The sequence below is a fragment of the Tinamus guttatus genome, unplaced genomic scaffold, assembly GCF_059628265.1.
Source record: "Tinamus guttatus ecotype Peru unplaced genomic scaffold, ASM5962826v1 Tinamus_guttatus_pri_ptg000744l, whole genome shotgun sequence".
In the NCBI taxonomy this organism is placed as follows: domain Eukaryota; kingdom Metazoa; phylum Chordata; class Aves; order Tinamiformes; family Tinamidae; genus Tinamus; species Tinamus guttatus.
The window spans coordinates 337,920-471,816 of record NW_028289278.1 but is presented as its reverse complement, the minus strand read 5'-3'; the positions used below and the strand labels follow the sequence as shown (position 1 = coordinate 471,816).

General features: G+C 56.0%; 8 protein-coding genes across 12 annotated transcripts; 4 read left to right on the top strand and 4 right to left on the bottom strand.

The window, feature by feature from the left end:
- The first annotated feature begins 490 nt into the window (after nucleotides 1-490).
- Nucleotides 491-10,141, top strand: LOC148591559 (CUGBP Elav-like family member 3-A). Of its 3 annotated transcripts, none has more exons than XM_088537322.1 (12): nucleotides 491-665; nucleotides 1,939-2,021; nucleotides 3,138-3,186; nucleotides 3,763-3,891; nucleotides 4,783-4,862; nucleotides 4,947-5,090; nucleotides 6,075-6,213; nucleotides 7,047-7,199; nucleotides 7,276-7,341; nucleotides 8,627-8,722; nucleotides 9,491-9,634; nucleotides 10,013-10,141. In XM_088537322.1, the coding sequence occupies exons 1-12, from the start codon at nucleotides 521-523 to the stop codon at nucleotides 10,138-10,140; spliced, it is 1,356 nt and encodes a 451-aa protein (XP_088393448.1). In that variant the 5' UTR covers nucleotides 491-520; the 3' UTR covers nucleotide 10,141. The 3 variants fall into 3 exon arrangements, with proteins under 3 accessions (XP_088393448.1, XP_088393447.1, XP_088393446.1); XM_088537321.1 differs by having other exon boundaries at nucleotides 503-665; nucleotides 9,532-9,634; nucleotides 10,013-10,113; XM_088537320.1 differs by lacking the exon at nucleotides 7,047-7,199 and having other exon boundaries at nucleotides 503-665.
- A 2,604-nt stretch (nucleotides 10,142-12,745) lies between these two features.
- SNX27 (sorting nexin 27) lies at nucleotides 12,746-29,798 on the bottom strand. Of its 2 annotated transcripts, XM_088537306.1 has the most exons (13): nucleotides 29,494-29,798; nucleotides 25,007-25,238; nucleotides 21,907-22,099; nucleotides 21,082-21,146; nucleotides 20,540-20,644; nucleotides 19,799-19,877; nucleotides 18,352-18,515; nucleotides 18,103-18,192; nucleotides 16,265-16,414; nucleotides 16,023-16,151; nucleotides 15,722-15,781; nucleotides 14,301-14,363; nucleotides 12,746-12,891 (listed from the first exon to the last, which is right to left on the bottom strand). In XM_088537306.1, exons 1-13 carry the CDS (start codon nucleotides 29,778-29,780, stop codon nucleotides 12,844-12,846), a joined length of 1,665 nt encoding a protein of 554 aa, XP_088393432.1. In that variant the 5' UTR covers nucleotides 29,781-29,798; the 3' UTR covers nucleotides 12,746-12,843. The 2 variants fall into 2 exon arrangements, with proteins under 2 accessions (XP_088393432.1, XP_088393433.1); XM_088537307.1 differs by lacking the exon at nucleotides 14,301-14,363.
- A 1,431-nt stretch (nucleotides 29,799-31,229) lies between these two features.
- TUFT1 (tuftelin 1) lies at nucleotides 31,230-39,272 on the bottom strand. Its single transcript, XM_088537354.1, has 13 exons — nucleotides 39,172-39,272; nucleotides 37,304-37,378; nucleotides 36,989-37,093; nucleotides 36,822-36,908; nucleotides 35,665-35,745; nucleotides 35,362-35,433; nucleotides 34,708-34,821; nucleotides 33,937-34,065; nucleotides 33,605-33,699; nucleotides 32,978-33,083; nucleotides 32,663-32,746; nucleotides 31,857-31,957; nucleotides 31,230-31,371 (listed from the first exon to the last, which is right to left on the bottom strand). Exons 1-13 carry the CDS (start codon nucleotides 39,229-39,231, stop codon nucleotides 31,317-31,319), a joined length of 1,164 nt encoding a protein of 387 aa, XP_088393480.1. The 5' UTR covers nucleotides 39,232-39,272; the 3' UTR covers nucleotides 31,230-31,316.
- Nucleotides 39,273-39,893: 621 nt separating this feature from the next.
- CGN (cingulin) lies at nucleotides 39,894-48,041 on the bottom strand. Its single transcript, XM_088537333.1, has 20 exons — nucleotides 47,197-48,041; nucleotides 46,924-47,049; nucleotides 46,653-46,726; nucleotides 46,357-46,451; nucleotides 46,052-46,203; nucleotides 45,597-45,738; nucleotides 45,301-45,513; nucleotides 44,913-45,061; nucleotides 44,548-44,689; nucleotides 44,187-44,387; nucleotides 43,733-43,939; nucleotides 43,361-43,618; nucleotides 42,648-42,818; nucleotides 42,373-42,534; nucleotides 42,107-42,196; nucleotides 41,283-41,366; nucleotides 40,525-40,643; nucleotides 40,339-40,447; nucleotides 40,107-40,270; nucleotides 39,894-40,030 (listed from the first exon to the last, which is right to left on the bottom strand). Exons 1-20 carry the CDS (start codon nucleotides 48,039-48,041, stop codon nucleotides 39,895-39,897), a joined length of 3,639 nt encoding a protein of 1,212 aa, XP_088393459.1. The 3' UTR covers nucleotide 39,894.
- Nucleotides 48,042-54,013: 5,972 nt separating this feature from the next.
- On the top strand, nucleotides 54,014-56,382 carry PSMB4 (proteasome 20S subunit beta 4). Its single transcript, XM_088537342.1, has 7 exons — nucleotides 54,014-54,123; nucleotides 54,586-54,792; nucleotides 55,097-55,243; nucleotides 55,330-55,411; nucleotides 55,492-55,608; nucleotides 56,052-56,140; nucleotides 56,254-56,382. The coding sequence occupies exons 1-7, from the start codon at nucleotides 54,014-54,016 to the stop codon at nucleotides 56,264-56,266; spliced, it is 765 nt and encodes a 254-aa protein (XP_088393468.1). The 3' UTR covers nucleotides 56,267-56,382.
- Nucleotides 56,383-59,112: 2,730 nt separating this feature from the next.
- POGZ (pogo transposable element derived with ZNF domain) lies at nucleotides 59,113-86,711 on the bottom strand. Of its 2 annotated transcripts, none has more exons than XM_088537318.1 (18): nucleotides 86,496-86,711; nucleotides 78,316-78,440; nucleotides 71,658-71,833; nucleotides 70,984-71,092; nucleotides 69,773-70,066; nucleotides 68,811-69,014; nucleotides 67,926-68,035; nucleotides 67,394-67,728; nucleotides 66,438-66,592; nucleotides 65,794-65,894; nucleotides 65,258-65,404; nucleotides 64,210-64,344; nucleotides 63,540-63,709; nucleotides 62,771-62,911; nucleotides 62,090-62,149; nucleotides 61,688-61,800; nucleotides 60,850-60,874; nucleotides 59,113-60,736 (listed from the first exon to the last, which is right to left on the bottom strand). In XM_088537318.1, exons 2-18 carry the CDS (start codon nucleotides 78,437-78,439, stop codon nucleotides 59,176-59,178), a joined length of 3,960 nt encoding a protein of 1,319 aa, XP_088393444.1. In that variant the 5' UTR covers nucleotide 78,440; nucleotides 86,496-86,711; the 3' UTR covers nucleotides 59,113-59,175. The 2 variants fall into 2 exon arrangements, with proteins under 2 accessions (XP_088393444.1, XP_088393445.1); XM_088537319.1 differs by having other exon boundaries at nucleotides 69,887-70,066; nucleotides 86,496-86,710.
- A 12,109-nt stretch (nucleotides 86,712-98,820) lies between these two features.
- On the top strand, nucleotides 98,821-105,300 carry LOC104566816 (methanethiol oxidase). Its single transcript, XM_010213621.2, has 10 exons — nucleotides 98,821-98,938; nucleotides 99,894-100,079; nucleotides 100,705-100,825; nucleotides 101,647-101,829; nucleotides 101,926-102,104; nucleotides 102,820-102,898; nucleotides 103,147-103,268; nucleotides 103,443-103,535; nucleotides 104,513-104,631; nucleotides 105,105-105,300. Exons 2-10 carry the CDS (start codon nucleotides 99,912-99,914, stop codon nucleotides 105,265-105,267), a joined length of 1,227 nt encoding a protein of 408 aa, XP_010211923.2. The 5' UTR covers nucleotides 98,821-98,938; nucleotides 99,894-99,911; the 3' UTR covers nucleotides 105,268-105,300.
- A 2,480-nt stretch (nucleotides 105,301-107,780) lies between these two features.
- On the top strand, nucleotides 107,781-117,907 carry LOC104566022 (methanethiol oxidase). The gene is given in 14 exon segments (XM_088537350.1): nucleotides 107,781-107,863; nucleotides 111,056-111,105; nucleotides 111,108-111,240; nucleotides 111,242-111,360; nucleotides 111,722-111,834; nucleotides 112,868-113,053; nucleotides 113,958-114,078; nucleotides 114,429-114,611; nucleotides 114,765-114,943; nucleotides 115,291-115,369; nucleotides 115,948-116,069; nucleotides 116,168-116,260; nucleotides 116,419-116,537; nucleotides 117,745-117,907. Coding segments are annotated over 14 exon segments (1,743 nt in total).
- The last annotated feature ends 15,990 nt before the right edge of the window (nucleotides 117,908-133,897 follow it).

Genomic DNA, 133,897 nt, shown 5'->3' with positions numbered 1-133,897 from the left:
GGGCGGGGCGGGCGGCGGGCGGGACCGGCCGGGCAAGCGGCGCTCGCTGCGAGCCGCGCTCGGCCCTACTCCCCGGTGCCGGCGCCGAGGCGGCAGCGGCGGCGGCGGCGGCGGCGGCGGCGGCGGCGGCGGCGGCGGCGGCTCCTCTCTGGGTGCCCGGGAGCCGCCATGGGGCCGGGCGGCCGCTGAGCGGGGCCGGCCCGGGGCAGCGGGGGCGGCGCGGGAGGCGGGGGGGGGTCCGCGCTGCGGACGAGCCGGCGGCGGCGGCGGGCGAGGGAGGCGGCGGAGCCCCGGCGGGAGCGGCGGGACGCGGCCGGCGGCGGCGCCGCCCCCCGGGCAGAGCTGCCCCCGCCCCGCCGCGCCCCGAGCCGCGCCGAGCCCCGGGGCCGCCTCGTCCTTTGTGTGCGGCGCGGCGGGGCCGCCACCGGCGCCCGGCCCCCCGCCCCCGGCTCCGCGTCCCGGCGGCAGCGGCGGCGCCGGCAGCGCGGCGGGGCCCCCCCCGGCGCCCCCCGGCGCCCCCATGAAGGAGCCCGACGCCATCAAACTCTTCGTGGGGCAGATCCCGCGGCACCTGGACGAGAAGGACCTCAAGCCCATCTTCGAGCAGTTCGGCAAGATCTACGAGCTCACCGTCATCAAGGACAAGTACACCGGCATGCACAAAGGTACAGCCGCGCACAGCCCCGCGCGTCGCCGGCCGGCTCAGCCCCCGGCGCCTGCTGCGGCCCCCGTGCAGCGGCACGGCCCTGGGTACAGCCCGTTCACCGCCATTGCCGTCGGGAGCAGCCCTGGGTACAGCCTGCACAATCGCGTAGCCCTGGGTACAGCCTGCGCACCGCCGCTGGGCACAGCCCCACGTACACAGCTGCGGTACAGCCGCGGGCCCCAGGCACAGCCGCACGGACGGTGCCAGCCCCACCTATGGCCCTGGGCACTCATCAGAGCCCCCAGTACAGCCCCACACACTGGGCACAGCCCTGGGTGTCACGTACAGCCCCACGTACAGCACCAGGCCTGAGGACTGGGCACAGCCCCAGGCCTGGGTTCAGCCCTGGTGGGGTGTTGCGTGCCATGGGGTGTACTAGGGGTGGGCGGTGGTTGTGCAGCCAGGTGTGACAGAGCTGCTGTTGCAGGGGTGAAGGCTGTGGGTAGTGGGTGTTGTGCATGGCAGTGGGGTGTTGCATGCGGGTGTTGTGTAAGGGTGTTGTGAGGGAGATGACCAGTTGTGTGGGTGCCGTGCACAGCGTGGGTGATGGCCATGAGCGGCTGTGCCAGTGCGGGCTGTTGTGTGGGTGTTGTTTTGCGGTTTTGTGTGACGGGTGTGGGCAGCGGCTGTGACAGCTGTGGGTGGTAGGAGATGGAGGTGCTGTGCGGTGGCTGGGCAGGGGTGACGCCACAGCGCGGTGTACAGGCGGCGGCGGGTGTGTGGCTGGAAGGGGTGTGATGGCTATGTGGGGTGTGCAGGCTGCAGGACGTGTGGTGGTTGGTAGGGGTGTGTGCTGGTAGTGGGGTGTGTGGTGGTTGGTAGGGGTGTGCGACGGCTGTGAGCAAGCTGTGCCAAGGCAGCGGGGTATGCGGTGGCGTTGGGGGTGTGCAGTGGGGCTGTGCGATGTAGGGCTGTGCGTTGGTGGTGGGGTGTGGATGGTGATGGCTGTATCATGGCTGGGAAGGGTGTGCAGCAGTGACGACCGGGTGTTTTCGGCAGTGGCAGAGGGTCCAAGGAGGTGACATCCCGCCTCCCCCCGGGTTAGGCCAGGCCTCAGGGTGTCCCTACCCCTCCCACCCCCCCCCGGCTGTACCCGGGGAGCCCTGAGGCCACGGGGACGGGCGCCGGCATCGCACAAAGAGGCACCGGCAGCTCCCGGACGCCTGGGCCCCCTCCCTCCTGGCCCAACCTCGGTTTCCCCGCTGTGCCCCCCCCGCCGTGTCCCCCCCCAGGATGCGCCTTCCTGACCTACTGCGCCCGTGAGTCGGCCCTGAAGGCGCAGAGCGCCCTGCACGAGCAGAAAACCCTCCCGGGGGTGAGTGGGGCCGGGGGGGACACGGGGACGTGGGCATGGGGTGGCGGGGGGGGGCGGCGAGCGCTCAGGACCCGCTCAGGAGGCCCCTGGTGCCAACAAAGGGGGGGATGGAGGGGCCCAGGCGTCCGGGGATGCCGGGGCCACCTGGGGTCGCCGTTGTGGCCCCCCCCACCCCTCGCCGCGGCACAGAGCAGCTCGACGGGCTCAGCGCGGAGTGGGGGAGGATTTGGCTTGGCCGGGATAATCCGGGGATTTGGGGGCTGTAAATCCCGAGGGGGGGGATTGGATTTGTGAGGGGGGTGGAATTAGCGCGGGCGCCGCCCCGACAGCTGCCCGGGGGGGGGGGGGGCATCGCCTGGGCCCCCCCGCGACGGCCGGGGGGATTAGGGGGATTAACCCCCCCCCCGGGGGGGGGGCAGCGCCAGCTGGGGCGGGGGGGGGAGGGGGAACCTTCGCTTTCTGCAGCGGGGGGGGGGGGGGGGGGCGGGGTGAGCCCGGGCCGGGGGGGGGGCAGGGAGGACACGTCGGGATGGGGGGGGGGGGGAGGTTGGGGACCCCCGCGTCGCCTCCTCCGCCTCCCCCTCCCCCCCCGCAGCCCCGTCATTGTTTATCGCGAGCGCTGATGATGTCAGCGCCGTTGCCCGGCAACGCGGTGGGTAAATTGGGGATGAGTAGGTGGTTGCCATGGAGCGTGTTCGGCCGTTGCCGTGGTTACCGGGCATCTGCGCCCTTCTTCTCCCCCTCCCCGCGGCCTCCAGGGGGTTACGGGGGCGGGGGGCAGGGGGTAAGGGCACATTGTGTCCCCCCCCCCGCCCCATACCTTAATTAACACTGTGGTTCATTAGCGGGACCTTTGGGGTTGCCCTCCCCCCAGACCCGCCCCCCCCCGCCGCTGGCAGTTGCCGCGGTGCCCGTTGCTGTGGTAACAGGATGCAGGGTTGCCATGGTGACAGGGCATCTCGGGGTACAGGGATGGCGGGGGGGTGCCTGGGGGGGGTGCCTGGGTCCCCAGTGTGTGTCTGGGGGGGGGGAGGGGCTCCCGGACACCTGGGCCCGGCCTGGCCCTGTCCCACGTCCCACGTGTCCCCCCCGCCCCGCCGCGGTTCCTGCCCCCAGATGAACCGGCCCATCCAGGTGAAGCCGGCGGACAGTGAGAGCCGAGGAGGTACCGCTGCCCCCAGAGCTCCCGCCCGCCCTCGGGACCCCGCGTGCCCGTCCCCGTGTCCCCAAACCGCCCCCAAAGGGCCTCCCTGGCCCCAGTCCCTGTCCCCATCCCACTGGTTCCTCCCCAAGGTGGGTCCAGCCCTCGGGGTGCCCCAGCTCCATCCCGCATGCAGGGCCTGGCCTGGCACAATGTCCCCAGGGTGGCACAGAGTCCCCATCCATGTCCCCAGGGTGGTGAGAAGTCCCCGTCGCCATCCCTATCCCTGGCACCTGGCCCGGCACAATGTCACCATCTGTGTCCCCAGGCTGGCATAGTGTCCCCATCCATGTCCCCAGGGTGGCCTGCTGTCCCCATCCCTATCCCTGGGGCCACGTCCCTATGGTGGCACTGTGTCCTCATCCCTGTTCCTGTCCCCAGAGCTGGGACCCAACCTGGCACAACGTCCCCATCCATGTCCCCGTGGTGACAGTGTCCCCACCTCACCCCCTACCCCGGGATGAGGCCCCTGCCCCATCGCAGTGCCCGGGGTGTCCCCGAGGGCCCCGGGACGCCCCTGCCCCATGTCCCCGTCCCCAGAGGACCGCAAGCTCTTCGTGGGGATGCTGAGCAAGCAGCAGGCGGACGAGGACGTGCGCAAGATGTTCGAGCCCTTCGGCACCATCGACGAGTGCACGGTGCTGCGCGGGCCCGACGGCACCAGCAAAGGTGGCCCCGGGCGGGTGACGGGGACAGCGGGGGGGGCTGTCATGGAGCGGGGGGATGACATTGGGGGGGGGGTCCTGTGGGGCAGGGATGAGGGTAAAGTCTCCATTGGGGGGAGTGGGGGGCATTAAGGGTGTGTGGGGGGGCTCCATAGGGCTGGGAGAAGGAACGGGGCGCCCTGCAGGGAGGTCCCAGGCCCATCCCATGGGATGTCGGGGTGAAAGATGGTGGGGGGGGGGGTCTGTGGTTGGGAAGGGGCCCGTGGGTGGAGGAGGGTGTCCTTGGTTTGGGGGGGAAATCCGTGTTTGGAGGGATCCATGGTTGGAGGGATCCATGGTTGGAGGGGAGAATCCGTGTTTGGGGCAGGGAGGGTGTCTGTGGCTGGGGGTGGTCTGTGGTCAGGGGTGTCCATGGTTGGGGGGTGTCCATGGTCGGGGGGGTGGTCGTGGCTGGGGGTGGCCATGATCAGGGGTGTCTGTGGTTGATGGGGGGGGTTGGGGGTGGCCATGGTTGGGGGTGTCCATGGTCAGGGGTGTCCGTGGCCAGGGGTGTCCGTGGTTGATGGGAGCCGGGGGTGAGGGGGTGGTCTCCATGGTCGGGGATGTCCGTGGTCGGGGGTGTCCATGGCTGGGGCTGTCCGTGGTTGGGGGTGGTCTCCATGGTCAGGGGTGTCCGTGTTTGGGGGTGTCCATGGTCGGGGGTGTCCATGGCTGGGGGTCTCCATGGTCGGGGATGTCCGTGGTCGGGGGTGTCCATGGCTGGGGCTGTCCGTGGTTGGGGGTGGTCTCCATGGTCAGGGGTGTCCGTGGTTGGGGGTGTCCGTGTTTGGGGGTGTCCGTGTTTGGGGGTGTCCGTGGCTGGTGTCCGGGGGAGCTGACCCCGCATCCCCCCCAGGCTGCGCCTTCGTCAAGTTCCAGAGCCACGCGGAGGCCCAGGCCGCCATCGCCGCCCTGCACGGGAGCCGCACGCTGCCCGTGAGCCGGGGCCCAGGCGTCCGGGAGCGGGAGGGGGAGGAGGGTCCATCCCACCCCCCCGGTGACACCCCCCACCCCGGGCAGGGCGCCTCGTCCAGCCTCGTGGTGAAGTTCGCGGACACGGAGAAGGAGCGGGGCCTGCGGCGGATGCAGCAGGTCGCCAGCCAGCTGGGCATGTTCAGCCCCATCGCGCTCCAGTTCGGCGCCTACAGCGCCTACACGCAGGCGGTACGGGGATGGGGGCGCCCATGGAGGGGTGGGGGGCACCCATGGAGGGGTGGGGGGCATCCATGGGCGAGCATCCATGGCGGGGGAGCATCCATGGGGGGGGAGCAGCCATTGGAAGGGAGCACCCATGGTGGGGGCACCCATGGAGGTGGGGGGGGGGCACCCATGGAAGGGGCATCCATGGGGGGGAGCATCCATGGCGGGGGGGGGGCATCCATGAGGGGGGCACCCATGGGGGAGCATCCATGGCGGGGGAGCAGCCATTGGAAGGGAGCACCCATGGTGGGGGCACCCATGGAAGTGGGGGGGGGCAGCCATGGTGGGGGCAGCACCCATGGAGGGGAGCAGCCATGGAGGGGGGGGGCAACATCAATGTGGGGGGGGCACCCATGGAGGGGGGGTGGCACCCATGAGGGTCAGCACCCATGGCGGGGGGGGGGCACCCATGGTGGGGGGCACCCATGGGGTGGGCTTCTTTGGGGGGGGGGGGGGATCCATGGTGGGGGAGACCCCATGGTGGGGGCATCCATGGAAGTGGGGGGGCAGCCATGGGGGGGCAGCACCCATTGGAGGGGGGACAGCACCCATGGGTGGGGGGGGCACCCATGGGTGGGGGGGGGCATCCATGGAAGTGGGGGGGCATCCATGGGGGGAGCAGCACCCGTTGGAGGGGGAACAGCACCCATGGGTGGGGGGCAGCACCCGTGGTGGGGTTTGGCCACAGGGCGCTCACGGGGCGCAGAGCGGGGCTGGAGGCCGGGACGGGCCGGGAATGGCGGGATCCCGGGTGGGTTCCCGGGGGGCCAGGGGCGACGGGTGCCGTGGGCCGGGATGGGGACGGACCCCGGAGCTCGTGGGATGGGCACAGGGTGACAACGGCTCCGTGGGACGGGGCGGCGGGTCCTGGTCGGGGGACACGGTGCCGGGGGGGATGTCAGTGCCCGGGGGGGACCCGGGGCCAGCGCTGTCCCCCTGTCCCCGCAGCTGATGCAGCAGCAGGCGGCCCTGGTGGCCGCCCACTCGGCCTACCTCAGCCCCATGGCCACCATGGCCGTCCAGATGCAGCACATGGGCACGGTCAACCCCAACGGGATCATCGCCACCCCCCTGCCCCCCTCCTCAGGTAGGTGGCAATGGGGAACGGGTGGCACCGAGGGGCGGGGGACACCAGGGACAAGGTGGGGGGTGGCCCTGGGGGACATGGAGGGGGCACTGGAGGAGGAGGCCGCCTAGGACAGGGCTGGGACCAGTGGGGCTGGGAGCCTTCAGAGCAGGGACCATCGAGAGGAGGGACATTGGGGTTGGGGACATGGGTGGCACTGTGGGCAGGAGGCCACCAGGGCTGGGGACACGGGTGGCACTGGGAGGACGGAGGTCAGCAAGGCCTGGGGACACGGTGGTGGCACTGGGGAGGGCTCAGCAGGGCTGGGGACACGAGTGGCACTAGGGAGGGCCTGGCAGGGCTGGGGACATGGTGGTGGCACCGGTACAGGGCCCCAGCAGGGCTGGGGACATGAGTGGCACCAGGGGAGGGCCCGGGAGGGCTGGGGACACAGGTGACACTGGGGGAGGGCCCGACAGGGCTGGGGACATGGGTGACATTGGGACAGGGCCCAGCAGGGCTGGGGACATGGTGGTGGCACCGGGACAGGGTGGTGGCACCGGGACAGGGCCCGGCAGGGCTGGGGACATGGGTGGCACCGGGACAGGGCCCGGCAGGGCTGGGGACACGGTGGTGGCACCGGGACAGGGTGGTGGCACCGGGACAGGGCCTGGCAGGGCTGGGGACATGGGTGGCACCGGGACAGGGCCCAGCAGGGCTGGGGACGCGGTGGTGGCACCGGGACAGGGTGGTGGCACCGGGACAGGGCCCGGCAGGGCTGGGGACGCGGTGGTGGCACCGGGGAGGGCCCGCGAGGGCCGCGCGTGCCCTGGGGCCGCTGTCCGTCCGTGCAGGGACCAGCACGCCGCCCGCCATGGCCGCCACGCCGGTGCCCGCGCTGCCCGCCCCGCTCGGCGTCAATGGCTACAGCCCGGTGCCCGCGCAGCCGCCGGGGCCGCCCGCCGCCGACGCCGCCATCTACGCCAACGGCGTCCACCCGTACCCAGGTGCCCCCCGGCGCCCCCGCGCCGCCCCGCGCCGCCCCCCGCGCCCTGACACCCCCTCTGTGCCCTCTGCCCGCAGCCCAGAGCCCCGCGGCGCCCGTGGACCCGCTGCAGCAGGCGTACGCGGGGATGCAGCACTACACAGGTGGGCACGGGGGGCACCGGGGGGGTTAGTGCATGGTATTTTGGGGGGGTCGTTGTCATTGGGGGATGCTGGTGGCGGGGGGTGTTGCACCGTGCTGGGGAGCCTTGGAGGGGGGGTCATTCATTGCAAGGCATTGGGTGACACTGGGAGCTCAGTGTGACACTGGAGGGGGAGGATTGCATGCAGAGGGGCGTTGCATTATTGCATGGAGCATTGCATTATTGCATTGCATGGGGGGCATTGCATGCGGGCATTTGCATTATTGCATGGGGCATTGCATTACAGGCATTTCATTATTGCGTTGCATGGTGGGGCATTTCATTATTGCATTGCATGAGGGGCATTGCATTGTTGTGTTGTATGGGAGGTATTGTGTTATTGCATTGCATGGGGGCATTGCATTATTGCATGGGGTATGGCATTGCATTATTGTGTTGCATTGGGAGCATTTGCATTATTGCATGGGGCCTTGCATTGTGGGCATTTCATTATTGCATTGCATGGGGGGGCATTGTCTTATCACATTGCATGGGGGCATTGCATTATTGCATGGGGCATTGCATTATTGTGTTGCATGGGGGCATTTGCATTATTGCATGGGGCATGGCATTGCATTATTGTGTTGTATGGGGGGCATTGCATGGGAGGTATTGTGTTATTGCATGGGGGCATTGCATTATCGCATGGGGCATTGCATTGTGTGGGGGGGCATTGCATTATTGCATTACATGACGGGTATTGCATTGTTGCATTGCATTATTGCATTGCATTATTGCATTGCATGGGGGCATTTGGATTATTGCATGGGGCATTGCATTGCATTATTGCGTTGCATGGGGGGCATTGCTTTGTTGTGTTGTATGGGAGGTATTGTGTTATTGCATTGCATGGAGGCATTTGCATTATTGCATGGGGCATGGCATTGCATTATTGTGTTGTATGGGGGGGCATTGCATGGGAGGTATCATGTTATTGCATTGCGTGGGGCATTGCATTGTGTGGGGGGGCATTGCATTATTGCATTGCATTATTGCATTGCATGGGGCGGCATTGCATTATTACATGGGGCAGTTCATTGCATGGGAGGGCGCTGCATTATTGCATTACATGGGGGATATTGCATTATTGCATTGCATTATTGCATTGCATTATTGCACTGCATGGGGGGGTGTTACGTGCCAGGGGGACAGCGGCAGCACCGCGTGCCGGTCGGGGGGGTGCAGGGACCATTCGGGGGGGGTTGCCGGTGTTTTGGGCCGGGCAGTGACGTGTCCCCCCCCCGCAGCCGCCTACCCCGCGGCCTACGGGCTCGTGAGCCCGGCCTTCGCCCAGCCCCCGCCCCTGCTGGCCCAGCCGCCCCCCCAGCAGCAGCAGCGCGAAGGTTTGGGGGGGGGGGACCCTGTGGGGCGCCCCATGGCGGGGGGGGGGGGCTGGGGTGGTCTTGGGGGGGGGCAGCAGCAGGGTCTGGATTTGGTGGCTTCCTATGGCTGGGGTCGGGGGGGGGGAGCTCCATGGTGGAGGGGGGGTCAGGAGCCCCATAGGGGTCTGGATGGGCCCTATGGGGGGGGCTCTGAATTAGGGGGGTGTCTGGGGGGGGGGGGGGTGCTCCAAGGGTTTTGTTTGGGGCGGGGGGGCGTATGGGGGGGGTGTCCATGGAGCCGCCCCATAATGGGAGAGCCTTGGGGTGCCCTATGGGAGGGCTGGTCTGGGTGGTGCCCTATGGGAGGGGGGTCCTGGTTTGGGGGGTGCCCTATGGGGGGGGGGAACCTGGTTTGGGGGGGTGCCCTATGGGAGGGGGTCCTGGTTTGGGGGGGTGCCCTATGGGGGGGGAAACCTGGTTTGGGGAGTGCCCTATGGGCGGGGGGGGGCTGGTCTGGGGGGTGCCCTATGGGGGGGGGAACCTGGTTTGGGGAGTGCCCTATGGGGGGGGGGTCTGGGGGGGTGCCCTATGGAGGGGGCTGGTCGGGGGGGGGTGCCCTATGGGGGGGGTCCTGGTTTGGGGGTTGCCCTATGGGGGGGGGGCTGGTCTGGGGGGGTGCCCTATGGCAGGGGGTCCTGGTTTTGGGGTGTCCCTGGGGGGAGGGGTTTGCTCCTGTTTGGGGGTTCCCCCCCCCCACGTGCCCACGCTGACGCCCCCCTCCCTCCGCAGGCCCCGAGGGCTGTAACATCTTCATCTACCACCTGCCCCAGGAGTTCGCAGACACCGAGATCCTCCAGATGTTCCTGCCCTTCGGCAACGTCATCTCCGCCAAGGTCTTCGTGGACCGGGCCACCAACCAGAGCAAGTGCTTCGGTAGGGGACACCCCGCGCACACAGCGGGGACGTGGGGACACCAGGGCCCAACCCTGGGGCACTCAGAGACCCTGTGCGAGGGGCACGGGGACACCCCGCGCTGGGTGACACGGGGACACCGGGACCTGGGAACTGCCCCCCCCCCACACACACACATTGGGGGACAGTGTCCCCACAGCAGGGGACACCAGGTCCTGGGATGCCACATCCAGGAGCAGGGTGACCCCATGGCCAGGGGACACAGGGCCACCACATTCAGAGATCCCATAACCAGGGACATGAGACCCCTCTCTGCGAGGACATCCCAATTGGGGCCATGCCCATTCTGGGGACACCGGTGTCCCCGGGCGCCCACACGTGTCCCCCACGTCCCCACAGGCTTCGTGAGCTTTGACAACCCGGCGAGCGCCCAGGCCGCCATCCAGGCCATGAACGGCTTCCAGATCGGCATGAAGCGCCTCAAAGTGCAGCTCAAGAGACCGAAAGACGCCAACCGGCCGTACTGAGGTGAGACCCCCCCCCCCGCCACCTCCTAATGTCCCCCTGTCCCTCCCCCTGCCAGGGCTGGAGGTGCCGCAGCAGAAGCTGGAAGGGGGGGGCTCGATCCTGCCGGGGGGGGGGGGGGCACAGACCCCACACGCTCAGGAAGGATGGACCGGGACCCCCTCCCAACCCTATCCAGGATGGACCAGGATGGAACCGGGACCCCCCCACCCCCAGGATGGACCGGGACCCCCTTCCAACCCCCCCCATCCAGGATGGACCAGGACAGACTCGGGACCCCTCCCCATCCAGGATGGACCAGGATGGAACCAGGACCCCTCCCCATCCAGGATGGACCGGGACCCCCTCCCAAACCCCCATCCAGGATGGACCAGGATGGAACCGGGACCCACCCCCATCCAGGATGGACCAGGACGGACTCGGGACCCCTCCCCATCCAGGATGGACCGGGACCTCCTCTCAACCCCCCTATCCAGGATGGACCAGGACGGAACCGGGACCCCTCCCCATCCAGGATGGACCGGGACCCCCTCCCAGCCCCCCCATCCAGGATGGACCAGGACGGAACCGGGACCTGCCCCCACCCAGGATGGACCGGGATCCCCCTGCTGAGGATGGACCGGGACCCCCCGGACACCCCCCCTGCCAGCAGGACTGGGGGGGCCTCGGGCTCCCCACGGCATCGGCGATGGGGAGGGGACCCGCCCCCCCCCAGCACCCTGGTCTGCCCTGGGGGGGGGACACCTGCCCCCACCCCCCGCCCCGGGTCCTGGCCTCCCCGGGGGGGGACCCTCCTCCTTGGAGCTTTTTTTTTTTTTTTCTCAGCAAACAGGACCAAAACCGGCTCCAAGCCCGGGGGGGCCCCGCGGGGGGGCCCCGTCTCACACTGCCACCCGCTTCCCCCCATCCCGGAGCCGCCGGCGCCGCGCGAGGCCGGGCCGGGCCGGGCCGGGCCGACTGGCCAGGAGTTGCACCCCTGGCCCCCGGGCCCCCCCGTTTACACCGCGCTGCTCCCGCTGTAAATACCCCCCCCCCCCGAGGCGCCCGGCCCTTCCTCCCGCCGCCTCCTCCTCCTCCTCCTCCTCCTCCTCCTCCTTCTCCCGCCCCGTCCGGGGGGATTTGGTACCTGCTCTTTGGTTTCGGGGGGGGGATCCGGGGTGGGGGGAGCGGGGCGGGGGGGGCGCGGGCCCCCGGGAGTCGGTGTCCGCCGTTCGGGCGCCGCCGCTTAACTTATTTGCTATTTATTGCGGTTACTTTGGATAATTTAACTTTTTTTGATTTTTTTTTCCTCCTTTATTTTTTTTTCTGTCTAAATAAAATAAGTTAAAAAAAACGAAAAGGCTAAAAGAGACATTAAAGCGTTTGTGAGCGACCCCCAGGTACCCCCACAATAGCACCCATGGGAGGGCCCAGGCGTCCGGGGGCCCCCAGCCCAACCCCCGCAGACAGAGGCCAAGGAGCCGCAATTTAAGTGCAGTTTCATCAATAAATCCATTTATTTAAAAGAATTATGTTACAATTAATTACACTAAGGGGCCGTCCCAGCGCAGCCGCGGGGTCAGCGCTGGGCAGGGGGGCCGGGCGGGAGCAGCTTTTGCGGGTGGTTTTTTTCCTCCCTCCCCCCTTTTCCTTCACATTTCTGACTCGCAAATGGAAAAAAAAAAAAACCAAAAAACGACCAAGACACCGCAATGAAAACACCAAGTTTCCCGCATATAAGTTAACAGGGATGCGCAGGGCCCAGAGGTGGGAGAGCTTCCAGGCTTGGAATAACCCTCCAAAAACAGAAGTGCACGGGGGGGGGTGTCACCCGCGTCCCTGCTCCGAGCGGGTCCCTGCTGAGGACGGGCGCTCTCGCTGCAGGGATGAGGCGCCTCCTTGGCCCATTCCGGCCGCCGGGATGTGCCCCGATCCCGCCGGAGCCGCTGCCGCCGCCGCCGCCTGTCCGGAGGCTGCAGGAGCCCTCGGAGCCCCGCGGCCCTCGGAGACGCCGGGAAGGGACGAGCCAGGGCGGCCGCTCCGGAGGGAGCCGGCAGGGCCTTCCCGCTGCTCCAAGCGCCGGAGCGGCCGGACACGGAGGCCGTGACCCCCTCCCTGACCCCCTCCAACACCCCCAAGGAATCCAGGGAAAAGAGAAGCCGGGAGCTCGGAACCACAGAGCCGTCCCGGAGCCAGAGGGGCAGCACCCTGCACTGGGGCTTTGCCCTTTCCCCCCCTTATTTTTTTTTTCTTTTTACTCTTTTTTTTCTCTAAAGTTAGTTTTTTTAGATAGAAAGACACTGGGGCTGAAGGACAGACGCGTGTGGAAACGCAAGCTTAAAAAAAAGCTACTGCCACCGCTCCAAAACTTTAAAAGAAATATATATACGTATCGGCGTGCACGGTACTGGGATATAGAGCTTCTTGGGGGCTTTTTTTACATACATACATACGTCTGAACAGTGCAAATGGATGATGCTTCCATACCAGGTTGTAAAAAATATAAGTACAGTCCGTCTTAACACGGGACTCCAGGGGAAAGGGGACACAACAGCCCGGGGGGGTCCCTGCTTTTCTGGCTGCTTCCCTACTCGCTTAATTCCCAAAACATGACGTTCACAAATGGCATTATTATTAATAATATTTAGTTTAAGGGCTTTAATACAATAACAATTTTAAGTGTTAATTTGGGGGGAGGGGGGGTGTTACGGTCCTCGGTGCCGGGGCTAAGTGGCCGCGTCCCTCTGGTGTGACCTGACCATCTGGAAGATGTTCTGCAAGAGAAGAAACGGGACGTTAACGGGGGCCGCCGGGAAGGCACCGGGAATTCCGCGAGCCGGAGGAGCCCGGGATTTCCGCAGCACAAGCGGGAGGCAGGAGCAAAGCGGCCAGGCTCAGCCCCAGCCCCCCCTCATCCCTAAAAATCCCAAAATAAGGTCGGAAGCTCCAAACAAGCCCAATGAGCGCGGCCGGATCCCCTGCGTCTTCCCGCTCTTCCCGAGCCGCTGCCGGAGCGAGGGACGGTCAGCGCTTGGCCGAGCACTAAATACATCGGAAAAGGAGCTGCCAAGGTCCATCCATCTTTTTATTTTACACCAGGGAGAGAAAAATTGCTAAAGTGACGGGTCTGAATGGCTCCCGATTTGGAATCGCCCTTCCCTGCCCGCTGCTCCTCCGGGACGGGGCAGCCGAGGGCTGCGGAGCCGCCGGAGCCACCGGAGCCAAAGCGAGGCCTCCCCGAGCCCGAAGCCACACAGAGCTCCACAAACCACGCGGGGACAAAAAGCCATATTCCTGACAGGGAAGTAATGGGATGGTTAGCACAGCGGAAGAAGCAGCTTAAGGAGGAAGGAAAAGCAAGTTCCCTGCCTTCCATTCACTGATCCGTTAGGGAAAGGCCCCGGGAAGAGGCACCAGGGCCCCACAGGGCTGGGCAAGAGGCCACAGAGTGGACGGAGCCCTTTGGGGACAGGCGACGTCCTGCACCGGCCCCTGCGGCTTCCAGACCAGGCAAAAAAGGGGTTTTGACCCCATTTGATGCCCGGCGTTTTGGGGATGACACCGTGAGCAGCAGCTCGCAGCCCGGGAAGCTCCTTTGTGCCTCGCTAAACGCTCCGACCGCGGCTGGGGCCAAGGCCGGAGCAAAGGAGCGGAATTCCGGAACCGCAGCCCCGTAGGGATGGGCAGGCGACATTCCCTGTTGGACCTGGCGCATCCTGAAGCCGCTTGAGACTGTTGGCTTGGAAAGCTGGGCAGTTAATGCGGAATGGATGGACGGAGCAGCGTGAGGGACGCGTTGATGCCGCGCGGTGACGCAGGGGGTTTTGCTCCCCTCTATTACAGCAGCACTGAGAAGGGTTGTCACCCCAAAGGGTCTTTGCTCCATCCCTAGGGAACACCCGGCCGAAGCGCACAGCCGGCTGCAGCTTCCAGGATCGAGTCCTCATCCCTAGAGGAAGCGCGGGGCCGGAGCGCTCGTCCCTTTTGCCATCAAAACATTGTCCTCATGCCATGGAAAGCAGCAGCAGGGAATTGGATCTTGCCGTTCCCTCCGAGAAGGAGAAGCCACTAGGGAAAAGAGGCTGTTCTACACTAAGAGGGTCGGGAACGCCGAGGCCGGAGCCGCTCCGCGCGGCGGCCGGGCTGGCTCGGAGCGCACGGACGCTGGTCTCGGCCCCGTTACCTTGCTGCACATATTGTCTTTACTGCAGTTCTTGTTATCCTTGTCTGCTGCTTCCTCCTCCACCTTTATAAGGGAAAAAAAAAAAGGAGATAAATAAAAAGCAGAGGCCACGGCGGGATCCCCTGCGCTGGCTCCAGGGCCGGAGCAGCTCACGGAGAGCCGGGAGGCAACGGTGTCCGGAGCCGATTCCTGCCCGTCCTTCCAGCAACGCCGCTGGGGATCCAGGGAGCTCCGTTCTGGAGAATTAACCGGAGCAGCTTCTGCTTCACAGTCCGGAATGAGCCTCAGGGAAGGGGCTGCCTTGGGCGTATTCCCTGCATCCCAGCACGGTGCCAAACCAGATCCCGGCCGGGTGGGACAGGAGCGTCCCTGTCCCAGGCCAAGGCACAGCAGAGAGGAAGCCTTTGGGAAAGGAAAAGGGAAAAGGGGCATCGTTTCTTCGTAGGTGCCTCCAAGATGAGGCAGCTCCATGGTCCTGGTTTCAGACTTGCTGCCTTTAGGCTCTGCTGTAGGTACCAACAGCAGGCAAAAACCACGGCAAAAACCACGTCAGCAGCAGGAGGCCTGATGGCAACAGCACTGACCACGGCGAGGACAACAGGAGAGGATCCAACCTCCAGCAGCTGCTTCTCTGCCATCCCTCAAGGGACGGCAACGTCTTGGGACGGCAGAGAGGGGACAAGATGTTCCTGATGGAGCACTGCGATTTCACAGCCGAAAAAGGGGGCTATCACCAAGCCAGAGCACCCTGGGGCTGGCTGAGCTAGCCCTGATGCTGCTTTTCCAACACTTTCCTACCTTTTCCATACAAGCTAAGCAGAGGGGAGCAATCCCTTGGGATGACAGATGTGGGGCAAGGCAATGGGGCAACACAGAGGCTGGCGGATGAAGACGAGCTGAGGAAATGGCTCCCCGATGGAAGGGAGGACCAGACGGAGCAGAGCACACGGAGTCACCGGCTTCCTTTCCTGCCCCTATCCAGGGCAGGAGTCCAGCATTCCCAGTGGGAGCCGGGTCTCAGGAGGGCAGCACGGCCCTCCAGAGCGGAGCACTGGGATCAGGGAACAACCGAAACCCGCCCCGCTCTTCCCAGGAGCTTCCTGCTGGAGGCTCTCGCAGCCGGTTCCGAACAATTCGGCAACCTGCACAACCCCCTCCGCCAGCCGCAGGTTTTGCCGGCTGCTTTCAACAGAGGACACCAGGGAGCCCGAGCCCAGGAGCTCCTTGCTCCGACCGCAGCGGGAAACTCTCTTCCCGGAGAGCCTGGAGCCCCAACAGTCGGCAGGGAGACCCGGGATCGCTGCTCCGCGGCTCTGGCCGTGCTCCCTGCGCCGGTTTTTCCCGCTCAGGCTAAGCGGGAAGCGGCTGGAAGAAGCCTGGTGGAAACGGCGGAGCGGTTCCCTGCGGCGCTGGGTTCTTACCTCCTTCCTCCACTTGAGCTCGCAGAAGACCCGCTCGAAGCACTCGTGCATGTAGTTGAACTGCAAAGAGAGAGCGGCCGCCTCAGAGCGCCATCCCGGGCCACCGGCTCCGCTTCCAGCTGCAGGGAAAGCCGCTGCCTGCCAGAGCCGGGCCAGCTTCCCGCTCCGCTGGCTCCTCCTGGCGGCCACGTCCTCCCCGGCTCGGAACGGGAGCACTGGACACTCGCTCCCAGGTTTTCCAAGGAAAATCAGCAGGTCAGGGCCTCTAGTTAGCGAGGACGCAGACAAGGGGGGCACTTACATACGGGGTGAAGATTTTAACCCATCGGGGTTTCTTCTCTCCTCGCGCGTACTCGAAGCAGAAGGCCATCCCCTCCTCGTCCGTGTCCCACCGCTGCATCTCGTCCCATTCGAACGCTATGACCTGGTTCTGCAGCAGGAGCAAAGCCCGGATCAGGGCCCGGGGCGGCCGCAGCCTCCGCGAGAGGCCGCGCTCGGGCCGCGGTCCCCGGCGTGGGGACGTCCCCGCGCCGCGTCCCTCACCTCCAGCTGGCCCTCCTCGGTGCACGCGTGGAGCTTAAAGTGCTTGATGCTGATGGCGGTGACGACGTGGCCCTTCCGCCGCGAGTCGCACGAGCAGTGCGGGAAGGTGATCTCGTTGTAGCCCTCGCACGTCCGCAGCATGTTCAGGTACTGCCAGGAGAGCCCGCGACACCGTTGGGGCCGCAGGGAAGGACCCCCGCGCCCGCCTGTTGCAACACCCGCACGCTCCGAACCCCCTCACTGCACCCAGGTTCAGGAAGGCCGGATCCCCTTCAGCGAGTCTGGTTTATTTACCGATTTATTTATTTTTTGAGCTGGCCCCAGGGTCTCTCGAGGGTGCCTGCGGCCAGGTAGAGCTTTTAGGAGCCCCCAGGTAGCCTGAGCATTCCCAAGGGTAGCATTCCCAAGGGTCGGGAGCAATCCCGAGCAGCATCCAGGGCCCTGGGGCCTCGGTGGGGAGAGGAAACTGGTCACAGGGTGGAATAAGGACAGGGCCAGCCTGGGCAGCTCGGAACCTTCTGCCGTCACTAGTTGAAAATTAGATTTAAAAAAAGGGGAAAAAAAAGGGTGCTGTGGAATCAGGCTTTCTCACAGCCCTGGGATGCCAACGCTCTATCCAGCAGAAAGGTTTAGGAAGTACATGGACTATTTCTTGCTTTTAAAACACAAGGGAAAAGGCTCCCGAGCAGCGCCGGGAGCCGGAGCGGACAGCGCGGCACAACCGGCTCCGGCCTTCGGAGCTCCCGGCGCTCCGGGGGCTGCCGGCGCCTCCGGCAGCTCCGCTCCGCCCCGGCCGGCCTCCACGTTTGCCCAAAAGGAGCTGATTTGACACCATTTCCACAGCCCTGAGATGCTGCTGGGCTGCAGGGAGGTGCTGCCAAGGCCTTCCCGGTGACTCAAACCCTCCTGCTCATCCAGCTCGGAACCGCAGGGTCACAGGTTATCCGTAGGAGGAAGGCTCTATTTACTCATCCCCGCCATCAGTTAATTATTAAGGGTTTATTAGAGCCCAGCTTCTCGGCTCAGCAGTTCGGGTGGCCCCGCTGGGTGCACCCCGGGGCGCAGAGGGGGTCGCGAGCCCCGTCCTTGGGGAAGGGGCGGCCGGTCCCGCGGGGACGGGCAGGGTCCCCTCCACGTCGCTGCTGCGGCAGCCCCTGCCCCGCGTCCGGCCCAGGGTCAACCCGAATCCCCAGGATGGGCAACGCGGGAAGAGGATCCCCGGAGCAGACTGGAGCCCAGGGCTCCTGCAGAACTTCCAATTTGGAAAGATTTCTGCTGGACAGACAAGGAACTAAGGCACTGAGAGGGGATCCGCTGGATTTATGGCCAGAGCTGATCCCAGCCCTTCCCTCAGCTTGTACAGCACTATCCGAGGGACAACCTGAGGCACAGGGAGACTTTTGCCTCTCAAATCCTGGAAAGAAAGCCTCCCTGTCCCCAAAGGGCAGCAGGGGAAGGATTGCTCCATCCCATTTCCAGCACCTCACCTTTCCACGCTGGCAAGAGCGCACAGATTTTAATCACCGCCTTGTCTGGAGCCAAGTCAAGGTGGGATCTTGCCAAGGAAATGCCCCCATCTCCCCCTGCACAGACTCGCTGGGGGCAAGGAGGCTTTTTGGGGCACCCGTGGCAGAGCCTTGGGCACAGCTTCCCGCCGTGCCCGGCATTCCTGGTGGCTGCACAGCCGCCAATCCCGCCCACGCTAAGCCCACACCCCCCAGCTCTCCGGCTTTCCAAGGAAAGCCGTGTTTGCCGGAGTGGCATGCACTGAATTTCCAGGCACGGCGCTGGAATCTGCCTGCCCGAGGAAGCAAACGGCACAGGGAAGATGAACTCACCATGACCATCTTCCTCTGCTCACACAGCTTCTGTAGCTGGTAGGACTTCTCCTCGGCTTTGATGTAGCCCTTCTTGACGTCATCAACAGCCTAAATAGGGGAAAAAATGGAAATGTGATGATGTGAGGACAACGGGACCTCTTCACCGTGTCATAACAGCCCTCCTTGGCCTTTGGGGTGGGCCTGGGAGCCCAGCGCTTGGCTCAGCTCCAGCAAAGCTTCGGAGCTGCGGAGCATCCCAACACGCACCTGGTGGAAGAAGTAGGCGACCGCCAGGTCGTTGTCGTTGAGGAGAACTTCTTCCTCCGTCGTGAAGAGCCACTTGCGGATGGTGAGGCAGGTCCCCGGCACGGCCGACGTGTAGTTCTGCACGTAGAGCTTGTGGGGGAACTCGTTGGGCGCCAGCTTGCGCACTGCAAGGAGCGCAGGGCACGGTGAGCGCGCCGGGAGCGGCCGAGCCGGCCCACGGAGCGTCGCCCCGTTCTCCAGCCGGGATCATGGAATCACAGAATGCTCAAGGTTGGAAGGGACCTCTAGGGATCATCCAGTGCAGCCCCCTGCACACGCAGGGTCACCTAGAGCACGTGGCACAGGGCTGCGGCCAAGCGGGTTTGAAGATCTCCAGAGAAGGAGACTCCACAACCTCTCTGGGCAGCCTGTTCCAGGGCTCTGGCACCCTCACTGGGAAGGGATTTTTCCTGAAGTTCCTATGGAACTTTTGAAACTTTTGGGGATGAAGACCCCAACTCTGCCTCTGAGGCTCCTCCCTCCCCATCCCTGATCAAATCCCACCGTTTTCTCAGTATCTGCTTCCGCAGCCTGGGATGCTGGCCCCTTGCAACCACCTCCCGCGTAATTGCCGGCAGGAATTCCCTGTGGATGCAGCTGCTCTAGGCAGGGAGCAGCCAAGGGACGAGCCAGGGACACCCTGCTCAGCAGCAAGTCTTCTGTATCGGGTGGAATACGGGCCCTGTCTTCCTGCAGATGGAGCTTACAGTTTCCAGGGGAATTAAACGGAATGTATCCAGATAGGAATAAGTGATTGTTCAGAGCGAGTGTCAGGAAAGTGCAAGCCTGGGCTTTTGGGTAAGCTTGAAGGGTACAGGGAAGACTGAATAGAAATAAAGGAGCTGACTAGTTATGCGAAAGAACTTGGCTCACAGGCCAGCACAGGGGAAAAAGAAATAAAAAAAGAGAGTCCTGCCCACGTTTTGTGGCACGACCGCCCGGTTTCGGGCCCTCTGCAGCTGGGGCAAACAGACACGGAGCTCCCAGCGCCAGCCACAAGTGCCAGGAGAAACCCTCGAAATGCCCCAGTGCAGCCTCGGCTACGTGGGGATGCAGAGAACACGGCAAAACCAGCTGCACTTCCCAACACGCATCCCTTAGGAAAAGGGGACTTGCCTCCGGCCATCACTCCGCGCTCCCCGCCGGAGCGCGGACTGGAGCGCGCCTCAATCCGGCCCCTTCGGCACAAGGACACGGCCGGCCCTGCCCTCCCCGCAGGGAGCTGCGTTTCAGCGATCCCGGCTGCTTTTCCAAACCCTTTGGTCCTTCCGAACGGAAAACCCGGGGGCTCCTCGTTGCTAGACCCCCCTGTGCCCGAGGCTCATTCCGAGACACAGGCGGGAGCCCCCGCGCGCGGCGCCGGCCTCGGTGGTTTCTCAGCACCGCGGGGATTAATTAACAGACTCACCAAAGGAGTGATTGATCACCTCGAACAAGGCGAAGTAGTTTGCGGTAATACTGTCCATTCCGACCTTCGCAGCCACAGCCTGAAGAGCAAAACACAATCGGGAAAACGGAGTCAGCAAAACAGGAGCCAAATTCCAGCAGCCCTTCCGCGAGGCAAAGGCCGACTTCATGCAGGTTTCTCGCAAGCTTCCACTAGCCCCAGGTATTAGTCACCGAGGAAATGCTGAATATGCTTCTAGCAGAATAAAATAAAACAAAATCAGGGTTTTTTCCTTTAGCAAGGCTCAGAATCTCCCACTTTTGCCTTCCTGTGAGCCACTCTTGATGAAGTGCCACCACTACTGACAACGAGGTCCCCTTTGCTCCCTTCCATCCCATTCCCCCCATCCGTGGAGAGCTTTTCCTTCAGTGCTGGCTGGAGTCAGTTGTTCTCAATTTTCCACTTAAAGTGCCGGGCTGGGTGCCCCTAGGAAACCAGCAACCTGCTCCTGCTGTCCCCAAACGCTCGACTTGTCCTGTCATGGAGCCCCGATGACACTTGGGCAACGGATGCAGCCCTAACACACAACCGAGGTGCTTAGAACCACCCGCCAGCTCTGAGATATTATCAGGGAAAAATTAACTCGGAGATGACTCCGTATCCGCAGCCAGGCCAAAGGAAAGGCTGCTCCAGCGAGGCCGGACGCGTCCGGCACGCCAGCACCCACCGGAGCCGCGTGGAAACTCGGGATACCCCGCTCACCTGGTACACCTGGTCTGTGGTGCTGTTCTTTTTGACCCTGACCGTCACCGTCGTTATGTCCGGCAACGCTACTCGGAGCTCCACGTCCGAGACGCCGTTGTAGTTCTAGAGGAGGGAAGGAAAATAAGGCAGGAATCCCCTTCAGATCGGCTCGCCGGCGCTTGGAGTCACCCCCCAGCCCTGGGGACTCCAGCACAGCTGCTTATGGAAACTGGGCATCATTTAGGCCACAGATCCAGCAGACTCAGCACATCCAAGGCAGCTGCTTGGATTTGCTCACGCGCCCTGAGCTGTATGGACTTGCACGAGGCCCTTGGATTGGCTAATTAAAAGGGCCACTTATGCATGGTCACTTCTAATAACAAGAAAAAGCCCAGCTGCTCTGTCAGCCTCGGAAACCTGATTCCAACACCAGAGAAATGCTTAAAAACACATATAGTTGGCAGGGAGCGTCCTTGCCACCTGCTATGGCCTTCCCGAGCGTCTGTGGCCTCCGTCTGCAAGGGAGGAGGCCGAGTTTGGGTGCCCCCCGCTGCACCCACCTCGTCCGACTCCGAGAGGAATTCCTGCATGATGTCGCTCTCCCCGATGACTCGTATGGAACACACTGCGGGACAGAGAGCAGGCGTCAGCGGGACGTGCGGGACGCTCCGAGAGGGGACAAGGAATCCTAAATAGCACTTCTGCCTCCAGGAAGTTCTTCCAGAGGGACTGGAAGTATTCACAAGTCCAGGCCAAGTTCAGTTGGGTCTTAGACCCAAACTGTATCGTGTTGCCTCTAAAACTCAACCACTCTCCCCCATCCTACCTATAAATGAAGATTAAGACCAGGGAGCTGGAAAAGACAGGGCTGAGATACCAGGTGGGAGCCACCATTTATTGCAGAAAGAGGGATTTTAATTTCAGGTGCTGGCTGAGAACAGAGCCTGGTACCAGGCTGAAGAGCCCCCATGAAAGAGGTCTCAAATGCAGCCTTCTCCCCCTCTAAAGCTGCCCTCCTCTTCCTCAGTCTCAGATTGCTGGCAAGAAGCACGACATGATAAATAAAAGCTCACCTTTATTATTACAGGATGCTTCACTCATTAAGAACTAATTAAACGTTCTGCTGCTTTCAGTGCCCTGGCAGCCAGCAGGCCCGCGCCGCTGAGCTCCCTCCACAGCTTTTCAGCACTAAAACCCAACCTGGCTACAAAAAAAACCCTCCTTTCCTCCCTGGATAAGCAAATGTCAGGAAAGTTCAAGCTTTAGGATCACCCCAGCTGGATGTACCCTGGGGAATTGCTTCCCACCGGCGAGGAGGGCGGCACAGCAGCCTCAGCGCCGCCCTTCCCCGAGGATTCCTCACCTTTTTTCCAAGGATTCCTCACCTTTCTCCAAGTATTCCTCGAGGCCTCGCCGCCGGGCGTCCAGCTGCTGCTCCGACAGCGAGAACGGCCACTTCCCGGGCAGCCGCGGGAAGGTGAAGTTGGCGAATTCCCGCTTCAGGTTCTGGTGCAGGATGGCGAACTCGCGGTAGCGCTTGGAGCAGAGCTGCCGGCCGGCCATGTACACGTTGTAGACCTGCGGGGAGCAGAGCGGAGCGTCGGCGGCGTTCGAGCCCGCCCGGAGCCGCTCCGGATCCCCGCGCACGCGGGAGATCCTGGACGGAGCGGGACGCCCGGGGTTGGACCTGGACACGGCCCTTGGCAGCCGCCTCCTGCACGCGGGATCCCACGGGAAGGCGATCACGTAGAAACACCCCACGGAGTCACGCAGATTCCCTGAGGTCGGGAGGGAGCTCTAGGGATCATCCAGGCCAATCCCGGCTCCAGCTGGGACACCCAGAGCACGGGGCACCTGATTGCAACCAGGTGGGTTTGAGGATCTCCAGACAAGGAGCATCCACAGCCTCTCCGGGCAGCCTGTTCCAGGGCCCTGTCACCCTCACAGCAAGGTTGTTCTTCCTCACACAGAGGTGGAACTGCCTGTGTTTCAACTCACACCCGTCCCCCCTCACTCACCAGCATCCCTGCTATCCGCACGCTCTCCCAGCTTTCCTGGGACACCCTTAGGGAATTAGGGCTTGGGCCCAGACGAGCAGCCCGGAGCGGCGCTACGGCTGCAGCACATTCCGCGGCGTTTCAATGCTCTCCAGGGAATTCCCTTCCCATTTGTTAAGCAGCCGCCTCCATTTTTAAAGCCGATCTGCTCTATCCCGCGAGTTAAGCGGGATTTTATCCAGGGACATTAATAGGGCCTCGGAGATGAGGAAAACCCCAGGAGCAGCAGGTTCCCTCCGCGAGCAGCTCCGCGCTTTTCCGGATGCTGCACAGGGAAGCGCTGGCAGCCGCAGCCCTTCCTCCGCCGCGGAGCATCCCGGAGCCGGGAGCTCCCGCCGCCACCCCGAGGGCTCCACGGCTCCCAGGAAGAGCGGAGCCAAAACGCTCCCCAACTCCTGCATCACTTCACGTTTGCGCTCCAAATACCTGAGCAGACACCTCCAGAAGGGACCATTTTCCAATAAAACCTTTGATTTCCTCTTTTTTTTTTTAAAGCGTTGCGCCCTCTTGGGACTCCATGGGGGGCTGATGCCGGGAAGGCCCCCACGCTCCTGCCACTCGGCTTCTTCCAAAGCCCCTTTTGCTCCTGGCCCTTCCAGCCACCCAAGCGGGCAGCATCCCGCCTGGAAGCGCGGCGGCTCCCAGGAGAGCTCCCGGCTCCCCGGCCGTCCCGCATGGAGACAGGGGAGCTCCGGGGCCGCCGCCGCACGGCTTCCCGGGAGAGCGCTTCCAGCGGCAGCTCGGAGCGGGAAAAGCGATGAGCCGGGAGCCGCTCCGTCCCCCGCGGGTGTCCGGGTGGAGCGTGATGGAAACCTCCGGCACGAGGCGGAGCGGGTCGGAGCCGCGGCGCCCCACGCTCGGCATCGCGCTCCGAGTCCCTCGGCTTCGGCGCCCAGAACACACCTTAGCTCCGGCAAAGCGGAGGCAGCGCAGAAAGAGTGGAAAAGGACGATGGGGATGCGGAGCTGGAGCCTTCCCGCGTCTGGATGTGGAAAGTGGCCCCCGCTCAGCCCCTTCCTTAGCCCAAGGTGGAGAAGGACCCCGGCCCCGCGGCTGCTCAGGGCCCTGTCCCTCTGCTCAGCCCTGCTGAGGCCACATCTGCAGGACTGTGTCCAGTTCTGGGCTCCACAGGACAAGAGGGATGTGGAGCTGCTGGAGAGAGGCCAGCGCAGGGCTCCGAGGATGAGGAGGGGCCTGGAACATCTGCCCTGTGAGGAGAGGCTGAGGGAGCTGGGCCTGTTCAGCTGGAGAAGAGAAGGCTGAGAGGGACCTGAGCAGTGTCTAGAAGTACCTCAAGGGAGGCCGTGAGGAGGATGGGGCGGCCTCTTTGCACTGGTGGCCACCGACACAACTAGAGGAAACGGCCCCAAACGGAAGCACCAAAAGTTCCACAGGAACTTCAGGAAAAATCCCTTCCCAGTGAAGGTGCCAGAGCCCTGGAACAGGCTGCCCAGAGAGGTTGTGGAGTCTCCTTCTCTGGAGATCTTCAAACCCGCTTGGCCGCAGCCCTGTGCCACGTGCTCTAGGTGACCCTGCGTGTGCAGGGGGCTGCACTGGATGATCCCTAGAGCTCCCTTCCAACCTTGAGTATTCCATGATCCTATGATTCATTCATGATTGGCAGCCAGCCGCAGCCTCAGGGCCCCGAGTGCTCTGCGGCGCAGGCCACAGCGCAGGTCCCGGAACACGACGGCTGCTCCGGTCAGACACCCGTTCCGGGCTGGATTCCTCTCCTGTCCCACTCGCTGCCACCCAGCAGGGAGGAGGAGGAGGAGGAGGGGAAGGAGGAGGTTGGCCTCAGCGCATCCCAAACAAGCAGCAAACGCGTTGCAGCAGGAAAGGGAGAGCCGAAGCTCTTCCCGCGGCGCCTCCGGAGCGGGAGCTGGGCATTGAGCTGCCCCCGCGCTGCAGCGATCCACCGGGATGGGGCCGTTCCCTACGGCTGCTTTTTCAACAGCCGGGACGCCCCGAGGCCGAGCGCAGGGCCCGGCACCAGCGTCTCCCTCTGGAGCAGATATTGTGCTCCAAGCACCAGCACCACCAAGAAAACTGGATTCCAGCGTTAAACCTCGTCCGATAACGGCAGCGGAGAGGCCGAGCCCTCACGGTAATATCTGATTCGGCAGTTAATATAATCCATAATTAGCTCAAACTTCACCTACCTAAGAGGAAAAACAAAATGAAGCGGTTCTCTGCAATACGAAGTGATGAGATTCCTCGGAGATCACAGGAGCGCAACGAGAATTCCCGCACGGAGCACGGCCGGGTCTCCCCAGCCTGACATAACCCTCCGGGAAGGGAAATGCTGGGAATGCGGCAAAAAAAACTCCCTTCCCACAGGCGGCCTTCCCTAACAAGCCAGAATCAACCTCCTACCGCGTCCGTTGCGGGCGCTCTCCCGCGGCGCCGGCGTCGCGCCGATACTAACCACGAACTTCTCGCCGTTCTGCTCCACGTGCTTGTACGTGGGGATGGAGATGGGCACGGCCTGTTTTTCCGTGTAGTCGTAGAACGACTGCCCCAAAGAGTCATCGCTCGGGTCGAGGTTGTCGGCCTCGTGGGGCGGCACCGACAGCACGGTGAGGATCAGCTCCTTCTCTCCCGCGCGGATCAGGTCCACCACTTGCTTGTGGGTCGCCCCTTCCACGTTCACCCCGTTCCTGTAAAAGGGGAAGCGGAGAATCCGTGAGCGGGACTGCAAAGCGAAGCCGGGCGCCGCGCGGAGAGGCCCCGCACGGGCTCTCCTGCGGGATTGCACAAGCCGAGGAGGAATAAAAAACACCCCGGAAAAGCAGCACCCCGGCCAACCCCCCGCTCGCTTCCCACGCTAACGTCCTGCAAGTTCTGCTTTGGCAGGAGCGCGTTTTGCAACTCGGTTCCGCGCGGGAAGCGGCGGCGGCCGCAGCCCTGTGCCCCGCGCTTCCTTCCCAGCTCCGTTCACCCCTTGTCCCAGCAGGGATTTCTCGGATTATTAGTTATCAAGTTACGTTGAATGACTTCGGGCGCAGCTCCAATTTCTTCACAAGAAAAACCCTTTGGGTGTTTTAACCCAATTTGGCAGGTTTTGGCGTTTATTCACCCCCCGAACGCTGCGTGACCTCCTGCACGTCCCCGAGAGAGCCGGATTCCCTGGAGCAGCCGAAGCTCCCGGGCGAGCAGGGAACACGGGGCAGGGGGACGCGAGGACACCCGACCGGCACACGGAGCTTCCCAGCCCGGACAGGGCCCGATAAGAGCCCAAAAAGGGGTGACAGGCCCCTTGGCCCCCAAAACCAAGCCTGGAACAAACCTGGAGCCTCGTGGTGCTGCCACCCAGCCTCAGCCCTGGGGTGTTTTCCTTCACAGCCAGGAATTTCTCTGCCCTAAAGCTCCGCACGAGCAAACAGAGGGAGCGAATTCCCTCTGCTGTTCCGGGCTGGCCTGGAATCGAGCGCCCGGGTTGCTCTGCAAGCCCCGGCGCTCAAATGAAAAAGCTCTTATCAATTTGCATCGACCGCCTTTGCTCGAGCCGGCTCCTTTGAGGAATCATCCTGGAAAGCCACGATCTCAGCTTACAAACCTGGGTGACGCGGCCCGGGCTCTGAACCAAGTTCAGAAAAGCAAAGGGGGGAAAAATGGCAAAAAACAGCAAAATAGAAGCAAATCCAGTGCTTGTGCTCTGTGCAAAGGGCCAGGCTTCCTCGCGGCTCCGCGGGGCTCCGAGGGCAGCGGAGCCGATTCCGGAGGCCAAACGTCGGCCTCGGTGCCGGGTCCTCGACTGCGCGAGGCCGCACGGGCCCTGCTTCCCGAGCTCCGGCCCCGCTTCCCGAGGATGCTCCTCACGCCTCCGGTGGCACCTTCTCCCCCAAGGGAGGCGCCGGAGCCGGGAATGCCGGGAATCGCGGGACCAGCAGCACCCCGGAGCCGGGAATGCCGGGAATCGCGGGACCAGCAGCACCCCGGAGCCGGGAATGCCGGGAATCGCGGGACCAGCAGCGCCCCGGAGCCGGGAATGCCGGGAATCGCGGGACCAGCAGCGCCCACCCGCGAGCGAAACCCTTCCCGGTCCCAGCCGGGGAGGCAGCTCCGCGGAGCCGGCGCGCTTCCATGTCCCCCCGCCGGCACCCGGAATGACTCACCCGCCGGGAACACGGCTCCTAACCCCCAACTCCCTGCCTGTCCAGGGATGACGAGGAAATTCAGAGGAGGAAAACCAGCACGAAGCTCCCGAGATGGAGGCCCGGCTCTGCCTCGGCACTTCGCTCCGCCGGAAAGCGGCAGCCCAAGGAAGAAGCCGCTCAGGAAGCGGCTTTTAAGTTATAGTTAAGGGCCCGCCTGCACCCGCCCGGCTCCTGCAGCCCATGGGGACTCCTGGAAGTCTCCGCTCCTTGGGACGCCTCCCGGGAGAGGCTCTGGAAACGCAGACGGAGCTAATGAGCTTAGCGGGCACCCCCCATGGCGGATCCAACGCCTCCCTGCTCCGACCTGGCCAAGCGGCTAATCCCAAACCCCAGAATAGCTCCGCACGGAAACACCTCCCGCGGCGCCTACGGATTCAGCCCGACAGCCCCCAGGCCGCTCCGGAGCTGGAGGCCGCGCAGCAGCTGCTGGGAGCAACTTTTAATTGAATTTGGATATTACTGCAAAGCGAGCAAATATTCCCTCGGCAGGTAGGAAGCCGTTTGCCGAGAAGAGGGAAAACGTTTTGGATGCTCGGGCAGGCAAACTTCCAGCGGCCGCCCGCGCCGGCGGCTTTGGTTTTCCAGCTGCAGAGCAATATGCAAAGGCGGGAGGTCCCCGAGGAGCCGAGAGGTCCCCGAGGAGCCGCGACCGCAAACCGCGAGACGCCTCCGCGGAGCCGACGGCTCCGGCGCTCCGCGGCGCGAACAGCTCCGAGAAACGGGATCGCGCGGGGGCCCGGAGGAGCCGAGCGGAGCGACGGCGCGAATGGGAGCGAGCGGCCGGCTTTGGCATTGCCATTCCCGGGAATGAGGAGAGCGGCTCCGGCGCTGCCGCCTCTCCCGCTGGGCTCCTCGTCCGGACGCTCCCCGGCACGAGGGGAGGCCACGCGGCTGCTCCTGCTCCTCCTCGGGAGCCGTCCCGGCGCACGGAAAGGGAAGGAGGGAGGGAAGCGGTTCGCATCCCTCTTCTCGGAAGGGTTGGGGAGCACCCGGCGCATCCCTGGGGCTGCGACTCCTCCGGAGCAGCAGGTGCCCATTTCCCAGGAATCGTCTCCTCCGGAATCACGGCTCGAGCCGGGCAGGTTTCCGCTGCAGGTCAGCGGCATCGAAGGCCGAATCCCTCCTCCATCCGCTCCGTTACTCCGGGCGAACGTCCCTGCAAACGAGCCGGGCGCCGGCGAGCGGCTCCTCCCCGCGCCTGCGACGCTCGGGAACCAAATCCGCGTTCGCCGCCTGTTCCCGGCACCTGCAGCCCCCACAAACACCCGGGGAGCCACTGAGAGCCAAAGGAGGTAGAAAAGGAGCCTCCGAAGCTCGGACGGCAACGCGGGAGTTTCCTTTTTAAAGCCAAGCACAAGGATCCCAAGGAACCTCCGAGCGCCGCTGGAAACAGCCCGAGCAGCGGGTTGGGCTTCGTGGTGCTGCCGGTGCCACTGAGAGCCTGGGATCCGGCTCCGAGTGCGGGAGAAGAGCCGGGAGCGACGGATCCCGCGGACGGCTTCCCGCACGGGAAATATCCCGTTACTCGCGGCCGCTCCACATGGGAGAGCGGGCGAGAGCTGAGGAAACTCCATCGCGGAGCAAGAGTCGCCTCTCCCGGGCTCCGGCGAAAAAGCCGGAGCCGGCGGCTCCGGGAGCCTCAAAAGCGGCGGCTGGGCCGGCTCCCGGGAACGCCGCCCCCGCCATTGTGCGCAGGGTGCTGGAAAGGAAGGGAAGCGGGAGCTATTTTTGGAGGCGGTTTTATTGTTCGCCGCTCCGTCCCGCGCCGGGCAGGAGGAGGCTCGGAGCGAGCCGGGCACACGCGGCCAGTTTGGGGCCACGCGGCTCATTCCGGCGGCCGGGTTGGCACAAGCCACGGGGAGAAACGCGGGCGCCTGCAAAAGCACCTTCTCCCTCGGCATCGCGCCGGGCGGAAGCGACGGAAAGGGGAAGATCCCTGCTCTTTCGCTCCGCACTCGCTCCCTGCTCAAGCCAGGAAGCAACCCCGGCTCCGGCCCTAGCTTCAACACACCTGTGATTTCCAATGCACCGTTTTAAACGTCCCACAGCGACGCGAGGGGGAACGTCATCCCCTCGCTCCATAGACGCTGCTCTCGTGCAGATCCCGACGCTCCAGGCGCGGGATTCTCCCGCCTCTCCCGGCCCCGAGCGCTTTTCCGGCGCAGGAAAGCAGGGCACGGAGGATTTGGGTCACGGAGGAGCGAGGCAAACGGGAACACGGCGCATCCCGCGGCCGAGCTCCCCGGCGCGGGGCTGCTCCGACGCGCTCCCGCTGCCGGACGCCGCCGTCCTCCGCGCCCGGCACGCGCCGGCGGCAGAGGATTCCCGCTGCTCCCCGTTCCCTGTAATTAAGGAGTGATTGAACTTCACCCGCTCGGCGCGGGCTGCAAATACACCCAGACCAGCGGGTACCGCGCGGCTTGGCGCGGACACGGCCCATGAGGCACAAACCGAAGGGGAGCGCTGGAAAAACAGCCCGGGAGGGCTGCGAGGAGCCGCTCCGGGCGTTTAATTAACGCCAGGCAACGAGCAGGGGCTCCAGGGCCGGGATGGGGAAGCAGCGGATCGTCCCCGCGCAGAGCCCGGCCGAGGGGGGCGCCGGCTCCGCAGCCCCGGGGGTGACGGCTGCGCTGGACCCCCCCACGGCGCCCGGAGGCCCCGCTGAGGGCCGCGGCGGGCTCCGCTCGGCGGGGGGCGGCCCCGCGGTCCCCCCCCCCCGGCCCCGTTCCCCGCGGGGCGGCCCCGCCGTACTCACACCTCCAGGATGCGGTCGCCCTTGCGCACGCCGGCGCGGTCGGCGGCGCCGCCGCCCAGCACGGCGCTCACGTGCTGCAGCGGCGCGTACAGCTCGCCGTTGATGCTCCGCAGCTGGCCGCCCTCGCTCACTTGCCCGCGCACGTTGAAGCCGTAGCCGGACTCCGACTTGACGATGCGCACGACGCGGGGGCCGCCCGGGCCCGGCGAGGCGCCGCCGCCGCCGCCCCCGTTGCGCTGCGGAGGCGCCGCCGAGCGCGGCGGCCCCTCGCCCTCCTCGTCCGCCATCTTGGCGAGCAGCGCCCCGCCGGCCCGTCACGCGACCGCCGCGCCGCGCCGGCCACCGTAGGGCACCGGCTCCCCGCCGGGGCCCATGGGAGATGTAGGCCAGCGGCACGACCGGAAGCGTAGGGCGGGCGGCGCGGGGGCTGCTGGGAGTTGTAGTCCCGGCCCGCGCTGTCTCCATGGCGACCGGAGGCGGCGGCCCGCGGCCTACTCCGAGCGGGGCCCGGCGGGCGCGGGGGAGGCCAGGGCGGCCCCGGGACTCCTGGGGAGGGAACCAGGCCTCGTCCCTGCCCAGGCAGCACGTCCAGCCTCCCCCTGGGGGGTTCCCCATGAACCCAGGCAGCACCGTGAAGGCCCCATGGCCACCACCCATCCCAGGGCCTGTTTCACCTCAAGGCCCAAGCAGGGAGCACGGCACCGCTTGGCCAAGGCTTCCCCAAACTCCGGCTCCAGCTGCGAGGACATGGGGAGCCACAGGGTGAGGAGGAAGCAGGGCCAAGGTCACCACAGCAGCACCCTGTCCCCTTGGGAAACAGCCAGGATGGCAGCTCAGGCCGACACAAACAAATCCACAGCACACCCCAGCACGTGGGCATCGATAACACCGTGTATTCACTTGGTACAGGCTGACAGGTTAAGGGAGTGGGGGACTTATATACAGGCTTTGGTATTAAGAGGTGCGAGGTATATCCATTTACAACACGCTGCCTCCGCGGTAGCTACAACACCAACAACATTCCTGGGAGCGCGGGGAAAGCTGGTTGGTATTTTCCAGTTCAAACATGGGACAGGCAGTCCTTAAACGTGCTCCCGTGGAGTTGGACAGCAGCAATCATGCCTGTCACCACATCATTGGAAGACACCAATAATTTATTGAAATAAATACAGGTACAAACTAAACAGCCTCTGGGTTTGAACGCTAAACACGTACCCTGGGCACAATTTCTCTACCCTCAGGAGAAAGGGGCTGGGAAAAGCATGTTGAGACACCGAGTTGGGTGTTTGAGCCTTTGCCAAGGCCGGAGCAGCCAGATACGTGCTGGAGACCAGAGGTGGAAGCTCCCAAGTTGTCACACATCGAGCTTGTTGCAGGAAGGAGTCCGGGTTCAGGAGGATTTCTTTATAAACGTGATTTAAAAAAAAAAGCCAAACCCCAAGTCCACGCGGGCAAGCTGAAACCTGAAGGAGGCCCCGCGGGGACGAGGCCCCGCAGCAGCCGAGGCTGCTCCCGGAGTGGCGCGAGCGAAGGCGGCGCCGGCCGGGCCCGCAGCTCCGCCGCGCTCACCGGGCCCGGCCTCCCGCGCCGCCGACGCGGCCTCCGCGGGACGGCAGCGGCGGGGGAGCCTTCGTCAGCCTCCTTCCTCCGCCGGGACCTCCCCGGCGCCGCGTGTCCTCGCGTGCCACCTGCAGGGGCACTGCCCTCCGCCGACGGGTCCCGGGGACACCGTGAGCGCAGGGGCCAGCGAACGGCAGCCAAGCAGAGAAGTCCAGTCGGTGATAACAAGGGAAGAGTCTTCAGCTCGGACCGGCCCTCGAAACTCATGTTTCCACCACTCGAATGAGAGGCAGCGGCTTCGGGCCCGCCACCCTTTTGCTGCAAGAGAGAAAATACATTTATTTATTAAAAATAAATAAATAAAGGAAAAACGTATTAGCAGCAAGGGTGCCAGAGCCCTGGAACAGGCTGCCCAGAGAGGTTGTGGAGTCTCCTTCTCTGGAGATCTTCAAACCCGCTTGGCCGCAGCCCTGTGCCACGTGCTCTAGGTGACCCTGCGTGTGCAGGGGGCTGCACTGGATGATCCCTAGAGCTCCCTTCCAACCTTCAGCATTCTATGAAATACAAATCTGCCAGCCCTAATGGAAACCCTGCAGGACACGTCCTGCCCCAGCCTCCGTAGGTGACTTTCCCCCTTCACCTACCCCCAAGAAGGAGCTTTGCTCCCCGAAGGAGGATTATGGAAGGGAAACCCCTCTGGGAAGGGGTGACTGGAGTAGCTCCAGCAGGGCCAAAGCAGCAGCCCTGAACCCAGCCCCACGGCCAAGCCGGCAGCCCCAGGGGACACGTGCCGGCCACGTTACCTGCTCACGTGCTCCGACTTGGAGCGCGCCCGGGAGCTGTGGCCGCCCCGGCTGACCTGCTGCTCGATGAGGTGCTCTATGCGATCGTGCATCTCCAGGTTCTGCAAGGAGACGGCGGCCGCGGTGAGCCGGGGCTGGAGGGATTCCCCGGGATAACCTCCGGCAACGGGACAGCTCGTCTGGGAAGGGGGGAGGAAGGCGGCGCTCCAGAGGGAGCGCGCACGGACACGACAGCCGGGGAAGATCTAACTGGCAGCCAAACTGAACACACGGGGATCCAGGGGGAATCCGGTGCGTTCCAGGAGCCCGTTCTGCTCCCTGCCTGGCTCCACGGAGCGCTCCGGGCACCGTCCCCTGCAGCCACCAGCAAAGGAGGTCGCCAAGGAGAGATGAAAGGGCCAGAGCCACCAGTACAGGCTCTGATTTTATCCAAAAAAAGGAGTTTGACATGTATCACAACCCTCGGGGCTGGAAGGCAGCTTGGATTTCTGGCACGCATGCGGCCAACTCCAGCTTTGTAAGCGAGGGGGTTTTGCTGCCAGGGAAGCTGCTTGACGAGATTATTTTGATCTCAGCTCGAGTTTGCAGCTGCTCCAGCAACCCCGGCCCTGTTAGCAACCACCGCAGCCCTCGGGGCCGCCGAGGGCCCGTTCCCCGGCTCCAAACGGCATCGCTGCAGGGAAGCAGCTTCCCTGCTGGCCGTTCTGCCCAGAACCAGGCAGATTTCCAGTGCTGAAGCCGTTTGCAGCAGGGAATTTCAACAAGAGGCTCTGAGCTTCGAGCAGCCTCCCCGCCCAGGGACGCACCTCAGCCTCCAAGTATGACACCCTCTCCTTGAGCTCCTGGATCTCGGCGTCTTTGGCCTGAATCACCGTTTTGGAGTTCTGCAGCTGCAAGAGGAAGGTCACGGCCGCTGCAAACCCTCTGGTTAACGCTCGGGCCGGAGGGCAGCGCAGGCCGCCGTCCGCGACACCGGCCGCACGCGCCGCGTAAAATCCAGCCCCAAAGCCCCAGGTGACACCAAGGATGAAGCCACGGGGGAAGTGGCCTCCATTCAACTCTTCCAGGGGGCCAAATGGGCGCACGGTGGCCCGTCCCTCGCCCGCGGCGGCCGCGCTCACCTGCTCGATCATCTGGCGCACTTTGCGCTGCTGGCTCTTCAACATGTCGTCCAGGTGGTGGATCTTCTCCCGCAGCGTGGCCACCTCCTTCTCCAGCTTGGCCGACCTAGGGAAGAGCAGCGGGAGGCTCCGGGAGCTGCCGGCCGGCTTCCCGGAGCGGGGAGAAGCTCCCGCAGCCGCTCCGAGCGGCTTCCATCCCAAATCCCTGCGGCCCTCGAAGTGCCTCGACTAGACCGGGCAAGGAGCGGCACAAAAACCCTTATTCCAACAGGAGCCCCGGGGACACAGCGCCAGACTGCAGGGACGCAGGAAGATCAGGAAGAGCGAGGCCACAAAACGAGGCCTTCCAGAAACAAACCGGAGCCCCTGGAGCGCAGGGATGCGGTCTCCGCAGCCGCTAGAGGTCTCCGAGGCGGCCGGCTCCGAAGGCTTTCCCGAGCGGAGCGAAGCCGCGGGAGGTATGCGGGGATGAGTCAGCTCGGCGGCGCAGGGCGCTGTTTTGCAGCGCAGGGCGCGCGCGCACGCCCTTCGCGGGAATGTGCGGCCCTGCCCCGGCGCGCTGCCGCCCCGACCCGGCGGCGTGGGCCGGCTCCCGCCGCGGCAGCCTCGCCGGAGGCCGGGCCTCACCGGTCTTGTTCGGCGAGCTTGTCGCCCTCCGCGCCGCGCAGCCGCGCCAGCTCCGCTTCGCCTTCTTTCATCTTGAGCAGCAGGCCCCGGTGCTCCTGCGCGAGGGCGGGAGGCCGCGTTAACGCACGAGCGGAGGGGGGTCCCCCATTCCCACCGGGATTTAGGGGTTTAACATTATTATGGGGAGCCCCTGGCTGAAGGAAAACCAGGAGGGAAGGGGTCAGTGCTCCCGAGGGAGACGCCGGGTGCTCCCGGGATGCCCGCAGGGGGTTTGGCGCGAGCGGCCGGAGCTCGGGCACGCGGCGCGCCGGGCCGGCCCCGCGGGTCCCTACCTTCTCCATCCCCGCCAGCAGCCTCTGGAGCTCGTCCACCTGCACCTCCTTCTCCGCCGCGCGCTGCTCGGCGCGCCGCAGGGCCGAGCTCGCCTGCTGCACCTCCTCCCGGTACTGCGACACCGTGCGCTGCCGACGGAGGGGAGAGCCGGTCAGCGGGAGCCGCCGGGAACCCCACGGCCAACAGCCCCGCGCGCCTGTGAGGAGGGTCCTCAAAGCGGCGAGTGCCCACAGGCCCCTTTGCCCACTGCTCAGGAGTGCGTGAGGAACGAGCACACGCATCCCATTGGAACCAGCGGGGCCACAAGGCAAACCAGGAATACCGGGATGCGGCTGCCCCCCGAGTGGGGATCTCCAGCGGTGCCGCCCGGGCTCCCGGTCCCCACGCGGCAGCGCACGGGTGCCCAGGGTGCACAAAGCTCCCCCCGTTGGTGGCCGCCACCGCCCCAGGCCCCGCGCGGCTGCGTCACCGCGGACGGACGTCACCGCGCGGGAGGAGGACGTTGTCACCCGACAGGCGAGAGGGCAGCGCCGGCCCCGGGGCGGCCCCGGGGCTGCCCGCGACCTGTTCGGGCTGTGGGACAGGGCGCGGGCCGGGACGTCACCTCTCCTGGCAGCCACTCGCAGCCGCGAGAGCGACACAGGAGGGACCAACAACCGCCCAGAGGGACCAACAACCGCCCAGAGGGACCAACAACCGCCCGTGCCGGGCAAGGGCAGCGCCCCGGCCGCATCCCACCGGATCCCCGCGGCCTTCCGGAGCGCTGGCACCTCGAAGGCGGCCTTCTCCCGCTGATGGCGGCTCTCGGCCTCCTGCAGCCTCGTGAACAGCCTCCGGGCCGTCTGCCGGATCTTCTCCGCGTCGTCGCCCAGATAATCGTCCTCCTGCGGAGAGGGCGCGAGCGGTGACGGTGGCCGAGGAGCCCGGCTGCCTTCCCGGGTGGAAACCCTGCGGCATCGGCTCCCCTCCCACACGCGGGCGGCAGCTCCCAGCCCTCCGGAGCGCGCAACATCCCGCGCTTCCTCCGTGCCCCTCCGAGCGATCGCGTTGGGAAACCCGAAACCCGGGATCAGGGCAACGCCTGAGCGCCAGGTCCCAAATCCCAGCCCTTGAGCCACTGCTGCTCGGAGACTGGCAGAAAAAGAAAAGAATTTAAGAAATATTTGGCAAAAGGAGACTTTTTGGAGCCCTCCTTCTTGAAGTTCTCATACTCAGAGATGTAAAAACCCATTCCTGGCATTTTTGCAAGAAAGCTGCCAACCTGATGCCACTAAAGGTCTAAAGCAACAGCTAGTTGTAACAGGCAAGGCCTGGCCACATGCTGAACACGCTCTCAGCTGCCTGCTGGGAGCAAGATCCCAAAAACAGGGAAAAAAACCCCACGTTACTGCTCATAACGCAGCAATGCCCTTTTGGCGACGTACCTGATCCTCCCAGGAATCCGCGCGCAGCCGCTCCGGGTGCAGCCAGCTCCCGTTGCGCTTCTCCAGCGCGACCTGCGCGAGGGAAGGTCACGCGGGCGCCGCGCCGGGAGGGACACGCGGCCCCACGGAGGGGACACGCGGCCCCCACGCGCTCCTGCGCCTTCCTCCTTCCACCTGCTGCTATTTGCCACCACCTCCATCTTTAAGGCACTTATTAATCACTCTCTGGACCCAGTGATGCTTCTGTTCTTAAAAATGAGATGTCGAACGTGGCGCTTGCAGCCCGAGCGATGCTCCCGTTACCTGTGCAGGCTCTTTATCTCCTTGTCTGCTCTCAAGTTTACTACTTAAGTCTTCCCGCAGCTTCTTCAAAGAGCTTCTCGCCTGGCAAAGGCAAGCGAGTTTAGCCCGTCTGCGCGGCCGAGCGGGCCCCGCGCTCCGGGCGCCCTTAGCGGGGCCGAAACCGGCATCCGGGGACGTTCCCGATGTTTCGGGATCCGTTTCTCCTTGGAGGAGCCATCGCAAAATAGAGCCTGAGTGCCGAAAAGCCCCTGGGGCTCCCTCTCTGCCACCCTGCGAGCAGCGGCTGCCTTGGAGCTGCCCGAATTATTGGGGAAAAAGGAGCTGGAGGAGCAAATCGCAGGCCCCATCCTCATTTTCCGTGAGGAACGCCGCGGGGCTGCAGCCGGCACGGGGATAGCAGCGGCTTGTCCTGCTTGGAGACATGTGGAGGGTTCTCCCATGGGCCCAGCACGGCGCCGGGCCGCACCGCGCGGAGGGACGAGGGCTCCGGCCCGCTCTGCTCCCACCAAGGAGCCTTTGGAAGCTCCCGTTTCCATCCCGGGTGCCAAAGGAAAGCGCCAGGGACGGCCGAAGGCGCCGCCGCCGCCGGAGGGAGGCTCCGCACGGAGCCGCGTCGCGGCCAGGAGGCCACAGGCCGCTGTCGACCTGGAGCTTCCGCTGCTCCCCGTGCGGGAATGAGCCCCGCGTTCCAGGCCGGGAATGAGCCCCGCGTTCCAGGCCGGGACGGGGCTCGTTGCTCTCCCCCCGCGGCCAGGCCGCCCCGCGCATCCTCCTCGCTCCCTCGGGAGCGTCCCAGCGGGAGCACGGGAAGGGTTAACCCTCCCGGCAGCCGCAGCGCCCGGTTTTTGCTGGGAGATGAGACATTCCAGAGGAACTGCCTTTTAACAAGAGGCTCCAAGCGGCTGCGCCGCGCCCAGGCGCGCGGGGGACAGCCTTGGGGAAAGGCAGCGCGCAATTCCCTTCAAATTCAGTCCATATAGCAGAGCAATTAGTCAGGCCGAATTAATTTACGGCGCTCGATTAGACGCGGGCCCTGTACGGGCAAGTCGACAGGCTGCGGCGTTTGGCTCCGCCGCCGGCTTTACGGAGGCTCCGGGCGCGCGGCCGGAGCCCGCGGAGGCGGGAACGCCGCGGGAGAGCGGAGCGCGGCTGCCTACCTCCTGGATGTAGCGCACCTCGCTCTTGAGCTGCCTCACGGGCTCGTCGGGGCTCGCGCCGCCCTCGGCCCGCGCCTTGAGGTAAACCTGGGCCGGGGACGCCCGTGAGCGGCGCCGGCCGCGGCCCCCGCGCGCCGGCCCGGCCCGACGCCCCCCGCCGGCCCTACCTTGATGATCTCCTCGTCGCCGTCGTTGGATTTGATGCGCTCCGAGGCCAGCGAGTGCCCGTTGCTCGACCTGTTGGCCACCATGGCGAAGGCCTTTCCTACCGGCTGTGGGACACGAGCACGAGGCGGGTTGGAGACGCGGAGCGCGCGGCGCCGGAGGAACCGGAGCAGCCGGTGCTCCCTCCGAACGGCTTCCCCTTCTCCAGAGTCACCCCCTGAACTTGCATTTCCCGCTCCAGCTTCGCGCGCAAGCAGGGAAACCCCCCAGCTCCCGAGGTCACCCCGGCACGGCGGCCCCGCGGGAAGCGGACGCACCTTCTGCTTGCCCTGCTCCCGCCTGTCGCCCGGGAGGTCATTCGGCAGCGTCAACCTCAGCACCTTCAGGCTGTCCTGAAACGGGAGGCCGGGCTCAGGCTGCAGCGCAGGAGCCGCATCCCCCGCGCGCCGCTTCCCAAAGCTCCAGCGGGATCGCGCAGCCGACGCGGCTCCCGGCGGGGCAGGGAGGCTGCCCCACAAAGAGGCTTCTCCGGTGCAGACCGGGAGTTTGACACCGGGAAACAGCCCGCAGGGCCGGATGCCGCCGCTTGTTGCGCAGCCCGAAGCGCGCGGGATGCGGGTCAGGGCAACAGGAAAACACCCGCGCGCAGACGGCACCGGGGCCGCGCGGCCGCCCGGCTCTTCACGACTCGGCCCCCGGGGCTGCGTCGGGAGGCGCCGGCTCCGCGCGGCCCTGCCGGGACACCGGGCTCCGCGCCGCTTCCGAGGCCGAGAGCGGCGGCGCGAGCGGAGCGCCCGGCGCCGGGAAAGCTTCTCCCGCCGGGATCCGCCCGGCGCGTCCCTGCCGGCTCCTCCCCGCGCGTCCGGGACGGAGCCAGCGCTCCCCGACACGGCTCTGCAGCTGGAGCGGAGCCACGGCGGCCGCAGGGGGAGAAAACCAGCTTTTTCGGGGCTTTGAAGGCAGGTGCAAATCCAGTCAGGTCGACTGTAAATCCCTCCCCGCGCGGAGCTTGTTTTTCCTACAGTCACCTTCACCGCGGGGAGCTGCGTCCGCTCCGGCTGGAGGAGACAAAGAGGAGCCTCCTCCTTCCCAAGGGAAACACCGGCGGGATCGCAAGGGGTGAATCCCCCCGCGAGGGGAAAACACGGCCCGAAAGCCCCATGAGCTGCACCGGCAGCTCCGCAGCTCCTCGCCGGCCGACCAGGCGGTTTTGGGGAGGATTCGCCCTTCCGCCGCGCGGCAGGAACTCCAGCACACCCCGCGCCGCCTGTTTACAGCTTTTCCTACAGGCCTCGGGAATTAACCGCCAGCCGGGTGGTTTGGCAAGGGGTGTTTTCTCGCTACAGCGAAAAGAAACAACAGTCGGAGGGGTTTGGGCACAGCGGTTACGCTCCCACCCGGAACGCGTAGCCAGGAGCCGCCTTCAGTCTCGATCATCCCAAAAGAGCCAGTTCCCTTGAAATGTAAGTTAGGACAGACAGAAGGACGAGGCCCAGCGGACAGGACAGACTTCCAGGCACACCAGAGCCAGTTTTAAGTCACAAAACACCACTCAGGAAACGAAAAACTTTGGAAATCTTTGGAAAAAACTCTAGGCACGAGGTTGGTGGAGGAAGGGATCCCAGTTCTGCTCCATGGAAACCCCGGGCGACGGCGCGAGCCGGGGGGACGATGCCGGCCCCGGGTTTCGCGAGGGCGGCCGAGGCTGCGCCCGGCGCGGGCGTTAGACCAGAACAGGCCTGACCTGCCCCGGAGGGGCTCGGCCGGGTTATTAGCAAATCGCCCCGGTGCTGCGAGAGCCCTGGCGCTGCAGAGACACTTATCGCCCTAATAAGCTCCCCAGCGACGCCTCCTTATAAGGCCCGAGATTCGGGGAGCCCGGGCCCCGCCGCGGGATGAGTCACCCCGGCGGCGCTCGGGGCCCGCGGCCGGCGCGGGGACGCGGAGGGGACGCGGAGGGACGGGGATCCCGCCGGGACGGGGAAGGGCAGCGCGGCGGGACCGCGGCCGCCAGCGAGGAGGGCGGAAGGAGCCCGCAGCCCCCGGGGAGCGGCCACGTGCGGGCGGCTCCCGCGGACCGCGCCGCGACCGGGCGGCAGCGGGAGAAGCCGCCGCCGCCGCCGCCGCCGCGAGCCCGGGGCCCCCCGCCCCGCTCCCGGTTCCGGACCGGTCCCGCTGCGCTCACCGGGCTCTCGCCGTGCGGCCGCACGTCCAGCACCGCGCACCAGCCCTGCAGCCCGTTCATGGCGCCGCCGCCCCCGCCGCCCCGCGCGCGCGCCCTTATGCGCGGCCCCGCCCTCCCTGGCCACGCCCCCTCCGCCACGCCCTGCCACGCCTCCCCGCCCGGCCACGCCCCTCCCCGCCCGGCCACGCCCCCTCCTTTAGCCACGCCCCCAGGGCGCTGCGCTCATGCGATGAGCTCGCCCGGCCTCAGCGGAGCCGCCGCTCTGTCCCCGGCCCCAGCGCCCTCCCCGGTCACCCAGGGCCATCCCGGCCCCCGCGGAGGCCACACGGGGAAAATCCTCCCCGTGCAGCAGGAACCGGTTGCCAATCAAGGCACGGAGCTAATTAGCATTTGGCACCACGCCCATCCTCATTAATTAGCGATAACAAGGATGCATCTCTGGGCCAGATCCAGCAGGGCGGGAGGGAGCTGGGGTGGTGGCCACCCTGGTGGAGCCACCGTGTCCCCTTCTCCCTCCCGGCACTGGCAGCACCCCCTAAAATGCTCCATTTTATTTAAAATAACATCTGGGAGGGGGAGGGTTGGCGCCAGTAGTGAGAGGACAGGGACTCAAGTACAAAAATAAAGGGGGCCGCGCGGAGCGGCAGCCTCGGGGCAGGACGGGCCCCGCTCCCCCGGCGGCAGCGGCGTCCCCGCGGTGTCCCCGGCCGGGCCGCGGGGCCGCTAGCACGAGCTGGTCTGCAGGTTGGCCTCGGTGAGCAGCGAGGCGATGGACGAGGGCCCGTACGCGCTGTCCAGGTCCTCGTCGGAGCTGAGCTGCTCGTCCTGCAGCGCGGAGCCGGCGCGCGCGGCCTTGCGCCTGCGGGGGGGCCCGGGCGCGCGCTCAGCCGGGGCCGCGCGGGGCCCGCGCCAGCCCCCCCGGCCCGGCCACCCACCAGGCCTCCTTCTCCAGGGCCTTGACGCGCTGCTGGAGCTGCTCGTTGAGCTCGTGCTGCTCCTCCAGCTCCCGCTGCGCCTTCTTGCGGGCGCCCTCCAGCCGCTCGATCTCCTCCTCGGCCTCGTCCACCTGCCGCTTGAGCGCCTTCACGCGCAGGCTCAGCTGCGGGAGACGCCGGTGACGCCGGGGCCGCGGCGCCCGGCGCCGGCCCCGGGAGAGCGAGGGCCCACCTGGTCCTTCTGGTCGTTGACGTGTTGCCGCTCGTCGTCGATCTGGATCGTCAGCTCCTTCACCTTGCGCTCCAGCTTGCGGTTCGAGGAGAGCAGGACGCTCTTCTCCCTGCGGCGGGGCCGCGCGCGGAGTTGGCGCGAGCTCCGCGGCGCCCGGGGCGCGCGCGCTTTTCGCCCTCGCGGTACCTCTCCTCCGCTTGCAGCTTGTCCTGGAGCTCCTCGAGCCGGGCCTCGAGCTGCGGGACGTTGCTGGCCGCCCGGGGCAGCCCCTCGCTGCTGGCCAGGCGGCTCTTGAGCTCCTTGTTCTGCGGAAACAGAGGCCGGGGCTGGGAGTCATCGTCCCCGGCGGCCGCCGGCCCCACGCGGTGGCCGCTGGCCAGGGGCCAAAGCGCCTCTTATGTAAGTCCCGGCGGTGAGTCAAGGTGCGGACGGGCCCTTCCCAAGGAGGCGGCGGAAGGAGCCGGGTGATGCGTCAGGAGCGGGGTTATATAACGGCAACGTGCCGGAGGAGCCGGGGCCGCCGGCGGTGCCGCGTCCCTGCTGCACCCCAGGGTGTCCCGGCTGCGGCGGCTTCCGTCGGTAACGAGCCCGAGTGATCCCAAGGCTGCCGCTCCGCGTGCTGCCGGGCGGCCTCGTTAACCCACCGGCCTCGTTAACCGGGCGGCCGTAAGGCCCGCGGGCGCCCCGGGGCCGGGCGGCGCCGCGGCCTTGGCGCGCTGCGGCGTCAGCAGCGCCGGGCCGTGTTTTCTTGGCAGCCGTAATTACGCGCTGGGAACAAGAACAGCTCCGGGAGCTGCGTTCCCATTGATCCCTTTTGTTCGGAGCCAGCTCCGGGTTAGGTAACGAAGGGCTCGGAGCGCAAGCCCGGGCAGGCGGCGCTGCGGGGAGCGGGGGGCCGCACCGGGGCGAGCGCCAAGCGCGCAGGGCAACGCGCGGGGCCTCACCTGCCTCTCCAGGGAGACCTTGTCGCACTCCAGGTCCTGGCGGCTCGAGCGCTCCTGCAGCAGCTCTGCCCGCAGCTGGTCGATCTGCGCACGGGGCAGGGGAGGCCTTGGGCTCTCGGCCTTCCCCGCCGCGACCCTCCGCTAACGGCGCCCGGTGCCGCCGTGGCTGCGCTCGGCCAACGAGCCACAAGTGGAACCGGCCCCCACAAGGGTCTATTTCAAGTTCACCCGGGCGAAAGCAGCGGGTGCCGGGCGCTCTTGTAAAGTTGAAACGAAAGGGAAGGTGGTTTCCTCTCCAGAATTGCCCAATTAGAGGTCGGCAGCGAGCAGACCGCTGCCTTCTCCCCCCGGCGACTCCCGAAACGCCGCGGCGATGCCGCCCGCTCCGGCGCAGCCCGGCGAAACCCAACCCTGCCGCACGGCTCCAACGCCGGCTCCCGCTTTGAAGGTAATAACCAGTTCGGTTAATAGAGAGGTTAGAGCCAGGAGACCGGTGTAATTTAAGCCCAAACATCCTGCATAAATTACAAACCTCACCCTATAATTTCAGGGGATTTTTTTTGGGGGGGGGGGCACCAAGCTCATATAATTTCCGTTCGCACCCAAACCAGCTTTTCAGATGCCACCGTCTCAGTTCCACAGCAAGACTGCGAGCAATGGAGGGCTCAGAGTTGCTCCCTAATGACTCATTAATTGGATTTTAACTCTGTTAACCGGCCGTGCTCCAAACATCAAGTTGCCAAGTGCTGGCGAACGGCTCCCTCGCAGGGCGATGGGGCCGGGCCGGCCGCAAAGCCGCCCCGCGAGGGCTCGGGCTGCCCTACCTGGTCTCTGCTGCGGGCGACCCGCTCCGTGAGCAGCTCCACCGTGGTCCTCTCCTCGTCCAGCTCCACCTCCAGGCGCTTGGACTTTTCCTACGGGTCCGGCTGGGTGAGCGCGAGCCGCTGGGCCTGCTCTGCCCCTTGCTGCTGGCGCGCAGCACTGCAGGCACCGGCCAAGGCGCGTGGCCACCCCGGGGCTCTTCTCCCTCCCCACGGGGCTCTCGGTGGCTCAGCAGCATCTGCTGCGTTGCCCAAAAAACGCTACGAACCTCCAGGGTCTTGATCTGGCGCGAGCGGTCGTCCTGCGAGCGCTTCTTGGCGTCCACCTCGTGCTCGAGGTTGTGCAGCCGCTGCAGCAGCACCTCCTTGTCCAGGGTCGCGCTCTCCCGCTCCGCCTGGCTGTCCTGCAGCGCTTGCTTCAGCCGGGAGACCTGCGGCGCGGAGGGAGGGCGCTGCAGACCCAGGCCTGTCCCCAAGATGTCAGGGGACAGAGACAGGGGGAAGGTGCCAGCCCGGGGTGGCCCTCGGGGGCACCGCGCGGTACCTCGTCCTGCAGCCGGTCCATGCTGAACTGCATCTTCTCCACCTCGGCGCCCCGGTCCTTAGCCTGTTTCTGGGAATCCGTGAGCTCCTTCCGTGACTTCTCCTTGAACTCCTCCAGCTGCGACCTCAGCACGGCCAGCGAGCTCTGCGACTCCTCCGTCATCTGCTCCAGCTGGGGCAGAGCAGGGAGCGCTCAGGAGCCCACGTGCTTTGCCCCGAGCCACGGGAGCCCAAGGCAGGAAGAGATGCCCGCGGGCACAGCCTTCGGGGAACATTTCTTCCCTGGGCTCAGGAGTGTCATGCAAAGGGGTACAAGCCCTGCCAGCACAGCCTGGGTGACCCCCCTTGGGTCCGCTGGGTGACAGCAGGGGCTCTGCAAGAGCCTCAGCCTCTTGGGGAGCAGGATTGGCCCTGCAGGTGCGGGACAAGTCCCCGAGACATCAGGAGATGCTGCCTGCGAAGAGCCCTGGGGCCAGGGCGGGTTCCCAGTGTTGGAGCGCAAAGACAGAGCTCCCAGGATTTGGGGGAAGGATCTGTGCCAGCTGGCTCTGCGGGGAAACCAGATCCCTGCTCCATGCCCAAAGCTGGGGGCAGAGCCCTGTCCCCACCCTGGTTCAGCTGCTGGTGTCTCAGAGGTCTCAACCACGCGGTACCGAGACGGGGTGTGAGAGCACGCGACGCCCCGCGGGATGGAGCTCCCCGGGGCACCCCAACCTCTTTGCTGAGCTTCTCTGTGGTCCGGTCGAGCAGGCGCTTCTGCTCCTCCAGCTCGCTCTTGGCGCGCTTCAGCTGCTCCTTCTGCCTCTGCTCGTCCTGGTAGGACACGCTGAGCTCCTGGTGCTCCTGCGCGAGCCGGGCCAGGCCCCGCTGCGCCTCGTCCAAGCGCGTCTCCAGCGAGCGCTTGGCCATCTGCAGCTCCTGCTCCCGGTCCGTAGCTTCGCTCAGCGACTCCTCCATTTGCCTGCGCTCGCTCTGAAAGGACAAGGCTCTTAAAACACCTCCCTGCTCCTCTTCGAGGCAGAGGCAGCTCCGGATGCCCGGATCAGTGGTGCAAGGGGGTGACGGAGACAACTGCGGACTCGGTACCTCCAGTTTGGTGACCTTCTCCTTGAGGCGGGCCTGGGAGCCCTCCCAGTTCTCGCCCAAGCGCTCGTAGTCCCTCAGCTGCGTCTCCAGGCCGAGGATCTTCCTGCGCAGGTCGTCGTTGTGCTCCTGCAGCTCCCGCAGGGTGGACTCCACCGCCCTCCTCGCCTGCTCCGCCGACTCCCTCTCGCTCTCCAGGGAGGCCTTGGTCTGCAAAACAGCCGCATCGCGCGGTGGTCGCGGGGCCGCTGCTGCAGGGGGGAGTCTCGGGTGGCTTTCGGGGCTTGTGTCCTCCAGCACAGTGGGAATCAGGGGATCTCGGGCTGCAAGTGTCGCGTTGCCCTGCAGCTGCGCAGTCTGCAGCTCCCACAAGGGCATTAAGAGCCCGTCAAGGCGAGGGCAGGCAGTGGTGGGGCTGGCTCCGGAGCTCACGCTTCGGCAGCGAGCTGGCACTCACCTGCGCGGCTTCGTCGCGCTCCTTGCGGAGCTGCTGCAGGTCCCGGCGCTGCTGCTCGAGCGCCGCGTCGCGGCTGGCCGCCTCCTCCCGCGCGGCGCCCTTCAGGCTCGCCAGCTCCTGCTCCCGCTGCTGCAGCAGCTCGTCCTGCGCCTCCTTCTTGGCCGTCAGCTCCCGCTGCAGCTCCCGGGCCTGGCGCAGCTCCTGGCGGGAGACACCCAGGGCAGGGAGCCTTGGCATGGCCCAGGCTCGGGGCAGGGGACCGCGTCCTCCTCCCAGGCTTTACAGGGTGGGATGACAACGCCAAGAGGCTGGTCCAGGGTCTCCAGAGCCAGCTGTCCTCGCTCCGCGTGCTGTCACCTACCTTCCTGAGCGCCTCGAGCTCGCTGGCATCCGCGGCGCTGCTCCGCATCTGGTCCACCTCGTCCCGCATGGCCGAGAAGCGATCGCGAAGCTCCCGCAGCTCTTCCTCGAACTCCTCCCGCTCCAGTTTCACCTGCAGCAGCCTGGAAGGAGCAGGACGAGAGGCAGCGTCGGCCCGGGACGTCTTGGCCACGCTCTCGCTCCCCACATCAGCCTCCCCAGAGCCACAATGCGACGTCTCCCCAGCCATCCCGCTGCACCCCAGGGGCTCAGGGAAGGAAGAGGAGGCTCCGATGCCTCCCAGCTGCCAACTCTTTTCCGCAAGGTTTGCAGGAAAGACAGCGCACGGTCACAAACTGCACTTACTCCTGCTTTGTGGTGCGCAGCTCATCCTTGTTCTTCTGGAACATGTCCCGCCAGTGCCCCGTTTCCTCGGCGCTCTCCTCCAGCTCCCGCTGCAGGTTCCTCACCACCGCGTTGATCTTCTGCTTCTCGGTCTCCAGGTTGGCCTGGCCCTGGCGGCAGGGTGGAAGCGCTGAGCGCTCCTTCGGGCTGGTCCCGGTGTCGGGGGCCCCGGTGCGCTGCGTCCCTCCCTCCGAGGACGTTCAGGTCCTGACGTGGTTCGTGTTTACCCAAACCAGCCCGGGGAAGCTGTGCAAGGACCCGGGGACCCTCCACACCTCCTCCTTTCCTCCTCGGGAGCATTTAAAGGGAAAAGTTTAGGGCAGAGCCTCCCCCCGGCCCGCAGCCGGACCTGCGACACGTCCTCCATGCTGCGCCGCAGCTGGTCCATGTCGCTCTGGTACTGCTGCCGCACGCGGTCAAGCTCCTTGTCGTGACTGGCCACCTCTTCCTTGAGGGCCCCCTTGAGCGCCGTGAGCTCCCGCTCCCGCAGCCGCAGATGCTCCTCCTGCCGCTGCTTGGAGCTCAGCGCCTCCTCCAGCTCCTCGCGCGTCTCCAGCAGCTCCTGGGTGACAGAGGCTCTCCGGGCTCGGCAGGGGCAGCGCAGGGTGTTGGGGGCACCGGGACGGCGCGTGCCCGGCCGCGCACCTTGTACAGGGCGTCGCTGTCCGGAGACGCCGCGGGGCCCTTGCGCAGCCGGTCGAGCTCCTCGTGCAGCAGCAGCAGCTGCTCCTCGCAGGCCCCCAGCCGCGTTTCCGCCTGCTCCTTGGCTATTTTCACGTCTGTCAGCCTGGGGGAAGAGCACGAAGCTGCTCGCGGCCTGGCAGAGCCCCTTCTGAGGGCAGTGAGACCCAAGCCACGCTGCAACGAGCACCCAGTTGTCACCATGCCCTGTCCCTGCGGACCCAGCACTCTGACACCTCCTGTCACCACCCTCCTGTTGCGATTCCCCTTGGCAGCTTCACGCTGCAAAGCTCCAGCTCGCCCCAGCGCAGCTGAATATCTGCGGCACAGGCACGTCTGGCCCTGCAGATGCTGCCCAGGGCTGAGGCTGGGACAGCTCAGCACATCCTGGCCCCGGAGCCCCGAGGGGCAGCTCTTACTCTTGCAAACTGCTCTGCAGCTCCTGAGTTTTCCTCTCCAGGGCTGCGCGGAGCCGCTGGCTCTCGTCCTGCACCTCCTGCAGCTGCGTTTCCAGCGCCCGCACGGAGCCCGTCCGCACCGGATCCCTGGCCAGCTCGAGCTTCTGGCGGAGCTGCCGGACGCAGGGAAAGGAAAACGCTTCCATCCCTGCCCGCGACCGCGGCGATGCCCGGCGCCCGCCCCGCCGCATCCTGCCAGCCCCGGCGCTGCAGCCCCTGCGCACGAGCGGCCCCGGGCGCCACCCCGCGCGCGTGCCCGGCCTCACCCTGGTCTCCTCCTCGAGCCTCTCCTGCAGCTCCTGCAGCCTCCTCGCCAGCTCGCGGTGCTGCGGCTGCGCGCAGGGCGCATCCTTGGCGGGCCCTGGGGATCCCTGCGGGAACAGGGCGCGCTCAGAGCTCCGGGCGCTGCGGCACAGGGGGCAACGCGGCCTCCCGAAGGGGCTCGTCCTGTGGGGTGGCTGCGGTGCCAGGGGACCAGCAGAGAGTCCCCAGGAGGAGCTGGGGCCCGGCCTGCCCTGGAAGCTGCGATGCAGGCAGGGAGCAGCGGGGGAACCGCTGCGACTCACCGCGAGCTCCTGGATCTTCTCAAACACCAGGTTAGTTTTCCTCTTCAGGGAGACGTCGCTGTCTCTGCTCCTGTGCACATGAGAGCAGAGGGGGACACCGAGGTAAGAGGGAAGGCAGAAAGGCCCAAGAGGGCAGGAAGAACCCAGGAGTTTGCTGCTGTCCACCCCAAGACAACCACAGAGCGGCTACGAGGACATCTCTGCTCGCAGGGAGCACCGCAGCCTCCACTTCCAGCAGAGGAAGGGCAGGGGGTCCAGAGAACTCACCCCTCCTTGAGGACGCCGTAGATGAGCTCCTTGGTGTGCTCGGCGCTGCCGGGCTGCGCCACCTCCTGCTGGTCCCGCAGCAGGTCCGGGGTGGACTTGAGCTGCCACCGGCGGGGACAAAAAACCCTTGCAGCGGCAGAGCCGGACCCAGAGCGCCCGGCCCCGCCGGCCCCAGGGCCCCGCGGGCAGCAAAGGGGCTCCCGGGCGAAGGGGCGCGCGGTGCCGCCGGGACGCGGTGCCGGTACCTGCAGGTCCGCGCGCGCGGTGCCGGGCGGCCGCTCGCCCGCGGGCTCCTTGGCGCGGCTCCGCGCGGCTCCGCGCTCCGGCAGCGCCGCTCCACCGGGGCCACCGGCCGCGGGCTGCGCGTCCCCGGCCCAGCGCCCCGCGGCGTCCGGAGCGGCCCGGCGGCCCGCGGCGCCGTCCAGGCTCTGCGAGCGCTTCCGCTCGGCCGCGGGGACGCGGCTCCTCCGGGCCGCCCGGCCCCGCGGCTGCCCCTTCCCGTCGAACTTGCTGATGAGGGAGTCCACGGAGGAGAGCGGCTGCGTGTCCACGTGGGCGCCGCTGTCCCCCGCGCCGTGGGGCGGGCGGCTCCGCTCCGCGCCGGGCCCGGCCGCGGTCCCCGCGCTGCAGCGGGCGCCGGCGGGCGGCGCGGGGGGCTCGGCGGGCGGCGCGGGGGGCTCGGGGCCCAGCAGGCAGCCGTACGAGCGCGCGCGCCGCAGCGCGTCCCCGGCCGCCCGCGCGGGCGCCTCCTCGTCCGAGGCGCTGCTGCCGCCGGGCCGCGCCGCGTACGGGTTCTCCGGCAGCTCCGAGTCGGAGCTGGCCGAGCCCGAGGGAGGCTCCGGGGGCCGCCGGGCGCCGCCGGCTCCGAAGGCGCCGTCGCTCTTGATCTGCACCCCGAAGGATTCGCTGCCCTTCTCGCCGCTGTTGAGCACCACGAAGGGCTGCCCGGCGATGCCCTGCACGCGCACGGCCACGCCGTACGAGCCCGGCCGGCCCGCCTGCGCGCGCGGCTTCGGCGCCTTCTGCGGCTCCTGCAGGTCCTTGATGAAGCGGATCTGGACGCCGTAGTCCACGGGGCTCTGCTTCTCGCCCATGGCTGCGCCCGGGGGCCAGTCCATCCCCGGGGCTCCGCGCGCCGCCCTGCGGGGAAGAGGAGCCCGCGTTGGCCCCGGGAGGCAGCAGCAGCGGGGCTGGAGGCAGCAGCAGCGGGGCTGGAGCCCTTGGCTTGAGCCCCCCTTCATTAGGAAGCACCCGGAGCCCTCAGCTCGAGCCCCCCTTCGTTAGGAGGCGCCCAGAGCCCTTGGCTTGAGTCCCTCTTCGTTAGGAAGCACTGGGAGCCCTCGGCTCCAGCCCCCTGGAACCTCCGGGGAGAGGAGGCGGCTCCTCTCCCTGCTCCAAATAAACGGGATCCGCAGGGAAGGCGATGGGAGACGCTGAGCGGAGCCTGCGGCTGCAGCCCCAGGGCGGCACAAGGGACATGGGGACACAGGGGAGCCCGGGGAGAGACAAGGTAGCATTTAAAGTGGCCCTGGACGTGAAAACAGAATAATAAAAAGAGTATTAAATATTAAAGCAGAACCTCGGCTTCCAGTTCAAACCGTGGCGTCATTCCCAAAACATCACCTGGCTCAAGGCAGCAGGGACGGCCGGAGAGCCGGGCTTGCCTCCGGCCTCCCGCGAGCCCCGGCCCCTGTTTCCTCCCACGGCCGCCCGGGAAGGAAAATCCAGGGAAGGAAAATCCAGGGAAGGAAAATCCAGGGAAGGAAAATCCCCCCGGAGAAGCGACACTGCCGCGGGGCCGGGCTGTGCAGCGGGGCCCGGAGCCCCGCGGATCCCTGGCCCGGAGCCGACGCGTGGGCTGGCGGCAGCTCCGGTGCCGCGCGGAGCGTGACGGGCAGCGCCAGGACGGACGAGCCTTTTCCAGGGCCCCTCCGTGCGGCGCCTCCGCTTCCCGCGGCCACCGTCTGCTCCCGTCCCTCGGCCAAGGCCGGTAGGAGCGATTCCTGCAGAATGGGAGCTGGGAAAGGCCTTGCCTGGGGATCCGCAGCGTGGAGCGATGCAGGGGCCGGAGACGTTTTGCTGGGGCCGTGGCCGACACGACCGACCTTTGAGGACTTGGAGGACATTCGTCCCCAAGACCTAATTGCAGATCAGGCCCCAGCATCGAGATAACGAGATCAGCAACAGATACCGGCGCCTGTAAATCCGCCCTGACAGTGGCAAGAGTCCACAGGGCAAATCCCGTTATTCCCAACCCTTCCTGGGGGCACTGGCAGAGCCCCGCACCGGCTGCCGGCCCGGTGCCCTCCAAGCCACAGGGACGATTGAAGCTTGGGGACGTCACCAAGCGCGGCCGGCGAGGGCTGAGGGGTGACAGGAGGGGACGCGGAGGGGCCGGCGGCGCCGGGAGCCGGAGCGGCCGCGCGGAGCCGCTCGCGGCAGGACGAGCAGGTGAGTCAGCGGGAGCGGCCGCTCGCCGGGAACGCCGCACCTGGAAGGGCTCCAGCTCCCGGCGAGAGGGCCGCGGAGCCGGATTCCTTCCTGCGGGAGAGCGGCGCCAAGCCCGGGGCTGCAAACAGCCCCAGGACGAGGGTTTGCTGCAAACCGCAGAGAAGGCACCTGCGAGCGAGCGGGACGAGGCTAAAACCAGCCCGTTTGTGGTGCCGGCGCGCAGGGCCCTCCCTCGGGACGGCCTTTGCTCCGCGGAGCCCGCGGGTGGCGCGCGGCCAGCCCGGCCGCCCGCGCCGCCACAATGGGCCCTTTGTGGCCGCCGTGACCCGCGGAGCGGCTGTTTTGCTGCAAGCGGCGCCGGGAAAGCTCGTGGGGCCGGAGAGCCCCGCGGAGCCGCGCTCGGCCCGGCCCGGAGCGCCCGCGTCGCCGCGCGAGGGGACACGAACGGCAGCTCCCCCCTCTCGCCTGTTTTCACGGCCGCCACCGGCTCTGCGGCTGTTCCCACCGCGGGACTCCCCGCGCTCGGCTCCGTCGCGGCTTCCTCGGCGCCGTTTGGGCAGCGCCGGGGCTGGGCCCGCTCGGGTCAGAGTCCGCGGGCGACGCCGGCGGCGCTGGAGGACACGGGCTCCTTCCCGCGGTGTCCCAATAAACCCTCGGTGGGTGACGAAGCGACACCCGGAGCCGCCCGAAACCAACACACCCGCGTGCGTCAGCCGGCGCCACCGGCGCGGAGCCGCTCCGCACGACGCCCAGCGGGCCGGAACACCCGGAGCACTCGAGGGGATCCCGCACGGACGCGGCAGCCGCCGGCCTCGAGGATCGACGGCTTTTAGCCGGGCAAAACCCCCTCCTGTAACACGGCCGGCCGCGGGTTACTCACAAAAACAGGAGAAGGGGCAAAGAGAGGGCAGATTTTCTTGTACCTTGAGGCACCCATTCCCACCCTCCAGCTCCCCAAAACCAACGGTGATGGAATTTTGACCATCAGGATAAGGCCAAAGCCCTCGGACACCATCCGTGGGGGCAAAGCCAAGAAACTGCTTGAGAGCTGCCTGGCTGGCCACATCTTCTAAATAATAGTCAAACAGCATTAAAAATAAAGATATTAAAAACAGACAAACAAAACAGCTTCCCCCAGGACTACAAGTAGGGCATGAGCGGCGCCGTGATGCATTTTTATGGAGTGGATCAGGCCAGACCTTCGCAAACTCTGCTTAGGGCTCCCCAATAAATAGCACCCACGGAAAAGCCGCGTTATTGGGATGCCCAAATAAAAAGCACCCGCGGAAAAGCCGCGTTATTGGGATGTCCTCGCACGGATGAGTGTTCCTGGGGACAAGCAGCCCCTTATCAGCAGCGGGACTGCAGCCGGGAACAGAAACCAGCCCGACTGGTCGGGGTGGTAGCGGGAGCCCAGAGCCACCGCAAACAGGTGCCGAAACAAAAGGTTGCGACAGTGGCCGGGAGGGGGTTATCGCTGCCCTGGGCGCGCGGGGACCGCGGGACCCCCCGACGTGTCCCCAAGGCGCCCCAGCCTCTCGGCTATGACAGGGGTGGCTGCTCACCGGTGGCGCGCAGGTCCCCGGCGTCCCGCGGCGATCCGGGCTGTTCACGCCGCGCTCGCCGGCTCCGAGGGCGCTCCGAGCCGCTCCGACGCCGAGCCGCTCCGCGGGGCGTCCGCGCCCCGGAGGGTCCCTGGGGAAAAGGGAGGAAAACGGGAGAGCGGTGAAGGCCGAGGCAACGCGCCGCCCAAACCCTCCGCGGCCCCGCTGGGGCTTTAACCCCCGCGCCGAGCGGGGGAGACACCCGAGCCCCAGATTTCTCTTTCTTATTTAAACGGGCGGCTAAAAATACCCGCCGGGAGCCCGGCGCGAAGTAGGGCAGCTCCGCGGCAGGCTCCGCATTAAAGTTTCAGGAGGTGCCGCGTTACGGCCGCTCCGGGAGCGCTGGAGCCCGCTCTGCCAGGCCTGGGGCTAGGGCTTTGCCCCAGCACCAAGTTTCCAAGGAATGCACGGATCCGAGGGGCATTTCCCCCCCGGATTTTGCTCATTTTTCTGCCGTTTGAAGCCTCGGCTGCAACAAGACAGCGATTGTCGGCGCATTGCTAACGAGGCGCGGGGGAACAGACCCGGGATCCGATCATTCCTGAAAGCAGGAATGATCAAACAGCTCCTATCTGTCCTGGCTGGGACTGAGCCTTTATCAGCAAACTCCCCCGGCCGGAGATTAAGTCCAAGGGCCATAAAGGCGCGGAGCATTCCCAGCGAGCGGAGCGGAGCAGCGGCCCCTATAGAGCGCCAGGCCCTATAGGGGAAGGGCAGCTCAGGGAAGCCCCTATAGGGCCGGGTCTGGAGGGGGATCTGGCAGATCCCAGGTGGAAACAGCTCCCGCTTTGGCAGAGGGTGCCGGGGGGGAGGACCTAAACGCGGCTCCCGGCAGAGGACGATGCAGCTTCCGTAGGGAAGAGCTATAGGAACATGCAAATCCCGCACAGAAGGGCAGCAGATCCCGCAGGGAGAGGAGCCCGCAGGGCAGAGCCAGGACAGGAGACAGGGAGCAGCCTATAGGGCTCCCTATAGGAGGTGCCACGGGGAGGCCCTGCCCCGGGGAGGGAAGCCCCGGTGGAGGCTGCCATGGGGCCGCGCCAAGGACAGGGGCAGAGCCGGGGCAAGGTCCGCGCCGGGCCCGGCACCTATAGGCGCTGCTATAGGGCAGGGCACGCCGGGGAAGGACGGCACGTCTAGCCCCAGCCATGGGGCAGGCTGCATCCCAGGAACAGCCGCCCCTATGGCCCCGGGCCCTCCCGAGGGGAAACGAAGGGCAGAATCCACCCGGGAGGGAATAACCCCTATAGGATAAGCTATAAGATCGCCCCTACAGGGACGGCCGCGGGGCAGAGCTGGCCCGGGAAGCAGAAACCCTGCGGGATCTGCCCTGGGGCAGGATGTGGAGCGGGGGAGAGAGATCCTATAGGGGCCACCCCTATAACAGCCCCCGCCCTATAGGAGCCCCCGGCCCAGGAACCGCTCTATAGGGGCCACCCCTATAGCAGCCCCCGCCCTATAGGAGCCCCCGGCCCAGGAACCGCTCTATAGGGGCCGCTTCTATAGTGACCCCCCCACCTCAGGAGTCGCTCTATAGGGGCCTCCTCTATAGCAGCCCCCTGCCCTATAGCAGCCCTATAGGGGCCGCCCCTATAGCAGCCCCCTGCCCTATAGCAGCCCTATAGGGGCCGCCCCTATAGCGCCCGCACTCACCGCCGCGCCGGCTCCGCTCCCCGCGCTGCCCACCGCAACCTGTTACCTTCCGCGGGCCCCGCCCCCCTGACCGCCCATTGGCCCGCGCCCCCACAGGCCACGCCCCGGGGCGGGCAAGACCCCGCCCCCGTCCCCGCCCCCTTGCCTCGCGGCCCGGCCCCCGGGAGGGCGCCCCGGCGCGGGCGCCATTTTGGAGGCGGGCGCGGGGCCGCGTCGTTGCCGCCGCTCCGCGACACCGGGAAAGGCCCCGGGGCGGCCCGTGGAGCGCGTCGCGCCTCGGGGGCCCTTCACGTGTACCTCAAGCGGCGAAAAAATCCGCGGTGTAACTTGAAGGGAGGTCCTGCCTCAAAGCGCTCCTGTCCCTGCGCCGCTGGCGCGGGGCTGCGGGACGGGGACAGCCGGCAGCGGAGGCCGCTGGGCGCCATCCTCACGGCACACGTGTCCTCACATGTCCAGAAGAGGTTTCTTGGCGCTGTCGATGAGCGGTTTTTGAGGGGATCCTGCCATTTCGAAGGTTTTTTTTTGCGCATTTAGGCAATGCAGATGGTTCCCTGTGCTCCTGCAGTGCTCTGTAAACCGGAGCTGGGTGCCTGCCGGGAGGGTTCGTCCTGCCTCACCGGGCCAAGAGGAGCGGCTCCATGTGGGGATGTGAAATGACCCCATGGAAAAGAGGGGCCAAAGCTGCAAGGGGCAGCACTGCCCTTGCCTACCCCTTCCCGGGCATCCCAAAGCCCTCCTGGAGCTGCGGCCGTTCCCGGCTCCGCAGACGCAGCCCCGTGTCCTCCTCCAAGGACGAGCTCCTCCCCTGACGAGCTGCGTTCGTCGCAGTCGGACCCTTCCCGGGGGAACGGAGCGCGGCCGCGCGCTGGGGCGGACGCGGCTCCGAGGTTGATGCTCTCGGCTGTGGGGCTGTCGCATCCCAGACGCTAATAATTCTCTTTCACAACTGTCACTTTTTCCACCGGTCCAGCAAACTGGGCTCCCCAAGGGTCTGTGGGTTTTGCAACACGCAGATGACAAGAAAATTCCCGCTGGATTCACAGGGAAACCCCCATTTGCTCTGAGGGCTGGACAGGGTTTTTAGCCCCGGTCTCCTGAGCATCAGGGGCAGGAGCACAGATTAGCAGGAGCCTCTGCACGTGAAGGCGCAGCTGGAGCAGGAAGGCAGGAGGAAAAACCGTATTTTATTTATCTATTAAAAACGTCTAACGCGCACGACAAGGCCCCTGGGGCGGCTGGAGCAGCGGGGCCGCCACGCACAAGATGGCGCCCGGCGTGGCTCCGGCCTCACCCAAAATGGCGGCCGGCCGCCTCGGCCTACGGCGGCCGGGAGCGGCCGCGCGGCCCCGCGCATGCGCAGCGCCGGCCGCCCCGTGACTAAGATGGAGGTGCCGGGAATGCGGGCGCCGCCGCCGTTCTGGGCCGGGGGCCCGGCCCCGGGGCAGATCCACATCCCGTGCGCGGCCGCCGGGCAGCCCCTCGGCGGGACGCTGTGAGCGGAGGGGGCGCGGGGAGGGTAGAGCGGGAACGGGGACGCGGGGAGCACAGGCCGGGCCGGGGGGGTTGGGATGGGGGGTGGAGGCCGTGGGGTGGAGGCCCGGGAATGGGGGATACCGGGAGGGTGGGGGAGCTGGGGAGGGGGTGTGGGGTGAGGGAATGGGGGGCTGGGGGTGGGGGAAGGAGGGTTGGGGGGGCATGGGGAGGTTTGGAGGCCGAGGGGGGATGGGGGGGTTGAGGACCAGGGGGGATGGGAGGTTGGGAGGCTCTGAGGGGAATGGGGGGGTTGGAGGCTGGGGGGTCCCCGGGGGGGTCCTGGGGGCTCTGGGACGGGGCTGCAGTCTGGGGGTGCCCTGCGGAGCGGGGTTGGGGTGGGAGCGGGAATGGGGCCACAGGGCCTGGAGGGAGCGCGGCCGGGGCGGCGCCGGAGCGTCGCCCACGTCCCGGCGGCCTCCAGGAGCCCCATGGTGACGGGCGCCTCGGTGCTGGGAGCCAAGTTCGACGGCGGCGTGGTCATCGCGGCCGACACGCTGGGCTCCTACGGCTCCCTCGCGCGCTTCCGCAACGTGTCCCGGCTCCTCCGCGTCAACGACACCACCATGCTGGGCGCCTCTGGGGACTACGCCGACTTCCAGTACCTCAAGCAGGTCATCGACCAGATGGTGTAAGTACCCCCCGCGCTGCCCTGCTTCACGCCGGGCTGCCTCCTTGGGCCTCTTGCTCTCCCCGGGCCTCAAAAAATTAAACCATGTAATAAAACACATCCGCTGAGTAAAAATAAAGTGGGCCCAAACTGCTCTTTGTGCCTGTGGGTCAAATAAGGTAGAATAAAGTGATGTAGTTTGAGGAATGAACTTCGTTCGCAGCTTGTTTTACCACTTGCTGCCTGTAGATCTTCTGTTGAGCCACGTCGGGCAAGCGCAACGTTTCCGAGCTGAAATCCTTCCTTGCCCTTCTCTTAAACGCAGAATCGATGAGGAGCTGTTGGGAGACGGTCACAGTTACAGCCCGAAAGCCATTCACTCCTGGCTGACAAGAGTCATGTACAATCGGAGGTCCAAGATCAACCCGCTCTGGAACACTGTTGTCATTGGAGGCTTCTACAACGGCGAGAGGTGAGGAGGAGCCGTCTGAACCGGGTCCCTCCGCGCGGTGACAGCGCGGCCGCGCGGTGGCCGCAGTGACGGGGCCGTCCCTTCAGTTTCCTAGGGTACGTGGACATGCTCGGGGTGGCCTACGAAGCCCCCACGGTGGCCACGGGCTACGGAGCCTTCCTGGCTCAGGTGAGCGCGCGCGGGCGGCGGCGCCGGAGCTGCCTTGGCGCCGGGTCTCGGGACCGACCTGGGGGTTTTTCTGTTGGCAGCCGCTGATGAGAGAAGCCCTGGAGAAGAAACCCGTCCTGACGAAGGAGGAGGCCCGCGACCTCATCGAGCGGTGCATGAAAATCCTGTATTACCGGGATGCCCGATCGTTCAACAGAGTAAGTGCCCCGGTCCCAGAAAACCCCGCCGTGTCCTCGAGTTGTGGGTGCAGAGCGTGTTGGGGTTAGGGAAGCTGCCCGCAGAGCGAGACCGGCCCCGTCTCCGGAGCCCCTCGGGAGCAGCGGGAATCCTCCCAGGGGGGTTTGCCTTTGCCTGGCCGCTTGATGCTTTTTCCTGCGTCTGATGGTGCTTTTCCCCTGGCCGTGGTGGCATCAGAGACTGCAGTCTGCTCATCTTGAAGTTGTTTCTGTCAACTGCTGGTGTTAACTGTGGCTCGACTTGCCACCAAGAGCAGCACCGAAGGCAAAGCCGCGTTAAAGCCGACGTGCCTGGAGGAGCAGTCCTTGTTACTGACTAATTAAAGCTCTCGCAGGGGGGAGAGGACCCGTCTTACAGTGACGTATGGGATTTACTGCAAGCTCTAAATGCTTCTTCCCCTTAGTATGAACTCGCTATTGCAACCGAGAAAGGAGTGGAAGTGGAAGGACCTCTGACGCTGGAAGCCAACTGGGACATAGCCCATCTCGTCAGGTACCGCTGCCTCCGGAAGCTGCTCCGGGCTCTCGAGCAATCCGCAGTGCCCTCCCCTGTGGACCACAGCCAGGCCGTAGAATGTCCTGACCGTGTGAAATGTCTTCTTGCAGCGGCTTTGAGTGATCTCCAGAGAGCTGCTCCGGGCTGGTCTGTTCCTGTGATCACCCTTTGTGGATGCTGTAAATCACCTCTTCCTCGTGAGGCTCTGATTTGCTACAGAAGTTGAATAAACTTGTTAAGACAAGCGTGTGCGCTCGTGTTGATGATTAGAAAGTAGCTGGTAGCTCCAGGGGTATTTACTGCAGGAGGACTCTCTGCTTGGAGCAGGGAAAAGCCAGAGCACAAGAATTATTGGGAGCCACCAGGGTGATGCCTGCAGAACAACCCCCGCTCCCAAAAAGTTGGGAGCAGCTGCAAGTCCTGGAGAGAGAAACAGCCAAAGCAGCTGCTCCTGTTGTCCCGACGGGGGTTCTGGTAGGAACTGTCCTTCCCTCAGGGTGTGAATGCGCTGCCCTCCCCTGCAGCCCAGATACAGGCGGCTTTATCCAAAGGGGAAGGTAAGTGGAAAGGTGAAGATGGGCTGAGGGTGCCCCATTACTGCCTCTAACTCGTACCCGTTATTTGTGTTTCTCCCTTTTAGCTGTGGTTTCTTAACTGCACTCTCATTAACTAAAGGATTATTAGGAGCAGGACAACTGAAGAGCAGTAGGTGCTGTATTTGCCCGTAGGGCTGCAGAGCTCCTGCTTCCTGCAGTCCCATTCGGTGTTGCCATCGGCTGGGGCCGGGAGCAGCCGCGTGTCAACCCCGGCCGCCCGCGCTCGCCCGAGTTGCTGCTCCGGATCCGTAAAAGCCGCCGGCGTCCCTGAAAGCCACCTGCAGGGAGAAGGGAAAGGGACCCTGAAGGAGGGTCTAGGGAGGGAGCGTTGCTATCGGTACAAACCCAGCGTCCAGCCGGGTCCTCGGGGACAAACTGAGCTCTGACTGAAGGGCCACGGGCTGAAGCTGCAGCGGGGGCGGCTGCAGTTGCCTTGGGGTTTCCAAGGCAACAATTTGATTCCTGAGCCCTGGCTGGGCATCTTCAGGAGCTGCCAAACAACCCCAGGTCCCCTCAGCCCAGACAGCAGAATCCAGGCTGCGATGCTGCCTCTGCCTCTTGGATTACACACCGAAAGAATCATAGGATCATGGAATGCTGAAGGTTGGAAGGGAGCTCTAGGGACCATCCAGTGCAGCCCCCTGCACACGCAGGGTCACCTAGAGCACGTGGCACAGGGCTGCGGCCAAGCGGGTTTGAAGATCTCCAGAGAAGGAGACTCCACAACCTCTCTGGGCAGCCTGTTCCAGGGCTCTGGCACCCTCACTGGGAAGGAATTTTTCCTTAAGCTCCTGTGGAACTTTTGGTGCTTCAGTTTGAGGCCGTTTCCTCTAGCTGTGTCGGTGGCCACCAGTGCAAAGAGGCCGCCCCATCCTCCTCACAGCCTCCCTTGAGGTACTTCTAGACACTGCTCAGGTCCCCTCTCAGCCTTCTCTTCTCCAGCTGAACAGGCCCAGCTCCCTCAGCCTCTCCTCACAGGGCAGATGTTCCAGGCCCCTCCTCATCCTCGGAGCCCTGCGCTGGCCTCTCTCCAGCAGCTCCACATCCCTCTTGTCCTGTGGAGCCCAGAACTGGACACAATCCTGCAGATGTGGCCTCAGCAGGGCTGAGCAGAGGGGCAGGATCCCCTCCCTGACCTGCTGCAGACGCTCTCCTTAACGCAGCCCAGGATCCCATTGGCCTTCCTGGCCACGAGGGCACCTGCTAAAGCCAGCACGAGCCTCCAAGCGCTCTTCAGAATAAACACACATGTTTAGAAATCCATTTCCCTGGTTTTATTAAATGTTCCACTTCTGTACATTTTTAAGATGAACCATTTACAGGTCTGCACATGCTGCCTCCTGCTTTCCTTGGGTACGAGGGAAGGTTTGCAAAACCTCTGCGGAAACAGAAAGGTGCAGGTGCTTCCAATCTCTGTATGTCAAAACGCTTTCTGTCTATACCATAATACATACAGTTAAAAAACCCTCAAACATGCAAATTGTAGAAAAATTTAAGCTGGCAGTGAAAATAAAAAGAAATGTCTTCTTTTTTTTGTGCACATCACAGTTTGTTTCATTAAATCAGCTAATTCTAAGGAACAAGTTTCTGCTGTCACTGGCTGAAGCAGGTTTACGAGGAGGTAACGGGTTCAATGGGCCCAAGGGTTTTGGCTCCCCTCTGGGGCCCGGGAAGAGCAGGAGGGACTTGGACTTTCCGCTTCCAGCGGGAGCTTTGGAGCAAGGCGGGAGCAGACGGGATCCAGCCGGGGACGGGAGCAGCGCGTGGGGCTGCCCCGTCTCGAGCTGCGGATCCAGGCCAAGCCCGGGCCAAACCCAGGCCAAGCCCAGGGGCTCCCACGAGGGCTGGCCCTGAACAGGCCAAAAATCCTCCCCTTGGTGTTTTTTGTCCCCCTGTCCAAACTCACAAGCAAAATAATTACTCATTAAAAAAAAAAAGAAACAGAAAAAAAAAAAAGCAATGGCCAATTATAGAAGGTTCACACATTAAGCAATAATTTGTATCTAAATTTACCACAGAAACCAAATCTCTGGGTCAAGTGTTTTAAAAAAAATAACAATTACCTGTGTTAAGACAACCAAAGAGATTTATATACTGGTTCATTAGCTACATATTTTTTTTTCCTTTCTGTAGAAATGGTCACATTGACAATGTATAATTCAAAACATTTCTGCACAATAAAAACAGAAAACTATGATACAGTGAGGTAAAGAAAACGCAAAAATATTCACCCACAATATATTTTCAGAAAATACCAACACAGTGATTTCTTTTAAAAAAGCACAAAACTTATAAATGAACAGCATAAATGGCTATTTATCTGAGTGATCGCCTACGAATTTCCTAAACCCACAAATCCACAGGGAAGTGTAATGGTCTCATCCAACATTTATTTAAAAAATAACCCTTTCCGGATCCCAAATTGCAGGTCAGTGCTCAGATTTCCATCAGATCCAAGTCGGCGTCTTCGAAGCCGTAGAAGGACTCAGTCTCGCTCTCCCCTTCGAAGAGCTGCTGCAGGACGTCGGGGTCGGCGGGCGGCTCGGCCGGGCTGCGGCCCCGCGGCGCCGCCGGCTCCTCGCTCAGCTTCAGCTGCTCCTCCAGGGAGGCCACCAGCTCCTCCTGCATGTCCGCGTTGCGCGCGGGCGAGTTGGCCGTGCCGTCCGGCCCGGGCAGCACGCTGGCCACCAGGAAGGACTGCTGCACCAGCTCCGGGCACTCACCAATGACCTCCAGCACCTCGGCCAGCCAGCACAGGACCAGCTGCAGGAGGATGTCCGAGTCGCACGTGGAGTCCGCCATCTCCTTGGCTTGCTCTTTCCACTTTTTGTGCAAGAAGTTTTTCACAGTCCGCTTTATACAAACATCCAGGGGTTGGATTTTGGAGCTGCAGCCGGCGGGGACCACGGCTGGCAGCGTGCTGGCCGCGCTCAGCAAAGCCAGAACCTCCTCCGAGAGGTGCGTTCGGTGGCAATCCAGCACTAACATGCCCTTGCTGTTCTGACACTCCGTGTGCTTCTGCCACACGCGGGACGACCACAGCTCCATGATTTCGTCGTCGCTGTAGCCACTTTCCTTGGCTTCCAACACGATGGATTCCGGCACGTTGGCAGGCTGCTGCACGCGGCCCCTGTAGAAGACGAGCGTGGGGAGGACGCTGCCGTCGGCGAGGATGGTGAGCACCACGTCGCACCAGGGCTCGCCCGTGCCCACCGTCTGCAGCGCGTTCTCCTTGCGGTCGTCGCTGCACAGCACCTCCACGTCCAGGAAGAGGGAGATCTCGTCGATGGCCGCGATCATGGAGAGGGGCAGGTCCTGGGTGTGGATCTGCCGCTGCACGAACTCGATGAAGCAGCCGGCGCTCTCCTCGACGCCCTTGGGCAGCGGGTGCGCCACGGCGCGGCGCGCGTGCGTGCTCAGGTGGTGCCGCAGCATGAACCTCACCGCCCACTCGTAGGAGATCTTGAAGCCGCCGTCGAGGGAGCGCCCGATCTTGGTCGCTTTCTGGAACAGAGTCTCCTCGTTCACAGGCAGCTGCTGCTCCCTCTGAGTGAGCACCCACTCCGCCAGCTTCTCCTCCGCCTCCAAACTGAGGTACTTGCCCTCCGACAGGGACGCCAAGTTTTCCTCCTGGAAGGCCTGGAAGCGCCGCAGCCAGCGCCTGATCCGCCGCGGCGGGTTTCGGAAGTGCTCGGCCGCCTGCTCCGTGCTGCAGCACAGGGCGAACAGCACCACGCGCAGCTTCTTCACCGAGAGCTGCTCCCTCCTGCCCGCCGCCTCCGGCTCCCGGCCCGGCCCCTCGTCCTCGGGGGCGGCGATATCCAAGCCCTCCTCCTCCTCCGGGCAGGCCAGCGGCCCGGCGGAGGCAGCCGGAGCCACCTCGGGCTCCGGGTCGTCCTTGGCAGCCAACGTGGACTTGGTCTTGGCCGTAGCAGCTTTGCTGGGGGAGAAGGTGGGACAGGGGTTCCTGGTGCTTTTGTCCTGGGGCTGGGCGTGCCTTAAAGAGAGGGAGAACAGAAGCAGCTTGAATAAACCCAGGAGACAAAACGGGGGAGAAAAAATAAAAAAAGTAAACAGGTGATGGCAGACCAACGTTTACAAATAGTTTACCTGGAATGTGAAATCCAAGTAGGCCCTGTTAAAGAGAAAGGAGAGAGAAAAAAAAAAAAAAGAGAGAGAGAGAAAGAGAAAGAGAGAGATTGGGAGCTTAGCAAACAAACAAAAAGCACAAACAAAGAAAAAAAGTCATCTTAGAGAGATGAGCATCAGTATCTCTATATTGCCTGTTCTGCAAAGTATCCCAATATGCTGCAAAAATAACGGATATTCATCCGCCCGCTCCAACCCCACCGCCTTCCACAGAGGACCCTGCACTTCAGTGAAGCCAAATCTGCAACTAGCACAGAAAACTCAGCAGGGCAGAGCAGCGCTAAGCAGCAATGAGCAGAGCCAAGCAGCAAAACTCCCCATGCTTTGGAATCACAGAGTCCAGATAGGAAAGCTCACGCCTGGCCGTGCCCCAGAGGTTGGCAAAGGGCCATAACTCACAAGAAGGGCTGGGATGTCCCATTTAGGCCATTTTCCAAAGGCCCCTTGGTGTCATGGGGGTACAATGATGTCTCAGCAGAACAGAGGAGCTCCCTGACACCTCTGCGTTGTCTGTCCCTGGGAAGATCTCAGGGGACTGTAGTTACTAGTGACACTGAACTCCAGAGCTAGTGTCATTTAGAGCTAAACTCTCTAATCTCCATAACAATTAAGACACATTCAGGCACTTACAGAACACCCATAGCACTATGTTTTATAACACTCAGTGTTCAGCAACCTCACAGCCAAATGCTTCACTTTAAAGTATTTGATTTTGTGTCTATGAATGGATGTATTATGTCCTGCCCTAATCCTAGATTTCAGATTATTGCATTTTTTTTTCTCCTTTTCAAACTCCTACCTCGGAAAATAATGTTACTAAACTCATGCGACGGATTGAAGACCAGGTGTTTTGCCATTGCGTCACCTTCCGATGTCACAAAGAGGCAGGAGGAGCAGGACAGCTTCACACCGCTGGAAAAGAGAAGAAAGAAGAGAGTTTAGCATAAGTATCATATAGGAAAATATGTATATCCCCCACCAACAACCAGAAAAAATTCACCCTCCAGTGTATACAGGCAGTGCCCCTTCCCTTAAGCAACAAACTCCCACATGAAGGCAATGGAATCTCAGGTAATACATTGCTCTTAATTCAATATATGTTGAAAAATCAAAGAGCATATTCTTAAGAAGCAAATCATGAGATTTGGAAAAAAATGCACATTAGATTCCCAGGTAATTAAGATGACAAGTTTTCCATTACCAGGCAGTATAGTTTTTAAACAAAGCCAAGTATTTAGGACTCTTCCGAGGAACATGATTGCTGCAAGACAAGACAAGACAAAAAAAAAAGGATAAATGTCAGATTTAGTCTGCATATTTAAAAAGATATAAACACATGCAAAATACAGCACATCCACTCAGATAATCCCAATCCCTGTTTTAATATTGTTTGCCAATTTTGCTTTCAAGGAAGTGAAAGACCTGTATCCAAATGGAACAACTTGCTATGGATTCAAAATGCCCAGATTTTGAAGCAGCTCTTTTGCCACCCTGTTCTACACGTGGCCCTGTATAGACCACAGGCTTGTAAAAAGGCCGGCAGAATTGGTTTTAATCCAAGAGGAAAACTCTGCAAGATCCTGGAGGCACTGGAAGAGCCAGTCCTCGGCTGCAGCATGAGGCATGTGCATCCCTAGCTGCTACAGCAGCAGTAACGAGGCTTGCAGCTCTTGCACTGTTTTCCTAAACCCCTTTGGAAGTTGTCACCTGCTGGTAAAAATGCCACGTGTCTAGGGAGAGTCTTACTTGCAGGAAGCCCCTTGCGGACAGCTGGAGTTTCATGATACCCCTTTTTCTGTAGGGCAGGACATAGGGATACTACCCCGTTCAAAAAAGGAGGAATTTCTGCTAGAGTGTCCAAAGAAACATTTTTGCGACGTACTTGATCATGTGGTTGGCGTAGGCTCTGGAGCAGCAAGTGCTGTAACGACACAGCGAGCAGTGGACGTAGGTGGGAAAGTGGTTTGGGAAGTCGGGAATTTCGAAGCTGCACTCCAGGCAGGTCTGCCTCCCCAGGACGCTCCTGGAGACAAGAGGGGACATTGCCATCAGGGGCTGAACAAGAGGGGACATTGCCATCAGGGCATCTTCTCAGCTGCCACCATCATTAGTGCACAGACAAGAATTTAGCACCACCTAAAAGCTCCCAGAAGAGTCTGCAGCTGAACTGGTCCCATCTTCAACCCTATCTACCTAGGACAGCCAGTGTCAGACTTAACATTCCCCACTTTGTAGCCAGGAATACTTAATTTAAGTGTAAGAATGGCCTCTGGACCGTGATTAAAGAAAGATTAAGACAAGGTGCTGAAACACACAGCAGGCAGAAAACCCTTAAGCAGATTCCATTCTTCCTATAAAAATGCTCTGTATACTATATTTCAGAATTTCACCTCGAGGGTTTTCATAACATGACTTAATCCTGTTTTTGTGTCAAGTTAAATTCTCCTGACAAAAGGATTTCTTGGTTAACTGGTGAACTTGTCCAGAGCCAAGGAGCAAATTCCTCAGCACTGTGACATTAAAAATACAAAATAAATAAATAAAAGGAGAGAGGTACAGAGAGACAGAGGAAAGGATGGGAAGGAGGCAGAAAGAGAACAAATTGCATTTTCTAAACAATTAAAATTTTGAACTTAGCAACAAGCTCTGACATTTTCTTGACCGCTCTCTTCTGCACGTTCCTCTGCACGGGTGGGTACAGGAAGATGGGCTGGGGATCTGTCGAAGACGCCAGCGGAGCAGCCTCCTGCCCCGTGCCCTGGGCCATGTCGTTGGATAGTGGCACTGACCGTGGCTGTCCCCTCGACGCCCTGATTGTAACCTGCAACGAGCAGACACGGACAAGAGCTCTCAGCACAAGGGAAAACCCATCCACCCACTCAGCCTCCTCCCCTGAAACAGTCACCAAGAGGCTCAGCCCCCAGTTCATCATCTCCAAGGGCTGTACAAGACATAACCTAAGCCCCAAAGTGTCCTTTTTTTCCCCTAATGACTAGAGAAAGTCAAACTAGCTAGTTCAGATGCCTTCACTTGTAGATATCCTACTTCAGGGAGTTTAAATCTCCCCCATGTACCACTTTCAGCTCCAGGCTCCCTGGCTCATCATTTCCATGAAGAGACCAACGAACTAAACATAAACCACAAGGGCAGTAAACAAAGTGTCACCTTGTCCCAATGATTATGGATTTGAAGAGAGGCAAATGCTGCAATTGGGTTTGCAGCAGTAAAAGCTGCTAGAAGTTTTAGTGGATACACATGGATACAGACGCAGATATTCCCCAAGGAAGCTGAGGAGGATCACTGTTATCTTGGATTTCTCACCTTGGTTCCAGGTTTCAACCCTTCTAGCTGCTTGGGCTTTCGGAACGTTTTGTGGTGCTGCAGCTTGTGTTCGATTTTGTCCTTGGCAAATAGGAACTGCAGCCTGCACTTGTTGCAGTGATAAACACTCTTCTTCTAAAGCAAACGAAACAGAGCTCATTTTAGAAAGACAGAACTCAACAAAACAGGTTGGGAGAGGGTGTTAAAAAACAAAACAAAATTACTCTCCCCTCTTGAAACTAAATGCATTGCAGCTTCATAACCATCAGAAAAATATCTGAAAGCAAGTACAAAGTTACACCACTAGCCCGTGGCCCTTCCAGTGGGGAATGTGCTCCCACCACCACATCCCCCTGGCTTCTTCATTTGCCCTGCAGAGACACCAAGGCCAAGAAGGTCCCTGGACCAAGTCCTGCCCGTTTAAGCCCAAGGAAGGCAAACAAGGAGAGCAGCGTGTGGGGCAGCAACCCAGAAGTTTCTTCTGGAAGTCACTGAAGGACTTTAAGGGCAAAGTGGCACTTGTTAGGAGTGCTCCATGTCTGTGTCCTGAAAGCCTTCAGCAGCACCCACACAAAATATGTTGTCCGTACAGGCAACATACATGGAAACAGACTGCTGAGCTACAAAAATGCATTTATTTGTGTGCACGCAGCATAATTTATTTTCTGGAGATTAAAATTTTAAATCCCAAAGGAACACAGAGCCCACTATTGGTTAATCATCACATGAAGTGAACACAGTCCAGCAAAACATGTTGTTTTTGTGCTAAGTAACAATAATCTGTGCTACTCCCCAGCGGAGGCGGGGGAAGGGGCAATGCTTCCTTTCTTTAGCCCAATCCCTATGAAAAGTCTGGAAGGAGAGCATGGAAATTGCATTTGTTATGGAGTGAATACGGCATTTATGTAAAACCTTCTTTCAGCCAAGCTGCCCCCTTCCCCCAGCACATGTTTAACTGTGTTCATAAAAATCCACCCAGGCTTTGGGGAAAGTGAAGCAGCTTCGGCAGCAAGAAGCGGCCACGCGCGCCCGGGCTGCGTCGCAGTACCTGATGCCTCATGAAATGCTGCTGGAAGGCATTGCCATTCTTAAAGACCTTGAGACAGTAAGGGCAGAGCAGGTGCCGAGTGTCCTCGTGGATCATTCGGAAATGGCTGTCCACTTCGGAGTAGAGGGATGAACGGTACTGACAGACCTATGCAGAGGACAGACCATGAGCAGGAAGGTGCACAGACATCTCCCACAGCTACTACTGCAATGCTGAGGTCTCCACGGCAGCGTCCTGATGCTCAAGATATTATCAATGGCATCTAAGAACTAAGGGCCAAGAACTTGCCAGCTTGTTACAACTGTAACACACCAAACAAGCAGCACGCACTCAAAATGGTCTGCACAAAACCCACAGCACTGACACAGCTCATACAAAAATAAGTGATCGTGCCCCGGGGTGGAGGGAACATGGCAGGGCTAAGTCTATTATTTGGACCACGATGAGCCCCAGGCTTTGCTGGAAAGTGACGGATTTCCTCTCAGGAAATTCCTCTATGAATTTATGAAGTCCAGTTCCTGAAACCATGTCAGTACCTGACAAACATAGGGCATCTCCCCAGGCTTGTGCGTGTCCTTCATGTGCTGTAGGAACATGGGTTCACTCTCAAACGCCCATTCACAAATCTTGCACTTTGCTGCAAGAGAAAGGAAAAGCCAAGTAACAATCTGGGGGGATAAGAGTTAAAAACGTATGCTACAAAAAGAAAGAAGTTAAAACATATGCCAGAAGTTGGAATAAGTTGCTTTGAAAATACAGTCCCTTTATAAAAGCAAAACAAACAAACAAAAAAAACAAAACATTACTGGTTCTCAACCCTTTGAATTGACTACACAAAAGAACATATTCTAAGAGGTTTCTAAAAGGCAGAAAAAGTTCCACCCACCATTTTATTTAAGAAAATAAGTAGCAAAATGTCCTGGTGAGGCAAGCACAAGTGATTTTAAAGCACAGATTTTTTAACGGGCAAGTTGACCAAAGAGTTACTACCGAGTTTGTTCTTTAAAATATTTTGACAATTAAAATTAGCCTGAACAAATATAGTATAGATGGATTTTTGTACTGGCCTACAAAACAAGTGCACTACAGCAGCAAGGCAGGACAGACGTGTCCTTTCTCCAAAGACTTAAAACAAGACAGAACCTCCTTAAACCTAAGCAAACAACAACAACAAACTTACTTGTTGATTCATAGGGACTGTGGACGTTCTCTAAATGACACTGTAGCTGGAAGGGAGTGGAAAACTGCCTGTAGCAATGCTGACAGATGGTGTGGACGTCCACTTCTCCATTCTGCTGGTCTAGCTCCACATGGTGCTTCATGTGGTTCATAAACCTTGCAGAGGTGAATAGAAAGTGTGTGAGCATAAACCCCAAATGTGGGTGTCTGTAAGGCTGACAGCCTCATGAGCACTACACCCGAATCTTTAACCCGTATTAGCATTACTTTTATTCGCACAAAAGACTTAACATAAAGTTATTTTAGCTTTATTGTAGTTCCAAACAGCTTTATAGGCAGTTTCTCCCTTCTCTTCCTACCAAAACCAAACAAAAATCTCCCCCTATCCAGAGACCTCCTGCTTTTCAGAAGGAGCTAGAGAAGAGATCTGGCAGTGCAGGAGTTGCAATAGTTGATTTTGAGCACTTCTGATCCTAACAAGGAATGCTACTCACCATGATAAAGCATTCCAACTTAAAAGGAAGGAAAAAAAAAAATCACTATTCCAGTTACTTCAGTAGAGGAATATAGTGGCTCGCTGGGAAGAATACACTCTGTTTTTGTTTTTACAAAAAAATCTTCTCATCAGCTCCCTCTTTTGAAACCGTTTTGAATAAAGATAAGGAGAGCAGTTCTTCATGGGAAATAAAATTCCTTATCATTTTAAGACTAATGACAAGTCAATGAAACATCTCTGCTGAAGAGTATTCTAACCATGCAACCTTCCAACAAGTTTTTCCCCTGACTCAACTGTGAGAGAACAGACAACTCATCTCACTTTTTTCTGCTTCAGTTCTGGGCTTAACCTACTGCATGGGAGCTGCAGGGCTTGACAGACTGATGCTCATAACTCATTTTAACTTCTGGAGATTAGAGGCATTCAGAACACTGCAGATTGTGGCACATCATTCCTCTTACCGTATGTTGTTCTTCAGCCTCTTGGTGCAGTGCGGACACCTGAAGGAAGTGGGAACCTTGGGGAAGTTCAGGAGCTGATTCACTTTGCCACCATCTCTGCCGTAGTAGAAATCATCCACTAACATGATGAGCTTGCTTTGGGACGAGTCCACCACGCTTTCATTTGGCTCTGGAGCTTTAGCAGGGGGGGATAGTGCAGGAATAGGAGTAGAAGAGGGTGGTGAAGCAACAGCTGTGTTTTTTTCTGGTGAGGGTGGCTTTGCAGATTGAATATTTGGTTCTGAATCTAGAGATTTTCCTTTCTTGAGGAATTCAACCATTTCAGGGCAGCAGTACTGAAAGAAAGAGAAGCCACGCGGAACATCAAACCGAATCTAGGAAGAACTATAGATACCATTAAGGGTAAACAGTGCAAAATTTGCCTCTCGCTTTCCCCTTTAACAGAAGTCCCTGATCTAGGGAGAAGAACAAGTCTTTGCACTCCACAATCACGAGCAATTAGGAACTAACTGCTCTTAAAACAGTTACTTACACACATATGTCCTCTTAAAGCTTCAGTGACTCGAAACTGGGCATTGCACCTCGGGCAGACCTTCCTGCCACCGTCTTGCAAATCAAAGGTGGGAACAGGAGATGAGCTGACTGTAACAGGAAAAACAAAACAAATGGTAATAAAAAGAACCCTTACTCTTCTTCTTGATGCTAAGTGGTCTTTTAGGGATACTTCAGTCTCTAGAGTTGTGCTTTAAGTACTAACCAGTCTGGAAGAAGAGGCATAGAAAATAAAGTATGCAAACTCCTTGTGATCTGTATGATGAGAAACACCCTCATTAGCTAGAATAACAGGAGTGTCTCAAAACTAATTTTAAAATAGGAAAATCAGCTCAACTGCTCTCCCCTTTTTCTTCCATTAATTCCTTGGTTTCCTCTCCTCATTCGCCAGTTTATGCCTCATCTTCATCTCCAGCAGCAAGTAGAAAACCAGAATCTGGATGATACAAAAAGCACCTGAAAACAACTTTAGCACTCCTGAACTTTAGGTGGTTCTTAAGTGGTTCTAACCACTTTAAGGTGGTTCTTTCTTTGAAAGAAGAGAAGCAAAGATCTTATCCTCTTGCCTCCTTGTGTTGAGTGTCTCTGGTGTGTGTAGATAATTTCCACGATAACAGGATGAGCAGCAATAATTTTGAATGCAAAATAATAGAAGATTCACAAACAAAACACAGTCACTAGATAAAACGTATAGTAAGTATGCAGAGACTAACAGCACAGCTCTAAGTGTTCATCCCTAGTATGAAATCTCCATAGTTATAAGCTAGCATTTTTTCACTCCAGAAAATAAGTGTTTGGACACCTATATAATGCCAGATTCTCGGCAGAATCAATCAAGTTATAAAATAGCTGCTCCAGACCATACCTTTTAATGATGAAGATGATGAAGACTCTGAAACACTCAGTCTCTGGGAGCCATGCACAGGGCTGCTGTTGGAAACCACAAGCGGGCCAGGACTCTGGCCTAAGGAAGGAATCGTGTTGAGGGTATTCACCAGCTTAGCAACCTCGTTGCTGTTCTCACCAGTGACGCCAGGTCTCTTGACGGTCACAAAGCTGGCGATGCTCACTGCCAAGAGAGGGAAAAGAGGGAGGAATGACTCAGGGAGGAGCGGGATGCGACGCCCTGTGCGAGACCCGCCCCGGCCAGCGCAGCTCCCGCTCTGCCCTCGACGCCTCCGAGATGACAATTAAGCCACCAATTTGGATATCCAGTGACCTGAGGGCTGGCGAGAGTGGCAAAGAACATCTCCCTACCCTGCTGGTTGCACGCTAAGGTATGAGCCATGTCCCACGACACAGGATATTAACGGCCACAAAAGGTTTAGTTTCTAAATGCAGTCATATATGACTATGAGCACTTAAAGCTTAAAATACCCTGACTGCTTGTTGTGTGAAGTACCTTTTCTAAATTGTTTGTCACTATTCCTGAGCAATCCTTTGACTCATGAATTCAACCAACGTAAGTAAAATGGTTAGTTTCTGCTTGTGTTCATCATCTATTGAGCTTTAGCTTGCAAAAAAAATACAGGGCATCAATAAACAGTACGCTGCACTTGGGGGACTTCTGATCGGTGATCTCGGAGCATTATGCAAAGCAGAATTTAATTAGTTTTCATACCAAACTGGACACTATGGCAGAATTATTTTCATTTTTTCCATATTGGTAAGAGAAATGAAGGGTGAGTCAGTCGCAGAGGCAAAAAATAGAACCTAGGAGTTCTGACTCAACTTCTGCATTCTAGCTGCTAAGCCATATGCTTGACGCTCAGATTCGAGACAGTGACAGCCACTTGGGTCCCCTGACTTTTCCATGGCAAATCTTACCTAATTTGGGGTTAGTAGCTTGACTGGACTGCCCTGGCTGCTGCACAGTTAACTGTCCAAGTGTTGTTGGCTGCGATGCAGTAGGAGTTGTGGAGGTGCTGGGAGTGGACTTACTTTGCTGTTGTGCCTGGGACTGTGGTACAGTGCTCCTGATGGTAAGCGTGGCCGGAATGACTGTAGTGAAAGTGGTGGTGGTGGGTCGGACCGGCATGGTTGTACCTGGTCTCACCTGGGCCATTTGAGAGAACACTTGGGGAACGCCAACTGTTGGTTTAACAAACTGGGTACCTGGGGCTTCAAAAACAAAGTAGATCAAATAATCAAACTTCATTCTGTGCTCAGAAAGTTCTGAGTGCAGCCTATTTTCCATCACTGTTGAGCTTCTAAAACTCCCAGGATCTTCAGTGGAAGCTATAGAAGTTCAACACCTTAATTTCCCTTCCCAAGTGGAATAAAATTGAACAAGGATGCAAAAACAGTGATTGTTAGGTGAAACTTTCAGGTACAAGTAATTTATGAACTTTAAATCCTGACAAACTTCATAGGTCTCACAGTCCTAGTCTCTAATGGAAGCTCATGGCCTTTTATGACAGAAAAAGGGTGAACCTATGGGCAGATATTAAAGCTTGTGATGTGAGGCTTTGAAAATTCAGTTTGGGGAGAGTGAAAGGTGACTTGATCCCTATTCATGGTTGCTTTATTATGAAGAAACTATCCAGTGACATATGGGTTTCTAACCTTGCCAATGGAGCATGACAGGATCTGCTATGAGAAGTTCACATTAAAAAAAATACTCCTCGGGGTGAAGTTTGGTTTACAGGCAGGAAGTGACATGGCTTGGGGAAATTTGGAAGAGAAGGGAGAGTTGTTAGGAGCTTGTCATAGTCTGGGATTTTGGAGGCAAGTTACATGGCTTTTGAAGTGGCTGGATTATATGGAACTCTGAGGCAGATATTCCATCCAGGTGGAGGTCCCCTACTCTGCAAAGCACCTCAAGGCTACAGTCAAAGGGCTCACTCCCCGCTGTAAAATAACTCACAGAATCGGTACCACGGACACAGGAAAGCCCAATTATTACAGAAATGGAAAATCCTCATCTTCAGCACTACCAGATACGCAGCTGAAATACGGACTTCAAACACAGACTTGATTTTTGCTAGTCTAAAAAGACATATAACAGAAATGCAGCTTTCATTAGCTTCTGCCCTTACCTGGGACTAGGGTAATGGGTCTGACTGTTTGACCTTGCTGCACATTCAGAACGATTCCAACTTGATTCACGGTGTTTTGCACAGGCCGCACGTTCCTCACAGGAAATCCCTGCATTCAAACAGGACAGTTACCATCAACACATCAAACACCTCCAGGTCTGAGCTTTCTACACCAAGATAGATCAATTTGCCCAAGGGGTAAATTTTTTCTTGCAGGAATCCCTTCTTGGGCATCTGCCCTGTGAGGAGAGGCTGAGGGAGCTGGGCCTGTTCAGCTGGAGAAGAGAAGGCTGAGAGGGGACCTGAGCAGTGTCTAGAAGTACCTCAAGGGAGGCCGTGAGGAGGATGGGGCGGCCTCTTTGCACTGGTGGCCACCGACACAACTAGAGGAAACGGCCCCAAACGGAAGCACCAAAAGTTCCCCAGGAACTTCAGGAAAAATCCCTTCCCAGTGAGGGTGCCAGAGCCCTGGAACAGGCTGCCCAGAGAGGTTGTGGAGTCTCCTTCTCTGGAGATCTTCAAACCCGCTTGGCCGCAGCCCTGTGCCACGTGCTCTAGGTGACCCTGCGTGTGCAGGGGGCTGCACTGGATGATCCCTAGAGGTCCCTTCCAACCTTCAGCATTCCGTGATCCTATGATTTCCATGGACAACAGGTGCCCGCAGGGCTGCTCACCTGGGTGGTGATGAAGATGGGCTGGCTGCTCACGGGCGCCGTCGTCACGTGGTTGGCGTTCTGCATGACCTGCACGGGCCGCAGCACCGGCTGCGTCACCATCGCGCCCAGGCCGGAGGACGGGTTCTGCGTGAGGATGAGCGGCTGTGCGCCCTGCTGCACAAGCGGATTGCCACCTGCGAGACAGGCAGAAAGACAACAGTCACCTCTGTCAGTTTAAAAACTGCACTTTCCTCTCGCTATAGAAATATTTTTTGACAATATCCAACTCTTCTATATATTGTTTTTATATCCTTATTTAGACAAGGATTTTCAAGGCGCCGAGGAACTAGGTGTTGAGCAACCTCAGAGCTTGGATATTCCTGCTCCCACATGCCCTTTGAACACACCTGAAGCTGCTAAAAACACTTTTTGTCTCTTTTCCTACTCCCATTGACTATAAAGGGAGAACTCAACCGCTGCCTGCTGAAATCAGCAGCTGCCTCACTCCCCGTGGTCACGTTGTCGTGTAGAGCCCTGATGCTGGCGCCGCCACCTCGGATGGCCGGATTTCCACTGGATGCTCCTATTCCAGAGCCTCTCCTTGCAGACGGGGCGGCCCGAGCCCTCTGGGACGCGACGCTCCGTGGCCCCACGCGGCTCCCGCGTCGCGCACCCGCCTGCGCCGCTTGTACGGAGCAAGGGAACAAACCGGACACCAAAGAACTGCCCCTCTCCTCCCATCTCCATCGACTGGCACCCAGAAAATAAATAAATCAGTCTTATTCCTTGTGCTACCTACAAAGCAATTTACCCCAAATTTTATTTTTTCCCCTGCTAGCTCTTCATTTCCCAAATGTCTGCTACAGATAACATGAGTCTGGTCTAAAAAAACGCCAGGAGCTCATGATAGGAAGTGATCAACACATATGAAATGTGTTCCTTCTCCTAAGTACCACAGGAGGGAAAAATGAATTATTTATATATCTCAATATCTTACCTACACAGATATCAATGCATATCAATAGAGATTCTCCAACCAAATGCCATCAACAGCACCCAAATAAAGAAGTATTTCATGCAGTCGTGTTGACAAGTCCCTAAAGGCTCCTCTTCTAGCCATTCCTTAACATTATGGAGAGGTCTGTGCCGAGAAAGGCAGAATCCTGACATGAGAAATCCTACTGCACCGGTCACAAAACACAATCAACACTGGTGTGGTGGCCCAAAACCAGCAAGGCCACAACAGCTACTTGTCCTACAAGGACCCCAGGATGTTTTATCCACATATTCCCTATTTTTTTTTTCGCAGCACACGTATGGTTTTAAGCACGAGATGGATGAAATTTCATGCAACTGTGCAAGTCCAGGAAAGAACTCATGCTGTAAGGCAAAATGTTCCGACCAGAGGCAAACAGCTTCTTTTAACAGAATATTCTTTACACGAACAGTCTGGATGTGCCTGGCAGTCCTCAGGGTACACGATCCAAGTATTTTCATGAAGATTGGATTAGGCAGGAGCTGTAGGGTGATGGAAGAATATGTCAAAATGTCCAGATCCAAACCACACAACTGCTTGGCCCACATCTTGTCTAGCTTTTCAGGGGCGCTGGTGGAAAGACGAGACATCGGTTGCCGCTTTCAGAGCATGAAAAACAAATATCCATCAGCCAACACAGCCTCAAACTGAGGCAGAGGATGGAAACGTTGTGCTGTCATGAAGGCAGATGGTCATCTTGGATCATTTTCTTCTTTAGGGCCAAAAATAAGGAATATGGCCCTGCTATGCCTGAACTGTGAGGACGTCTCCTGCAGCTCTCCAGGGGAGAGGGGACACGTGGCCTTTGTGGGTTTATACAGGGAAAGGATGGAAGGGTGAGGAGAAACAAGGGACAAATCGACTTAACGAGTTAGATGTGATCCCTTCAGCATTCCTGAAAGCAGGAAGATGATTATCAAAGAGAAGAGACAGTGCAGCTGGGAGGAGAGGGGAAAAAAGAGACAGAGAGAACGATCGACCTTTGGACAGTTGTATGAGGTTCGGAATATTTGCATCCCACCCAGCATCTGAGAAAGGCCCAAATGCAGGACATTAGCAGATCATTTTCTCCTCTTCAGCGGCACCAGGGTGTTATTTGGCTGGCAAAGAGCACATGGTCAGGGCCAAGTCTTTCAAGGAATGGAGACCTTGCCAAACGCTGCAGGTCTGTGACTGCGGATGAGTCCTTCGCCGCCCTGGAGCTCCCACGGGATAACACGAAGACTGAAGCTACAAGGACCTCACGGGTAGTACAGAGGCCGCCGCGAAGCCTCAGGTAGGACGTGACAGTCTGGTTTCCATCTCCTTCGGGCTCCTTGGGAGCTTACAAACCAACTGGGTGGGTTTGCACCCTTAAACAAGGGATGACATTGGCTTTAAGTCCATTCTAAGACAGAGACCAGCTGGCAAAGATCTTCTGGTCAAGTCACTCCAACGACTTTCGATTCTTTTCTCTCCCTGCGTGCTTGGCAGGTCCCTGCCACGTTCATCTCCTGCAATGCTATCATTACTAGACAACACAACAGCAGAAGCATATCCAAATACTCCAAGTCCTTACCAGAAACCGCAGGCTCTTTGCAGGGTGGCCAGGATGGGCACAATTGCAAGCCCAAAGATTTTTTCAGCCTTTGGTAGACCTTCGTTAGCGACACCGATAAGCCTCCGGGTGTTGCATGGCCAAGAGCTTCTCTTAGATTGCTTCCAAGAAGATTTGTGAGGTTTCCACAGGTCCTGGAACACTTAACTCACCAGACAAGACAGATGCGCACAGATTCACTATTTCATCTAGGGAGAACGAGGAGACCATGGCACAAATCAGCTGCTGCAAAAGAACAAGTCACCTTCTTCTCTTTCCTCCTCCTGCCTCTCAAGTGTATGACTCTTCCAAGCAGCTCGCTGGAAGCTGCCCAGTTTACTTCTTTGAGGAGAGCAATTTAGACCTAATTGCAGTTGATGAAGCTTCCTGAAGCAGGTCTGAGCACTTAGTCTGGGAAAAAGATGATCCTTGTGGATCCTAGGCCTCTCCCTACACTCTGGAACTCCTCCTTGACTTCTAATATGCTACCAGGAAGGGACAGTGTAGGCATGTGAAGAGGAGTTTCCTTACCCTCTCTCTCAGCTACGCATAGCAAGGTCTCAGCCAGCAAGACTTCTTTAACTTGATGCTCCAGACGCCCATGAAGATGATGTGAACTTCACTGCTGACCCTGCCAAGAGGAGGACGCCAGCGCTAGGTCCAGCGGGGTGGAAAACAGAGGTGCTGAGATAGGAACCTCAAAGCAGAGCACACCTGGCTACTAGAGAGGCCATCGGCGGCACAGCTCCTACCACCGAGGAAATCAACACCAGAATCAGTGCTGAACAGTTAGGACTGATGTCGGCATGTTGTGATTTAAGGTTACGATGCGTTTGGACCTGGAAATCAGTAACTGAGCATCAGCAGATCCCAGGCTTAGAGAGAGCGGGCAGTAAACTGGGTTGAGGGCTCGCTTCTTCGCTGACTGTTGTCTCAGAACAGCCTTTATCACAGCGGGGAGGCACAAAGGAGCAATGTGGGGACACATCCCTAATGCTTTAATGGCAGGGGATTCGGGTATCAGCTGGATACTGGGGCTAGTGACAGACCCTTCTGAGCATCTGAGGAGCCTTTTGTCAACTTCAGGTGGCTTCCAAGCACCCTGAATCCAGCTCAGGAAGCACGGCAGGCACAGCGCTCCGGGACGGATCCGTCACCACGGGGAAACAGGGAGCAAAGCTCCGGGAAGCTGCTGCTCCGGCAGCCAGGTCCGCTCAGCGCACACACGTACAGCGAGGGCCAGAGAGGAAAAGCAAACGGCATCAACGCAGGGGACAGAAGGGACGACAGGACAGGCACACGGCGCAAGCAACCCAGCACGGTGACACGGGCAGGAATTAACACACAAATTCTCATTTCCTAACCTAAACTGACTTAACTACCGACTTAACACACCGTTAGGCATTTGTCACATGCAAGGTTTAAGCAGAGCATTTCCTTGTAGAATTTCTACATTTTCAACACACACACACACACACACACACACACACAAAATAAATAAATAAATAAAAGTGGAAGATAAGCTAGAAGATACTCCCATCTTTAGCTTTGAAATGTGATTTCTGGATTTTGGGATGGCAGCTCATTTAGAGCCGTTCCACTACGCTCTTCATGCAGAGGGGAGCTGGTGTTTTGTGTATTTCAACATTACGGAGCACAACACCCACACGGGAAATTCAGGCACGTGGTTTGTTAACGAACAGGTAATTAGCTTTAAGGCTCAGTATTTACCTACAGGGATGCTGTTGTTTAAGGAAAGGATAAATTTGAGGCCTGCAGGCTGGCACACGGTGCATTATACCCTAGAGGGGAAAACCCAAAATCTTACACTGAGACACGGATAGATTTAACGGGTCTTTTACAGCCTTAACTTGGAAGCCTTTTTAATTAATGTAAAACAAAATGCAAGATGACAGCCACGAGCATAAAAACCGGCTTGCTGCAAGCTGGGCTGCCTGCAGACACTGCTCATGGCACGAGCGTTCCACATAGTCACAACTGAAACCGGGATCTGACCCTCCGCTACGGGGCCAGCAGGGACCGAGAGGTGACAGATGTCCCCGTGGCATTTTGCCACTCAAAATCCTCGCTGGCAAAAAGCCAGGAAGGATTCCCCTGCAAGTCCCAGTTATGTCGTGCAGGATGGCAGGGGCTTAACAAATGCAGCTACTCCAAAAGGAGAAGGGCGTCGGAAGTCACAAATCCTGTGTATTCCCAAAGTAACCTTGTTTGGAGGCTGGGAATGTCCCACTGCCTTCCAAAGGACATCAATACACATCTCGGGAATTTTCAGATTTTTTCAGAAATCTAAGCATTGTTTTCTGGCCAAAGTAAGAAATTCTACAAACCCTATAATAACAGGTGTATTACGTAGCAATGGCTGCAATACACTTGAAGACATTTTTAAGATATTTTCCACAAATGCATCATCATTTCCAATAATGTAAAAATAACCTTTTCGTTATCTGTGTTTCTGATTAAGTTATATTAAAAATGATATGTGGAAACTTTTTAATTAGTTTTGCAAACATACTTGTATAGCTTCTTCATCCTAAAGGAGCCTAAAATATTTCATATTCCAGTGTATTAAATAAGTTATTCAGAGATAGTGCGTGCTATCTCTGAAAAGAAGCAATAGCAAAAAGGGCCAGGCAAACTGGAGCCAGTTATTCACCTTGGAATTTGGCCAAAGCACCAGTTTGACAGTTTTACTCTTCCAAAACCCCATGTCCCCCACTATGACCATGGCCAGGACCTCGATTTTAAATCCTCTCTAAATGCAATACCTCCAGTGATGGTTTTGTTCTGCTCAAAATGAAATCCAGGGTATTATTGGAAACTAACTGCTATTGCCTGTAGCCCCTGCAAGTTTTGCAGGGCTCCCATCCAAATACTGGGACGCTTCTGTTCAGCTTGTGCAAACTCACACGCTCGCAGCACAACAGGGTGATCACAGGGTGTTCCTGCTCCCTGCTGTTATTCACAAACAGTGTCACGAGAGCCTTTGGAGCCTTGCACTATTTGGAGACCCACCGCTGCCGACTGAGCTGGCTGCAGAGAGATTCCTGCCCATGGACACGTGGGCCATGACTGGCAGGGGCAGAAACAGGCTGCAGACTCGCTGAAACTGCTAGAAAAGTGCAAAGTCTTCAGTGAAAAAGATAAACTGAGCACCATTTGCTTGTACAGATACCAGAGCAGCATGCCTATATACCATACAGCTCCTCCTAATCACATGCCAACAGCAAGAGTATCCTTCCCTAAGTAGAAACAGCCAAATTCTACTCCCCTCCATTTATCTTTCTTTTTTTAAGTTCCAAATGTTGAAGACTTCCACAGAGACCCTTCATTTACAACCAGATGTGCAGAACAGCTACTGCTAAGGGTTTAAAACCACTGATCAGCAAGAATGCTGGCGGAGTGCTTCACAATCCTTGAAATTTAGGATTGCCACCATCAACACACGAGAGAGACACTGAAACACTAGTGTTATCCCTGGGCCTACAAGATCTCTTCTCTATTCCAGATATTAAACTGATGCTTTGCTTGGTCTTGAGCAAATAGCCAGGAAAAAGCAACTCAAATCACTAAACGAAAGCCTAATTTATTAAATATGCCAGTCTACTTCACCCACACGTGCAACTAGGATATGAATTCTCTTTCTTCCCCACACACCAACTCAAGTACTGGGGAAGAATCAAAGGGATAGGGCAGTCTGGTATTCCTGATTATAGATCAGGCTTCATTTACTCTTGAATTTTAAATGTTCCTGCTATGTAACACAACACCCCAACTCACCGCATCGATACCAACTGAAACCAACAGTCAAAAACAAACAAACTCCACACTTTTATATCCTTACTTAGTCAGGGCTTCTTAGGCCTTCCTGTTAGCAGGATGCCTAGCGAAATACAGAGATCACAACTTGTTAAATTATTCGTTATCAGGGTTTTTTTGTTGTTGTTTCAAATAAGTTTACTGGAGAGGATATAAGCAATCACTGCAGTTTCCTTTAAATATAACCGCCATAAGTTGAATAATTCTAGACTGAAATACTTAATTACCCGTAGCAGTTTTATCAACTGAATTATAATCCTCGACAACGGAATCTTCAATCACATCGCTGATTTTCTGCCATGGCTCCAGCTCCTCCTCCTCACATTCCATAAAAAGGTCTGTATCTGCCATCCTGCAGAGGGAAAAGAAAAACCTTTTACTGGAGGAAAGAAAAGAGAATAAAAGTGCTTTGCCAGGCAACAAAACTCTCATTAGAATTATTTTTATAATTCCAGCACGTTTGTATTTCCCAATATTCCCGGCGGGGAGGAAAGAGCTGTGTATTTTCAAGTTCCTATTTATTCCTCAGGTTATAGAGGTGACTCCACATTCTAACTTAATCAGTTGTGTTTCCCTTTCAGAGAAGGATCTGTGAGGTTCCCACCTGCCAAATCCTTGTTTTTGCCTTATCATTTCAGCTTTTATTCCTCTCCCAAAAAAGCCAGACCTAATAGCCTGAAATTAGAAGTCACTGCCCCGTAACCATAAATAAAACCAGGGTGAAAGAAGGAAGAATTATGTTTTTGCTCCATCTTTGGTTTGGGATATTCTACTGCCAACACGCATGTGACAAACAGATTAAAAATTCAAGTTTAGATGAGTAGCAAATGTGCACACAAATGTGCGAGCTGAGACCTCCCCTCCAACCAAACCCACACGCATTTCGTCTCCTGCAGGTTTCTAGAGCCCTTTCACAACAGTTTTCCCTAGTGTCAAGTGCCGTGCAAGACACCTCAGGGGACAGGAGAATCAAAGGTCTCCAAAAAAGCTGCTTTCATCACCATTGCTGATATCTAATCAATAAACACACGTTTCCAACCACACTCAAACCGTCAAGCCAAGGAAACCACTTCAAGAACTTTTTGTGCGTTGTTCAATTGCAAAGGGATTTGGCTATTGATGGTGCCTATGCAAAGTTTTAATTCTGCTCAATAAAACACTTAGGAGCCCTTAACTAACACTAGTAGCTCCAAAAGCTCCACTGCTTTTTTACTAGGAAACTAGGAATTACAATAAAACACCACAAAATCTGAATTCCCTCATGTCCCACATGGAAAAATAGCAAAAAACAGACAAACCAACCAAAACAATTCTTTCCAATGACTACAGAAACCCTAGAAAGGACCGAGGGCTGGACAAGCTCTGTATTGTAAGTGAGTAGGAATTACCACACTTAGGAGGGATTTTGCTCTTCTTGCTTACATTCTGGAGGCAGAAGAGACCGTTACTATTGCATTTTGTCATCTCTCCCACCCTATGACAGCCATGAAATCCGATGAGAAATGTTCCAAGGCAAACCGGCCAAAATAACCAGCTTATGACAAAGCAGAAGCAAGAAAATAACCAAATTCATTTTCAGCCAATCTGTGTTTTTAATAGCCACAGACAACAGTGTTGACCAGAAGGCCAAAACACAGAAATGCTTTGAACTGCTGAAACTGAAAAACTTCTGCATGCAACTATATATTGTCTATATGCAACTATATGTGACTGCAAATACGTCTGTGAGCTTCTATAAAGATATAAAATAGTAGGTCTTTTCACGAGGCTGCTTTGCCTCTATTCACACACTGCCAATTTGCAATACACTTTTAATAGAGCTATGCCCATGCCTCACCGTTTTTTGCTTTTACATTTATGGTGCTGATTAAGATTCCTGTTAATTTACAGGGAATGAAGAAATCCATCTCTCTGAACACGGATGCAAAGATGATTTCTTCGCTCAATGCTTCGAGTCCTTTCCAATCATCTTTTAACCCTCAACACACCGTTTTGGGGTGGTTTTAGATGACCTTCCTTCTCCCATGGTCTCCCCAGCCCTCTGCTCTGCTCTTCGTGGAGGGTCCAGGCAAACAAGGGGACGTTGTCTCATTGCCAATGATCAGAATTTGCTTTCCACGCCGCGACGGTGCCTCGAGAGCAACACGAAGAGACACAGACCAAGCGCAGAGGGCAGGAGGGAGCTACTAAAATAGCCAGGTCTGGAAAACGTGATCTTCCAGAAAAGATGGAAACACCTGGAATTGTTTAATCTGCAGAAGGGATTGCTGAAGCATAATAACCACCTTCGGATGGATAAAAGACTGCTGCAAAGTGGAAGGAAAAGATCTGTTCTCCACATCTGAACTGGAAACAAGACTCAAATTGAAGAGCAGAAGATTCCATGTTAGACATCAGAAAAACCTCTAGGAATAAAAAACTGCACCAGACTTTCCAAAAAAGACAGGAAATTTCTACCTCTGGATGCCTCTGCAAACAGACCGAGCTGCAAGAAATGCAACGTGTAATATTGGGAAGGCAGCCTGCATTGAAGGACTCCTCCGAGTCATTCATTACTAATGAATATCAATATCACTCAGGCCAAATGAGCCCCACCAAATATATCCAAACCCCTGCTCGTCAATACTGTAGAAAGCAATAATTGTTTAAACACTTCCATTCAACTTTTCACAAATAGCTGCCTAGAACTGCTCTGCTTAGTAAAGAAAATTCTTTGTCACCCATAAGGAGGAGTAGAAATAAACTTTTTTTAAAATCAATTGGCCAATCTCTTACTCATCAAATAAAATTATATTAGTATACAAAAATTATAACACACATTAATAATTCTAATATACAGTTAACCAAGTGTATTACCTTAGGCTTTAATATTCCATTGAAATGGATTAAACCTGGGCCTTCACAAAGCTAAGCAAGAAGCTGTGAAGGAAACCTCCATCTTCACAACCACGGAGAAGGAGCTCGTCTACGAGTTATTTTCCTGGGGTTTCTTTTTAATTCTTTTGTAAGAAACAATCACATTTTTCATAGCACTCATTCTATACTTCAAAGACATTACTAGCTTATTTATTTACATAAAGCCTGCACTAAATATACATATAATATATATATTATTTTATATATATATTATTAACTTCATCTTAAAGATGGGAAATTGAGTCTGGTGAAATTAAACAACTTGCCTAATAGTCTGCTAGAAGTGGGTGGCTTAGTCAGAAATAAAACTCGAGATATCCAGCCCTTGTTCACTTGGTTAACACAGACTCCAAAACTCACCCATTGAAATAATAAATAAAATTGGGTGACAGATGATATGGCAACAGATTCCGAGAAATGAGGCTCTGCAATATAGGGTCATGCTGGAGAACTGCTTTTTGGGAAAAGAAACAAAAACAAACACATACAAACAACAGAAAAGCCCACCAAGAGTCTTAAATATTATTTTCTCTGCCTGTCAGTGCAATTTCTTTTTTATATAATTACATGACCTTAACAAAACCAACCAAGAACTCGGATGAGGAGCTTGAAGGGATGCCCATCAGAACTGCTCCGTAATGACATGTTCCTGCTTTTCTATAGTCATTCCTCACAGAAACATCCAGAAAAATAAATCTATGTAAAGCTTCTAGGACAAAGCTGCTCTCAGCCAGCGGAACGGTGACGCCAGAACAGTAACTATTTGTCTGGAATCATATTACTTCATGCCCAACAAGTAACAGCGCCTTAATACTATAGTGATGGACAGCCTATAAATAGCTGGGATAAATAACCCGATCTATTAATTAAAACATACCCATATGTCTACAGGGGAAGGTTAAGCTACAGAGGAAATCTTTGCACACATTGTAAAAATATATTATTCAACACCTCATAACTATTCAAGGGATGCAAAGACAAAATGCTAAAGAGACTGTAGCTACAAGCTTCTTTTGACACTAACTCGCATTATGCGCATAGCATTTCATCTGTTCGTATCAAGTGAACTAAGAAAATGTCTTCTCTCTTCTATAATGTAACAGCTTTGTTTTTCAAAGCTTTGATCTGGAATATTTTTGTATGTAAGAAGCCTTTGCTCAATAAAGTGATTAATCCCACTGATAAATACTCTACATTTAGCATTGCAGCACATAGTTGGCAGATGCTTGGTTGAAAAAATGGATGCCAAAAAAATTGCCCCAAATTACAAACCGTGCTAGAGATATCACAGGAAATAAAGGGGGGTGAAAGGGGTTTTCTTCCCCCTCTAGCTGAAAATGGGATAAAACCATTGGGGAGATTGGGAGCCAATCTATTTTTGTGATATACAGCTAATAAAGACTTTTTTTTCTCTCCTTTTTGGCATACAACTAGACAGATCAACTAATGAGAAACGAGGACATTTTTTCTTTCCTTCTATGTATCACTGCAAAAACTCCTACCCAGCTCCCTTATAACTGTAACCGAAGCCTGGTCCAGTATTTATTTACCAAAATTGCAGTATTTATTTACCAGTGAACAACTTCCATGTAGTTAGACAGATACAATCCCTGCAGACTGCCAGTATTGTCTCAAGAGAAAATGAATAAACAGCTAGAAAGGACAACACACTTTGGTTAAAATATCACCGGTCCTTCCAAGCTTCAAAAATACGTCAATAAATAAAATACTTATTTAACCCAAGTTCTTCACCAAAATGAGGTGGTAAGCAAAGTTTCTGTAAGACCAATTTTAACTCATTTGCAGCAAATCAGGTCCCAAATGTTTTCTATTATCCAAAGCACCTGTGGATTGCAGCTTTCGCATGGCAGCTGCAGAGAAGGCAGCTGTGCCTCGCTGACGTGATCCGAGCTGTGTGGTTATATATTTACGGTTTTATTCACAGCTTGATACTATCTGACACAAAGCAAACAAGCTATGACATACATATGCTGTGTGTGCTTATATACACACACACGCTTCTTGTTAAAAGGGGACTTTGGATTAATGAGTTGTTCCCAGTGTTCTTCAAAATTCACATCATGCTATTGCTGTTTAAGCTTAATTTTCTAAGCTTTTAATTAAGAAAATATATATAAATAAATCAGCACTTGTCAGGGCACTGCTGGTGGCCCAATTTCTGCCTACTGGGCGAAATCACCTGCAACACAATCAGTCTAAACCATGTCATAGCAGGTCAGAAATAAGCATGTAAACCACCAGGCAGGTGACTTGAGAAACAAAGATGGATTTTGTTTGAAGACACGAAAAACCAGGAGGGATAGAGAATATCATACCCAAATTTCACAACTTTCTCTCTACTAAGCCATGTTCCTTGCAGAGTAGCCACTTTGCTAGTGGAAAAACGTGAGGAATGTCAGTGTCTTGCTCACATGAAAGGCAGAGTTTCATGTGAGCACTGAAGGGCCCAGGAATCTGCAGCTCCCTAGCTGAGGCATTAGTTATTTTGCCTTCTTACAGATAGATATGGACTCAAGATGAAACAAAACAAATTCTCTCACACTGACCAGTTGCTAATTAAGTTATTCTCATCAACAGATTCCACCCATCCTTCACAAATGCTAATTTAAAGCTTTATTCACAAACACAGCTAGAAGTGCCTCTTCATGGGAATCTGCCGTATAAAAACAAGCAAAAGTGCAGTCAGAATCCAACCAGGTATCAGCACATCACATGGACGTGACAGTATATTTTTTTTTTTAAGACAAAAGTCTTAATTGACTCCATGGGGAACCGACTCACAGTTGACTATTAGTCATGAGGGACTAGATCAATATTGAAGAAATGCAGGTAGGCCTGGAACGCACTTTAGAGATGGGACTTCCGTTTCCAAAAGTCTGTGGCTCATGAATTTCAATTTTAGGGCTTTTAGGGCCAGGGTGACTCCTCACACGAAGCTTCCACTGAAGTCAACGGACCTTTTTCACCAGTGTTTTATACCAATTTTGGACAGAGTTGGTACTAGGAAGCCAGAGAACAGAATGTCTTTAAAAAAGACATACAAACAAGCTTAAGGAGATGTTTCCCTGCATCCTAACAGGGAAAATAATACATAAATCATCTTCTCTTATCCAAAATATCCTTCAGAACTCCATCTTCTCTCTACTGTGTCTTCTTTTCATGAATGTGCAAGCTCAACAGAGCCGCTGTCTTGTTTCTTTTCTTGGTTTTGATAAAATACACTGAAAGGCCAGGGAAGCAACTTAACTTTTTAAGAACCAAGCAGCCTGGTGAGGCTACGCTTTGTGCAAATCAGTCCCATGGTAAAGGCTTCTGCTGTCAAGACAGACTGTAATGCTCTTCAGTGGCTTTAATAACCAGTACAGTCTAACACTGATGCAATCTAACTGGTGAAATATATATTGGATTATGATGGTTGTTTATATGGCTCTTCATCTCCAATGGAAGAGGGCAGGTGAGAAGAGCTGCGCCGGTTGAATGCCAGGGAGGAACAGTTACACCCTTCAGGCCAAGGTAAATTTTCTGTTGTTGACTGATGTGGTTGACTTGACTTCGCGAGCTAGTCAAATTGTTTTAAAAGACATATTAAACTCTCTATGGATACTATCATCTGCAGTCTTACATGTCTTATTAAAGGCTTTGAAGTGTGCAATGCCTGCTAATTAAAATGTATTACTGTTACACACCCAATTATGATGATTACTATCTGCTGTGAAGCTTGAACTGCAGGAACAAGAGAAGAAAAAATCATCCTGCTTTTGATATTTGTCTTTACAGACTGTCTGGCATCTCTTGTGACCCTGGTGCTACCTGCGAGCAGCCCCCATCGCTTCCATGGGGGCAGTTCTGGGTCCTGTGACAGGACCCCAGCAGCTGTGGGTATCATACACACTAACAATGTAACCACATATATCCATAAACACAGGAGGAACTGCAAGTAACACTTGCAGAACCCACAGGCAGAGCTTTAAGTGGCAAGGGAGAAGAAGTTCCTTGGGATGATCTGCTGGACAACCTCATGTATTTTAATAATTCTGCAGTGTTTTTAAATAACGTGTATACAGCAAGCTAAGCCTTACATTCAAAGAAATTTTAACATCTGTAACCACTTCAAGCTAGACCGAGACACTGAGGTCTAGGGAAGGCATGATGCACACTTCATATATCCCTGCAAAGTGTTTCCTAAAAGCAGCAACACATTCCCCCTTCCTCTACCCTCGCTTCCCATCACTCGCTCGTGCCCCATTTGGCGTCTCGGCGACAGCCACAACTGCTGCCAAGTTAATAAAAATAAAGCTGTGCGTGTTGCCATGTGCCGCGCGCTTTCCGCAAGGCTTCGCGGGCAGCAGGATTCCCGCCGCTCCCACATCTCCACGCGTTTCACGTCCTGGCACTGCCCGGGGAAGGATGCTCTAGGGGCAGCAGGCTACTGCTCCCAGGTACCAGGAGGAGCAGGACCACAGTGCAGGCTACACAAGAGGAAGGAGACAGGTTGATGACACCAAATAGCTGATTTTAAATACCCAGAGCCCGAGGAAGCAGCTCGTGGGTGTTTTCCACGCAGCCTGTCAGGGAAACAAGCTTTCTGCAGAGGGAGAGGAGCAGCCCGTGGAGGTGGCTCCGTGGCCCGGCGCTGTCCCACGCTGTCACGGTGGCCCCACGAGGGCCAGTCACGGGCAGCAAGAACCCGAGACACCAGTGTAAGGGCACGAGGGCCTGCAGCCTCACACACACCGAGTAAATATATAAATAAACAAAAAGAGAAGAAAAACGCTTCCCCTCTGCTCACACTTCGAAGCCGATGTGCTTGGGAAGATGCTTGTCCCCTGGGACAAGGGGAAGGAGTAACTCACAGCCTAGAGAAGCCGGGCCCGTGGGCAGGGGGTCCAGCCCCACGCAGCGGCACCTGCCGTGTCCTGAGGAGAGGACCGGGGACACCGGGGGGACAGCGGGTGGCAGCTCCGGAGCGGGAGGGAGGGTCGTTGGGCCAAGCGGGGCTCCCCTCACAGGCAGCGCCCGGAGACCATCCGCGCCGGGAGGAGCGGGGGAGCCGTTCGCGAAGCGGCCCCCGGGCCCTCCGCCTCAGCCTTATTGTGGCCGCCGAGACGAGAAGAGAGAAAAATAATCCCCGTGCCCAACATGGCCGCCCACCCGGCACCGAGCCGGCGGGGGGGAGACGCCGCCATCCCGGCGGGGCCGCCGCGGGGTCGGGCGCTTCCCCCCCGCCATAATAAAGCGGGGGAGCTGCGGATCTCTCCGCCTCCCGCCGCTCCCGGCGCGCAGCGGGCGCCGCCGCCGCGGCGGCTCCTCCCCCTCCCTCCCGCCGCCGGCGTCTCGCTTTGTGTACGGCGCGCGCCTCCCCCACCCCCGCCCGCCCTGCCTCCCCCGGCGGTTCGAACCGGTTCCAACGGTCGCCGGCCGCCCCTCGCGCCCGCCTCCCCCCGGTATAACGGGGCCGGCGCCAACTCACCTTCCTCGCTCGCTCCTGCCGCTGCCGCCGCCGCCTCCTCCGCGGGCCCGGCGGCTCGCGCACGCTCTTAAAGGGCCACGCACGCGCCCCCCCGCGCGGCGCCGCGCTCAGCGCGAAGCGAGCGGCGGGCGGGGGCGGGTGGCATCAGCTCCGCCGCCCGCCCCCCCCCTCCCCTTTCCCCGGTGAGGATGGTGCTGAGGAGGAAGGCTCGGGGCTTTTTTTGTTGCTGTTTGTTTTGGTTTTGGGGCTTTTTTTTTTTTTTTCTCCCGTGTATAAGATATATTTCTTTTTCCGGAGGGGGCGGCTCCCCGCTTCCCCCACCCTTCCTCCCCGCTACGGTCAGAAGGGAGGGAAAAGAAAGAAACCCCGCGGCCTGACACACGCGAGACGGCGCCGCGCGCACACAAAAAGCGGACCTGGCCGGCGGAGGGATACGGTGACGTCACTTCCTGCCGGCCGGCCGGGGCGGCGGGGCGCGCGCGCGCGCGCCGCGGTGACGTCACCGCGCGGCCGGCGCAGCCTCGCTTGGATTCTCGTGAGGCGGCGGGCGGGGGGGAGCGCGGGGGAGTTCGGCCTCCTCTTAACTTGTTCCCAGTATTCGGTCAATATTACCTTATTCCTAAAGCAAATAAATAAATAAATAGGATTTTTGGCGAGAAGTGTATCTCCCAAAGGAGCTTCCTTGCTGTGGTATCTTGGTGTTGCTGCAATGTGATTTATGATTCTGTGTTTCAACCTACACGTGAAGTTCTGAACTTTTTTTTTCTCCCCAAAATAAATGTCTTTAGCTCTTCCTAAAGTGCTTTTCCCAACCTCTCCTGGAAGCATCCATGAAGCAGAAATCAAGTGTGCATTCCTTCAAAATGCTAAATATAGGGAATTCTCCATTAAATGTTTTTTCCTTTATATTTTCCACAAATGGGTCACTATGATGCCTGAGGTAATTACTTAGTTCCATGTTCAGTTTAATTCTCAAATACGTTGTTACTCATGTACATCTGCAAGGTGTAATACAGAGTACTTTTTTCAACTAAAGTTGCTTAGTTTATAGCTATAAATTTCTTCCTTTTCTCCAAAATTTCCTTATGATAACTAAATTGGTAGGACACTTTCTTTTTTTTTTCTTTCCCCAGTCCCTCTTTCTGTACAATCTAAAGGATAGAGTAAGGGTAGGAAGGAGTATATAGGGTTTGCTTGAGCCACCTTAAACTACATAGCTCCCAAATGTGCAAGTTTCCATTTCCGTGTGTTTTGAAAAGGTTGTTAAAAATCATTAAATAAAAAAACGTACATTTCTGTCTCTAGGGTAAAAATCTGCCAGGCTCTTTTAACATGTTGCAGAGAAGCAATATGCACAATTCATTCTGTTTCTTCTTTGAGGATTCTTTAAAGTATACTTTATTTATTTATTTTAAATGAGCTATTAAAATATGAGGTCCTAGGGGAATTGTTTAAGTTTGGAGGTATCATTTGGCGTTGAATTGTTGAAGACCTTCCCTTTTGTAAACAAATGAGCCCATGGACAAAGGATTTCTTTAAAGTTTTTAATAAACTTCTGGATTCTGTTTGGCAAGAAGGCCTATCACAGTTACAAGTCACTATTTGAATGCATATCTGTGTCGTAAGGATAAATACTAAGGTTTTAGGTCAAACCTTAGGAGTTCATTTTCAAAGCTGGAAACATTTGATGCAGGAAATACAGGCACTAAAAAGCACCAGGGTCCAGTTTTTCAGCTCATACAGGTTTCTTTTTCTCCTCAGAGAACCTAAACGGGCAACAAAGATATTAATAAGGAACATAATTCCTTTTCTTTAAAAAAAGCTTTTAAGACTTGGCAATATTTACTGACAGCTAATAATACTAGTCCTAAAAGAATGAGAAACACAAAGTGGGAGCTAATTACTCAGGCAAGTAACCCAGGCCTGCAGAAGTAACCAGCTCAAGGGACAGCTTAATAAAACCAGACTTAAAGGCTTGTGGCCTTCAGGACTCCGCGATTTGGCCCGGGATCAAGCTGTTTTTCCGCAGGGAGCTGTTGTGGCTGTTAAAACGTCTGTCTCTTCAGTCTTGGTTTTGTTTGTCCTGTCGAATCCCAGCTGAGATTTCCCTTTACAGCTGCCCTAAACATCTGGTTGTTGTCGTTTCATTATTGGCAACCTTGAAATCCAAAATCAGGCTGTCAAATAGTACGTATTTTCTTTGCATATAACGGATATTTCTCTGGATATTATGGTATTTGAAAAGAGTAAATAAATGAATTTTCAGGTTTTAATTTCTGTGCTTTCATCCAGGTTACACTCAGGCTTTTCGGTCTGCTTCTGAATTCACATACAATTGGGATCACATATCCATATAAAAAAGCTAAGATAGATATACTGAAAACTTTGTTTAAAATAGATTGGGTGCTCCTAGCTCCTAGGCTAATCCTGAAAACAGGGTTTTTCATTAAAGTGTTCCCTTACCACAGGAAAAAAAAAAAAACCTACTGTGTTACAATTTGTCCCTGATAATGTCATGCCATTCCTCACCAAGGTATTTCTTTTTCAGGTGTTTTGCTGAACAATTCTGCAAGAATTAAGTGGACCTGAATGTTAGATGTTTCCCAGTTTCTCCCTGTGAAGGCAGGTTGCGTTGGCTCTTCCCTTACGGAAGGTAATTTTTCCTCTACAGATTTTCAAAGATCATTTCTAGTGTCTCCAATGACTCTGAAATTGTTGGGGTTGAGTTGCTTAAACTACATGTGTTCTATATGGCCATTAAGTAGTTAGTTTTCACTTTGGGGTTCTCAAATAGAAACATTTGCTGCCAAATTTGCAAAAGAAGTGAGTGGCGTGTGTTGTTATAAACAGACTAAGTATATATATATATTTTTAAATGGGCATTCAAATTTAATAGCAGGTTTTCACCAAGGTAGCAGTGATTTTCCCATCTCTTAATTAAGCAGCTTTCAAATGAGCTAACCAATGGGTGTTGCACGGGTGTATTTAACAGTGTGTATTGAATACTTGTATAGCAAGGGACAGCTGCAGTAAGGAACAGTTTTGCATTCTGTGCTTTGTCAGAATGGGTTTTTTTTTTGGCTAAGCCTGTGGAAATGCGCTACATATTAAGGTAAAAATTACCTTATTAAGAGAATATTAAAGTAATATTAATTACTCATGAAGTTAGGTAAGTACCTTATAAAACTATTGCTTGTTATTTGATAAATTAATATTTTTATTACATGTACAAAAAAGATTTGTATTACTTGTGCAAACATATTTCCTAATCATAATTTACTGCTGGGTCTTATGTGGGGTTTCTGAAGGCCAGTGGTCATGCTGTGAGCAAGCCAGATAAGGGCAGAAGGGCGCCAGGCCTAGCTGAAAGGGTGGAAGGACTGCTGACTAAGAGATAAGGAGATCTTGCGGAGAGTCAGATAAGGAGGCAAAGAGTTGAGACAAACAAGTAGAGGGGGACGGTCGTTAAATGTGAGGACACGTGGGCACTGTTAGTTAGCCTCTGTTAGTTAGCCTATCACACTGTATAGTTAGACGCATGGACGCGGGGTCTTGACCAATCATTGTAAAGAAGCGCTCGCGTGTACGGGGAAATCTTGCATAGAATTTCGTTGACGCAAATAAGAGCTAACCTATCCTGAGCTCAAGCTTTGCAATATGCATGAACCTAATTAAGCTATGTATAAAAGTGCACACTGAGTGTTCAATAAACGAGTCTTGTCGATGACCATATGGTGTCGCAGTCTCCCTTTCTCCTACAAATGGTGACCCCGACGTGATGCAACGAAGGGCAATCCTCTCTCGGACAGAAAAGAAATCGGGAGAAGGACGCACCACGGTGGAGAAAGTAGGAGTTGGGTCCTCTGCAGCCAGGACGGTGCAAATCCGCCGAGCAAACGCTGGAAGGACGGCACCCCCGAAGATCATATAGATGGTTTCGGGCCATACGCGCCACCGGAGCCTGGAGAGCTGCAACAGCGCGCTGACGTCAGGAATGGATAGGCAAGTGGCGTATGAATTATTTACCCGTACCTTACAACAATGTAACGTACAGGGAATTGACTTAAAGACCATGGTGAAGCAGGGATTGTGGAAGTCCTACGGAAATTTGGTGAATAGGCTTGTGCAATCCCTGGAGCAAGCTACTGATGAACAGGCCCTCTGCAAGCTTTTGATCTGGTGCAGAGAGAATGGGTTCAAAGCCAAGCCCCACCTAGTATTCAAATCCGATGTGAAAGCAAAAAGCAAAGTGGCCGCCGGAGTCACGGCAGCCTTTGCAAGCACTTCAGGACCGGGACCGCCACGCCACCGACAACCGCTGGTGTTTGGAGATCCATCGCCAAAACCCCCCGAACTGCACCTGCAGCACCTGCACCATCTGCGCCCCCACTTCCGGACCCCCTGTCGAGCCTGAGGAACAGCCCGGCTGGGTCCAGGACTTGTTGAATCGCCTTGAAAAATTAGAGAAGGGGGCCGGGGAAGAGAAGGCGAATGAGATCAAGGAAACTTACGTTGCTGATGGCTTGACAACAGCCAGGGGGGAGGTGCAGGGGAATTTGATCTGTCTTTTAAAGTGGGGGTTGAAGAATTGTAATGCTTTAAGTGAGGACAGAAACTGTTATTAGGGCTATTATTTCTGTTTGCTATGTTCGTCTGTATTATGTGTTGTGTCCTTTGTATAATGATGCTGACACGAGGTATGGTTGAAAGGAGGAAATTTGTATGGTCTGTAGAGTCATAATGGGATCTTGAGAAAGAAGATGTTTGCCTGCCCGGGAACTGCAAACATCCTCTAAACTAGTTTGAAGGTCAAACACCCGAGAGGAAGATGAGAAAGGCAGGACCCTCAGACTGACAGCTGGGACCACTTACTGGTATGCGCATTTGCGCACCCAGGAGGGAAGGTTATGTGACTGAAGGCGGAGTTTGTCCGCCCCCCAGTCTGCCTGCTGGCACGTACTGGCCCTACGTGGCAGGATGCACCGGGCTTAAACAGAGTGCAGAGAGAGGGGGGGTGAGACTCCTAATACTGAGATCCACGTTGTCTCTGCGGGGACGCCCGCCGAGTTAGGAGCCTGTCAGCAACCCTCTAATCTGCCAACTCGAGAAGATGTTCAGTCTCAGTATCCTGCCGACAAGTATTACCTCAAGAGTAGTTATTCATACATTGCTTATTAAAGATGCTTTCACCTGAATAGAGGCTCGCAGTAGCCACATTGTTTTGGGTGATTATTGCCAAATCCCAAGCCCATTCGCACCTAATTGGCGACAAGGATCGGCTTTGGCAATTGAGACAGTGGAACTCACTAGTGAAGTGCACAGCTACGTGAGGTCGTGCCACTCGACAGAAACTATGTTTTTGCTGTTTGTATGTGTAGTCTTTAGATCTTTATTGTATAATATATATCAGCAGAGAGGACTGACTAAGTCCTATTATTAGCACACGGTCATGGTTGCGAGGAACTAGAGGGAATGTGCTGTATGAACCTTTCTGATCATTCAAATTCCATACATAAGCAATTGGAACAATTGCATGAATTGACTACACATTTACAGCACGATACAGGATTCGGCCTTGACAACTGGATAAAAGGTCTCGGTTTGGGCCCATGGCTAACATCAATTGTGCAACACTTAATTACCATAGGGATTGTGTTTATTGCAATTTTGCTTCTTGTACCATGTATCTTTAAATGCTTGCAAAACATGCTTACGCGAATAGTTAATCAAGAGTGGAATACAAGCTTAGTAGCCCAAAAAGAAAACGGGGGAAGTGTAGAGAGCATTGTTCAAACCTGGTTAATGGAAAAAGGACATAGCCAGGCAGAGCTGATACGGAGGGCTTAAGTAAGACAAAGGACAGAGTTTCCTTGAGATAAAGAAGTTGATGCAGCTGCACAAAACAAAGGCAAACAGGAACCGGTTTGATACCGGAAGAATGAAGAACCAAAAGCTGAAATACTGGCTACAAAACAAAACAAAAACAAAAACAAAAACAAAAAACAAAAAAAAAGAGGGGGAGAATTGGGAATTTTTTAAATTTTTTGATTTATAGATATTGGAACCAGATGGGTGCCAGCGAAATGGGTGAGACCTTGGCTGGAAGCAAACGCGCCTAGATCAGATGTAGCAGGCAAGCAACCAGTACCCTAGCTGTGGAAAGTGTGAGCCTGCAGAAGGAAAACATGGGGGGAAGAAGTGTTACTGTTATTAGCTGTATGTTGTAGCTTTTAGGAGGTAGTATTGCTTTTAACGCTACTGTAGGGGTTAATGCTGCTTTTAGCGCTAATGGATATGTTATGCTTTTTAGGCAGATTGTTAATTATAACCAAATCAAGAGTTGTTGGCTTTGTGGAACAGCAGATCAACTCCATGCACCGGTGTTAGGTATTAAGTGTTGGGATGGTGTTGTTGATCCTATGTTGCATTCTACTAGTTGTGCCTTGCTTATTGAAATGTGTATCAAATATGATTGAGAATGCTGTAAAGAAGGTTTGGCTGGCTACAATCACTGAGCAAAACGGGTTTGATGATTCCACTAATCTTGTGCATTTTGGTGGTCGTTCCCTGCCTGATTAAGTGTCTGAGACAGACAGTAGACAAGGCGATCAAAGACATATTTTGGGTGAACCATCAAGAATTCTGGCTTGCTCAAAAACAAGAAAGGGGAATTGTGGGGTTTCTGAAGGCCAGTGGTCATGCTGTGAGCAAGCCAGATAAGGGCAGAAGGGCGCCAGGCCTAGCTGAAAGGGTGGAAGGACTGCTGACTAAGAGATAAGGAGATCTTGCGGAGAGTCAGATAAGGAGGCAAAGAGTTGAGACAAACAAGTAGAGGGGGACGGTCGTTAAATGTGAGGACACGTGGGCACTGTTAGTTAGCCTCTGTTAGTTAGCCTATCACACTGTATAGTTAGACGCATGGACGCGGGGTCTTGACCAATCATTGTAAAGAAGCGCTCGCGTGTACGGGGAAATCTTGCATAGAATTTCGTTGACGCAAATAAGAGCTAACCTATCCTGAGCTCAAGCTTTGCAATATGCATGAACCTAATTAAGCTATGTATAAAAGTGCACACTGAGTGTTCAATAAACGAGTCTTGTCGATGACCATATGGTGTCGCAGTCTCCCTTTCTCCTACAGTCTTACTCTGCCCTCCTCTCTGTAGTGTTCAAGAGAGGAAAGAAATAACATTGTTGATCTAAGTCCAAATGTTTTTTTATTAAAAACTATTGGCTTTAGATCAACAAATTCTCAATGAAGTGTTTTTTGCCTGAGGTTTGTGAGATGTTGCCTACTTTATGAACATTTGTTTAAATCCACATAGTATTTAATATACATTAAAAGGGCAAAACCTGGGTATTAAGCAGCCTATTTAGCCAAACACACAACGGGGGGTTCTTGTTTGTTGTGTCCTTTGACCATGGTATTTTTTTATTCACGTATTTTGTTTGGAGAGAAGGTCAAATCACGTTGTTTGCATTAAGGATCTATGACCATAATGAAAATATGTGTAATTTAAAGGTCATGACCCTGAAGAGCCCTCGTGCTTCATGTGACCCTGGGTTCACTTGTGCACAGAAAGGGCCTGACTCGTGGTTGCTTCATTCCGAATGCAGCTCTCAGTTTCTTAATTCCATAAACATATTATCGAGTTCAAAAAGTCCTCAGGAATAAGACAGACCAGGCTGGGACAGGGAAGAACAAAAATCCTTTCCAAGACTGCAACTCTTTCATTTCTCATTATATGAATTTTTCAATAGATGCCAAATATATCTTGTAATGGATAATATTTTTATTCCTTTTTACTGTGGTAACATATAAAGACCCTCAATGCAAGCTAAGGGCTCCCAAATCCTATGTACCATGAATACATAGTTTATAGGACATTAGATTCATTAAAGACCTTGCAGTTTATTCTTTCCATTCTTCATATATTGACATAATTTGCATCATTGTTGGTAGGCCCAATGTAGAGTCTAAAGATTGAAAATAAAGAATTTACATCTATACCCATCTTGGAAGAATTAATAGAGAAAACATATGAAATAAAGAGTAGAATTATTATAGATTTTTTTGTTCTGAAGCAGTTAGGAGAGGCAGCCCATGGAAGGAGGAGAGCAAACATGGCTTGGATGGCCCTTGAAATACCTAAATGCAGCTGGGGAGTAGAAGAAGAGTTAGGAAAAAAAGTATTTTTGAGCAGTGTTAGGCTAGATTGGAATTTGTTTGCACAAAGTAGATAGCAAACAGTATGAAGTGGCAAACAAATTTATCTCGTTTGTGTCCAAAAAATCCCTAAATTCACTGAATAAATGGTGAGTTATAAGTTGTTTGTCTGCCCTCTCTGACACTCCCTTGGCTTGAGGGAAGGAATTGCTAAAATAGTTGTAGTGTTTCAGTCTTCCAGCTGTTATTGGCGACTTTTATAAAAGCAAGAGAACTGGAACAGGGGAGTAAAATGGTGATTCTGCTCTTGAGACTTTTTCCTGCATTCTGAACCTCCCTCCCTCCAAAAAAACAAAAGAAAAACACCCTGTTCTATAGCAAATCCATGGAGAACGGTAAATTTATTGAGGACAGTTTGCAGACCCAAAATGGAACGAGGAGTGAATCCAGATTTTCAGATGCTCCAAGGCTCTTCCACACAAAGTAATTCTGTGAGGGTTTTCTTGGGCAAGTTCTCTTTTCTGTGACTGCCTCATGAGTGAAGGGCCCTAAAGCTACAAAAACACAAGCGCCTGCCAAAGCGGATGCATCTGGGAGCTCGGAGCTCGCCCGGCCTCCTGCAGGACGTGAGGGATTGCCCCAAATCCAGAGTTTCCAAGTGGGACTTGAGGCATTCCCCCAAATCCAGAGTTTCCAAGCGGAACTTGAGGTATTCCCCCAAATCCAGAGTTTCCAAGCGGGACTTGAGGTATTGCCCCAAATCCGGTGTTTTGAAGCAGGGCTTGAGGTATTCCCCCAAATCCAGAGTTTCCAGGCAGGATTTGAGGTATTCCCCCAAATCTAGAGTTTCCAGGCAGGACTTGAGGGATTGCCCCAAATCCAGAGTTTTGAAGCAGAACTAGAGGTATTGCCCCAAATCCAGCGTTTCCAGGCAGGACTTGAGGTATTGCCTCAAATCCAGAGTTTCCAAGCAAAACTTCCCCCTTTGCTGCTCGGCACGTGGGTTTTCTCTGCGTAAGGGCAGTTCCATGGGCACAGGGCTCAGCGGATGGGCAGGAAAGCCCCGGGGTGGCAGCTCCACAGGGCACCCGAGCCCAGCTCCAGAGCTGCCTCCGCTGCTTCCCGGGAAGCCAGCGCGGAATTCCTGTCCGTGCCCTCCCACGCGGATCCTCCCCTTGGCCCCTCCGCCTTGCCCGCCCTCCCGCGCTCCTATTCCCGTCCGGGCACCGCTCCCGCTTGGCGCAGTCCGGGCAGCTCCGCTTCCTCGCGAGTCTCGGATCCGGCATGGGTAAGCGATCCTGCGAGCCAATCCAGCCCGGATCCGCCGGGATCCCGCTCGGCTTGCTCTGGTTCCGTGCTTCAAAACATCCCGGGGACGGCACATTGGAATTCAGTGGGTTCGTTACCGCAGCAGACTGGGAATATGGGGCTGAAACTCCGCGTTTCCTCCCCTTGTTATCAGTTTGCTTTCTTTAAACAATTCTAAACCAGCTTGGCTTTAAATAAATAACTCTACTGCTTTCAAAAATAGTTTAACCTTGGCGTTAATTATCTCTTTTGTAGCTCTGCATTTAGAAACTGAGAGAAACACATGGACTCGCTGTTCTAATCAGCTGTGAGGGTGAAAGGCACTTGCAAGACTGGCAGGGAATGGAGGAGCATAATTTAACTTTTTGCTTATGTTTTTATGACAGTATATTTTTTATAAACGTAATTTTTGGGTAGATAGAAAGGAGGTGGAGGGGATAAAACACAAGTTTTTTGCATGTGAATGTATTCATATATGATTTGCAAGGCAGACACTGCTACGTTGTGTTTTCCCAACATAGGATAAAATTACTTGAAAAATACCGTAAAGACCCTAATTGCAAAGCCAAAACAAACAAACGAAAAATGAGACTGACTCAGCAAAAGTGACTGCTCTGATATATCTGCCCAAGATGAATGATTACCTTTCTGAACTTTTGTAAGGACTAATTGCACAAAATGAACTATTTTGCTTTATTTTTTTTTAGCAGTTTCAAGGTATAACCTGTGAAGGGGACAGTTTTGTTTAAGCAGTCATGGTAGTCTCTAAGAAAGAACTAGGGTGGGCATAAGAAAAAGTAAAATACTGAACCTTAAAGCCAAATTAGGGGGCTTCAGTGGCTGCAGGGCTTGGAAAGGGGTGCAGTGCTCTTGGCCATGTAGAAGATGAATTTGTGGTCAGGAACTCTTAAAAATGTGACGGAAACGTTTAAGTCTGCTTATATTACTTGGAAAATTTGTTACATTTGCTTTCTAGCAAGATGTTTTTTGGTTCTGTTCTCCTCTAAGGCGCATGACCCTTGCCTGTGTTATTAGCTTTAATTTCCTATGAAACGTTATGTTATCAGGCAGGATAATTTCACAGTGCTGTTACCTGTTGTAAGGCTGTAAGGCTCTTTATGTAGCCTGCTAGAAACTCAGCCTCATTCTGCCTCATTCTGCAGTTGGAAAAATACGGAGCAAAAGGGAAGCCTGCCCAGATTCCTCATTTCCCATTGCTCTCCACAAATGAGACTTGCTATAGGCAACAGTAATTAAAAGAATAGGGCGATTTTACCAGCTTTTAGGGGGTGGATGCATGAAAAACAGCTGAGTAAGACCCAAGAGGAGTGAGAGTTAAATGACTTGGCACAAGAAGGAGAATTGGACATTGGAGCTGTTGAAGTTGAGTGCTTGGTTAGTGCTAAACTTCCCTGCGAGCACTTGCAGTGGAACAAGGTTCTCTGCTTCTTTTTGCAAGTGTGAGAAGGGCAGGATAGAGTGTCCCACTTCCTCATATTCCAAATATTTGGCCAGATTTATGGAGGATCTGGAACATAATGAATAGTGTTCACATGTTTGGGCATGAATTATTAACATAGCAATGTAAATATTATTGCCACACGTTGCTGCAACATGCTACAAGTCATTTTCATGACAAAGCCCTTATTTTAGGCTCACAAATGAGCTTGGCATTGTGTAACAGGGAAAGATTTGCATCATCTACGGATATCTTAAGGCAATTAGATGCAACGGTTTGGAATAAAAGAGCGTTTGAACAAGATCAGATAAAAGCAGAAAACAATGTATTTGAGGAGGAGGAAATGCTCATCATCTTGCTCTCTATATTTTTTTTTCTTGGAAAGAATTTGGTACAAATAATCTTTTTCTCAAAATAATCTGCACAACACTGAATTTGCAATGCTAATTTAGTTGCATAGTGAGCTCCTACTGATTGAGGTGGTTTTTTAATTCTAGCCAGTAGTTTATTAATATAAACACGAGTGTATACATTCCCTTGACTCTATTAGAGTAGAAATTGCTGCATATGAGGCTGTTTTAGCCTTTTTATGTAGCTATTGATCAGGATCCAAACCAGTAGAAAGACAACGAAAACTCTTTAGCAGTAAACTGAAACAATTATCAAACACTGCCAGGTAGCAGTTCTGGAATTCCAGTTTCTGGAATTCCACTGTCTGGAATTCAGTGAGACTTGTAGGGTTTGGCAGAGTAAAGCTGGATTTGAGATTTCTCAATCTATGAATGTAAGGCCAATGTCCCATTAAGCCAAATGTTTTCAAATAACTTGGTGGTTAAGTCTTTCTCTCTATTTTTTTTTCTTCTCAAATCAGCAAAATGTGGAGCCTGTGGTCCAGGATATGCAAGTCCTTTGCAAGCCATGAAAGGCAAGTACTGTAACATATTTTCTAAAGTTCCCTGCATAACATATATAAAATGCCATATATATAAAAACATATATAACATATACACATATATAAAAAAAGTTGCAGTCTGTTCTTCCTGGATGTGTCGCATTGCTGGGCTAAATCTGGAGCCTCCCCAAAGCCACTGAAACAGTTTGCTCAAGTTTTCAGTAGTGTCAAGAAAGTCGTTGTGAGTCTTAATATATTTTTTAAAATCTCAATTTTGGGAAATTGCAACGAGGGGAATGTTGGCATAGACAGAGCCAAAGCTGGGCCCTGGAAGTAGGGAGTACTCCTTGTCATTTCTCCATAAAATAGAAACACTGGGGTCTGGCTTCCTAGTTAGGAAGACCCCCAGTTTACAGCCAGAGAAGGTAAATCCTGGGACATTCCTATCACAGCTTGTTGTGCAGACCATGTTGTTTGGCTCATTGGACCTTCCTGCCTTGAAAGGTCCCCGGGAGGAGATCCTGTACCTGCCTTGCATCTACAGGAACACGGGTGTGGAGAAGCCTGACTACCTGGCCACGGTGGACGTGGACCCCACGTCTCCACACTACTGCCAGGTACCTGTGTGCTGAGCACCTCTGCTGCTCCGTGTCCTGGGGCAGTGAATATTTGAGGTTGAATTCTCAAATTTTACTTCTTGCCACCTATCTGTGACCTTTCCAGTCATGAACTTTGGATCCCAGCTAATGTTTCCTTTTCTGCTCTTCACTTTTTTCCCACTTTCAGATAGAAATTTCAGTGTTGAGTATCAGTCAAATCCTGTGCTGTTTTTCTTGGCTACTAAAAGCCAATATTTCTCTTGTTAGTCTCAAGACACTTTCAGAGCATTTTTATGCTTAGTGTTTTAATAGTTCTCTTGATGATTTCTACAAAGCAGGAGTATTAGCTCTAGAAGGTTGTATTTCCTCAGGATGTGTCAGTAATTTAGACAGAGTTCATAATGAAGGAGCACTGATACCCCAGGCAGTTATTTATTAGGCAGGATGGAACTAATCAAATCAATTTACATTGTAACTGTAAAGGTACATGTAGCTACCTATAGTACCAGGTCCCAGTTATTGGGAAGACCCTTTCTTTAAAATGCCTTTAAGTGCTTAATCAACTCAAATAACTGAAGATATTTTGGATGCTGAAAGATAATAGCTGAAGATATTTTTGATTTTTAGGAGCAGCAAAACAAAGACTTTCACAATTTGTTCTAGCTACTGTTTAAGTTTTTACTTGAGGAAACAAATTTCTTCAAACTTTTCTAAAACTTAGCTGTGACCTTTCCTTTTCCTGTGTTATCCACAAGTAGAGATACGAAGCAAATTAACATGTCAGTTTGCTCTGGTCAGTCCTATGTGTAATCAGAGGCTTGTAGCACATTGACAAATTGATTTTTTCTCTGTATCATCGCTCCACATCTCCTTAGTTAGATGGAGTCTTTTAAATATTTAGATGAATTTAATGCCATTTAATGCCATGAAGCATGCCATTCTTTATGCAATCATGATGTCTTGGATTCCGTAGGTGATCCACCGCCTGCCCATGCCCAACCTGAAGGACGAGCTCCATCACTCAGGCTGGAACGCCTGCAGCAGCTGCTTCGGGGACGCCACCAAGAGGAGGAATCGCCTCATTCTGCCCAGCCTCATCTCCTCCCGCATTTACGTGGTGGATGTGGGCACAGACCCGCGAGCGCCCACCATCCATAAGGTCTAAATGGCTTTAACATGTCTTTTTATGTTTTGATTTTCCCAGCAAATCCTACCTGACACAGTCAACAAATTCAACTGAACATTTATGAACCTTTTTTATTTTTCCCAGAGATATTAATGAGTTCAAATTTGATTGGATTTTCAGTGAGCAAAACAAGATCTTTTCCGTAAAGGACAGTGCCTCCATGATTTGTAATCCCTAGTTCCTAAACTTGGTGTATCTAGATCTTTGTTAAATAAAAGTGTAATAAAATAGCTTAATATGTGGAAATTAATATTTTTTGTTATATCTTGTTCTTGGAAATAACAGAAATTTTCCAAAAAATAGAACTATCACTGCAGTAATTCATTTATAAATTAATAGCTTATAAATTTATAAATTAATTCATAAACTTAGCTCTTACAAAGTTTTACACTTTGTACATATCTAATTTAGTCTACTGATTAAAAAGGTCTTTGAAAACTGGTCAAAATGTGCAATGTAAGGCAATTTCAGGAGGTCTTCTCACCCTAACAGCCTTACTGCTCATTCCCCATCCTTGAAGCTTGAACCCTCAGGCAGAGGGAAGCGACAGTCTGAACTACCATGAGCCAAGGTGTGACTGTGCGGGTGTTCGTTGCAGGTTGTGGAGCCGGTGGAGCTGTTCTGGAAGGGCAATGTGGCTCATCCCCACACCTCCCACTGTCTGGGCAGTGGTGAGATTGTCATCAGCTGCTTGGGAGACCCTTCTGGCAATGGAAAAGGTAGGAATCCCCTTCACGAGTCAAGTATCCACGGTGTCAGGCTCCCAAAGCATAGGTTGCAAAGCTAGAAACACTGTTAAGACCTCATGGTTCTTAAGAGCAGCTCTAGTGTTCACAGCATGATCAAGAAACTCATGACACTTCACTTGAGCCCCTTCCACAAACGGCTTGTGAACGTGGTCTGCATTGGCTCATTGCTTTTGATTTGGGCAAGAAAGAATCTGCTACCAACCTAAAGCCTCTTCTGTCTAATGCAGATGGCAATTCCTATTTAAAATTGCATATAAAGTTCATTTTCTGATTAGGTGTAAAACACATAACATCCAATAAAGAGAAATGTTAGCTATTAGGGGGGAGATACTTTAGATGATTAAGTGGTGAACCCTGCTCCTTTTCAGAGGGTTTTTTCTTCTTACCATGAGCAGATATGTCCTTGAATAGGATGTGCATAATGTGCTTGATCAAGGATAGCAGTTGCAACAAGGAAAAATTGAGGTGAATCCTCCAAGATCTTCTCTAAGACATCCCTCAGTTGGAATGTGCTCTAGGAGAGTCGGAGGATCTACTGAAATGAGTCAAGCAGAAGTAGAGCAAGGCTAGAAAATTCATAAAAGGGTGATCATGTTCATGGAACTCCCTTTATAAATCCTTCTTTTATTTTGTTTAGTCCACCAAAGCAATACTGAGGGAATCCCAACATTTCCTTGAAGCACTGGATAGTAATTTACAGAATGTTTAGGAAATAGATGTTTTACTATTAAGATATTACTTACCTTGCTTGAAGCTGAAAATCAATGTGCACATCTGTGTTTTAATATCAGGTGGCTTTATTCTGCTGGATGGAGAGACCTTTGAAGTGAAGGGAAATTGGGAGAAAGGGGAAAAAATACCCTCGCTGGGTTATGACTTCTGGTATCAGCCACGGCATAATGTCCTCATGAGCACCGAGTGGGGAACGCCAAAAGTACTTGCAGGAGGGTTTGACCCAGCTGATTTAGAGAAAGGTGAGGAAGTGCTTGTTCAAACGTCAAAAGTGGATTGTTCTCTGAAATTAAAATAATCTCTCTTTGCTTATTTTTTTGTTGGATCTGATCCATTAGGTCATTACGGCCGCCACATTAATGTGTGGGACTGGAACTCTCATAAGTGGATTCAGTCAATTGACGTAGGGAAGAACTCTGTGCCTCTGGAAATCCGATTCCTCCACGATCCAGCTGCTTCAGAAGGGTTTGTGGGATGTGCTATGAGTGGTGCTGTGCATCGTTTCTACAAAACTGAGGTAAACAGTGAAAGCCATGACAGAAAAGAAAGTCCCAAATCCACCGATCCCCTAGAAAATCACAGGATTCCAGTTAAACTCAGCTGCCCTCTACAATAACTTTGGAACCTGTTGACCAATTTAATCAAAACTGGTGAATAACAGTTGAAAAATAAGTCTCAAAGAGTGGAAGTCTTTGCCAAGATAGGAACATTGGTGGTGGGTAAACGTGAGGCTTCCTCGTAAGTCCTCGCATGGAGGAAATGGCCACAGCATTAGCCCAAGATCTTTCTTTCTAGCTTGTAAACTGGGCAAGAATAGGTGGATTGGACAGATAATCAGAACATACCGTAGGCCTCATTAGCAGGGAGGTCCTTAAAGTGGAAAAGGGAGGAGAAGATGGTGGGATCGTGGAGAAGGGAATGGGGTTACTGCAGTTTTAGAGCGTGGAAGAAAAATTGGGCACGTTTATAGGAGAGTTGTTCTTCAGTTCTGCTGCAATGCGAGGTGTTGTTTGACAGTGTAATCATTAACACAGCTCATTCTGGCCATACACCCGCCATCCTCACTCCTTGTCAACACTTAATTGCATAAGGGCCACTTAAGTGCAGGGCCACTTAATAATGGTATTTGCATAATGGTATTTGCTTCTTCGACTTCTGTCACGCAAAATTGCGGCCTCTCAGCCAACATCAAGGCAGTAATTGTGCTGTGTTCTCCCCTGTGCCTCCTGCAGAAAGGAGACTGGGCAGCAGAGAAGGTGATTGAAGTACCCAGCAAGAAGGTGAAGGGATGGTTTCTCCCTGATATGCCCGGTCAGTGTGAGCATGTTTTGGGGAAGAAGTGGTGTTCTCTCTTCAGATCCTTGGTGCACTTTTGGGGAAATCTAATCCTTAAGCGACAAACATTTCCTGTGTAAAAGAGTGAGTTTTTATTCGGTTCTTCGTGTACCACTTCTGATGTAACCAAATCAGCCACCACCTAGGAGATGTTGTCCTTCTGCTCCCACGCTACCTGCTCCAAGTCAGTCATTTTAGAAAAACCCTTCCATGTTTTCTTGAAGGTCTCATTACTGATATCCTCATCTCGCTGGATGACAGATTCCTGTATTTCAGTAACTGGTTGCACGGAGACATCCGGCAGTACGATGTCACCAACACCCGCAAGCCCAGGCTGGTGGGACAGGTAAGGCCGCAGCAGGAACGCCGCTCCGCACCAGGGCAGCACAGCCTTCTCTTTGCTCCTTCCTTTTCCCAAAGGAGGAAATGTCTAACAGTGACTCTTGAGTGGGAATTGTCACCACACAGCTTTGACATCCAGCCAGGCTGGGTTTTTTCTCACACGTTTCCTGGGTTCCAGGTGTTTCTGGGAGGCAGTATCACAAAAGGTGGCCATGTGACAGTAGTGGAAGACCAGGAGCTGCAGTGTCAGCCAGAACCATTTGTGATCAAAGTAAGTTTCCTAACACACAGGTTGTTGTTTTTCATTACTCTGCTAATTCCCATCTGCTTGGAAATAGGCCTGCCTCAAAGCTGCAGTGCAGCACACAGAGCTGGGTCTGAGCTAGCCTATGTCTTGACTCATAACTCGCCTTACAGATGTCACACCTCAGTGCAGACAAGCTAAAATGCCCTCGTAAATGTTCTAGATCCATGATTGGATTGTACAAGCTCTGCAGTTGTACAAATTAGTGTCATTCTGCTGCTAACTAGCAAATTTCAAGCTGCTACAGTGTGCGCTTGTCACATTGGCATCGCTCAGACGTGTTTCAGTGAGCGGTAGCTGAAGCCCTAAATTAGCTCATGTGCAATAGATTTTGTAGTGGCTCTTCGTGTCTGTGTGTGAACGTGCAGGTAAAGAGTCCAATAGCACCTGGAATTGTGATAAAAAGAAATGAAAGAGCATTAATTGTTGCTGGCCATTATCACTGTGCATTAATATCATCACTTTCGAGGCAGCTGCCGTTGGGAAGTCTCACAGAACACCCAAGAGCTGAACGTAGCCATGAGCAGGATTCACTGGCCACCCAAGGCAGCTTCAGGAAGTTCCAGATGCTCCTTTTTTCATAGTGGAGATTGTTACCTGGTTGCACTATGGATATATCCTTGTTTGCAGCAATTTTATGCCACACACCTCATGCTTGATTTTTGACTCTTCCACCCAAGTACAGTCCTTATTTTCTGACATAACCAGTTCTGTGAATTGAACAGAATTCATCTGAATTGGCTTGGAAACTCCCTGTTAATGGGAGAAAAGATTCCTAATACCTGTCCCCTTTCCAAGCTAGGGTATTTGGGGCTCTTGTGTCCGGGATTCCAGAGAGCTGGAATCCTCGCCAGCAGCAGGACTGTCCCGCTGCTTTGGTTTTCGTCACCGTTGCGTTTCCTCTGTTTCACCTTGGAGCACCTTGTTCCCTGTTACAATTTTAGGGGAAGAAGGTCCAGGGTGGCCCTCAGATGCTTCAGCTGAGCCTGGATGGGAAGCGGCTGTACGTCAGCACCTCTCTCTACAGCGCCTGGGACAAGCAGTTCTACCCAGATCTCATCAAGTAAGAAAACGTCAGCTCTACAAACCCATACTCAGCCCTCACTGTTTGATATTATTAGCTGAAATCCTGCTATGTTTGAAGGTAGGTAAGAATAGGAAGAAACCATTGAGCTTGGTCTAGCTACCCAGAGTCCACAGTGCTCCCAAACTACCTTTGAGTGTGCCAGCACGACCGCTTATTTTTTGGAATTAAAGCAGGTCATCATCTTCCAGATGGCCACAGAGGTCAAAGTGCAGCTTGCCCATTACTTGATGAGTAACAACATCTATTAATTTTCATTCATTCGCTGCTAATTTGAGGTCACAGATTTCACATAGGTGCTATAACTCACTTTGGAGAGCTGCTAAGGCCTACTTGGAATCTGGCCTTCATTTCCCTACTGTATTAAAAGAAGAGCAACCTTGCCTGTCTATGGAAGAGAAGAGCAACAAATATGAATTCTCCCAGTGCCTGTTTTCTTGTCCCTTTTTCAGGGAAGGCTCTGTTCTGCTGCAGATTGATGTGGATACTGAAAAAGGCGGATTGAAAGTAAATACCAACTTCCTGGTGGATTTTGGGAAGGAACCTGACGGGCCTGTCCTAGCTCACGAGATTCGTTACCCTGGCGGAGACTGTACCTCTGATATCTGGATGTAATTGTTTTATGGAGCTGTTTTCTTTGTGCTTTTCTCTCTTTTTTCCCTCTGTCTCTCTCCCCTTCCCTATAGGCTGCAGTTCAGCTGCAGTGTTGTCCACTATCTATATTTAGACTTCCCTTAGGGTGAGCAAGAGAAGCTCCACTTTCTTCTGCTTCTCTCAGCAAGATGAGCGGGTCTTTCTGAACCAAGATCTAGATCTCATTTATTTCTCCACTGTGTCTCCTTTCATAAACTCTTGTATAATCACCACCAACTGCAGGTTTCTAGGCAGAGGTTGCCAGTCTTTTAAGGAGTGTTTGTCCAAGGATGGAGAAGCTGTTCCTAAATAACACCAGAAGGGTACATTGCACGGGCTTGTCCTGGAGCATGAGTGGCTTTTTCCTGCATAGTTTAATTCCTGATAAAGTGATCGGTGCTTTACAATGCACACAGCATAAAATTGGTGCACGTCTAATCCGAGGCCACAGGTTACCGTAGCTGGGTTACATTTTAACTCTTATGCAGTGATGCTATAAAAAATCAACAGTAAAATTGTTCTGCAATTCATATGGAGCCTCGCTTTTTTTTTTCCTTATTGACTTATTCCTGTCATTTTTGTTACTCTCTGAAAGGAGCTTACATTTTGTGCTCTTTGGAATAATACCATTTGCTTTAAAATTCCCAGGTGATGGATTTATTTTCACTGAAGCCCCCTTTGTTCCCATTTTCACAAACACTCGCTTCCTGGTTGCAAATCACTGAAGAGACAAGAACTCACAAACCTGCTGCTGCTTCTCCTGCCAGGCCCTGCTGCATCTTCCTGAGCTGTTTTGAAGTCTGATTCCCGTTCCTGACTAGGTGTGTTGCTTTCCCGTTTGGATCCACTGTAACACAGCGCATTATGGAGCCTCTGACTTCCTGCGTGCTGCTAGAAGGAAACCCCATCTACCTGGCTGGTCTTTATGATCCATAGAACCATAGGATCATGAAATGGTTGAGGTTGGAAGGGAGCTCTAGGGATCATCCAGCGCAGCCTCCTGCACACGGCAGGGTCACCTAGAGCACGTGGCACAGGGCTGCGGCCAAGCGGGTTTGAAGATCTGCAGAGAAGGAGACTCCACAACCTCTCTGGGCAGCCTGTTCCAGGGCTCTGGCACCCTCACTGGGAAGGGATTTTTCCTGAAGTTCCTGTGGAACTTTTGGTGCTTCCGTTTGGGGCCGTTTCCTCTAGTTGTGTCGGTGGCCACCAGTGCAAAGAGGCCGCCCCATCCTCCTCACGGCCTCCCTTGAGGTACTTCTAGACACTGCTCAGGTCCCCTCTCAGCCTTCTCTTCTCCAGCTGAACAGGCCCAGCTCCCTCAGCCTCTCCTCACAGGGCAGATGTTCCAGGTCCCTCCTCATCCTCGGAGCCCTGCGCTGGCCTCTCTCCAGCAGCTCCACATCCCTCTTGTCCTGTGGAGCCCACAACTGAACACAGTACTCTAGACGTGGCCTCACCAGACTTCCTTCTGTTTATTGCTGCTCACTGTCTTGCCTAATATATTGGCAACTAGGCTTTGAGAATGGCATTTTGTGCTCTTTTAATGTAGGGCGAGTGGATTGCAGTCACCGCAGGCTTTTTGAGACCTGGGACAAGCTGTTTAGGTCTTGTAAAGCCAGAAAGCTTTCTGGAATGACAAGACCTCGCAGGTACCTGCGTTTGAAGCAAAAAGCCTATTTTCCACGTGGCCGCAGGAGGGCAGGCTGCAGCCTGTCTCGGGCAATGCTGAAATACAAAGCATAACAAAACCTGGTGTAGAACAGCTCTGAGGGTGGCCTTGGCCTCTTGTGGGTCTGACCGTGCACGCAGGATGAGCAAGGTCAGGCTTCAGCTGCAGTGACGCTCCAGGCAGAGTCCCAGGCTGAAATCCAGGCTTGAAATTCCCCTGGATGCCGGTGCGTGCAGCTAGTGAAGGCAGGGCTTGCTTCTGCCATGGCAAAAGGTTAGTGTTAAATGCTAAAAGTTGCCTAGATAAGGAAGAGGAAAGCAACGTGTGGCAATCACTTGAATTAGAGTATTACCCTGTTTTCTAACATCTGCTAATCCACATACTGGAAAGGAGAAGATCTGAATAGAAGTATTCCAGGGATTCTAGGAAGAATTCCAATTGCCCTTGGCATGGTCATGGAATCCATGAGATTCTGCTTTTAGTGTGTGTGCCTTAGGGGTCTACCTGATTGCAAGATGACCTTTATTGCGGACTCACTTGGCTGTACTGATACCACCTTCATTGGCTGTAAGGAGGTCTCGAAGGTGACACCCTCATGGCAGATGTCCACAACCAGGTGGAGGAATCCTGTTCCATATAACCCACCAGATCTGCAGTGTTAGGTGTTCTTTTCAATAGTGTTAAGGAGGCTTCATCCACTGGCCAGAATCCATCGTTATCCAACATCCCTCCAAAACTCCTGGCTCTGCACACATCATTCAAAGTTTCTGGTTGAAGCCATGGTCTGCCTGAAAGTAGGTAAGAAAGGGAAGAAACACCCAACATGACACAGTCTGCTGGAGCCCATAGTACTGCCAAGCTGTCTCCGAGTGTATCAGCAGGAATTTACTATTTTTTGGAACTAAAGTAGGTATCTTCCACATGGCCACAGGAGGGCATAGTGCAGCTTGTCTATAAATACTTGCTGGCTCTCACTCATTCTTTGGTAAGTGAAAAGTTGCAGACTTCATTTATTTTCTTGCTGCCAAGGCAAATCCAAGTTTACCTCGCTGGAAGAGTCTATTTGAAGTACCTCTGGGAGGTGAGATCTTACATCCTGGCTGTTAGCTTGGAAAGCTATGAACGGAGAGCAGGTCCTGCTTAGGGAAAGCCAAATGAGTCATGGTAACAGCCCTGGACAAGAAAAAATATATATATTCTGTCACTGTGAGCTCCCTGCTTCCCAGGGGAAGACTGAACTCCAGCTAAGAGTGTTGGGAAGTGCCTTGTTACAGGTGGAGAAGTGGATAGTGACCCTTGGAGTGGAAGCTGAGGTAGATGATGCTGAGGGAGGCTGCTCAGTGCAGGTAGTCATTGCATGCATCGCCATCATCACCAGTGGAGAAGAGTGAAACATTTTTGGTTTGATTTGCTTATAAATGAAGAGTCGGATTCCTATGACACGTAGGAGCTCTTGAAGGAAAGTCAGAAGCGCTCATCTTTAGGCAGAGGTGCAGAAGTGCTTCTTTGAATCATATAATCATAGAATGCTTAAGGTTGGAAGGGAGCTCTAGGGATCATCCAGTGCAGCCCCCTGCACACGCAGGGTCACCTAGAGCACGTGGCACAGGGCTGCGGCCAAGCGGGTTTGAAGATCTCCAGAGAAGGAGACTCCACAACCTCTCTGGGCAGCCTGTTCCAGGGCTCTGGCACCCTCACTGGGAAGGGACTTTTCCTTAAGTTCCTGTGGAACTTTTGGTGCTTCAGTTTGGGGCCGTTTCCTCTAGTTGTGTCGGTGGCCACCAGTGCAAAGAGGCCGCCCCATCCTCCTCACGGCCTCCCTTGAGGTACTTCTAGACACTGCTCAGGTCCCCTCTCAGCCTTCTCTTCTCCAGCTGAACAGGCCCAGCTCCCTCAGCCTCTCCTCACAGGGCAGATGTTGCAGGCCCCTCCTCATCCTCGGAGCCCTGCGCTGGCCTCTCTCCAGCAGCTCCACATCCCTCTTGTCCTGTGGAGCCCAAAACTGGACAGAACTGCAGACTGCATCTGCTGCCATGTAAATTGGCTGCCAGCAGGGCAAGCGGATCCCACTTGTTCCTCCCCAGCTGCACGTTCCTGCCGCTTTGCTTGTGTCACATCTAGTGGCTGTAGAGCTGCAGGAGGAAATAGGTGAGTTGGTCTGGTAGAAAACTGTGCTGCCAAAAAAGTGACTCACCATCCACTGACATGGCCAGTTTCACCATGACAGCATGTGGCAGAACCATTGGGTGGCAGCTCGCAGGACGTCACCACAGTAAAGCAATTAGGATGAGCAGCAAACTTAGCTAATGAGTAGAAGACTAATGCCTTTTTAATTAGCAGGTGTGAAGGTACAAGAAGAAGGCTGAGAGGCTGAGGGAGCTGGGCCTGGAGAAGAAAAGGCTGAGAAGGGGACCTGAGCAGTGTCTAGAAGTACCTCAAGGGAGGCCGTGAGGAGGATGGGGCGGCCTCTTTGCACTGGTGGCCACCGACACAACTAGAGGAAACAGCCCCAAACGGAAGCACCAAAAGTTCCACAGGAACTTAAGGAAAAATCCCTTCCCAGTGAGGGTGCCAGAGCCCTGGAACAGGCTGCCCAGAGAGGTTGTGGAGTCTCCTTCTCTGGAGATCTTCAGGGCCGCAGCCCTGTGCCACGTGCTCTAGGTGACCCTGCGTGTGCAGGGGGCTGCACTGGATGATCCCTAGAGCTCCCTTCCAACCTCAACCATTCCATGATTCTATGACGGTGCAGCCAAGCCAGACTCACAGCTAGCCCTCCAAAGTGGGTCACAGCCCCGGGCCCTCACAGCGAGCGTCACCCCTGGGCACCGCTGGCCCCATGAGGAGCAACTGAAGGGGCTTCCTCTGCCCTGAGCGGGGCAGGAGCCATAGTTCAGCCTGGGATGTTTCCCTGGTGAGTGGGGGAGCTGTGGGGTTGCCCCAGCATTCGTGGGTCTCAACCAGCAGCTGATGGGTGTCTAGAGAGTTTCCTCAGCCCCATCTGAAGGATGATCTTTGAGCTCGTGTGTCCCCTGTGTGTGTGCCAAGGCAGAGGAAGAACCATGGTTGACCCTAGCCCTGCCCCAGTGATGCGAGATGGATCTCAGCTAAAGAACTTAGGAGTTCTTCCAAGAACCTGTTGGCACCATAACAGGCACCATAATCTCATAACGTGTTCAGAGACTTATTTGGAAACCATCAGTTACAGCCCTAGTGAGATGGGTTAATCTGTTCTCTCTTCTGACAGGGATCTCCTGAGGGCTTCTTTAATGGCTCTGTCAGGTGCTTCTGCATTCCTACATGGAGCAATTAATTACTCATGCCATGAAATATGTCCATTGATTGAGTGAGCTCTTCCACAAGATACGGTGGAAGAACATAAACCAGAACACAAACAGTTCGCGATGCCTGGAGTTTTCTTTCTGCTTTAGTTTGGCATCTGGTAGATGTCAGAGGTTCCTTTGCTGGCCTCCGTGTGTCCCAGCCCCATAATTCCCAGGCGGCTGCTGGTGGGACATTATCCAGCTGCTCTTCCCTAGGGTGGAATTTGCAGCTGCTGCCCATTTGTATTGCGAGAGCCTGGCTTTGGGGGTGCCTTTAATCAGCTTGTGTCTCAGCTGGGCCGTGGAGGCTCCAGAGGGTGAGGAGGTCTCCTTGGAAATCAGGAGAGCTTCAGAATCAGCTATGGGTGGCCTGTGTTTGAGGAAAGGAGCTGCATGGACCAGCAGATTTCTCCTCTAGGTTGGTGGTTAGCAAGGCGGAAACAAGCCGCAGGGCTGGCCTGGCACCTCCCAAACGCTCCGGAGGCTCCGCTCCTCCCTCGGCAGCCTGTTCCCTTCTCCCCACGCCGGGCTCTGGTATATAGGGCCCCCTGAGAGCAGCCTCTGCACAGCGCACCCCACTCCAGCAAGGCAGAGATCCAGCACCGCGACAGAGCGAGCTCGGCACCTCCAGCATGGGTAAGAAACGCTCCGCACCTTCCCTTGGCCTCCGCACTCGGAGCCGGGTGGCCTTGGCTTGTGCCTCCATGCTACACCTTGCTGCAGCCCCCGTCTTGGGCTGGAGACAACATGAGACCTTTAAACTCGGTGCTCCGTGAAGTCTGTCCCTCCTGGTCCATGGGGAGGGGATCATGGAGCAGCTCAGAAGATGCAGATGGAACTGAGCAGTGTTTTTTCCTGTGAGCCTGGTCCTGGTTGCTCTTTAAGGAGGATTCCTGTCTTTTGTCACTACAAGTGGATGTCACAGAAAGCCCCTTTGGGAGCCAGGATAGGAGAAAATCAAAGCCAGAGCGGTCGAAACCAGCATCCTTAAACAGGTGGAAATCTCATCTCCTCTTCTTCTCCACGCAGACCGCTGCAGAGCGCAGTGCCAGACGCCCACGAGGTGCCCGGCGGTCACGAAAGGCAAGTCCCCTCGCGAGCGTTTGGAACGGGGCGTTTGGGAAGGAGCGGCAGTTTGCGTGAGGAGAACCAGAGTCATTCCGAAATGCCCACTAATAACTGCATGTGCTGCATGCACATATTCCCTCACTCCAGAGGAAGGGAATTCTAACTATACAGTGATGTACTTTTTTTTTTTCCCCCTGTTTTTCTTATCCATGGCCCGAAAGTGAAATCTAAGTTGGGCAGTTGCCCGTGATCGAGCGGGGATTTCCCTGCATTCAGAGAAATAACCTCAGCGCCAGCCTTGAGAGTCTCTCAAGCTTTTCGTTCTCATTCAGGCTGTTCTGTGGCAGGTCTTAATGCAGATTTTCTGTATGCCAAGGTCCCAGCGAGGAGGTTGCCTATGTGGCCTGCACCTACAGGGAAACAGGCATCGAGCAGCCGGACTTCGTGGCCACCATCGATCTCAGCCCCGGGTCTTGCAGCTATGGCCAGGTACCTCTGACCCAAGCTCTGGTTCTCCTGGGTTGACCCAGGTTCTGAGCCCCATTCCATTTCCATAATAACCAGCGTGTTTTCCCATTTTTTACAAGAAAAAGCAGAGTTATTTTTGACCGGTTTGCCATGCCAGCTGTGTGCCTACTTGTCTTTCTGTGTCCTTCTGTCTCATCCACCCTGACTGGAGTATTGTCCCCTTCCTTCTGTCAAGCCGTTGATGTCCTCCTTGGCTGGCCCCATGTGGGCTAAGCCACCACAGGTCTCCTGCTTCTGCTCTGTTGTGGAAGTGCACCAGGTCACCAGGCTTGGCAGGAATCTCATTTCTTGATCCTTCGCTGTGTTCCTTTTGTGCTTGGCTCCAGTTGAATCATCTCCATCTCTGCTTTAATGAGCATGTCAGCTGCAACCTCCCAATCCACTTCCAAAGGATATTGTACTAGTGAGCATTAGAGCCCATGCACTGAACCCCACTGAACCCCCGTGGAAGATGGTCTCTAGGGATACATGGGTTCAGAGCAACCAGCATTTTTTGCAAAGTTGAGCATGTTTCTATTCCGGAATTTTAGTGGAGTACCATCCTAAATGGAATATAGCAGCGAACACTTCTAAGCACTGCAAAACCAGGCTAGGCGCATTTGACGCTCATTAATCCAAGAGCTTCCAAGCAAATGCACTTAATAGCCCCATAGGTTTCTGAAAGTGTTTAACATATTTTAAACTTCAGTCTTAGAAAGAGCTCGTGGACCAGTACACCCAGTTTGACAGGATTATCCCTATGTGTAATTCTATGAATTGTAATGGCAAGGGATGAGTAAGTCTTGAAACAGTGTCAGAATTCGGATTACTTCAGGTGCAAACAGTGCTCTGTCGAAGAACAGGGGGAGGAAGAAGGGCAGTGTTATCCTCACTGACTGTGTGGAGGCAGGGCCAGCTACAGTCAGATGGACACTGCAAAACAGTGTCTGAGCACATTAGGTCCCCTTTCCTCCCTGTCATCCTCAGTGAACTTTATTTCTGCCTTTGACCCTAGGTGATCCACCATCTGCCCATGCCCAACCTCAAGGACGAGCTGCATAGCTCCGGGTGGAGCGCTGGAAACGTCTGCTTTGAGGACTGCACAAGGGGAAGGAGGAAGCTCGTTCTTCCCTCTCTGATTTCTTCCCGTGTTTACGTGGTGGATGTGGGGACACAGTGCCGTGCTCCCAGGCTGTGCAAGGTATACCTGAGGGGGCTCCACGGCAAGGTTTGGGAAGGAGTTGCCAGCTGGTGCTTCTGGAATAAGATACGGGAAGAAAGGTTCTCTTCACCTTCTCTTCCAGACAGGTTTTAAGACCTGGGTTCCTTCAGGTCCTCGCTGAGGAGCAGGGTCTGTCAGGCGTGAGTTGCTGGGCAGAAAGCTCTTCCTGCAAGTGTCTGGAATCTGTAGGAATCTCAGATGGCCAAAGGCTCTGCCACAAAGTGTGAAATGACCTGAGCCTTCATAGGATCATAGAATGCTGAAGGTTGGAAGGGAGCTCTAGGGATCATCCAGTGCAGCCCCCTGCACACGCAGGGTCACCTAGAGCACGTGGCACAGGGCTGCGGCCAAGCGGGTTTGAAGATCTCCAGAGAAGGAGACTCCACAACCTCTCTGGGCAGCCTGTTCCAGGGCTCTGGCACCCTCACTGGGAAGGGATTTTTCCTGAAGTTCCTGTGGAACTTTTGGTGCTTCCGTTTGGGGCCGTTTCCTCTAGTTGTGTCGGTGGCCACCAGTGCAAAGAGGCCGCCCCATCCTCCTCATGGCCTCCCTTGAGGTACTTCTAGACACTGCTCAGGTCCCCTCTCAGCCTTCTCTTCTCCAGCTGAACAGGCCCAGCTCCCTCAGCCTCTCCTCACAGGGCAGATGTTCCAGGCCCCTCCTCATCCTCGGAGCCCTGCGCTGGCCTCTCTCCAGCAGCTCCACATCCCTCTTGTCCTGTGGAGCCCAGAACTGGACACAATCCTGCAGATGTGGCCTCAGCAGGGCTGAGCAGAGGGGCAGGATCCCCTCCCTGGACCTGCTGGACACGCTCTTCTTAACGCAGCCCAATGGCATTAAGCGCGTGCAACCTTTATTTAAGTTGTGTAACCCTTCTATTCAGATGATTGAGCCAGTGGATATCTTCTGGAAGTGTGACAAGGGACACCTGAATGTACCTCACGCCCTGCCTAATGGTGATGTTCTGATTGCCAACATGGGAGATCCAGCTGGCAATGGAAAAGGTAATCTCTCCTGTAATCACCCCAAGAATGTGATATTTATTAGAAAATTAACAACCCTAAAAATGCCAGAGTTTCAAAACTTCAGATGGAAAACACAGAAGAGCTGCTAAGAAGTCCCGGACATTCTGTGCTGATATAAAAACAAAATCCTTGTATTTAGCCCATATGGAAGGCTGTAATAAATATTGCTTTGCCCGAAGAATTCACTTGGTACCTTTGCACCTGAATATCTCAGGGGAGGAAATCTTTGGAAGACGGTGCTTGACCCTTCAATGAAGCTTGCCAGAAAGCGGGATAGCAGTCTGGATGCGGAGTGTGTGATCTGTTGTGCTCTTCTGTCTCTGCTACAGGTGGTTTTATTGTCCTGGATGGAGAGAGCTTTGAGCTTAAAGGGAACTGGGAGAAGAGCTGTGAAGTCCCTGCAACTGGACATGACTTCTGGTTCCAGCCACGCCATAATGTTCTGGTCAGCTCTGCCGGATTAGTCCTCAAACGGGCAGGACCTGCATTTAATCCAGATGATCTCCATAAAGGTGAGGGAATAGAGGTGCAAATGGTCTTGGGAGAATGACTTTGGAAAGGGATAAGTGCTGGAGAAAGGGGACAGGCCAGTTTCTCCAAAAAAGAACAGTCCCCAGGACAAGCAGCACCTCTCTGACCTGCTTCTCCCTTTGACCTGAACGCAGGGGTATTCGGGCGCCACCTGAACGTGTGGGACTTGTCCTGCCAAACCCTCATCCAGAGCTTCGACCTAGGGGAGGATTCTCTGCCCTTCAGTGTTCGATTCCTGCACAACCCTGATGCTGCCGAGGGCTACGTCAACTGTGCCCTGAGCGGCGTTATCTATCGCTTCTTCAAGAACGAGGCACGTGTCGTCCCAGCAAGTAACGCCAGAGCCGACCACCATGAGCTCCAGGGTGATGCAGAAACCCTGGAGAGAAACTCAGGGTTGTGGCCTCCTGCTGTGTGTATGCTCAGAAAGAAGCCAGACCCTTCCCGTGGCAGCCAGACTTCTCCATTAGCTCGGGAGGGCATCGGATGAGGTTCTTGACTGACCACCTTGGAGTTGATTTGGAGTAGTGAATCTCAGTCTTCCCCCGAGGGCCCCTTCCCACTGCAGATTTGCCTGCTCTGAGTGTGTGTTTGCAGCAAGGGCTTTGCACTGACCTGCTCTGAATTGCTCACACTTTCGTGTTCCCCTTTCTTGTGCAGAGAGGCTGCTGGGCAGTGGAGGAGGTGATTAGGATCCCACCAAAGAAGGTGAGAGGATGGATTCTCCCGGAGATGCCAGGTTAGTGTGAGCTAATTCTCGGCAAATATACATTCTTTTTCTTTTGTTTTGTGAACATCTGCCCTATGAGGAGAGGCTGAGGGAGCTGGGCCTGTTCAGCTGGAGAAGAGAAGGCTGAGAGGGGACCTGAGCAGTGTCTAGAAGTACCTCAAGGGAGGCCGTGAGGAGGATGGGGCGGCCTCTTTGCACTGGTGGCCACCGACACAACTAGAGGAAATGGCCCCAAACGGAAGCACCAAAAGTTCCACAGGAACTTAAGGAAAAATCCCTTCCCAGTGAGGGTGCCAGAGCCCTGGAACAGGCTGCCCAGAGAGGTTGTGGAGTCTCCTTCCCTGGAGATCTTCAAACCCACTTGGCCGCAGCCCTGTGCCACGTGCTCTAGGTGACCCTGCGTGTGCAGGGGGCTGCACTGGATGATCCCTAGAGCCCCCTTCCAACCTTCAGCATTCCACGATCCTATGATTCTATGACTGCCTGCACACAGGATAGCAGGGAGAGGTGTGAGCTGGGCCTTCACGCAACACGTGTTTTCTGCTCGTGCTGCCTTATCCCTAATGCTCTTTGCTTCTCCATCCTAGCTTTCCCAGCCCACATCATCATCTCGAGGGATGACCGGTTCCTGTATGTCAGCAACTGGCTGCATGGGGACATCCGCCAGTACGACATCTCCTGCACCTCCAGGCCCAGGCTGGTGGGACAGGTGAGCCAGCACCAGAGAGGCTTCCACTCTTGGGCTCTTATCAGCGTCCAGCGGTGGTCAGCAGACAAGGCCTCATGTCCTGCTGTCCCTTGTTCCAGGTGTTTGTGGGGGGCAGTATCCTCCGAGGTGGGCCTGTAACAGTGTGCAGAGATGAAGAGCTGAAGTGTCAGCCCGAGCCCTTGGTGATCAAGGTGAGTTAAGCAGAGAAGCTCAGCTCAAGGAGAGCCCTGCTCCAGTGCCCCTGTGAGGAGGAGAGCCGGCTCTTCTGCTCTGCTTCTCTGCTCCTGCTTTGGCTGCTCTGCTCAAGGAATGAAGCCAGTAGAGTCACTGCTCTCTGTTGTGCCTTCAGGGCAGGACTGTGCACGGCGGTCCTTACAAAATGCAGCTGAGCCTGGATGGCAGGAGGCTCTACGTCACCAACTCCTTCTGCAGCTCATGGGACAAGCAGCTCTACCCGGATTTGATCAGGTAAGGAATCTTTGGGAGGTTCCTGGATTAGGATTAGGCTGGATTAGGAACTGGATTAGGAACTGGCTGGATGGCAGGGCCCAGAGAGTGGTGATCAGCGGCGCAGAGTCTAGTTGGAGGCCTGTGGCTAGTGGGGTCCCCCAGGGGTCAGTCCTTGGTCCAGTCCTGTTCAATTTATTCATCAATGACCTGGATGAAGGCACAGAGTGCTCCCTCAGCAAGTTTGCTGATGATACCAAACTGGGAGGAGTAGCCGATACCCCAGAGGGCTGTGCTGCCATCCAGAGGGACCTGGACAGACTGGACAACTGGGCGGTGAAAAACCTCATGCAATTCAACAAGGCCAAGTGCAAGGTCCTGCACCTGGGGAGGAATAACCCCAGACACCAGTACAGGCTGGGGACCGACCTTGTGGAGAGCAGCTCTGCAGAGAAAGACCCGGGTGTCATGGTGGACGACAAGTTGACCATGAGGCAGCAGTGTGCCCTCGTGGCCAAAAAGGCCAATGGGATCCTGGGCTGCATTAAGAAGAGCGTCTCCAGCAGGTCGAGGGAGGTGATCCTGCCCCTCTACTCAGCCCTGGTGAGGCCGCATCTGGAGTATTGTGTCCAGTTCTGGTCTCCACAGGACAAGAGGGATGTGGAGCTGCTGGAGAGAGTCCAGCGCAGGGCTACAAGGATGATCAGGGGCCTGGAACATCTGCCCTATGAGGAGAGGCTGAGGGAGCTGGGCCTGTTCAGCCTGGAGAAGAGAAGGCTGAGAGGGGATCTAATCAGTGTATATAAATACCTCAAGGGAGGGAGTGCAGAGGACGGTCATGGTCTCTTTTCAGTGGTGGCCACTGATAGGACTAGAGGAAATGGCCGGAAACTGAAACAACAAAAATTCCATAGGAACTTAAGGAAAAATTTCTTAACAGTGAGGGTGACAGAGCACTGGAACAGGCTGCCCAGAGAGGTTGTGGAGTCTCCTTCTCTGGAGATCTTCAAAACCCGCTTGGATGCAGTCCTGCGCCACGTGCTTTAGGTGTCCCTGCGTATGCAGGGGGGTTGGACTAGATGATCTCTAGAGGTCCCTTCCAACCCTAAGCATTCTATGATTCTATGATTCTATGATTCCTCTGCTTGTGGAGGTGCCTCATCCAGGAGCACAGGAACAGGAGCATGGTTTCCTTGTCCATAATATCTGCTCTCTCATTCCTTCACAGGGAAGGCTCTGTCATGCTGCTCATTGATGTGGACATGGAGGCTGGTGGCCTGTGTGTGAACAAGAACTTCCTGGTGGATTTTGGAAAGGAGCCCTGTGGACCTGCCCTTGCTCGTGACATCCACTTCCCTTGTGGCGATTGCACCACCACTGACTCAGCCTAGGCCCCATGTGCAAGACTCCCCTCTTCTCTTTCCCTTTTAGTGCAGGTATTAGGAGTCCCCATTCACCACTAGAATCCAAATTGCCATTAACAGGAGCTACGGAAGCTCTGCCTTGTTGGGAGGGTTTTGCTTGGACGGAGCAGTGAACAAAGTCCCAGGGCCTGGGATGAATCTTGCTGGACCGTGCGTGTGAGCAGCGAGTCACTAGAGGAAATGGCCCCAAACTGAAGCACCAAAAGTTCCACAGGAACTTCAGGAAAAATTCCTTCCCAGTGAGGGTGCCAGAGCCCTGGAACAGGCTGCCCAGAGAGGTTGTGGAGTCTCCTTCTCTGGAGATCTTCAAACCCGCTTGGCCGCAGCCCTGTGCCACGTGCTCTAGGTGACCCTGCGTGTGCAGGGGGCTGCACTGGATGATCCCTAGAGCTCCCTTCCAACCTTCAGCATTCCATGAGTCCAGGCACTCTCTGTGCACAGTGCAGGGAAATCCCTGGGCCCAGCTCAGAGCCCAGGGCACTCGCTCGGATGTGAAGCGCTTCCGCACATGAAATGGAATCAGAAGGAAGCCAAGTGCCCTCTCTCTCGGAGGTGATATTCTCCAGCCTGGTCATTCCCAAATAGCCTTCCCTGGCATGAGAGCGCTATCGACCCGTGTGCCAAGCGCTTGGGCTGAGGTTGCACCGGGTGCAGGGGAGCTGCAGGAGGGTCTGCATGTGCCCTGGGAAGAGGTGCCTGTCCCTGACGCTGCCTGGTACGATGGCTTTTGCGTTCTCCTGCCTCAAACACTAGTAAAATTGTTCTGATCACTGATCCTTTCTATATTTTCAGCAGTGGTTAATGGTGAGGTCAGGGTTTTGGAAATTCTTGAGACAGGAATATTTATCATCCCAGTGTGTCTGTTATTCTGTATTTTTCTAATAGAAATTGTCTTTTGCTGCAAACCATACTTTTTTTTGCGTTCCTGTAGGCACATTTTTCAGTGATTGGGTTGTCTTCTCAGAGGAGACTGTTTTTTTTATCTGTTGTAAAACATCCTAATCAATCTCCTTCTCCACCCTCAGGAATACCTGTCCTTCTACAAAATTCTTTAAGAAACATTCTAGCTCAGTATTAACCAGAGCATCCTCTCTTTCCTGGCCACGGCCCTTGAAGAAAACAAGGTTCATATTCCAATTGCTTTGAGTATAACTTCCAAATATCTAGTCTAGTTTCTATACCCTGAAATGTGTTTCAGTAGAAAGCACTCAAGAGAGTAAGAGATTTATCAGCTGCAGAGAACAGAAAAGTAGATCAAATGTGGGATCCTTCCACTGCTAAGAGCTGGAATAATTTCTTATCTCTGCTGCTTTCTGGGTGGAAAGCTTCATCAGAAAAGGAAGGGGTAGAACAGAGCATTCACAGTAGCTGCAAAGTCAAAATGATCTTTCAGATGATCATTTTTCAGCCCCATATCTCCAAATCTTATCCTAACCTAATGCATTTATCAGTAGAGGACACTGAGTTTGACCTCAGCTACCCATGAAACTCTGCCCTCCCTCTTGAACTAGTCCCTTGGTGACCAACAGACAGAAAAAAGAAAGAAAGAAAAAAAGCATTTTTGGAGAACAGATTCTCCAAAACCAGGTGCTCAAGATGCTTTGAGGAGGTACTTATTTCCGTTCATTGCCTGTGAACAGAACTAAGCAAAGACTCTATTCCCAGCTATTATTACAGAGAAGATGGGATGAAACCCTGGACAGCTTTGGCCAGGTAGAATTTGGGAGAGGAGGAAAGGCAGAGACAGGGTGATAAAAAGAAAGGAAGAGACTTGTCATATTGGTCCAAAGGGTCAGAGAGAAGTGATTCCCTTAGGACAGACCTTGGATTTTTTTTCTCTCCAGTGCCTCAGCATTAGCAATTTATCCTGTAGTTTCCAAGGTCCAAACTGTCCCATCTGGCCCCAGCTGCCCTTTCGAAGCAGCGTAGGGTCTCTGTAGCTCCTATTTCATTATGGCAGCGCTGGGCGCGCAGCTCAGGTATTTTAGGACTTCTAAAATGTCTCTACACACCTATGATCTGAACAAAAAGAACTCCTTACACTAAAACACCGGAAAGGTGAACTATAGCTGCTAACTAGAGAGCACTGCTATTGGGAAAACTACTGTGGTGATCATGGTGTATCTCTTTCCCAATGTGTTCCCTGCTGCTGGGGAGCTGGACCCTGGGACAGCCCTACTCTTTAAATCAGCCAGGGACATTTCTTGGCCTCCTCTCTACTCACTTCAGCCCTTTCTTCTCTCCCTGACTCAACTTTGTCTCTGTCATCACTGATCGCTGTGATGCACGTGATGAGTTTGTCCAAAGAGATGCTGAGCTGCAACCATGGGTGAAGGAGATATTCAGGAGTGGCTTCCTGGGCAGAGTCCCCAGGTACTGTTCCTTCCTCATCCTAGTCCCAGAATGTCCTTAAAGTGTCCATACTGCTGTGAGTGTCCTCAGGAGATTTCACAGTGACCTTGCAGGTTCCCATCCTCAGCTGCACAGCATAACGATGTGCTCAAGGCCGTGATGTCACTGATGAGGATGGAGCACTGCAGCATGCCAGGAGTTTCTGTAGTGAGTTTTCTGCTGGAACATTCATCTGCTGTCTCTGGTTCAATGCACAGAGTATTTGCAAGACCTGTCCCCAACATGGGGACACAGGGCCCATGTGCTAGACTTGGAGAGGATGGCTCTGAGAGAACCCAACACCGTCTAACTTTGCTCTTCCGTCCTCGGATATCCCTTCATCTTTATGGACCATTGCAGAGCTCGAGAAGTTCCTCACCATTCTGGGCAGGTGGGAGAGAGGGCCTGGATATGTACAACCTCCTCTCCCTTATTTTCCCTCACTCATCCCCACAGGTAGAGCTCTCCCCCCAGCCCATGGCATTACCCTACCCAACCATCCCAGCCCTGGTATTCCTGCTGTGCATAGCTGGGTCTCCCAAGGCAGAGGATGGACTTTATAGCCTGATGGAGCAGCCTGATGGTGTGGTTGCCATCACAAATATCCTCAAGGCTGGAGGGGCACAGTCCACAGGCCAGGGTGGAATGTTCTGCTACAGTGGAAAAGGGCCAAGGGGTGGAGATGTGACACCTCATACAGCAGCTCCACAAGGCAGAGGGATCTTTGTGACCTGGCATTGCTGATGAGGCTCCTACTCCAGTCAATCCTTACTAAAGGGACCGTATCCCTGTCCTGCGGAAGGGCAGACACTCACGTAGACACTTCTCCATGCCTCTCATTACTAGGCAGCTAGGGCAGGTCTTTGCATATGAACGAGGAGGGGAACAAGGGATAGGAACTCTGTGGGCTGGTGAAGGCCATGACTCACTGTGGCATTTTGGGCTGCAGCACGATCCAGGAGCATTCCTGCCCGATTATCCATCATCCATGAGGGAGCCTCTGCCTGAAGTGAAGGGCAAGTCCTCCCTGCAGCTCTTCCTTGACACCATCCTGACTGTGGCCACCACAGGCCAAGATGTCACCTCCCTCCTGCTGCTGAGCAGGCCCTGGCAGACATGGTGAGCGCACAAGACTGCTTGGAACACCGGGCCCTGCTGGGGTCAACTGCTTAGACTGGATTAAGGAGAACGGTTCAGCTTGGAAGTAGAGAGGGTGGCTGGGGAGGTGGCGCTGGGGAGGAGACAGGACAGGATGAGGTGGAGCTGAGCGTGGTGGAAAGGGATTGCCAGAGGTGTCAGTAGTTTGTGCGGGGTGTGCGCCAGAGCTGCGCTGGAGACAGACCTTGCTGAGTCCTCTCGCAGAGAGACTCCGTATCTGACTCTGCTTCACGCACCTTTGAGCATTTCCTTGGCCGGGATCCAGAGGAATATTTCACAGAGAAGGAGCCAAAGCAGCTGATCAGAAGCTTCCAGAGATGCCTGCAGGAGATCACTGAGGAGTGGGATAAGCCTGTGGAACTGCCATACAACTCTCTTAACACAAAATAGATAGGAAATAGTTTCTCCATTTAACCCAGCCTGGCTCTGCGTCAGAGCATCGTAGCGCCATGCAGAGCCCTGGATACCCCAGACCATGTGTGGACCCTTAACGTATCCTCAGAGAGAGGGCACTGCTTTCATAGAATCATAGGATCACGGAATGCTGAAGGTTGGAAGGGACTTCTAGGGATCATCCAGTCCAGCCCCCTGCACACGCAGGGTCACCTAGAGCACGTGGCACAGGGCTGCGGCCAAGCGGGTTTGAAGATCTCCAGAGAAGGAGACTCCACAACCTCTCTGGGCAGCCTGTTCCAGGGCTCTGGCACCCTCACTGGGAAGGGATTTTTCCTTAAGTTCCTGTGGAACTTTTGGTGCTTCCGTTTGGGGCCGTTTCCTCTAGTTGTGTCGGTGGCCACCAGTGCAAAGAGGCCGCCCCATCCTCCTCACGGCCTCCCTTGAGGTACTTCTAGACACTGCTCAGGTCCCCTCTCAGCCTTCTCTTCTCCAGCTGAACAGGCCCAGCTCCCTCAGTCTCTCCTCACAGGGCAGATGTTCCAGGCCCCTCCTCATCCTTGTGATGAGGAAGGCAAGGATCTTCTTGTGAAAGGCAAGGATCTTCTCCTCTCTAGTTGTGTGCCATGCTGAGAACTGCATGTCCTCTTCCAGCCTCATGCTCTCGATGCCACCATCCTGCTGTGGTGAACAGCTCTGCCTGCCTTTGATTTACAAGGACAAGTGCAGCGTCCTGCACCTGGGCAGGAATAACCCCAGGCACCAGTACAGATTAGGGGTTGACCTGTTGGAAAGCAGCTCTGTGGAGAGGGATTTGGGAGTTCTGGTTGACCACAGGTTATCCATGAGGCAGCAATGTGCCCTCGTGGCCAAGAAGGCCAATGGGATCCTGGCCTGCATCAAGAGGAGCGTTGTCAGCAAGTCAAGGGAGGTGATTTTGCCCCTCTACTCAGCTCTGGTGAGGCCGCACCAGGAGTATTGGGTGCAGTTCTGGGCTCCTCAGGACAAGGAGGACATTGAGCTTCTAGAGAGGGTCCAGCGAACAGCCACAAAGATGATTAAGGGACTGCAGCATTTGTCATATGAGTCTTCTGGTGTGCAAGCTGAAGAGTCCAAGTCAGGGAGCAGGAAGGCCAGTGGCTCCCTAATAAATTGGGAAGCTGGGAGGTGATTGTGAAAACAAAGTGAGGGAGAGGTGAGCACCATGAGGGAAGAAGAGGGTGTCCAGGGTCTGTGGAGTTTGCAGAGAGGAGCGTGAGCTACAGAAAGGGTAGGAGGAAGGTGAACTACAGAGCATGGGCAAAGGGGTGGTAGAGAGCAGGTGTGGAGATGAGGAAGGCTGGAAGCCTGTGCCTCGTTACAGCAGGAGAAAGGCTCCACATGGAGAGCTGGAGGATCCACCATGATTTGTGGTCCTTGGTGTGGGGGAGGACAAAGAGGGCTCATCATGGGGTCAGTGTGAGCCAGCTGAGCTGAAACCTGGAGGACAGGGTGTAGAGCATGAGAGGGGAGGCTCTCACATTGCTCTGTAAGAACAGCGCTACTTGAGGCCATCCAAACGATGGTGCTACAAAGGACTCAGCGTGAGGCAGAAGCAAGAGGGAAGAAGAGTCTGTCACAGCTATAGAGTTTGTTGTACTGGAGGGCTGGTTGGCCTGAAAACTCGTGGGGTTTGTGGGGCCTTCCAGTGGGGCAGGGCTGGGTGGTGTGAGCATGGTCTGTGCAGCAGGGCAGGGTCCCCCAGAGCCCTGGGTGTTGTGCTGGCACCAGGGTGCGTGAGGGCAGGGAGGGCCCCTGGGTGCTGGTTTCCCTGGGGACAGGAGGGCCCAAGGAGCAGAGCCCCTGTTCCCGGAGGCCTGGCTTCCATCCCACGAGGAAGTCCCTGCCGCAGAGCAGAGCAGGGTGTCCCTGAGGGCAGGGCAGTGCAGCCCGGGTCCCACTTGGGAGCGGAGGGGCTGCTTCCCAGTGGCGGCACATTATCCCGTAGGGAGCATCCCAGGTGCTCGTGTCCCAGCGCCAACGGGGGCTCGCAGAGAGCTCAGCATCTCCTCCGCTTTGTGCCCAGCGTGGGGACGGCCGGGCCACGCGGCAGCTGGAGCAGGTTCCTGCTGTCACCATCCCTTTGCCCTGTGACCAGCGGGTCCCTTCCCTTCCCGTCCTGCCCTGCGGCACCAGGCTCGGGCGGAAGAGCAGGCGGTGACTGTGCTCAGCACCGTGGCCGCACGGGGGGGATGGTGGCTGCCGAGTGCTCCTCAGGGTCCCCTCAATGCAGCTGGGGCTGCTGCGTTGGGCTGGACAGTCCCGTAGGGTCAAGGTGAGGCCGATTGCACATGGAGAGACCCACAGCATTGGAGGAACATGGTTTATTGAGGAGTGTCCTCGAACAGGCAGGTGGTGATGATGACAGAGCTGTGGAGCAAAAAGCAGGTGTTGAGTTTTAGGTGCCAGGATGAGGCACAGAAAGAGCACAGGCCGGATTGGGAGCAGGTGTTCTGGGCTGTGCTGCTGCTGGTGCAGCCATGGTGTCCAGCACGTGTGCCCCTGTGATGGCTCTGGTGGTGCTCAAGAGCTCTGCCTTGGGCATCAGGGCTGTGTGAGGCCAGAGAAGACTCCCAACCCCACTGCCAAGTCCCAAGGAGATAAGGCCAGGAAACAGCCCTCTTCTCAGCAGTGTTCTTGGGGACAGAGGGAAAGGTTGTGTTGGAGGGGGGAGAAAGGCCACGCTGCTTAAATGTGATGGGTGTGGGTGATTCCAGCATGCAGGGTCTGCAGAATCCATGGCAAAATGCTCCCATGATGACAGGACAAAGACACTCTTTCCCAGAGAGCTCCGTCCTCACTCTTTGCCCGTGCTGCCCGTGCCCAGTGCACCCATGTCCAAGTGGAAGGACCCTCCAGGGCCTCATGTTGAGGAGGGAGGGGATGGCAGTGGCTGGGGGCTGCCGAGTGCTGCCTGGCAAGAGGCTCCCGAGCGCAGGGACAGGGACGCGTGTCCTGCGGGCGGCCCAGAGCCCCTGCCCTGCCCAGAGCGCGGCTGGAGCTGGCGCACACTGACCTGCTGGGGCCATCTCAGTGTCCTTCGGGGAGAAGGAATCGCACGTGTTTCTCCCCGGCCTCCTTTTTCTTAGTAGTGGAGGATTTCTGTAAAGGACAGGAGACGCTCTTAGAACGGTGCTGCAGCACGAGGACTTGTTCCCAGGCAGTTTTCCTGCCCTTGGAAAGGGCCAAAGTGTTGACTCAGGGAAAGGCTGTGTCAGATGCTGTCTCCTTGCTCCATTCTTGCTCTTTTCCTCCCTGCTACGCCCACCCGCAAGGCAAGCACAACCCTCGTGCCTACTTTTTCTTTTTTGAGGGGTTTCTCTGTGCCGACGATGGTCTGCACGTCGGCCGAGGGTTGAGGTGTTCCTTTTTTCTTTGGGGCAACCCTGGTCGCTTCCTTTGCCGGCACCTGAGAGCAAGAGCAAGAGTTGGTTGTGGGTTTGTTCTTGCTCAGAGCGCCTAGGAGCGAGTCCCCACCATTCTGTGAACAAGAATCCCCTACAAAACTTGTGCTTCCCTACCCATCCAACCATATACATATAAATGATATGCATATTAGGCAAATGTCTCACGTACGTTTTGCTCCTCCTCCTTCCTGCCACTTTTAGGGCAGCTATAGATGATTTTAACCGGAGCGGTTGCTGCCTGCTTGCCGCTCTTGCCCGGTGCGCTGCTGCCCTGGATTGCAGGAAGACGACTGAAAAGACACAGCAGCGTTGGAGAACATGAGCGAGCAGGTCCCTTCCCTGGGTGTGCTGCTCCAGCACCTCCTCGGGCAGCACCAGCAGTTCATTGCGATGCAAAGGGAACGGGGAGGAGGGGCCGGTGCTGTGAACCACGGCCCTTGCAGAGCACCAGAGCACCCTCAGCCCCTGGCAGAGCCTCACCTCTGCGAGCGCTTCTTCCTTTTGCTTCTCGCGTCGTCTTCCTGGTCCTCCTGCTCCGCGAGCTTGGCTGGAGCCAGCTGCTCCCGGCCAAGGAGGCGGCAGGAGGCAGCGCTGCCTGTCAGGAGTGGACAGGGGGAGCTCAGGAGACTTCTTTCCATGGGCCCTGAACTTGGCCCCTACACGGCTTGTGTGAGAGGAGTCACCCCCTTGGTGTGCTGCGTGCGGAGGCAGCGTTTGTGGGTCTGGGCAGCAGGGGAAGGGCCTCGGGGTGCGCTGCCTCCTGCACAGAGAAGCTCCTCAAGGGAAGGCACAGTGTGGAAAATGTGCAGGAGGGCAGGAGAAGGATCCCGCCTTGGCTGGAAGGAGCACAATGGGACATTACCTGTTCTGGGGCTCTTCCTGCTGCTGTTGCCAGCTGCTTGTTTCCCCTCCACAGGCTCTTGAATGTGTCCCGAGGCCGATGCTGGTTTTTCTGGAGGAGCAGGAAGGTCCTCCTTTTGTCTGCAGACTGCAGTCTTGGCCCTGGAAGGAGGAAGGGCATGAGATGGAGGGTGATGTGTGAGTCTCTCAGGGGTCTGCAGCTCAGCTGTCCCTCAGGAAGGACCTGCTGCTTGTGAGGGCTCCTTGGGTTGGCAGTGTAGCCCTGACACCCGTCCCAAAGGACACAAAGCCCTACCAGAGCCCATGGGCAGCACTCCTGCAAGAGGCTCACCTCAGAGACAGCTTCTTGCTCTTGTGAGCCTGCCTCTTGCCTTCCTCATCCTCACATGCAGCAATGCCGAGCGGAGGAAGCGCCTCTTGGCTGGGGAAACATGTGGCAGGACCGCTGGCTGCAAGGAGGAGATGAGAAAGCCCTTGAGAAGAGCCTTGCTGTGCTGCGTGGAGCTGCAGCGATGTGCAGAGGGATGTGCTGGGGCCTGTGAAGCCCCTCTTTGAGGCAGTGTCTGTGTGAGCCGTGGAGCCCTGTTTTGCTGGAGCTCTTGGCCCTTGCTGTGCCTGGAACGTGCCCCGCTCCGGCTTTCCAGGCCCATGCTGTGTGCTGGAAGGCAGGGAAAGGCTCCCATCCTCGCCTGGAGGGAGCACAGTTGGACATTACCTTTGGTGGGGCTCTTCTTGCTGCTGCCTCCCACTTTTTTCCCCTGCAGGGGCTCAAGACAGTGTCCTGAGGCTGAGGCTGCTCTTTCTGGAGGACCTTCAGCCTTGACCCTGCAGAGAAGAAAGGTCCAAGACAAAGGGTGACATGCGAGTCCCTCAGGGGTCTGCATGGCAGCAATCACTCAGAGAGGAGGCACTTGTCAGGGGACCTCAGATCTCCAGTCTCCCAGGGGGACTCCTGACCCTGTGTCCAAGTGCTCCAAGCCCTCCCAGAGCCCATTGGTAGCCAGAGCCATTCTTCCAAGGGGCTCACCAGAGACACTGCTTCCTGGTTTTGTCCTCCTTGGCCTCCTCTTGCTGCCCTTTGGGCCCAGCCATCTTGGGTGGAGGACGCTGTTTTTTTCTGAGGAGGAGCTTGGCAGGAGAAGTGCCTGTGGGGAGAGACAAGAAAACCATGAAACCTGTATGGAGGAAGAGGGTTCCCATAAAGCATCTCACGCGAGCCACCTCTCCTCCTTTGCGTGCAGCCCTCGGAGCAGAAGGTACTGCTGCCTTCTGCACCTCCTGCTAGGAGGTAGATGGGGAGAGCAAAGCCCTCTTCCCTTGGACTTCTGCAGGCTGAACGTACCTTCTTTGGGCAGCTCTGCCTTGCCTGCTGCATGCTGCTCCTCCTCCTCCTTTCTTTCCAGGGGCTTCCCTTCCGTCTCCTTGCCCCCCTTTGGCTGCGTGGGGGGTTCCGGTGAGGGCACAGGGATCTTCTCTGCCAAATAAGTGGCAACTCTACAAGGCAGAGGATGAGAGCAGTTGGGTGCAAGAGCAGCACCTCCCTTTTGCAGCCTGCACTGAGGGTCAGGTTGTGCAGGGGTTCTGGGGGGTCTTGGTGAGTGCAGAGCTGGAGAGCAGAGTGCTCCTTCCTCCCGGCCATGGCCGATCATCTCACATCTCCTATTGCAATGCATGTCCCCAGGGCACAGACTGGTCTCTAAGGTGTTTTTGAAGTCCGATTCCCCCCAAGCTGTTTGCTTGGTGAGGGAAGGGCAGCCGAGGTGAGATACTCACCCTGGAAAGATGAGGACGCACGCGGGACATATTTCACATTCCACCACCTTGTCGGTGGGTATGATCAAGTCCTCTGTCTGTGGATTCTGCAGCAGAGACACAGTCATGAAAGCCAATGCCAAGGAAAGGATGTCCTCACCCATGAGGACAGCCCAAGTTTTTCCCCTGCTCAAAGAGGAGGCTCTCTCTGAAGCCCTCTCACCCACCGCTCCCTCGTTACTCTTGTCCTGTGTCCCCAGGGCTCTAGGAATGACTGGGACAACTTACACTGGCCAGAGCTTTGATAAGATTTGTGCTCGGGTCCAGAGCAAGGAGAAATTTGTCATAGTAACTCATCGTCACATCCTTGCCACTGACAGAGAGGACGCCCATGTCTTGGAGAACCAATTCAACGTTCCTCCCGTCCAGAAGGTAGCAGGAGAAGAGGAAGATGGTCTCCTCTACACATGCCTGCACCGTGTCTGGAGCAAATACGGCCTCCAAGGCAATCCTTGGGTAGTTTAGCTGGAGGATTCTCCTCTTTCCTGGAAGGCAAGGGCAGAGGAACAAGTCACTGTGAGAGCTCTGGGTGAGCGGCGGGCTTCTCTGCATCCCTTCTGAGCAGCAGTGAGCTCCCGAGAAGCCACGGCAAGGAGAAGCCAGGCTTTCTCCTGTCTGCTTACCAAGAACCTTCTCATCGGGAGGATTGAGCCCCCGGAGCGTCACAAAAGCCTCCGAGGGCAGGAATGCAGGCCTCCGAAAAAAGAGAGGAGCATTCCTGTCGGCACCGTCAAACTTCTCCTTCACGGTGAAGAACGTGCCGATTCCTGTTATTTTCACTGCCTGAGATGAGAAAGAGAAAGGAGGGAAGAAGGCTCAGGTTGGTTGTAAGAAGAGACTGCTGACCTGCAGGAGCGAGGAGAGGGGGCTCTTGGTGCGCTGCCTTTCCTGCGTGGGGGCACAGCGAGGATGGGGCCACGCTCCAGAGCTCTAGAGAGCACCTATGTGATGCTAAGACAACCTCTCTGCTCCAGATTGGAACTCCAAGAGCTTTCCCAGAAAGGCCATGAAGGCAGAAGCGTTTGCCGGGGTGTCTGTGTGCTCCTTCCCCAGCAGGAGAAGGAGGCCCACTTTCTCCCTCTGGATCTCGACTGTAATTTTGGGCCAAATGAATGGAGAAGCGGGTGTCTGGCATGCTGATCCCTTCCAATGTCGCTTGGGTTTTTTCTTCCATTTTCAAAGAAGGAGAAGACCAGGCGCTTGGCACAGCCTGGGGGGATTTCAGTGCTGCTGTAGGGGCTGAAGGGAGGAAGAGGAGCCAAATCCCACCTTATTGAGCAGCAGCTGCATCCGAATATAATGAGATACAGCAGCCCAAATCCTGATGACATCTGGAAAGCAAGCGAGAGGCCCGTGGTGCATGCTGTGGGTCAGCAAGCTCAGCAGCAGCCAGCACAAGCAAAGCAAGGAGACCACAGGTAGAGCTGTCATCAACCCAAGTCCTGGTGCGAGGACCTGCTGCTTGTGGGTGGCCTGGGAAGGCCTGGACGGGGCTCTTGTTGCAGCATGAGCCCTGTGCCAGCACCGCACACATGCTCAGGGCTCCACAGCTCTTTCTGTGCCCGATACGGCTAGGAGATGAGCCCCAGAAGCTCCTGAAGGCCCTACCTTTGCGGTTGAGCTGCCTGAGGACGGGGCAGATGACAGGCCCCTCAAACTCCATCTCTCTCCCTCCTTGCTTTGGGTATCTCCCCGAGCTGGAGGGTGAGCAGGGATCGCCTCGTCTCCAAGGCTCTCCACGAAGGCTGCACTTCACAAGCAGGCCCCAAACGGTGCTGCTTCCTCCCGCTGCCTTCTCCTGGGTGCGGCAAAGCGGCTTCTCCAGGGAAGAGCGGCCAGCGGCGCCCGGACACGGCCCTGCCGCGCAGCGAAGTGCGGCCGGGGCCTGGCAGCGGCGCCATGATATAGGGACGGCCCTTTGTGAGCGCGGAGCGGGTCACAGGGGAGCTGCGCCCGCCCGCTGCCCTACCGGGGTGTCCCCAGGCCTTTAGGGACAGCTCTCGTCCAGGAGAGGAAGGGGCCGCTGTCCCACCGCCAGCTTGCAGCCAAAACACCCCCCACAGCCCTCCCCAAGAGGCACGTTCCTTCCTCCAGCTTCTGGTCTCTCTGTTCTGGTTGCCTCCCTCTGCACCGTTTCCTCTTTCTGGCCAGAGTAACTCAGTTCTTCATGATTCACGGAATGCTGAAGGTTGGAAGGGGGCTCTAGGGATCATCCAGTGCAGCCCCCTGCACACGCAGGGTCGCCTAGAGCACGTGGCACAGGGCTGCGGCCAAGCGGGTTTGAAGATCTCCAGAGAAGGAGACTCCACAACCTCTCTGGGCAGCCTGTTCCAGGGCTCTGGCACCCTCACTGGGAAGGAATTTTTCCCTAAGTTCCTGTGGAACTTTTGGTGCTTCCGTTTGGGGCCGTTTCCTCTAGTTGTGTCGGTGGCCACCAGTGCAAAGAGGCCGCCCCATCCTCCTCACGGCCTCCCTTGAGGTACTTCTAGACACTGCTCAGGTCCCCTCTCAGCCTTCTCTTCTCCAGCCGAACAGGCCCAGCTCCCTCAGCTTCTCCTCACAGGGCAGATGTTCCAGGCCCCTCATCATCCTTGTGATGAGGAAGGCAAGGATCTCCTTGTGAAAGGCAAGAATCTTCTCCTCTCTAGTTGTGTGCCATGCTGAGAACTGCATGTTCTCTTCCAGCCTCATGCTCTCAATGCCACCATCCTGCTGTGGTGTACAGCTCTGCCTGCCTTTGATTTACAAGGACAAGTGCAGCGTCTTGCACATGGGGAGGAATAACCCCAGGCACCACTACAGATTAGGGGTTGACCTGTTGGAAAGCAGCTCTGTGGAGAGGGATTTGGGAGTCCTGGTTGACCACAGGTTATCCATGAGGCAGCAATGTGCCCTCGTGGCCAAGAAGGCCAAGGGGATCCTGACCTGCATCAGGAGGAGCGTTGTCAGCAAGTCAAGGGAGGTGATTTTGCCCCTCTACTCAGCTCTGGTGAGACCGCACCAGGAGTATTGGGTGCAGTTCTGGGCTCCCCAGGACAAGGAGGACATTGAGCTTCTAGAGAGGGTCCAGCCAACAGCCACAAAGATGATTAAGGGACTGCAGCATTTGTCATACGAGTCTTCTGGTGTGCAAACTGAAGAGTCCAAGTCAGGGAGCAGGAAGGCCAGTGGCTCCCTAATAAATTGGGAAGCTGGGAGGTGAGTGTGAAAACAAAGTGAGGGAGAGGTGAGCACCATGAGGGAAGAAGAGGGTGTCCAGGGTCTGTGGAGTTTGCAGAGAGGAGTGTGAGCTACAGAAAGGGTAGGAGGAAGGTGAACTACAGAGCATGGGCAAAGGGGTGGTAGAGAGCAGGTGTGGAGATGAGGAAGGCTGGAAGCCTGTGCCTCGTTACAGCAGGAGAAAGGCTCCACATGGAGAGCTGGAGGAGCCACCATGATTTGTGGTCCTTGGTGTGGGGGGAGGACAAAGAGGGCTCATCATGGGGTCAGTGTGAGCCAGCTGAGCTGAAACCTGGAGGACAGGGTGTAGAGCATGAGAGGGGAGGCTCTCACATTGCTCTGTAAGAACAGCGCTACTTGAGGCCATGCAAACGATGGTGCTACAAAGGACTCAGCGTGAGGCAGAAGCAAGAGGGAAGAAGAGTCTGTCACAGCCGTAGATGTTGTTGTACTGGAGGGCTGGTTGGCCTGAAAAACTTGTGGGGGTTGTGGGGCCTTCCAATGGGGCAGGGCTGGGTGGTGTGATCATGGTCTGTGCAGCAGGGCAGGGTCCCCCAGAGCCCTGCGCATTGTGCTGGCACCAGGGTGCGTGAGGGCAGGGAGGGCCCCTGGGTGCTGGTTTCCCTGGGGACAGGAGGGCCCAAGGAGCAGAGCCGGTGTTCCTGGAGGCCTGGCTTCCATCCCGCGAGGAAGTCCCTGCCGCAGAGCAGAGCAGGGTGTCCCTGAGGGCAGGGCAGTGCAGCCCGGGTCCCTCTTGGGAGCGGAGGGGCTGCTTCCCAGTGGTGGCACATTATCCCGTAGGGAGCATCCCAGGTGCTCGTGTCCCAGCCCCAACGGGGGCTCGCAGAGAGCTCAGCATCTCCTCCGCTTTGTGCCCAGCGCGGGGACGGCCGGGCCACGCGGCAGCTGGAGCAGGTTCCTGCTGTCACCCTCCCTTTGCCCTGTGCCCAGCGGGTCCCTTCCCTTCCCATCCTGCCCTGTAGCACCAGGCGCAGGTGGAAGAGCAGGCGGTGACTGTGCTCAGCACCGTGGCTGCACGGGAAGAATGGTGGCTGCTGAGTGCTCCTCAGGGTCCCCTCAATGCAGCTGGGGCTGCTGCGTTGGGCTGGACAGTCCCGTAGAGTCAAGATGAGGCCGATTGCACAGGGAGAGACCCACAGCATTGGAGGAACATGGTTTATTGAGGAGTGTCCTCGAACAGGCGGGTGGTGATGATGGCAGAGCTGTGGAGCAAAAAGCAGGTGTTGAGTGTTAGGTGCCAGGACGAGGCACAGAAAGAGCACAGGCTGGGTTGGGAGCAGGTGTTCTGGGCTGTGCTGCTGCTGGTGCAGCCATGGTGTCCAGCACGTGTGCCCCTGTGATGGCTCTGGTGGTGCCCAAGAACTCTGCCTTGGGCGTCAGGGCTGTGTGAGGCCAGAGACGGCTCCCAACCCCGCTGCCAAGTCCCGAGGAGATAGGGCCAGGAAACAGCCCTCTTCTCAACAGTGTTCTTGGAGACAGAGCGAAAGTTGTGTTGGAGGGGGGAGAAAGGCCACGCTGCTTTAATGTGATGGGTGTGAGTGATTCCAGCATGCGGGGTCTGCAGAATCCATGGGAAAATGCTCCCATGATGACAGGAAAAAGACACTCTTTCCCAGAGAGCTCCGTCCTCGCTCTTTGCCCGTGCCCAGCGCACCCATGTCCAAGTGGAAGGACCCTCCAGGGCCTCATGTTGAGGAGGGAGGGGATGGCAGTGGCTGGGGGCTGCCGAGTGCTGCCTGGCAAGAGGCTCCCGAGCGCAGGGACAGGGACGCGTGTCCTGCGGGCGGCCCAGAGCCCCTGCCCTGCCCAGAGCGCGGCTGGAGCTGGCGCACACTGACCTGCTGGGGCCATCTCAGTGTCCTTCGGGGAGAAGGAATCGCACGTGTTTCTCCCCGGCCTCCTTTTTCTTAGTAGTGGAGGATTTCTGTAAAGGACAGGAGACGCTCTTAGAACGGTGCTGCAGCACGAGGACTTGTTCCCAGACAGTTTTCCTGCCCTTGGAAAGGGCCAAAGTGTTGACTCAGGAAAAGGCTGTGTCAGATGTTGTCTCCTTGCTCCATTCTTGCTCTTTTCCTCCCTGCTACGCCCACCCGCAAGGCAAGCACAACCCTCGTGCCTACTTTTTCTTTTTTGAGGGGTTTCTCTGTGCCGGTGATGGTCTGCACGTCGGCCGAGGGTTGCGGTCTTCCTTTTTCCTTTGGGGCAACCCTGGTCGCTTCCTTTGCCGGCACCTGAGAGCAAGAGCAAGAGTTGGTTGCGGGTTTGTTCTTGCTCAGAGCGCCTAGGAGCGAGTCCCCACCATTCTGTGAACAAGAATCCCCTACAAAACTTGTGCTTCCCTACCCATCCAACCATATACATATAAATGATATGCATATTAGGTAAATGTCTCACGTACGTTTTGCTCCTCCTCCTTCCTGCCACTTTTAGGGCAGCTATAGATGATTTTAACCGGAGCGGTTGCTGCCTGCTTGCCGCTCTTGCCCGGTGCGCTGCTGCCCTGGATTGCAGGAAGACGACTGAAAAGACACAGCAGCGTTGGAGAACATGAGCGAGCAGGTCCCTTCCCTGGGTGTGCTGCTCCAGCACCTCCTCGGGCAGTACCAGCAGTTCATTGCGATGCAAAGGGAACGGGGAGGAGGGGCCGGTGCTGTGA

Bases quoted from the DNA above. Each gene is read 5' to 3' on its own strand.
- LOC148591559 (XM_088537322.1), top strand. From the start codon at position 521: ATGAAGGAGCCCGACGCCATCAAACTCTTCGTGGGGCAGATCCCGCGG. The intron at 666-1,938 runs GTACAGCCGCGC...GTCCCCCCCCAG, and splicing joins GTACACCGGCATGCACAAAG to GATGCGCCTTCCTGACCTAC. The intron at 3,892-4,782 runs GTGGCCCCGGGC...CATCCCCCCCAG, and splicing joins GCCCGACGGCACCAGCAAAG to GCTGCGCCTTCGTCAAGTTC.
- SNX27 (XM_088537306.1), bottom strand. From the start codon at position 29,780: ATGGCGGACGAGGAGGGCGAGGGGCCGCCGCGCTCGGCGGCGCCTCCG. The intron at 21,147-21,906 runs GTGAGGAATCCT...TCTGTCCCGCAG, and splicing joins CGAGGAATACTTGGAGAAAG to TGTGTTCCATACGAGTCATC. The intron at 19,878-20,539 runs GTGAGCGGGGTA...TTTGCTCTTCAG, and splicing joins CCACAGACCAGGTGTACCAG to GCTGTGGCTGCGAAGGTCGG.
- TUFT1 (XM_088537354.1), bottom strand. From the start codon at position 39,231: ATGAACGGGCTGCAGGGCTGGTGCGCGGTGCTGGACGTGCGGCCGCAC. The intron at 33,700-33,936 runs GTAGGGACCCGC...GCCCTCGCGCAG, and splicing joins TGCTGGCGGGGATGGAGAAG to GAGCACCGGGGCCTGCTGCT. The intron at 32,747-32,977 runs GTGAGCGCGGCC...TTCCTCTTGCAG, and splicing joins TGCGCCAGATGATCGAGCAG to CTGCAGAACTCCAAAACGGT.
- CGN (XM_088537333.1), bottom strand. From the start codon at position 48,041: ATGGACTGGCCCCCGGGCGCAGCCATGGGCGAGAAGCAGAGCCCCGTG. The intron at 46,452-46,652 runs GTCGCAGCGGTT...AGGGATCCCCAG, and splicing joins GATCCAGGAGCTCGCGGTGA to GGCCCGCCAAGGATGCGCCC. The intron at 42,535-42,647 runs GTACCGCGCGGT...TCCGCGCCGCAG, and splicing joins TGGACCGGCTGCAGGACGAG to GTCTCCCGGCTGAAGCAAGC.
- PSMB4 (XM_088537342.1), top strand. From the start codon at position 54,014: ATGGAGGTGCCGGGAATGCGGGCGCCGCCGCCGTTCTGGGCCGGGGGC. The intron at 54,793-55,096 runs GTAAGTACCCCC...TCTTAAACGCAG, and splicing joins CAGGTCATCGACCAGATGGT to AATCGATGAGGAGCTGTTGG. The intron at 55,244-55,329 runs GTGAGGAGGAGC...CCGTCCCTTCAG, and splicing joins GGCTTCTACAACGGCGAGAG to TTTCCTAGGGTACGTGGACA.
- POGZ (XM_088537318.1), bottom strand. From the start codon at position 78,439: ATGGCAGATACAGACCTTTTTATGGAATGTGAGGAGGAGGAGCTGGAG. The intron at 64,345-65,257 runs GTACTGCGACGC...CGTTTGCTTTAG, and splicing joins AGCATTTCATGAGGCATCAG to AAGAAGAGTGTTTATCACTG. The intron at 61,801-62,089 runs GTAATGGAAAAC...TCTCTTTTCCAG, and splicing joins TTTAAAAACTATACTGCCTG to CGGTGTGAAGCTGTCCTGCT.
- LOC104566816 (XM_010213621.2), top strand. From the start codon at position 99,912: ATGCCCAACCTGAAGGACGAGCTCCATCACTCAGGCTGGAACGCCTGC. The intron at 101,830-101,925 runs GTGAGGAAGTGC...CTGATCCATTAG, and splicing joins CCCAGCTGATTTAGAGAAAG to GTCATTACGGCCGCCACATT. The intron at 102,899-103,146 runs GTCAGTGTGAGC...GTTTTCTTGAAG, and splicing joins GTTTCTCCCTGATATGCCCG to GTCTCATTACTGATATCCTC.